Raw genomic sequence first — 144,179 nt, forward strand, 5'->3', positions numbered from 1 at the left:
TTTCTTGGCTTTTATACTTGCAAAAACAATATCTTCAATATACTTCAATTAAGTTATTTAATTCAGTTATTGGTAAATAATTTATCGTCACCTACAGCTAATTGATATATGACATATTCTAATTTAATTTTAAATTATTCTTTAATCATAAGTTTAACAAGAAATTATTTAATTTATTGTTTTCGCAAATTGACTTGACACGACAATGGGACCATGAAGAAATATAGTAGATTTAATAAAACCTTTATTTTCGCCCACACCAGTCATGTGTTAGAAATTGTATTGCTATGTTCTATGTCATTTTGGAAATACCGAAATATAAAAAAAACATCACTTAGAATAAATCGTAGTACGCCAGGATTAATGACACAATAGAATTGATAGTCCGGTTAGGTTAGGTCCAACCTACTAACGGTTTTTGCTGTAAGTTATAAAGAATCGTTTAGATTGACTTGAAATTTGGCATACACATAGCTAACATGTCAAAGAAAAAAAGTTATATTGCACCAATGTGTGCTTTTGCCCTATTTGTGAATATCGCCCCTTCTCGATGGTGAAAAAACATACGTTCAAAATAAGTCCGGAATTGGATAAACTCACTAAATTTTAAGCAAGTTTTGTTCTAAAGAGTTTTTTCACTAACACAATACTTTTCCAGTTATTTGCGAGTGAATATGTACATATTTCAACAAAGAAAAAACGTTTTTAGACTGTTTTTCACAAAAAACTCAATAGCTGAGAAATATTCTTAGAAAAAATGTAGCTTATAAAAAGTGAAAAAATGATGTACATAGTCACTAGACTCAGAAGCACAGTTGTAGTTAATGAAAATTACCTAGGTTCTTCTTCGTCAAATTCCAAACTGATTATTTCAATGTGAAATAACCAAAAATGTGATGCACTGTTCGGGGAAAACTCATCAAAATGCTTTAAAAGTGTTTAAAAAACGCTTTGTTTTCGTTTTTTAAAAAGATTCTAGAAACAAAATTAAGTAAGTTACGATCAAAATAAAGTTGGTCTCCTTTTTTGTGGTAAAATAGTCGTGAAAATCACCCTCTAATTAGAGTTCCAAATGAAATTAGTTGTTACTGCTTCACAAGCTAGCTTATATATTATCTATCGGTTAAAGTGTTCATTTTTGAAAAAAAGTTAGTTTAAAAAATTTTTTTATAACTTAAAAATAGTTCGTGATACCAAAAATCTCATTTGCACACACTCGTGATTACTGACTCATTCAAGTCCTTTTAACTACAGCCCTTTAAAAAACAAGCACTTTGAACCAAACAGGCACTTTAAAACTTACAGATCATAATATAAACAATACATAAGTAAAGTAATAAATTTATTATGAAGCGGTAAAAATTAACTTTAATCGAATGCTAATTTGGGGGTGATATACACTGTATATATGCACTGTTCTTTATGTACTTAATTTAGGTTCTGTATATATACACTGCTTTTTATGTACACTGTTCTTTATGTACTTAACATACTTACTTTTTCTTTATTTTACGTTTTCGTGTTTTTCATAGGATAGATTTTTCTACGGACTGCCCCCATCGCAAGCACCTGTATTAATAGTCCATATATGGTAGGGGTACATTTACAGGACAGAAGTTATCTCCCTATGTGATTTTCTGACGCGCTCGAGTAACTGCAAAAATCCCCGCTTGGGTTCCCCTACCATAAGTATTTTTGAAAAATTTAAACGCCGAATAAAAGATTACATTATTATCGATGACCGAAAGTCCCTGAAAATTTCTATAATGTTTATTTTAATAACTTACACAGGGGTGACTTTCTAAGGGACGTTCAGCCCTCGGTAATAACACAATCTTTCATGAGTTTAAATTTTTCAAAAATATTTATTGGTTTTTTAGAATTTGAAATAAATGAATGCATTTAAAAAGTATTGGCTCGACATTTAAAAAAAAGTTAAAAACAACTCATTTTTATAACTAAAAATTGTTTTGTAATGTTATTGTTATTTTTAATTTACAAACAATTATGCTCTAAGCTCTGAAACTGTTACTATTAGATAAAATATTTTAAAATATTTATAAAACTGATAATTTTAACCCAACCCTATATAAATACCAAATTATTCTGGTATGAAAAAAGAAAAATAATTTTCTTATGAAAAGTAAGAATTATTTTTCATTTCGAAGCTTATTTGTTCATAATAATTAAGACAATTTGTTTAAACAAATTACAATGTTTGTTTATTAATTGTAAAGTGTGTCCACTGATGGGGAGCCCAAGAGAAAAAATTTTTTTATTTTCAATTTTAGCGAAAAATGTCTTTCTTCATAAAAAGTAAATCTCTATAAATCTTTTGCACTAAGTTCAAAATCATAACAATAATCTAGTGTTGCCAAGCTATAATGTATGTAGGTTAGTAATTGTCAACTCCGATAAATAATTTGCGAATTGTCTTTTTTTTTCGACAACTTTATGCGTTCAACAAAGAATTTATCTTGTGAAATGTCATTCTTGATCAATATTTTGCTTAACATTGTCGAAAAAAAAATGACAATTCGCAAATTATTTATCGGAGTTGACAGTTACTAAGCCACATTGTAGCTTAGCAACACTAAATTATTGTTATGATTTCGAACTTAGTGCAAAAATCATAGGGATTTACATAAAATTGGCTAAAAAATTAAGCAGGTTTTGAAAAACTTAAATTTTGCTTCGTCTTATGGGGTTTTAGAACAAGCAAAATTTTTTATCAAGAACGGCATTTTTCGCTAATATTGAAAATAAAAAAGTTTCTCCTCTTGGGCACCCCATCCGTGGACACGCTGTATTACTAAAACTTTGATATTTGTAATATACGCAAAAAGTACGTAGAAATTACTTACAAAAAATACGATCAATCACTAGAATTGGAGATACGTACAATCACATTTTTGGAACGCTTGGATTTTTACTTCCCTCTAAAAATGGTACAACTTATCTTCATTTCGAACTTCGGATCCATCTTTAACACTCACAAACCAGGATGTTTAAGTTTAATCTTATCCCTACTTTCACCTAATCGTCCTAGAATAATATTCGTCCTAATATTGTATTCTCTATTTATTCAAGTTATTCATACTTGATCTCCTGTGTATAATTGTTTTGGTTTTACGACCACCACCCAAAACCGTTTTAAAGTGCTTTTACCATATGCCCACGCCTGGCATTCTCTCATAACATCTTAGAGAAACATGATGTGCATTTTGTAAATTTTTTTAAAATATTACGTGTATTGTATATAAAATATATTTATCATGTATATGTATATGTCGTATTATGTATAAGTTTTTAGTTTGTGAAAACTGTCATTATAGATAGCAGTGCGTGAAAGATTTAAAGTGTGCGTGAAGTAACAATTTATTTTAAATGGGCTCCCAATAGGGCTTTTCATCGATTGTCATTTGTTTCGAGCTTCTGTCATGTGTCACATAATATTAATATATCTACGTCATACGTCTTCAGTTTGTATCATTGGAAATACCAATAACGTACGACGTAGATATATTAATATTATATGACACATGACAAAAGCTCGAAACAAATGACTGTGAATGAAAAGCCCTATTCATCCTTTTGAATTGTACGTTTTTCTTCATTATTATGTACATAATATATTTTTATAAATTAATCGTTTATTTCAATTTTTGTCTGTAGAAAAATTTTTATTTTATTTTTCTGGTACGCCAATGGTTTAAAAATCACAAAGTGATGGTAATATAATAGGGTTTGTTCCGACAAGTAGCCGAACCGGCTGAAACTCTCAGCGAAAAGTCGACCAGCACGAGTAAAGAGGACAACACTGATGATATTATTGTTCTCTCACTGACCAACTTACCTGTTTGCCACGAATTCTGACTGTTTGACTGAAGTTTTACTGCTTGTAGGCAAATACCTATAATAAAATAGATAAATTTTAAGTTGGGAAATCAGTAAAAATCAGCATTTCAAAATCTTTTAAAAGTGATGTCACATGATGTACTTCCCTATTTAAAAAAAGTCAAAGTTATGGCTGTCACCTGAAGAGGAATCGCGTTCGAAACCAAAGTTGGAAACATTGATGCTATAATATACTATGTTTATTTTAAAAATCGACCTGTCCGAGCATTTCGCTTATGTGCTAAAAATAAATAAGTTAATAAGGGGGGTAACACTTATTCCAGCGCACTGTATATTATAAATTAAACACATAGTTTCAAAAGTTATGCATCACCTAAAATTATGCTTAGTTTTATAGTTCATTTTTTCGTAAACAGATTAAGGGATTCCGCTAATTTTTTTTTATTAATATAGATTTTTCTTTTGGTAGGGGAGCTACTGGGTTGTGAAGAGTAGGTCCTAAAACCAAAAAAAGTTAAGTAAAGTTTTCCATTTTAGTGGGGACTTTCCATTTTTAATTTAATTTTCCATTTCTAACAATCGTTCTTTTTTTAGATTATAGCGTCATCTATCCATAATTCGAAAAAGTGTTTCGAATAAAAATTACTTATTTTTACGTAAGGAATCCAAATCTGCAATAAAAAAATGGGGGCTCCTATTTAATATTTTAGAGTAACCCCCACCCCACCTCTGTGGGGGGTCGTGTTTGGTGTCATTCGATAGATTTTTCAAATATATTGAATGAGTGTATTTTTCAGTTTTTCGATCTGACGTTCATTTCGCGAAATATCGGGGATTCGTATTTAAAATTTTAAATTTACCCCCCACCCCTCTCCGTGGTGGGGTCATGTTTGGTATCATACGATATATTTTTGAAAAATATGGAACACATTTTTTCTATTTTTTCGATCTGACGTTCACTTCGCGGAATATTCGCTTTTTTTGTTGTGAAAATTTGTGACTCACCCATTTCCTTACGCCCCGCTCAAATCGTCAGATTTTTAATGTACCTATATCCGTAATATGTATATTTTGGTCTAATTAGCAAAATACAAGGAAAAGTTATTTACCAGCAATTTTATTGCTGTAATCGAATCTTATTATTGTATGTATTAATAATATAGGTATGCAAAGTCCGCAGATAGTGTGCAAAGATTTTAACTTTACACCAAAAACACCCAAATAAAAATTCACCGCAATTAAATTCTGCATACAAGCGTGTTTTTTCCGATTCACTTTGACGAAAACTTTCCCCAGAAATAGCGGGCTTTTCCAACAAAATCTTTAATTTTCAACTAAAATTTTAGATAAGTAATTGTTAATCAATAATTAAATAACTTGGCAATGTAAAAGACCTTCTTGTATAGATTATAATTACAGAAGCCGATGGAAATTGAATGAGCAGTTTAGCAACAATTGAATTGTTAATTAAAAATTTACGGTCGCTATAATAACGACAATAATTGTGATGCATAAGAATAACCATGATTTTTTCATATGAAGACACTATACCTATCTAATGTACTTTACAGAATTGAAATTGGACTATTTAAGGGGCCTCGGGTATATTTAAAATTATAAACAATTTTTTGGCTTATAAACAAATAGAGTATGTCGGGAAATGTTAAAGTAAATTAAATTGTGAAAACGGTATTTGAAAAACAGCGGCAGAACGCTTCTTTTAAAAGAAAAAACGTTTAATTACGAGGAGGGGTTCCTGAGATACAACCGGTGAAAGTTGACCGGAATTTACGGAAAAGATATAAAAAATAGGATCATAATTTTCAAATCATCTCCTTTTTATTTTTGTCCTCTTTCTCCACACCAATTTTGATATCTTTAAAATACTCATAACATATATTATTATAATAAAAACTATCGATAGTACGTGTGAAAATTGCCAAAAATAGCAAAATTCCAATCAAAAATTAGGTTGGAGAAAATGTAACCCTCGAAAGTTCAAAATCGGTATACGTTAAAAAATGCATTTTCTCGGCTTAATATGGAGTAATTTCCTTCATTCTTTTTTTGTTCCCTAATAACTCGAGTAGAGCCATCGAACTAACGCATTAATAAATGTCAAACTTGCTTTGTTTTGTTATAATAGATTAATTTATTTATAAGAACAGAAAACGACATATTTTTTCCAGTTGTAGGTTTTTTTTTAGATAAATTTACTACAAGTGTACCTTTTAAAGTTAAAAACATAAATATTCTCATTTAAAAGCTGTATAATTATTTAAACAATTTTTATTTAAACTAATTAAAATTTAGTGTTATAATAAATAAATTAATTTATTATAACAAAACAAAAGCACGTCTGACATTTAATAATGCGTTATTTCGATGGCTCTACTCGAGTTACTTGGGAACAAAAAAAGAATGAAGGAAATTGCTCCGTGGGTAGCCGAGAAAATGCATTTTTTTAACGTATACCGATTTTGAACTTTGAGGGTTACATTTTCTCCAACCTAATTTTTGATTGGAATTTTGCTATTTTTGTCAATTTTCACACGTATTATCGATAGTTTTTATAATAATAATACATGTTATGAGTATTTTAAGGATATGAAAATTAATGCGGAGAAAGAGGACAAAAATAAAAAGATGATGGTTTGAAAATTATGATCCTATTGTATATACCTTTGCCGTAAATTCCGGTCAAATTTGACCGGCTGTATCTCAGGAACTACTCATCATAATTAAACGTTTTTTCTTTTATAAGAAGCGTCCTGCCGCTTTTTTTCGAATACCCTTTTTACAGTTTAATTTAATTTAATATTTCTCGAGACATTCTATTTGATTATAAGCCAAAAAATTCTTTATAATTTTAAAATATTCCTGAGGCCGCTTAAATAGTCCAATTTCAATTCTGTAAAGTCTACTAGATAGGTATAGTGTCTTTTTATGAAAAAATCATAGTTATTCCTACGCATCATAATTATTGTCGTTATTATAGCGACCGTAAATTTTTAATTAACAATTCAATTGTTGCTAAACTGTTCATTCAATTTTCATCGGTTTCTGGAATTATAATTTATACCAAAAGGACTTTTACATTAACAAGCTATTTAATTATTGATTAACAATTACTTATATAAAAGTTTAGTTGAAAATTAAAGATTTTGTTGGAAAAAGCCGCTTTTTCCGGGGAAAGCTTTCGTCGAAGTAAATCGGAAGGAACACGTCTCTATGCAGAATTTAATTGCGGTGAATTTTTATTTGAGTGCTTTTGGTGTAAAGTTAAAATCTTTGGAGTTATTGAGCAAAAATTGAAAAAAACACGATTTTCGGGCGCCATTTTGTTTATAAAAAAAGTAGCACACTATCTGCGGACTTTGCATACCTATATTATTAATATATACAATCATAAGATTCGATTCCAGCAATAAAATTGCTGGTAAATAACTTTTCCCAAAAATGGCCTCTTCTCCGATAATCAGCCCAGACTAGTAATCCAGTCTACGTAGAGGCTCTTTAAAGAGCGAGTGGTACATTGCACAGAGAAATTTTTGGTGAACACTGTTCCTTTCGCAGTATACAGGGTGTCCAGAAACTCTACCGACAAACGAAGACAGGAGATTCCTCAGATAATTTTAAGAAAATTTAACCCAATTCACCTAGTCCGAATATTCTTCCTAAGGGATCTAGAGAGAGTTCTTTGAAGATGGCGTCTTGTAATTAGTTTTCTTTAAGTGCCTCCAGAACGGTTCCAGTTAGAAAAACGAAAATTGGTACACCTATTTGTATTCCAGAGGTAAATCGATTCCATTCATTGCGACTTTCTAGCACCGGACATAGGTGTCCGTTTTGGGTAGGGTTATGATTATGTTATCGCATAACTTTTTTGTCTTTAACTTTTAAGCATTTTTGACTCTAGAATATTATATTCTGAGGTATTCTAGTACTAAAAATTACTATTACTTTAAGTCGGTAGGACACACCATTTTCTAGAAAAATCGATTTAAAAATTTTTCGTTTTTTGAATTTGAAAAAAATTTAAAAAATTAAAAAAACGGTTTATTTCACCAACTTAAATCAAGAGTAACTTTTAGAAATACAATACCTTTTAATTTAATAATCTGGTGTCAAAAATGCTTAAAAATTAAAGACCAAAAATTATGCAATAAAATATCCGTCGACCTACCCAAAACGGACGCATATGGCCGGTATTAAAAATTTGCAATTAAAGGAATTGATTCACCTCTGGTATATAAATACACGTACCAGTTTTCGTTTTTCTAAACAGCTTTTTTGAAATTATTTTTTTTCAAATTCACAAAAAGAATAATTTTCAAATCAATTTTTCTAGAAAACGGTATATCCTATCGACTTAAAGTAAGAATACCTTTTAGTACTTGTATACCTTACAGAATAATAATTCAGAATAGAAAATTCTTATAAATTATATAAAAATAAGGTAGCTATGCTATAAAATAACCGATATCCTACCCAAAACGGACACCTATGACCGGTACTAGAAATTCGCAATGGATGAAATCGATTTATCTCTGGAAGATAAATATGCGTACCAATTTTCGTTTATCTAAATAGAAGCGTTCTGGAGGTACAGAAAAACTAATTATAAGACGCCATCTTCAAACAGCTCTAGCTCCCTTAGGAAGCATTTTCGGACTAAGCGAATCGGGTTAAATTGCCTTAAAATTGTCTCAGGAATCTCCTGTCTTCGTTTGTCGGTAGAGTTTCTAGACACCCTGTATAATAATATGGGAAATATTTTTTTCTTAGTGTATGATAAGAAATTGCCTCCTCAGGTATCGCATATCGTCAGTTAAAACACATATTAAAGATTAAAACCGTCTAATTTCTTTGTTAATAAATCTCTCAGAGAAAATAAAAAGCAGAATGTTCACAAAATATGAAACTACAACATAATTTCGATGTATAGGTACCAAAATATTCGATATACTCGTATATTCAAAAAACATATTGTTCAAAAAACCTAAGACAACATTAAGATGTTAACGCTAACTCTCACTTGTATCTTGTCCTCCCTATAGAGTGTCTCAAATTTAACGTAATAAAAATATTTCTTTCTTTCCACCTGGTATAAGTACAAAAAAAAAAGTTTGAGTAAACCTTTGCTCAACTGTGTAAATCCCAAAAGAAACTATGAAATATTAAAAAAAAATAGCGAAATCCGTTAATCTGTTCATAAAAGAATTAACTGTGGAAATTAGCATAATTTAGGTGGTGCATAACTTTTGAAACTATGTATGTTTAATTTGTATCGATAGGTTAGAGCGCGAACCTTTTCGCTATGAGCCGATCTTGCGACTCAGAGCGCGCTAATTTTCCTAAGCTCCAAATATTTTTTTTTAATTCTTCTATCATTAGTGTTAATTGAAGTATAAATGTTTATGGCTCATATTTGCTTAATACCGTTATAAACTAATTAACCTTCCGTGACTAACATTGGGTCTGTGAGACGGACCACTTAGAGTTTTTACGACTATTGCACCCATCTTAAAATTTTCACATAATCCGACCAATCACAAACCAAAGACAGCTTGTGTTATCGCGAAAACCCCAACTGTCTTTCAATTCTGATTCGTCTATCAGCTTCGTGTTTTCAACGACGTAACCATGGATACCGATCGCAAAGCAAAGTTTGACGTTTGCCAAAAAAATTATTGTAGCTGTATACGTCAAAATGAGTCGTTTCAGTGGTACTTCAAACGAAGTTATAAACCAAAACATTAAAGAAAATATACCGAGTAACACAAGAAAATCTAAATCTTATATATGGAGACAATTTATGATGTTCTGTGTGGATCGCAACGACAAATTAGATGCAGAAAATAACAACGAAAGACTAGCATTCATTCTAAAAGACTGGGCCTTCAACATGCGAAAAATTGATGGTAGTGATTACAAGGAGAGTGTTATTAAAACCATATGGAACACTACTGCAAAATTGGTACAAGAAAAATATTTCTGTGAGTATCAGAGACATTGATCACTTCAAAGGTATAACCTTCAAGGAAGCGATAGAATACGATAGGATTAATATAAATAATATAATAAGAAAAAGATACTAAAAAAGACACTAAAAAAGTGAAAATAACGAATCACTCTAATCGTGCCACTGCAGTTAGTTACTACAATCTGGCGTTAGTGAACAACAAGCTATGAAAATTACTGGATATGGAAGTTCGAACTCGATGAAACCGTATTTACACCTTAGTGCCGAACATCATCAGAACATAGTGAATACTTTTAGGAATACTCCAAGTACATCAAGTAATAATAGCAACAATACATTGTATCCACCTAATAACGGTCATACTATTCAAAATTTTTACAATTGCACCGTTGATAATAATTATAGTCGAGAATAATGTATTTTTTCGTGTACAAATTATTTATTGTTATAGGTAAAAAGTAATTATAACAAATTATTTTTAGTTATAATAAATATTTCATGATTATGACTAATTGTGAATTATTCAAAAAATGGGTAGATTTGGGTTACCTAGATCAAATGCATTATTATTAAATTCCTTCTTCTCATTCTACTGAATTTTTGCCCTATCACTTTATTCGTGAAATAGTATAATAAAATACCACTCGTGATTTAATTTATCTTATAAGTCTGTCTTTTATTTCTAAACTCAACTGAGTTGCTTAAAGAAAACACCCCTCGTCCTACGGACTCGTGGTGTTTTCAAGCAACTCAGTTTCGTTTAGAAGTAAATCGACAGACTTATCGCGAAAATTTAATCACTAGTGGTATTACTATTGATTATATCCAAATCCAATATCCACGCCAGAATACACTCTAAACTGGAGCTGGATATTAGTGACACTCAATATGGGTTCCGCAATGGTATGGGTACCAGAGAGGCATTATTCTCCTTCAACGTGCTGACACAGAGATGTTTGGATGTTAACCATCCTCTTTACGTCTGTTTTATAGACTACAATAAGGCGTTTGATAAAGTAAAACATGATCGACTCATGGAAATCTTAAAAAATAAAAACCTAGATGAAAGAGATTTAAGACTAATAACACACCTCTATTACAATCAGCGAGCAATAGTAGGAATTGAAAAAAAACATCTGAAGAAATGGAAATAAAGAGAGGAGTCAGGCAAGGCTGCATACTATCACCTCTATTATTTAACGCTTATTCTGAAGAGGTAATGCGAGAAACTCTGGAAGATGAAACAGTCGGCATAAGAGTAAATGGAGTCTTAGTTAACAACATCAGATATGCAGATGATACAGTAATAATAGCCGATAGTTTACAAGACCTGCAAAGACTCATGAGTAAAATAGTAAAGTGTAGTAGGGAGTACGGACTTTCTCTCAATATCAAAAAGACGAAGTTTATGAAAATTAGTAAAAACAACCATAATACTAACGAAATCTTGATAGTAGAGGGCCAGCAGATCGAAAGAGTAAAAAAGTACACTTACCTAGGAACACTTATAACAGAAAATAATGACTACACTGCAGAAATAAAAGTCAGAATCGAAAAAGCACGTTCTAATTTTATAAAAATGAAAAAGGTCCTATGTAGCAAAGATTTAACATTAGCTCTTAAAGTACGCCTAACAAAATGTTACGTCTACAGTGTTCTATACTATGGAGTGGAATCGTGGACGTTAAATGTAGAGACAATGAGACGACTTAACGCCTTTGAAATGTGGACCTATAGAAAAATTATGAGGGTTTCCTGGGTAGATAGAGTTACAGACAATGAAGTACTGAGAAGAATAGGTAAAGAAAAGGAAGTTGAACTTACAATTAAAGAAAAGAAGCTACAGTATCTCGGACATGTGATGCGGGGCGAGAAGTATGGCATCCTACGACTCATAATGCAGGGAAAGATAGATGGCAGAAGAAGCATCGGAAGAAGACGAATTTCATGGTTGAAGAACCTGAGAGAGTGGTTTGGATGCAGCTCGAAACAACTATTTAGAGCTACTGCCTCAAAAATTAAAATAGCTATGATGATTGCCAACCTCCGTAGCGGAGATGGCACCTGAAGAAGAAGATATCCAAATTGTTCGTTGTGTATCCTCACCGCGATCAGTAGCCGCCTGATTCAGGTGCCTGTTTTTAGTGTAGAAGTTTGAGAGTCTTTAGTGTCAAGTGATTATGCAATTATCGGCAATTTTATATAAAAATTTTTCTCAGAGACCGATATTGGACGTGACATATTCGATGAAAAAATATTTATATTAACGGAACAACATGCGAACAAGTGCTGATAATTTAGTAACCCAATTGCAAGAAGTAAAAGGTGAAGCTAGGTACAAAATAACGGCAGTGGAAAAATTGAGCTTGTGTTTCAAAAATGAGATGTGATATTATTGTTTTTAGTTATTTTTTGTATTTTGCTAAAATAAATATAATTCTTGTTTAATTTCACTCCTTCAAGGAGTAAACACAACCCTACACTTGAAAGTGTGTCAATGGAAATATTTTTTTTGGTCAGTCTCTGAGACGGATGTTAGCTTTAATGTTCAGAAATCCTACTATGTTACTCGCGGAAGGCTGATGTATAACTTTTTAAGAAAATTATAACTTCAAACGGGTACAACTTTAATACAAATAAATATAAAGTAATTTAGCAAACTTTGTTTCGAAGTCTATACATACACTAAGCTTTAAAATGTTACTTTAAAGAGTTTATTTGCATGCGTAGAAGCCGAGTTATGATCGAAAAAGCTTCGAAAAATAGTTATTTTTCAAATTGCAATTTGCATTAGGCACTAATTTTACAATATCTTGAGTATAACTTTATCATTGGATTATAAGATATAGAATTATTGGATTTAAGTTTGGTAAACGTCACTCTTTTTTGATTTTTATTAAGGAACAAATTTTAGATTTTTTATCTCTTTTAGTTTACGAGCCAGAAACTTATAAACAATTTATAAACAATTAAATTGTTTATAACAATAGGGAACTTGTATAAAATTTTAAATTCGAAAAAAATGTTATAAGTCACAACAGAACATAATTTAAAATATGTATCAAAGATAAAAAGTTTGTTTGACTTTCGTTTGGCCCTTAATAGTAGGGGAGGAATGTATGCTAAATGTGCAGTCACCCGAGCGCTTTGGAGACCTAATGGGCTGTGACGAGTAGGTTCTAAAACCAAAAAAAATTTAAGTAAAGTTTTGCATTTTAGTGGGGACTTTCCATTGTTAATTTAATTTTCCATTTCCAACAATGGTTTTTTCCGAATATAGCGCCATTTATCGATAATTAGAAAAAATGTTTCAAATAAAAGTTACTTAATTTTACGTAAGAAATCCGAATCTACAATATAAAATGGGGTTCCTATTTAAAATTTTAAGTAACCCCTCACCCCACCACCTAAGGGAGTCGTGTTTCATGCCATTCGATAGATTTTTCAAATATATTGAATAAGTGTATTTTTCAGTTTTTCGATCTGATGTTCATTTCGCGAAATATCGCAGGATTCGTATTTCAAATTTTAAATACTCCCCTCTCCGCGGGGAGTCGTCTTTGTTATCATTCGATAGCTTTTTGACAAATATTGAGCACATAGTTTTTAGTTTTTAGACCTATCGTTCATTTCGCGAAATACAATTCGCTTTTTTCTTGTGAAACTTTGTGACTCACCCATTTTCTTAGCCCAAATGATCAGATTTTTGAAATATATACTGTTTTTCATGTACTTAACTTACCTTATCTTAATCTGACGATTTCGAGTTTTTCTAAGGATAGATTTTTTTTCGGCCCCCTCTTAACGAACGCCTCTGTGTTTAGAGCCAGTATAATATGGTAGAGGTACATCTACATGATAACAGGTTTCTCCCCATATGATAATCTGACGCGCTCGAGTTACTGCAAAAATCCCCGCTTGGGCTCCCCTACCATAAAGACGATTAAAAGTTCAACTTATACCAGCCAGCCTAAAACGCGTCGTGACGTCACGGGGTTATAATATGTTTACATTCGTAAACAAAATTGTATATAATTTTAAATTAGACATTATAAACGTCAGTAGAAAATACAGTTATGTGACGTTACAAGTGTTTTTGATCGTTTGAACTATTCATAAAAAACTTGTACTTTTACAAAATGGTTTTATTTTTCATAGTAAACCTTCTTTACTTTCCTTCAAAAACTGTATCAAACTCCAATCTCTACAAACTGGTATATATTATTACAATTACATAAGATAAATGTCATTAGATTATAAATATTTTTCCTTTACTACGCGACGACGAGCTGACCAAATACCAAAGTAGGTGGAGGGCCATAAACTAAAGAAGAAGAAGAAGAATAATATACCTAAATATAACCATAAACGGAACCATATAGTTAAACTCTGTGACGTCATAGGTAGCTTGAACTATTTTAAGTTACAGAAGATTTTAAATTTGTACATTTAAGTTATTATAAGTTTATAGTATTATGTATTAAAAAAATGTGCAAGTTCCCTATTGTTTGACCACTCGGATCGAAATGCACCCTGTAAATTTATAATCAGGGGCCAAAAATCCATAATAGACAAGGCGAAAACGGCGGGTTCATTGGAAAAAATATTCCCATGAGATTTTTTTGCATAATCACATTCGTGAGACATCCCAGAATAAAGTTCAAGAAGTCACCCACGCAAAAAGTGGTCCAAATTTTTTTGAACAATTTTTATTTGTTCAAATTTAAAAATCAGTATTTTTGGCCCGGGCTATTTTTTTAGGGTTTTTGAACCATTCTGGACAAAAAATTCCTCCTATAATTTTTCTCTATATTTGATCGTTTTTGAGTTATAAGCAATTTAAAATTGAAAAAACGAAAAATGGCGATTTTCAAGGCTTAATTACTCGGTTAAAAGTTATTATCATGAATGCCAGAAAGTGACTAAATTAAAGTTTAAAGCCACCCCTACAAGAACCTGAAGAAATTTCTGTCATTATTTTATTACTCAGCTGTTATTTTTACGTAATAATAATGAGCGCCATGCACGTACTAGGTGGCCGTCAATTATTGTGAGTGCGAAAGAGATGCCATTCCGGCAGTCCAATCGTGCATCTTACTCGGACTCACATTTACAGCCGCGTCAATACGATCTTACCGCTCATTATTATTACTTTAAAATAATAGCTTAGTAATAAAATAATGACAAACATTTGTTCAGGATCTTGTAGCAGGAGCTTTAAACTTTGATTTAGTCACTTTCTGACATTCATAATAATAACTTTTAATAAGTGATTTATTAAGCCTTGAAAATCGCCATTTTTCGTTTTTTTCAACTCTAGAGAAAAACTATAAGAGATCTTTTTTTTTCAGAATGGTCCAAAAAATCATCGTCCGAGCCAATAATATTGGTTTTTGCAATTTGAACAAAAAAAATTGTTCAAAAAAATTTGGACCACTTTTTGCGTGGGCGACTTCTTGAACCTAATTCTAGGATGTCTCACGAATGTGATAAAGCAAAAAAATCTCATGGGAATATTTTTTCCAACAAACCTGCCGATTTCGCCTTGTCTATAAGAAATTTTTGAGTTTGTTTATCAGAACTGAAAAGGCCACGGTGACGTAGCTGGCGCCTCGACTGTATGCGAATCAACCCAATAATAAAGTAAAATATCAGTCAAACATAAGATTTATTGAAACAGCATAGTAAAAGAAATATATAGGTCCATGTATTATTATCATCTAGTCGAATAATATTAATAATATGGTGGACATACTCTTCGACCATATGAAAAGGTGCAACTTATTCTGGGTCCTCCGAATTGGTATCCTGGTTGGAAAACTGGTGGAAAAACTGCTCCGCCAATATATCCGCCATTTAGACCTTGACCATTTAGACCTAGACCATTTAGACCTAGACCATTTAGACCATCATCGTAATGGAAGTAATTGCTTTTACTGGAGGACTTTTTTTCATTGTTGTGGCCTATTATTACTGCTCTCAATAAGTCATCGTTGACATCCACGGGAATTGTCCAGATCGTGGATACGTTAAGAAGAACCTAAAAAGTAAAGTATATACAATAAATATTTTGACATCTAAATTATGTTGTAACCAACAGAGATAATATTTATATCTCCTTCTACGGCACTACAGCCCAAATTGAGCCTTGGCCTCCTTTATTTTTTGCCTCCATCCTTGTTTGTCTGTGGCTGCTCTTTTCCACACACGGACTCCTAAAAGGGCTTGTGCGTCGCTGTTTACTGTGTCTTCCCAGCGATTTCTTGGCTTTCCAACCGGTCTCTTTCCATACATTCTAGCATTTAGTGCTCTTTTTGGTAGCCTATTTTCTCCCATTCTTATCACGTGTCCGGCCCATTGCAATCTTTGTATTCTAATAAAGTGTGACAGGGATGTTTCCCTATTAAGTTGATAAAGCTCGATATTGTGTCGACTTCTGAATATTCCGTTTTCCCTCACAGGTCCTAGTATTCTCCTCAGTACTTTCCTTTCGAATGTGTCGAGTTTGTTTTTGGATGTTTCTTTCAGGACCCATGCTTCACCACCACAGCATGCTATTGATCGAATTAGGGTTTTATAGATGCTGATCTTTGTATTTCGGTGGACACTTTTAGACCGAAATATATGGGAGAGGGAAAAATAAGCTCAGTTTGCCTGCGTTATTTTCTTCCGTATTTCTCCATCTTCTGATCCGTCGGCATATAAATATTTCTACTTCCAGGTATGTAAACTTTCCACCCGTTTCAATGTCATCTTCATGTATAATGTTTTATGGGACTATATTTCTTCTCGTCTTTGTCGTTACTTTTGTTCTTTCTGTGTTCATTTTCAGACCTAGCATTTTTGTTTGCGTTTTTAACTCTGCGTATGTTTTCTGTGTTCCTGTTGATGTTCTACTCATAATATTAATACTATCGGCATAATCTGCCAGTTGAACCGTTCGGTTAGTCAGTAAGTTTCCACGTCCACTTTGCATTTGTCTAACTGCATACTCTAGTGCTAGGTTAAACAATGTTGGGGCCAGCCCATCCACCTGCTTTAGTCCCTGTGAAATTTTGAAAAAGTCTGTCCTGCGGTTTTGTATTCGTACACATGCCTGAGTTGCATCCGTTGTAGCTTTAATGAGTCTAGTTAGCTTGTGTGGTATTGAAAATTCAGCCAATATACAGAATAGTTTGTTCCTTTTGACTGAGTCGTTTGCCTGTTTGAAGTATAAAAACACGTTGTGAACATCAATGTCGTGCTCCCATAATTTGCTCAAGATCTGCTTGACTGTAAATATTTGATCCGCTGTCGATCTTCGCCGTCGGAAGCCCATCTGATACTCTCCAATAATATTTTCTGCTAGTGGTTGGAGCCGCTGGTTTATAATATACGTGAGGACTTTATATGTACAGCATAGTAGAAAAATTCCACGGTAGTTTTTGCACTGGAGTTTATTTCCTTTTTGATAGATCGGGCATATTATACTTTTCTGCCAGTCGTCAGGTATTTCCTCTTCTTGCCATATGTCTTTGATAAGCGCGTGGATATGACCTACTAGGTTGTCGCCACCTACCATATACATTTCTGCTGGTATTTCGTCAACTCCCGGGGCTTTATGGTTTTTCAGAACTTTAATAGCTTCGAGAACTTCCTCTATGGCTGTAAATTATTATGTTGAAACCAACACAGATAATATTATACGTCCATCAAAAATAATCTATGCCTCAACTCAAGAGATGTAGGTTAGGGTGGTGCGAAAAAAGTCAAGTTGATAATTCCATGTCGTTATAGCGCGGAAAAGTTGCGATTGGTAATTATAGGAAACACAAAATAAAATTATTTAAATTATTCAATTATTTATCTTCCGATCCAGCAACGGGCCTAAATTATGGAAAAAAACAAGAAATTTTACCTTTTTTCAAAATTTTTTATTTATACCCCATGTATGATTTATTTATCACTATAATAAAATTTATTGACAGTTTGCATTGTTGAATAATAAAAAAATAAACTAAAAAGGGTAGGTTGGCTGTATACCATATAGTTAAAAAAAACTCAAACATGAAGTAAAAACCACTTCTATGTAATTGGTATATTATAAAAATTTTAGAAATCCCAATGAATTGAAAAAATGTGTCCAATTCAGAACGATTTCGGACCTATCGGTCCATCATCAGTGAATTCGAATACTTGCTAACTAGCCCCAGAACCAAAAAATGGTTGAAATTATAATTCGGTCTACATTATGTTGTAGTGATATTGAATAGGCTAAACGCCGATGTTAAAAGATATAACCTCCGGGAACATGGTGAAACTCTACCAGGAAACTTAATCAACCATCTTAGACCAACGTATACTACCAAGTGTCAAAAGTTTGTAAGGAACTCTATGGAGTGACATTGACAGTAGAGAAGAAGGTAGTCGATTTTCAAAGGTGTGAAACCAAAGGTCATGATACAAAACAATACGGATCGATAGGTACGAAAACTTTCTGAATTGGACACAATTTTTCAACCCATTGGGATTTTTAAAATTTTTAATAAATAAACCAATTACATAGAAGTGGTTTTTACTTCATGTTTCATAAAAAATAGTTTTACGCACTTAACGAATATCTTCCGATCCCGCAAGGACAATCAAGATCTATATAAAATATGATATTTTTGATTGTTTTGATGAATTAAAAATATTTAGTCATCTAAGATTTCTGTTACATTGTGCAGCTCTTCTCTTATTTGGGTATTGTATGACAATATATCTAACAACCCAGAACTCACCACGAGGATTTGGCTGCACTTTCAGCTCTACCAACATCCTTGGCTGCAACCAACCAATGAGTGTGTATTTTTTTACGATATTTACATATTTACATTTCTTTTTCATCTGTTTGTGTGCAACTTTTAAACGAAAACTTTGCTTGCTACAGCTTGCATGTGGCATGGATGGATAGTTTTGTACATTCCAGTCTGGCATATCGCCTTATGTAATGCAATATCTTCATTTGAAACTTTTCGAAGAAGTGGTGGAGAAGATATTTTTGCAGCCTTCCAGTCTATTATTTCAGTGTAGTCCTGTGCTTCAAAATTCAAAGTAGAAGGGATGCAATTTATAATAATTTTGTCTGGCCTTGGCTTTAGTCTGCCTCTCTTTTAAAACTCTCCTTAGCCCCAGCTCTCTAATGTGTTTCCTTTCGTCAGAATCGTTGTGTTTCATTTCATAATCATTGCCCTGAGTAGGTTTTTAGGCTGAGCAAAAATACGCGTTTCTTTTAGTGATAGGAAACATCACTTTCTCAGATAAATATCGAGTCGTTACAATTATTGCTTATCTTAAGAGCCTACTGATAGCAAAATATTTGACAAAAGGAAATTCATTATGGAGCCAGTGCTAAGGTAGTGCTAAAAACCACGCAGACTAAAACCAAGGGCAAAATCATTAGAAATTTCATTACTCCACTTTAAATTTTGAAGCACAGTACTACACTGAAATAATAGACTGGAATATTGCAAAACTATCTTACCCTAAAGTTGGTCACGCAAACATCGTCTAATGTATTTGGGCTCCAATAAAGGGATAGATTCACCAGGCATCAAGATCCATGTTTACCACCAAATCACAATAAAATGTTGGCGTTTAAAATCTGGACACTAACAGAAGAAAAAGAAATGTACAAAAAATATGTAAATAATCTAAAGTGCAACCACTTCCTCGTGGTAAGTCCTAGGTTGTTTAAATGTCATACAATATCTAAGCAAACGAAGAGCAGCACAATATGTAACAGAAAAATGAGAAAATTAATGTTTTTTAGTTTATCAACTGGTGTCCACCTTTGTAACAATACCTAAAACAATATATGCCAAAGATTGTTCAGACTATAGGACAATATCACTAATAAGCGATACCCTCAAAATATTTCTAAAGGTGATTCATGGAAGATTATACACAAAGCTAGAAAATGATATGGATGATACCCAATTTGGGTTCCGCAAAGAACTTGGAACAAGAGAGGCAATGTTTGCATTTAATGTCCTCTCTCAAAGATGCATAGATATGAACCTGGATGTTTATTCCTGTTTCATCGACTTCGAAAAAGCGTTCGACAGAGTCCGACATGAAAAACTAATAGAATTATTGAAAAACAGATATATAGACAGACGAGACTAACGAATTATCATCAATCTGTATTGGAATCAAAAGGCCAATATAAAGATAGACGAACAAGAGTCCGAGAATATTGATATAAAGAGAGAGGTAAGACAGGGTTGTGTACTGTCGCCGCTACTGTTTAACATGTACAGTGAAGCCATATTTCAGGAAGCGATAGCGGAAGTAAGTGATGGAATCTCTATAAACGGAAGAACAGTAAATAACATAAGATTCGCTGATGACACCGTTATAATGGCAGACACCCTTGAGTCGCTACAAGAATTGTTAAATAGAATTAACGATTATTGCATTCGATATGGACTCAAAATAAACAAGAAAAAAACTAAATTTATGATTGTCTCAAAAACACAACATGGAAATGAAAGGTTAATACTAGAGCAAACCCAAATAGAAAAAGTAAAGACATACAAATATCTGGGAACCTGGGTTGATGACAAAAATGACCAAAGCAAAGAAATTAAAGTCCGAATTGAAACTGCAAGGCAAGCATTTATAAAAATGAAGACACTAATTACAAACAAAGACCTTCAGTTGCCTCTCAGATTGAGGGCTCTAAGATGCTACATATTTTCTATATTACTATACGGAATGGAAGCTTGGACATTGAAAAGGCAACATATAAGAAAAATAGTAGCGTTCGAAATGTGGTGTTACAGAAGAATGTTGAAAATTCAGTGGGTTCAAAGGATTACCAATGTTGAAGTGCTACGACGTTGAAGGATCCAAGGAAAAAGAAGCATAGGAAGAAGACGCATCTCCTGGCTGAGGAACCTTACAGAATGGTTTAACTGTAGTTCATTACAACTGTTCAGAGCAGCAGCCAACAAAGTGACCATAGCCATTATGATATCCAACCTCCGCTAGGAGATGGCACTTTAAGAAGAAAGAAGTTTATCAAAATGATCAAAAATTTCAAATTTTTATAGATTTTGATTGATTTTGCGGGATCAGAAAATATGCATATATATGCATACAAATATTTTTTTATTATTCATCCATGCAAACTATAAATAAATTTTACTATAGCGATATGTACTAAACTATAAACTAAACATACATTAAAGATAAATAAAAATGTTTGAAAATAAGTAAAATTTCATTTTTTTCATAATATTTAGGCCCGTTGAGGGATCGGAAGATAAACTCCGATTTGAATAATTTTTACTTTGTTTTTCTTGTGATTACCAATCGCAACTTTTCCGAAGTATAGCGACACGGAATTATAAACTGGACTTTTATCGCACCACCCAAATATAGGTAGCGACCATAGCCTAGTATTATGTAAAATTAGACCAGGATTAATCTGTAAAAAAACGTCTATTTTTGGATATGAGAGGTGGCATTCGGCTTTTTGCAGATACAGTTAGGTGACACCTTCAGTAGTAATAGCTGACTTATCCTCCTTCTCAAGTATGCCCGGAACATTAATAAAAAAATTAAAATGTTTAAAACTTTCGAAAAACAACGATTTTTTTCTGCTTTCTTTGCTTATAACTTTAAAACGATTCATTTTGGAACGAAGTCGCACAGTAATAAAATAAAGATAATTGAATTTTGTATGATATACGATGGGTTAAAAATGTCTTAAGGTATTACCTTTTCTGCAATATAGCAATAAATACAAAATAAGGGGGCGAAATGCGCCTGTTGTTATTCAATGTGTCTCAACCACTTAGGTGGCACTTAGAACCTTAGTAATTCGCTAAGAAAATTCTTATAACTTACCTAAACGGTCTACCAAATTTCATTAAAATTGACTTAATAGATTTTGCATAATAAATTCGCAATCTAAATGTTTTTAAAAACGTTCATATTTTTAAAATCTTTCTGAACACAAAGTAGACCATTTAGAAGTTGGCTAATTTTTTTACATACAAAGAGGTGCTTTACCTATATAATACACTTTACAGAATTAAAATCGGATTATTTAAGGGGCCTCAGCAATGTTTTAAATTTATAAAAAAAATTTGGCTTATAAACAAATATATATAATGTAATAATAAAAAATATAGTATAATAATAAAAAAATTAATTTTTAGCAATGCAAATAATTAAAACCGGTATAATTTGACTTGAACTTTCAAATGCTGTCAGCAGAATTTTATTTTGTAATCAAAAGTTATTCGCGTTCACAAATTGCAATTTTTCGATTTTTTGAAAGTTCCACCGCGTTTACCTCGAAAACTATGCATCCTACGAAAAAACTTGTAAGAACATTTTTTGCTTAGAATTACCCAAGAAATACAAAAAATGTTTTATTTGAAGCCTGTAGCACCCCCTCCTGGCCACAGCACTAATTTGTTTATAAGCCAAAAAATTGTTTATAAATTTAAAACATTACTGACGCTGATTAAATAATCCGATATCAATTCTGTAAAGTGCATTAGATAGGAGTGCTTTGTCATACGTAAAAAATTGACAAATCTGTGTATGTTCTAGTTTTTGTTGTGCAAGGTTTTAAAAAATTTAATTTAAAAAAAAAAGTTTAGATTGCAAAATTATTATGCAAAATCTAGTAAGTCAATAATATATAATTATTATTAATATTTATCTAATATAATATCAATAATAAGTATATATTAGATATATATATAGATATATATAGATATATATACAATAAGTATATATTAATAATATAATATCAATAATAAGTAAATATTTATCTAATATAAATCATTCAAAGTTTATAATTTTTAGTGACAGTAAAAGTTCTCTTAGTAAAATTAGTGCTATAAATCCTAAATCAAAAGTGAACTACATTGAATTATATATCATAAATAAAATTAAAGAACTTCAGCAACAAGGAAAGTCTGTTAAGTTGGCATGGGTTAAAAGCCACTGTGGAATAACTGGAAATGAAATGGTAGATGAATTGGCTAAAAACGCGGTGACACAAGGAGTATTAACCCATTATCTTTGTACGCCAAAAGATATTGAATCAAATTTATTCAAAGAGATTAAGAAAGAATGGAAAGAAAGGTATATTGATGAAAACGTAAATACAGGAAACCACTACAGATCAATCAGAAACTATATAACGGATAAACCTTGGTTTTCTAAAATGGAGTCGACAAAAGATATGATAAGAACCATATGCAGAATGAGATTTGACCACTGTCTTACTCCATCATATTTATTTAAAATTAGTATAGCTGATAGTCCACAATGTATTTGTGGACAGTTGGGCAATCTACAACACAAAATTTTGACCTGTTCTCTTATCTCTAATAAAGTTAATATGTTTTTAAATTCACTGTATTCTTTGACTGATGTCCACCATCCCATTAATTTAAATTATTTATTAACATTAGAAAATAATGAGTTGGTATACCGACTATTGTATAAACATATTTTAGATATTAAGCTTAAATTGTAATTGTAAAATATAGAGTAAGTATTTCTTGTAAATTGTTATATGTTAAAAGAAAAAGAAAAGAAAAGAAAAGAAAAAAAAAGAAAAGAAATATAAAAAAAATAATAACATAAAAATAAAAAAAAAAATAAAAAATAATAAAAAAAAAAGAAAGAAAAAATATAAAAAAAAAGATATATAAAAAAAATAGAAAAAAAATATAATAATTAAAAAAATATAAAAAAAATATGTAGATAAAAATGAATGACGAACTTGGACAGTCCATAGTAAAATAGCTTTCGAATGAAGTAGAGGGCTAAAGAAGAATGTTGCAGTTTTTGCTGTGGAACTCTGAGAACATCATTTGGAAAAAAATTAATAAAAATATATATATATATAAAAAATTATTAAAAAAAAAATACAAAAATAATTATTTATTAGTAGAATTGTTTATTATATTAGTATTAGTTTTAGGATAAGATACGAAAAAATGACTAATAAAATAAAAAATAGTAAAATTGGCGAATGGATTTAGTGTCCGCAGTCATATAAACCCAAACAAACAACAACAACTAGTAAGTCAATTTTAATGAAATTTGGTGGACGGTTTTAGCACATTACAAAAATTTTCTAAGCGAATTAGGAAGGTTCCAAGTGTAACCTAAGTGATGGAAAAACATTGAATAAAGACAGGCTTGTTTTGTCCCCTTATTTTAAATTTATTCCTATTTTGCAGCAAGGGTGATAAATTAAGACATTTTTAACCAATCCTATCTGATAGAAAATTTAATTATCTTTGTTTTATTCTTATACGACTTTGTTCCAAAATGAATAGTTTTAAAGTTAGAAGCAAAGAAAATAAAAAAAAATTATTTTTGAAATTATTAAATATTTAATTTTTTTTAATAATATTCCCGACATATTTGAAAAGGAGCATACCTAAGTCAATTATTATTAACGAAGTTATCACCTAACTTTATCCGCATAAATCCGAATGCCACCTCTCACATCCACCTAAAAACAGATCCTTCCTGTTCTAAATAGGAATCATGATGAAATACTCTACACCTAAGAGAGCACGAAAACAAACAAAAATCAGAGTCGAAGGACTAAATACGGAATCCACGGAAGACGTATATAAAAAAAGAAAAAAACGGTAAAATCCTGTATAAAAGGTATATTTAAAAACCCTCAAAAGGGCCACATAAAATTCACATAACTAGTTTTCGACTGCTTTATCAGTCATTATCAGTGCTTACGTGCAATGTACATGCTAACCAGCAAGATAGTATTATACAAAAATATGTGGGTCAAAGCCCAGTAAAAGTAGTCCGTCAAGAAAACATTGGTTTAAAATGCTACCTTAAGCCTGGTTGTTTAAAATATTTTCTAATTTGGCCTAAGTAACATCTGAGATGTAGATATGACTTGTTAACATGTTGGAAGTGAGACGGCAAGTGCACTTGCCGTAAGCACTGATAATGACTGGTAAACCAGTCGAAAACTAGTTATATGAACTTGATGTGGACCTTTTGAGGGTTTTTAAATATACCTTTTATACAGGATTTTACTGTTTTTTTGTATCACATGGTATACAGCCAACTACAGGAAAACTTTTTCCTTGTGGATAAAAAAAAGAGTATCAGAGTTGATTGCTGATAATAACATATTAGAAAACGATAACATCGAAGAAAAACTGACAAAAACTCAAAGATAACACAATCAACGCCGCAACAGAATCACTTGGAAAGAGGAAAGTAACGATACTAACATATCAAAAAAAAAACCTCATGGCTTAGGAGGAAGTGAAGATAAAATATGAAGAAAAGGAAAAAGCTTTTTTACAATACTGAACACAACAAACACAGCAGGCATGTAATCACTACAAACGAATCAGAAAAGGAACGAATACTTTAGTCAGACAAATAAAAAAGGAACACTGCAGAGTTTCTCAAAACAGATGGAACGCGACTTTTACGGAACATAAAAAGAAGTATGGAGAATGATCAGAGGACAAAGAAAGGAGATGTACGAATTCATAAAAATGAAACATTAACACAGCAGTTTAAAATTCTAATATAAATCTGAGGCGTAGATTGGAATATGCTGGTATCTGATCGGTCTATATGGGCGGTGGCGTAGCTAAAGATTGGGGGAACCCTCCCGCGACAATTTTTGTGGGCCCCTGTATTATAAACCTAACGACAACTAATAACAGTATAATTACTAAAATATGTGTGAATGAAAAATATTTGGCATTTCTTTAAAATCTTCATCAGTTAGTGTTTAGTAGATTCATCAGTAGATTTTTTGGGAATAGACATGAAACCTAGTGTACCTACATGTATCTTAATCCTACAAACCCATTAGTAAGTTGTTTGAAAACATTAACTTCAAAACTTTTTTTGCTAATAGGTAAAACGACTGCGTAATTTTAGTATTTAGATAGATAAGAAGTCAATTTAGGTAACACAAATTATGAAGGCTTACCAGAATCACAGCAAGGATGTAAGACTTCATTTTTGAAATTGGTACACGTTAATTAATAACCGAAATTTTTGACTTACTTATATACTAGAAACAACAATAGGTTTGGTACATTGCAATTAAAATATTTAATTAAAAATGAAATATTAGGAAAGCACTTACTTTCGCCCACTGTGGCTATATTTTGGTACTTAATATAGTTATAAAATTTTACCACAATTTTAATTTTAACAAAAATTTAATTAATTAATTCATTGTATAAATTGTTTTGAGATACTTTTATTAGTTTTAAATGTATTATTGTTTCATTGTCTCATTGATTAATTATAATGGGAAGTAAAAAAATACTTATTAGTAACTTATCAAAATGATTTACTTATTAACAATAATAAAATTAAAAATAATTAAAAATATTTGCACCGTCAAAATAGAGATCTAATTTGTTTAAAAAATTATATTCTAATTTAATCCGAAACGTTGGACATATTATTAGTTATATTAAAGGGTAAGAATTTTTTCAGGATTTTTAACGGGAACGATAGATAACTGGACCATCTTCTTCTTTAAGTACTATGCCCAAATTTAAGGCGTGGGTAGCTTCCACGACAATTTGCCGATATCGTCCCTGATCTTGCGCGGCCTGTATTACAAGTTAGCCCATTGACGAAGGTTTCGCAGCCATGAATATTACCAATTCCTCTTTTTCCGTCGATCTTTCCGTTGAGTATTAACTGCAGAATTCTGTATCTGCTACCTCTCATTATGTGCCCGAGATATTCAAGTTTTCTCCTTTTTATCATCTAGATTAAGTCACCTTCGTCTTGACCTACATTGTTTCAAATGCGTTGAACCCAAGATATTCTGAGCATTCTACGATATGACCACATCTCGAAGGCTCCTAATTTGTGCATCATGTTAACCTTCATGATCCAGGTTTCACATCCATATAGTAATACAGGATACACATAACATTTCAGGAACTTGATTCTTAGTTGTAAATTCAACTGGGAGTTGCTCAGAATAGATCTAAGTTTCATAAATGCTTCTCTTGCAATTTATATACGAGTTTTAATATCTTCATCTGGATTTAGTGTCTTATTTATCCAACATTCTAGGTATTTAAAATGGTTAACTTTTGTTATCGATTCATTAGTGACAATTACTAGCATAAGGCAGACGTCTGGTTTGCTAAACGCCAGTAACTTTGTCTTTGTTGTATTTCTGCTAAGTCCGTTATTAAAGCATTCTCTAGTGACTCGATTTATAAGGAATTAAAGATCTTCGATACCTTCAGCCGTGGTGGCGGTGTCGTCTGCATATGTGATGTTGTTAATAGTTTCTCATCCGATTCGAACTCCACATTGTCCATCCAAGGTTTCGTTAAAAATTATTTCTGAGTATACGTTAAACAAAGTTGAGGATAACACACAACCCTGTCTGACACCTCTTTGAATGCAAATTTTGTCTGTTTCTTTGTCATCTAAAAGAATAGAAGCTTCTTTATTCCAATATAGATGTTGTAAAAGTCTCAGATCTATATTATATTCCAATTATTTCTATATATTCAACCAGCCTATCATATTGAACCTTATCAAACGCCTTCTCAGAATCTATAAAGCGGGCGTAAATTGGTTTCTGTACTTCTCATGGCCGTTGAAGTAATATTAGCGATGACCAATTGGACCATATGCATATAAATTATCTTTACCGATACTATATCGTGCCTAGTGATGTAACAGTCTTCTCCACGTTTGATCTTTTTATATAGAATATAAATATGCTTTATTGTCACTGAAAATTTTAAAAATTTTATGGACAAATCTTACATAGATTCAAAAAGTAACAATAACAAATACAATTTAGGAAAATTACAAAAATCTTCAATATTATAAAATAAATAAGAGGTAATGCAAGTAAAATAAAGGCAATAAGTTGCAAAATTTAAAAAAATTGCAAATTGCACATACTAAAAAAAATAAAATACAACTTAGTAATAAGTTTAAGCTGTTACACATTATGACACCAAAATATAGATAAAAATACTTAGTTACTTGTACATAGACATACATAGAGGTATTGTAATTTCTTAGTTATTCATTAAGAGACTCTCATACTGAATAATAGGGTCTTTTAGATAGATAGGCTTCTGTCATTTTAAGGAACTTGGGGAAGGATGTTGTAGCTTTAAGTTGTAAAGGTAAATGATTTGTGGAATATAATATAGATTTCTTTACTAACAACTGAGTGAACAAGGTCGGTAAATAGACATCAAAGATTAAATTTCTGGCGAATTAGTCAAAATTAGGTCTTGCTTGAAAGACATGCAAATTAAGCAAACAGTTTCTAAAATATATAAAGAAAGAAGTGTTAAAATTCCGTGATCTTTGAATTAGCTTCTGCAATGTATTGGCCTTCTCAGGCTAAACAGATATCTTATTGCTCTTTTTTGTAATTTAACAATAACATCAGATTGAGTAGCTGTATTAAACCCCATGTAGCATGGACACAGAAGAAAATGAACATGGAGGTATTTTGAGAAACGAGCAAAGAATGCGAAACAAAAAACACAATAAAAATAAAAAATAGTTACAATATCTACGACACGTAATGAGAGGACAGCGATATGAAATACTAAGACTGATAATACAGGAAAAGATAAGAGGTTAACGGAGTATATATGAAGGAGGAGAGTATTATGGTTGAAGAATTTAAGGGACTGGTTTAAATGCAGTTCTATATAACTCTTTCGAGAAGCGGTAGATAGAGAAAAGTTAGTGATGATGATATCCAACCTTCGATTACGAGACGGAACTTAAAGAAGAAGACTAGAACCCCAAAAACGAAGACCGTATAGAAGATGAGACACGAAAAAAGAAATATATATGTTATTTTAGAAGATGCTAAATTGATATCATTCGAAACAGATCTTATCGTGAAAGCTGAGGCGAATTTCTTACTTAACACATCGATCTTAAGGGATTATTTGAGGTTGCGGTCCAAAAAAAAAATACAAGGAATTTTACAGAATTGACGATGCTGATTGAAGTAAGGGTTGAAGATCTCCTTTTCAGTATAATGCTACTGTCTTATCCACGTTAAAAGAGAGTAAATTAGAGTCAGACCAGGTTTTTATTGTAAGTAGATCAGAAGTGATAGTTGCATCATTTTTATTTATGAACAATAACATTTCAAAAAAAGCTCTTTGAAATAAACAAATTGAAAAAAATTTAAACTAATTGACGAATCGTCTTCAAATTTGTTGTGCATTATATGGATTGTTGGCTCAACTTTTCATGCAATATCAAATTCTTAAGTTCATTTTCGCAAAAGTTATAGACATTTTTTATTTTCTAAATTTTAGTCTTTTCTGCAATTTCAGAAACAAAAAATGATCGGACCTAAATTCAAAAACTGCCATTTTAAACCTTTGCTCATCTACTAAAAGCAGAATACTCTAAATAAGATATCTAATTAACCTATTTCTACCTGTAGCGATTTAAACAAAAAAACTACCATTTTTGACCCTTATTTGTTAATAACTAAAATTTGACGGGTATTTTATCACCTGTCAAAATTCCTGTCATTTGACATATTCTACATGTTCCACTCATTAAAACGCCCATTTGGTGATAAATAGCAGTCTGATTTTTGCATGAGAGTTTAATCTCTGTTCGAAGAGTTTAAGTCTGTTCTGTCGGACAAAATAAATGTGCCGTTTTCGTAATGTGACCGTTCCAAATTTTTAACCTGTTCCACAATTAAAACTGCCCCTGTTACAGTATTTCCATATATTAAAGTTTATCCTATTAGACACCCTTAAGCTATTAATAAATTTTCAGCTTGCTATTAATCAACTTTTTTTTCATACGCGGGATCCAGACCTATAACGTTGTGCGGCTTTTTTAAAAGAGATTATGGTTTTTCAAGATTTTATACTTTTAACGATTTTTTATAATAAAATATAAAAATAAAATAATATAATTATATAGTATATTATATATTATATAATATTATATTATATAGGTATAGTATATATAATATAATACTATATTAAATATTATATATTATATAATACCTAACATAAAAAAAATATTTTTTAATTTTTTACGATTATTTTTGAAATTTCTCATTATAACTTTTTTTTCTTGTACATGCATATACTATATTGCTCAATAAAGAGTGCTTACTTTCTGTTCTTTAAAATGGTGTATCATCTATATTTAAACACATAATGGAAACCGAGTGATTCTTTAATATTCTTTTACCTGTATTAAATTGTTTCTTTTACAAAAATTACATAAACATTAGTCTTAGAAAACATCACTTTAGTTAAAATTATTTAAACGTTGACATTTAAAAAAATTTCAAAATCAAAGTCCATCTCTTCGTTAGCATTAGCTTTAATATCTTTCTCTGGCACCTCAGTTATCTCAGAGTTCCCACAATTAGTACCCATGCACATGCACCCTTTGCAGAATATTGAACAACTAATTCCTATCTTCCTACAACCGTAGTTTTTTGTAAATCCTTTGGTACATTTACATCAGGAGCTTTGACAGTAAATATTGGAATTAATCCATATTTTGAAGTTTGCTCGGCCGAGTCAAGTGGATCCAAAGTATTACCTATAAAAAATAATCCTGAAATAAAAATCATTGCAAGTACTTATTACATTTTGAAAAAGCATATCTTATTCAAAAATAATTCTAGAATTTTTTATAATACACCATTTTAAAGTAAACAGAATAAGCTTTATTTTTTATTATATATACCTAAATGTAGAAAAAAAGTTTAATGGGAAATTTAAAAAATAATCGTAAAAAATATAAAAACTCATTAAAAGTATAAAGTCTTGAAAAAGATAACCTCTTTAACAGAAATCGTACAACATTATACAGTAGATCATTTTAAAGGTAATTGATTTCTATTGCTCCTCCATATACCATTGCATATGCCTAAAGTTGCATAGAGAAAAGTTGCAGAACAATATTTGCGAAATAACAAGGAAAATTGCCCAAAATTTCTCTGAGTGGCGAAATTTGAAAAATCATATTTCGAAAACTGTAAATCCTAATGACCTCTACTAAACATCATTTTAAAGAGAAAATATGTAAGTCTCTTTTTTGTGAAGCAATGCCTATATCTATATCCCCCTGGACAAAAGTTATGGAACAAAAAACAAAATTTCTTTCTTTTGGGTTTCTTTGTTCTTTTTCTTTTGAATATATTTTTGTAAAAAAAAGTATCTTTGACTTTAAAAAGTTATATTTAGATAGAAAATTTAACCAGGAACAATTTTTATGTAGACGTGTTTGTACCAAAAGTGCATAGAACTCACCCTAATGTAACGTGTGCCCAGGGACTAATTTACCCATTTCTCAAAAACGCACCCCTTTAAATTGTAGCACTCCGCGGTTTTTTCATATATAGAGATTCACTGACCATATGAAATAATAAAACCCCGTTAACGTTGTAGTTCCTTTCTATAGTACATAATCAATAGCCTACAGGTATATTTTGTTTAAAAATGATTTCTAAATTTAATTTTGTTAAGTAATGTTAATATTTAATAATAAACAGCAATAAAACATTTGAAAATATTACATATTTACATTTTTTAAATATTTTGTTGAACTCCTGACCTTAATCACATGGAAAATATTTGGGAGCTTTTAAAACGAGAAATTTCCCATGAAAACATCACCAACGAAATTGTTTTGATTGCAGAACTAATAATATATTATTGGAACCACAATGAAAAATTGAAGCAAAGTGAATATAACTGCGTTCAAGGTATGCCAAGAGGGGTACTAAAAGTAATCAAAGTGAAGGGGGGCTCAACAAAATATTAAAAAATCCAAACATGTGATATTTTCAAATGGTTTATTGATGTTTATTATTAAACGTATTGTATTTAGTAATAAACAGCATTAAAACATTTTTAAATATCACAATTTTTATTTTTTTAATATTTTGTTAAGTCCCCTTTAACTTTGATTACCGCTTGTATTCGTCTTGGCATATTTGAAATGTAGTTAAATTCACTTTTATTCAATTTGTCAATGGGTTTCCAATGATATATTAGTTCTTCAATCAAGAAAATCCTGTTGGTGACCTTTTCATTGGAAATTTCTCGTTTTAAAAGCTCCCAAACATTTTTTATGCTATTAAGGTCAGGGAGCTCAACAAAATATTAAAAAATATATTAATATGTAATATTGTCAAATGTTTTATTAGTGTTTATTATTAAATATTTTGTAGTTAATTTTTCGAGCAAAAAAACATTACATACTGTCGGAAAAATGAAGGAATACCCATGAACGATCACATCAATCACTTATTTTGTATTTGCAATACCCATGAACGATCACATCAATCACTTATTTTGTATTTGCTATCTTTATCTATAACATATAGATAAAGATAGCAAATACAAAATAAGTGATTTATGTGATCGTTCATGGGTATTCTTTCATTTTTCTGACTGTCATAAAATTAAATTTAAAAATCATATTTTAAACAAAATGTACCTAGTGGAATAGTTCATTTTGGTAAAAATTCATAGGTGGTCATAATAATATGGCCAGGGACTGTATAGTACCCAAAACACCTATTTGCAACCTGGCTGGTCAAGTGTCCCGAAAACAGGAACATTTTTGCCTTATTTCTCTGGAGTACAGGGAAAATGTTTAAGCTTTGAAAAAATGTGTGAGTTTTATTTCGAAGATCGTTTATTGTGGACCAAGTTTCTATTGTAACACTTTTAAAGCTTTCCAGACGATTGAAATTAGGCTTTTTTAGCTGATTTAATAACCTTAAATAAGTTACTCTGATACGTCTAAAGGTGGGAAACAATTAATATAAAGTAAACTTATAGATTCCTCTCCCTAAATTTCCTACCTCTACTAGTTTCATCTCTTTTTATCTCACAACTTAATATGTTTTTCATCTTTTGCGTTATTTCATCGGTTATTAGTATATACATATTCAGTGACAGAGACGTTGGTAGTAAATTCCTTGATGTACAGTTAATGAACGCATATTCTTGGCTGATATTCAGATAACTTTGATAGCCCAAGATTTGCGATACTTTGGCTTACTTGTAATAAAATGAAATGTCTTATTGAAAATACAAACAAGCTTATTTAAAAAATCACTGAAATAATAGACCCTGTTCATAAAAGAAAAATAAATTCCATTCAGAAATTAAGCATAAATTTTGGAGTTTACGAAAATTCCGAGCGGAAAAATTCCACCTTAACGTCGGGTTTTCGAGGAAGGTTTGCTAAAGATGTTAAACTTCGTATATACTATTTTCATGATCAGATAGTTCCGCATTAATAATTGTATTTTTGCGGGACTATCTGATCAGATCATGATCAGATGGCCCTGCATTAATATAATTTGTATTGATACGGGAATATCTGATCATGAAGTAATTTCAAACTGTTATAATTTTTTCAATTGCAGAGACGCGGTTATTGCCGATAGAGTATAAAATTTTATAATTATTAAGAAATCAAAACTTCAATCAAACTCCCCTTCCAATGACGTTTGAAAATTGTGAAATTTGTTTATAACTTTTTTTATAATAACGTCACGGGGTTTAAAAATATTTAACTTCCGTTTTGATATTAGTTTTCCTAATAATTTTTCACACATTATTAAATATTTAAATAAATTTAATTTTAAATATTTAAAAATTATACAGATATTATGATGCTATCAGCATTTATGCATACAGTAAATATTCTAGAATATTTTGAACGATAATGATTTTCGTATTGACTTTAAGAGGATGGGTACGTATTTTCGGCTGCAATGCTATTAATATGGGGATTCATTTTTTGTATCCTGAGAAAACTAATAAGTATTTTTGAAAAATTTAAACGCAGAATGAAAGATTACGTTACTAGCGAGGGCCGAAAGTCCCTGAGAACTTCTATAATGTTTATTTTAATAAGTTACAAGGGTGAAAAGTTAAGAGAAAATTTTGTGTGATTTTTAATTTCAAATATCTCATTCAAAATAAACTTTTTATTTATTCTAAGGGCCTTTCGGCCCTCGGTAATAATTTAACCTTTCATTTTGCGTTTAAATTTTTCAAAAATATTTATTGGTTTTTTCAGGATTCGAAAAAAATTAACACAATGTCCGTGGTAATATTTTCCAAATCTATCTTTGTCTTACAACGCACTCAGTCAAATATAATATTGTCAGAATATTGTCAGTGACAATCAGTGACAGTTTTAAATATTTGACATGGCATCGGGAATATTTTAAATTGTTGATTAAATAATATTGATTTATAGTGTATTTGATAAATAATTGATTTAAGACGTGAAATTTATAGAAAGTTATTTATTGAGAATATATCAGGATAATAATATTCTGTGATCCAAGTATTTTGTTGTTAAAAATGTTCAAAATTGTAAGCGTTCCATAGTAACAATATATTATTAAAAAATCACTTTAACACTTTTCATCTTTTCTCGATTGAGTATTAGTTTTTGTTTTACTTATAATTTATTACAATCACTGAATATATAGTTGGGGAAAAAATTATCACATTTATTAACTGAATTAATAATTTGCAATTATACAAATAGCAGTTATCCAAGAACATTCAAAAGCCATCTTTTAAGCTAATGATGACATTTTCAAGTAGAATGACATTCTAGTAACGTTTGCATATCCATACCAGTGTTATTTTTACTACACGTAATTTGCCGTGTAAAGACAGAGAAAGTAGGGAGAGCCGTAAAGTATTTGCGAATTATGTACCCATGGCCTTAAATAAACACGTTTGCAACAAATGAACCTTACAAAAATTATTATCACTTGCTTAAACTTCTTATTAAATCTTATGGGTCAAAATTGTTTAGATATTATACTCACTTTTGGTATACGGAGCAATATTGTTAATTATATCAATTTACTATGTCACAACCTGTGGGAAGTAAAAATAGGGGTAGGTCAAAACTCACAGAGGGGTAGACCAAGATGGAAGGATGGTGTAGATGAGGTTGGGAGAAAAATAGGCGCAGCACACTGGCAACGGTTGGCAATGGATGGGACTGACTGGCGTAATAGATTTTGGAAGGACGAGGCTCTTTCGAAGGGCTGTAGCACCATTGATGATGAGGATATCACTTTACTTATTATGTGTTACCAATAAACAATAATGTATATATTATTTTAATAATATATACTAATTAACCTCATTGAATACCTTTAATTTAAAACATTAGTAATTTTATCATTTTCAATAAATTTTTTAAATAGTCAAGGTAATTTAAATTATATAATTGCATATTGCTGGAGTACCCAATTGGTCTCTTTATGGTTTTTTTATAACATACCTACGACTTTTACACATATAAAAGAAAATCCTAAACTAAGAATTTTGACAGAGTATCGAGGAAAGTTACCAACCAAATTTACTATTAAAAAATGAAGTGTGTGATTTTTGTTGCCCTTTTGGTATGTTTTAAATATTTATTTTATTTCACTTTATTTAATACTTAAGAAAAACTCTAACTAAGAGGACTAAGAAGAAAACTCATTAAAACTTTTTTAAATTGTTTTTAGCATCCCAAATGAAACTAATCATTACCGTTTTACAGATTACTTAATTTTTTTATATAATCTGTAAGATTCACCTGTTCAAACTGCTTATTTTTGAATGGGTTGTATTTGAAACGGCTCTGACGAGTCACTAATCACAAGTGTATGCAAATTTTGAACAGCCATATCTTAACCAATAATTGTCTTACAGAAAAACAAAATAAAACCAAAATATTTATAAAAGCAAAACCTTCATTTCTCTTTGAGATTTTCCGTATCAGTAATACTCAATGGAGGTTCCATTACCGATTTTCGGAGGGGGGGAGGGTGTCATCAACTTTTTTTATGGTACATGCATAGTAGGGTGGGCCGAAAAAAATTTTTATTTTTTTTTTAAGTTGTAATACCGCGGAAAACTTGCGAATTATAATTAGAAACAAAATAAAAAAAAAATTTCAAAATCGGTTAATATCTTCCGGTCCCGCATTAGCCTTTAAATTTGACTATTTTTTAAAAAAACTTCATTTTTCTTATTTTGTGAAAAAAATTTTTTATATTTCTTTTTTAACGTAATAGTTATTTATGCGTTGAGATAGCCCCTAAAAACATTGTGTTTTAATTTGATTGTGATTACTGGATATCTTCCGGTCCCGCATAAGCTCCAAAATATGCCAAAATATTGGAAATTTACAGTTTATACGAATTTTTTTTCTTATGTTTAATTAGTTTTAAATCGTTGCAGTTATGATATTTTTTTAAAAAACACTTCTGGTTGCTATTTAAGCCTAATTATACAAGCAGAATTTTTTTAGTTATTACTGAGTGACATAATAGGGATTATAAATAACAACGAACATAGAACCTTTCAACTTATACCCTAAAAAAAGTACAATATAAAATTATTAGTTAATTGTCTGCATTATTGCCTCTATTTTGTAGCTGAAGAAGGTACTTTGAAATCTGATTTACTGAAATCTGACAGTAGAGTACTTCTGATAAATCCGTCTCTAGCTTCAGCGCCACAAACTCTGCCCGAAGCTTCCATCACTAGTTTCACACAACGCTCAACTGCCTGTGTGTGAACTGGGAATTTCTTGTAATTAATGTTCCAGTTAGGGATGGAGTCACTGTTCATGTACGATTTTATCTCTTCATCACTGACCTTGGCCAACAGTGGGGGAGAAGATAAGTCGCAGTTCATCCAGTTGACAATATCTGAGTACTCTTGAGCATCAAAGTTGATTTTCGGCGGTGTGAATGTCCTCACTTTCTTCCTTTTTGAATCTATTTGCCTTGCCTTTAGAATTCGACGAAGTCCGAGCTATCTTATCAGTTTATTGTCGTCCTCAATCATTGCCAACATCAAATTTTCGGGGTGGGAAAAATAACCATTTCGCTCAATCACTCGGTTTATAACAGCAAGCAAAGGCTCGGGCAAATATCTCGTTGATTCAATTGCTTGGTAAACAAGCTTTGGACCATCTGTAAAGTTTTTGCTTTTTTTGATAGCAAACCACATTGACATATACGATTTCAAGATAAACAAAACTAGCTCTTGAAGTTCAGATGAGGGGTTTTCTTCACTTATGTAAAGTCGCAAAGTTCTATTTGCTTTGGTCAACCACCTCGAGTGTGATAAGTGTCCGGGATCTCGTACAGACAAATCCCCTTTACATGTCCCAGATTTCATCGCAGTGGAGATATCAAGTAGGTACTGTTGATCCTTGCTGAGAACCTTTCTGTCTACCTCCGGTATCTGACAATCTATAGACTGGAAGTTAATTACCGGCAGTTTTTGACAGGCAACAAGTTTTTCACCGATTGGTCCTCTTGAAGTACTAGGCCCGGTTGTTTTGCCATCTAGATGTTCAGAGAGGTGCCGGAATGGCAGCTCATTAAAGTGAAGCAGGCAAATTGCCCATTGGACGGGCCTCCTTAAATATAATTCAATTACCAATCAATTACCAATCACCGTCTGCCTGGTAGCTGCTCCAATCTCTCTGGCACGTTAGTTTTATTAATCTGTTACGCAACCGGGAAATGATGACTGAACTTGGCAGTATTCCTAAATTCCCTACAATAGGTTTGTGTGAATATAAACGATTACTATTACTTTTAAAAAACAATTAATTATCAAATTCCAAAAATACGAAAAAATGTTGAAATTTCAATATTTCGGCATATTTTAAAGCTTATGCGGGACCGGAAGATATCCAGTAATCACAATCAAATTAAAACACAATGTTCTTAGGGTCTATCTCAACGCATAAATAACTATTACGTTAAAAAATAAATATATATAAAAATTTTTTCACAAAATAAGAAAAATGAAGTTTTTTTAAAAAATAGTCAAACTTTAAGGCTAATGCGGGACCGGAAGACATTAACCGATTTTGAAAATTTTTTTTTATTTTGTTTCTAATTATAATTCGCAAGTTTTCCGCGGTATTACAACTTAAAAAAAAAATAAAAGTTTTTTTCGGCCCACCCTAATGCATAGCTTAGGTTACCTCACACTACCTCATTCAGCACAACCTTTACTACCGTTCGGCACAAAGCTAAAAATAGTTTTCTCGTAGCAAGCGGGATATGTGTTTGAAACTAGAAACATTTGAACTGCAAATATTTAAATTTATATTACATATTTTAAATTATCGAGGACGGAGCCTTTTTGGATCCGCCCTTGCTAATACTTTTTAAGTTATTTTGAAAAATGGGCATATTTCTAAATTAAAAAACTTTTTACCTTAAAACCAAATTTTTTCACCAATAAGAACCTCGAACCGATCCAACTTAGGGGGAGGTTTTCACGTTTTTTTTTAAGTAAAAAAGGGGCCAACTTTATTTTGAGTGTAACTCGCTTAGTTTTATGTATATAGCTTGCTATAATTTGCTACAAAACAATTAAACATTAAGAAAAGTTTCAATGAGCTTTCCCCGATAAGTGCTTCCTTTGTTGGTTATTTCACATTGAAATATTCGATTGAACTAATAAGAACAATTTCTCATATACTGCAACTTTGCTTTTACTGTGTCAATAGCCTTCATGAATAGATACACAATTTTTTTAGTTTCCTATAAGCTATATACCGAATATGTGGTTTTTTTGTTGAAACATAAACATTTTCACTCTCAAGTAACTTGAAAAGTACTTGTTGACTTAGATAAAGAAGCTCTATAGAACAAAAGTTGCTTATAACTAGATAATTTATCCATTTACGTACTTATTTTAAACGTATGTTTTTCACCGACGAGAAGGCGTGATTTTCACCCCTCAAGTAAAAGCGACCAACGGCAAAAGTCCAACTTTGAAGTGGAGAATAAGTATATGAATCTAAATCCAAATTGCAAGCAAATACATCGTGACGCTGATAATTACACCCAAAAACAGTCATTTACTGGGCTATTAGTGTATTCATCCACTGTTTACGACAACTTAGGTACATTTGTCATCTTTGTTGATATATAATAAAATAGGATCAAAATTAATAAACGACTACATTATTACATATGTAGTATTATTCTATGAGATGAACAACTTTAATTTTAATAATACCTAAATACGATACATTGTATCTATCTGATGGGAAACTTAATTTTAAATACTGCATTGCTTAAAAAACGTTGCGTATGTATGCGTAAAATATCAATAACACATTTTTATATTAGACGAGAAGATGGGGCCACTGACATATTGGGGCCCCCCGCAAGTTTCATGCTGCGGGGCCTCTGTTACGCCACTGAACAACATCAACAAGGACCAGGATAAGAAATAGAAAAAAATGTGTTTGAAATGGTCGATTTCTCATACCTGCGGTAATCTATGGTTCAGTTGAACCAGGTTCACGGGTGATCTTCGGATTTGTTTGGAATACATTTCTCATTGCGCGTTCATAACAGGGCACGTTCTACAGCTTTCGAGAAATGCCAATAGATGGCAAAAGGTAAAAAACTGTCGCCATTTTGAATTACCTTTTCTATGCTGTTTTTGAATAAAGTTAAATTTAAGTATTTATAGTCAAATAGTCATTTTAATAATTATAAATAAATATTATAAAAACAAAAATAGTGTTATCGTTTATCGTGAGGCTTAATATAATAAAATAGGATATATTTATATTATGACAGCGTTTCGTGTTAATACAACGCATGCGTAGTCCATGAAATCATCTGAACTGAGTTCTGAAATCTTTGAACGGCCGAATTCTACCGTTCAAGCATCGTTCAAGTTTAAACTGCCATGGGTTGAACGTGAATTGAGAAAGACGATTTTGACTTGAAACTGACGTTTACTAGAAGTTCAGGTTAAACTGGAGTTGAACTCGATATGAGAAATTCGCCATAAAAGTGAAAAGAATTCTCGGCAACAAAGATCTGAGATTATAGCTGAGCTTTGAGATGCTACGTGTTTTCGATACTGCAATATGGATTTGAAAGCTGGACATTGAACAAGAATACATAAATAAGCTACAGTCACGTAAAATTTGGTGCTACAGAAGAATGCTTAAGATAGACATGGACACAGAATGTAACAGAAGGAAACAGAAGATTGCGATAAATAGGCAAAGAATACAAAATGCTAAACAAAATAAAAATAACAAAGTTGCAATAATACGGAACTTGCACATTTTTTTATTACATAATAATGTTCAGTTTTGTATAAAAATGAGGTTTTCAAAATTTCACGCTTCAAAAACTCATAATAAATTAGAAGTACAAATTTAAAGTCCTCTGTATTTTAAAATAGTTCAAACGACCCGTGACGTCACATAGTTTAACTATATAGTCCATTTATGGTTATATTTAGGTATATTCTTCTTGTTCTTCTTTAGTTTATTGGCCTCCACCTACTTGGGTATTTTGCCAGCTCGTCGGCACGGAATAAAGAAAAAATATTTATATTCTAATGACATTTATCGTATACCATTGTAATAATATATACCAGTTTGTTGAGATTGGAGTTTGATATAGTTATTGAAGTAAAGGAAAGAAGGTTTACTATAGAAAATAAAACCATTTTGTAAAAGTAAAAATTTTCTACGAATAGTTCAAACGATCAAAAACACTTGTAACGTCACATAACTGTATTTTCTACTGACCTCTATAATGCCTAATTTAAAATTATATACAATCTTGTTTACTTTGTTGGTTCAGAATGTAAAAATTAGGGGAGTGCAATTAGAACGAAAACATTCATTGTTTCGGAATAATTCAAACAAGCTTATATTTTTCTAAAACTTTTTTTGTTAGTTTATATACATGTTAAAGTAAAAAGTTCTACTCGAAGATTTGGCCGGTAATTGTTTATTAATTGTTTAAACAATAACAATTTTTTTATATAAATAATTTTAAAAATATCGTTGAATTCATCATTTTACTTTGATCAAATATGTTTTTATTTTGTTTTTGGGTATACTGAATCCGAATATTGCATTTTAATTTGAAAATTCTTATACAGAAGCTCTTATACAGAAGCTCTTATACAGTATGTTTGCGTAGCTAGGAACCACATGGAAAACTTTTTTATTATCAATTTTACGAAAAAAGTTATTCTTCATAAAATACTCTGGAAAGTCAAAAATCTACAACTCAACCACCAGATATCAAATTTTATCAATTTTATACGAGTTATGTCAAACATATGAGTTTCTTTAAAGAGTAAAGTACCTTTTTATTCCAGAGTATCAAAAAATGCTATTATGAAAAGTTGTTTGAAATTTTATTATTTTATTAAATTATTTATTACAATTATCGTAACTATTTTATTATCAATTTTGCGAAAGAAAGTTATTCTTCATAAAATGCTGTACCTGATCTAAAATCTATGATACAATCGTCAGATATCCAACTTTTTCAGTTTTATACGAGGTAAGTAAAAAATATTATTTTTTTTAAGAGTCAAGTGCCTTTATTATTCACAATATTTTAATTAGAAGGATTTAGTTGAACACTGAAACATATTTCTTAATTCCAAACAACTTTTCTTTATAACAATTTTCGATATTGTGAAATAATAATTTACTCTTGAGTGAAATTCATATTTTTTGACATACCTCGTACAAAATTAATAAAAGTTTATATTTTATGGTTGCTTTTTAGATTATATGTATACGATGCACAGTATTTTATAAAGAATAACTTTTTTTCGTAAGACTGATAATAAAAAAGTTATTAATAGGTTCCAAGTTAGGCAGACATACTGTATAAGAGCCAAAAAAAATTTTTTGTTGAACATTTATTATTGTTGAAGCTTATTATTAATTGTATTTTAGATAAGTTTTACAGAAAAAAGTTTTGATCACTTTGTATAAACATTTTTTTAGCTGGTAATTTTCGGTTTTTGTATTACATTTTTGTTATCTTTCTTAAATTTCTCAAAAAGAAATAGTTTATTTTATTTCTAAAGTAAAATAATTTAGTGCATTTAAAAGACTACATCTTGAGCTTTAAAAAAAGACCTATAAAACTAATATATCTGTTGAAAATTGAGTAATACGGTCTTAAATTGGTGTTAATTCTGTAAAACTATGAAGTTTTCAAAAATTACATTTTTTGAGACGTCGTATCATTTGAATTAAATTTTTGAGATTTTTTTTTAATGAAACATACAGTTTGGTAAGATGATTGAAAGGTAAGTTGTGCAAAATTGAGAGTTTTATAAGAAAATTGTATTAGTTACACGTTTTTAAATCATTTTTAAACAAAATTCATGTAAGTCTCACTTTCAGCCCACACCGTACTTATGCCCATACATTTTGTTTCTTTTTATTACAACTTTAATATAGCTTAATTATTCTTCTTTCACGTTCAATTTGTAAAGTTTCATTTGATCGATTAGTTAAAGAATGCATCATCATAATCATCATCCTCCAGCCCTTTGCGTCCACTGCTGGACATAGGCCTCCCTAATTTTTGTCCATTATGCTCTATTTTGAGCACTTTTCATCCAATTTCTAGACATTTTCTTGAGATCGTTAGTCCAAAGAGTAAGTGGTCTTCCTCTACTTCTTTTGTCATTAAAATAAGTCGTTAAAGAATTACATTAAATAACTCAACCGTGCACTTCGCCAAACGTTAGTTTACAGTACGCCAATGTTTGTGAGAAGGGTGACTTTAGCGTTATAAATAAAAAATTGTAGAAGCTACAGATTTAATTTTAGAAAAATCTTTATATAAGAAAAAATCAATGGGAAAATCCCAATAGTTGGCTGTATACGATAGTTTAAAAAACCAATACAGAAGTAAAAACTTCGAGATGTATTCTGGTATAAAATCGTTTATTTAAAAACTATAAAATGTCATCGATTGCAGAACGTTTTCGTTCTAAACAGAACATCTTCAGTGCATCCTGCCGAGTATTTTGAAACTAGCACACCGTAAATAGTGTTAACATCATCATATATAGTTTACATAATGTAATATGTTAAAATGTTATGAGTACAAGTCGATGTTAATGGATAAAGTGGAACACATGCTAAAAGGGTGCCATGGTTCCCTGCTCGAAGATACTAGGTACTTGCCAATTCAATGGGCACAGACCAACTCTGGTCTGTGCCCATTGAATTGGCAAGTACCTAGTATCTTCGAGCAGGGAACCATGGCGCCCTTTTAGCATGTGTTCCACTTTATCCATTAACATCGACTTGTAGTCATAACATTTTAACATATTACATTATGTAAACCATATATGATGATGTTAACACTATTTACGGTGTGCTAGTTTCAAAATACTCAGCAGGATGCACTGAAGATGTTCTGTTTAGAACGAAAACGTTCTGCAATCGATGACATTTTATAGTTTTTAAATAAACGATTTTATACCAGAATACATCTCGAAGTTTTTACTTCTGTATTGGTTCTTTATATAAGGTTTTATTTTGTAAAATTTTTTGAATATTTGAATGGCCAAGTCGGCTTTTCTCAAATATTTATATTTTCGGAATTATTTAAAAAAACATCTATTTTCGCAGTTTATTTGTTTAATAAAAAATGAAGCACCCACTTCTCGAGTAGAACTTTTTGATATGTTGTTCATTAAACATATCTTATTGAAATTACAAAAAGTTCTATCTTGTTTGATTTTTTCCGAAGTGAAAATCTGTATGAAAATCTACATATAACCGGATGAAGTCACGATGTGCTTTTTAGTGGCTGCTACAGTTTGTATTTTTAATCGTCTTTAGGGGTCAAACAAAAGACAAACAAAACTTTTTTATCTTTGATACATGTTTTAAATTATGTTAGTTGTGATTTATAACATTTTTTTCGAATTTAAAATTTTATGCAAGTTCCCTACTCTGACACGTAATGCGATATGAAATGCTGAGACTGATAATACAGGGAAAGATAAGAGGAAAAAGGAGTATAGGGAGGAGAGTGTCCTGGTTAAAGAATTTAAGGGACTGGTTTAAATGCAGTTCTATAGAACTCTTAAGAGTAGCGGTAGATAGGATCAAGGAAGTGATGATGATATCCAACCTCCGATTAGGAGACGGCACTAAAAGAAGAAGAATCGTTTTTTAATCTTGATATTTGATAACTTTTTTTTATTTTCTCTCTTGGTCTTGGGATTTATGCTACGTTTTACAGATACTTTTACAGTTATTTTCTTATAGCTGTGGCTAATCATTTGGCGAAGAATTTGAACACTATTTAGTTCAGAAATAAAATATAAAATATTTTTCCTCTTAGACAAATTAGATATTCCATTTTTAGGTTCTTCTTAATGTCGCCACAACTTGGACTTATCCTCTTGATGTTAACGATGACTTGTTGAGACGGGTTCTCATAAATCAGGCGCATCAAGAAAATTATAGCAACAAGAACAGTTTTAACTACTACAATGACGGCTTGAACAGCTTGCTTTATGGTGGCATTGGTGTTGGGGTACCATTGTTACCATCAGTTAGACCCTGCAGTTACTTTTTTTCCAACGAGTGTGCTATTAAATATAATTAATAAATTTGAGTTATCTGATTTACAACTTCAATTATGTCTCCCCTAACATCCGACTATAAACTTATATTGAATACATTTGTGTTTTATTTAGAGACCATACTAATTTGTTTCTTATTGAGGCACAATAAAAAAGTCAACGTCAAAGAACTGACAAACAACCTAATATACAAAACAAAATTTGATGAATATACTTAATTTTCTCCTTCCTGTGGTACGTGGAGTTAATAATATTGTACGTGACGTGGATGTTCTAATGATAATGTCTACCTATTTTTTTCTCTAGCCAAGCATATAAGTCTTTACCATCATCATTACTTAGCGCTACAGCCCTGGGTGGGTCCTGGCTGACTGTACAACTTTCTTCCAATTTCTTCGGCCTTCCATCAATCTAGGTTCAAATGGAATGTTCATTTTCCGGAGATATGCTTGGATGTTATCTCTCTATGAGACTTGAAAAGTTAAAATATGAGACCTGATAAAGTTAAAATAACAGTAACAAACATCACTACAGTTGAGTCCACGAGTCTTTACCCGTGCGTCATTAATACCTGGCGAGATAAAACACATACTTTTTATCTAGCATCATTCTCTTCCACGCATGAAACTCATGACAAACCAGCTGCCGTTTGTTATTAAATAAAAACACATGTTATTAAAGTTATACTTCTTTACCGGCGATAGAGGGTGAATTTTTATATGTTAAAACCTATCAGCCCGGCGCATGCGCATTATAACTTTGTTCTGATTGGATGTTCAAATGACATGTCAAAAATTATTCAATATGGCGGCTGTGGCACAGCTGTACACTAGGTTCGCTTTCAAGATGCAGTAGAAATAGAAATAAACAAACCAAGACACGTTAAATGCCACTAGGAGCACAACCGGATCATAATTTACAATGTATATACATTGTACATTCCAAATCATGATTTCCAAAGTTTATACATTGTAAATTATGATTCGGAAGTGCTCCTAAATAGTAGCATTTAACGTGTCTTGGTTTGTTTATTTTCTACTGCATGTTGAAAGCGAACCTAGTGTAGTTTGATTATTTATGGTTGTTGCGTTTTGAAATTTGTGTGAAAAGAAACAAAGTTAGTTAATAGTTATACTGCATTTTTAAATAGTTTTCATATACCTATATTTTTCGACTTTTGGACTATTTTGGACAAGGAAAACTCATTATAATTTGGTAAGTAGTTTTTATTATAATCATATTGTAATTATACATTTGGATTAGGTTGAAATACATACATTTATTTTCTCAAGAATGGGGATTTTAGAGAGAAATCCCAAATTAGGTCCGATTTTTATTTTTAAACTATGATTTTTGGCGTAGATTTATTTATCTAGTAGTTAAGTAATGCTTTGATTTACATACTTAATTTGATTACCAACAAAAGTTCTACCAATCTTCATTTAATATATTGTTTTCTTACTGTTTTGTTATTTAATATTTTCTTCCACAAAATTTAAACTACATAATTTAATTATACAAAACAACTGTCAAACAGTAAAACGTTCACTTACCCTATTTTTCCACATGAAAAATAATGTGGGATTGGGCCAGTGAGTCTAGGCTTCGACTACGAATCAAAGCGACCCGACATTCACGGGTTCGGTTCCCGATGCAAGTTTTTATTTTTTTATTTTTTTATCCATTTTATGATTGTAAGTAAATTTGTTATATAATTTTTTTTTCAAAAAATGCGTATTTAAAATTTTTGCCAACAATTATTTTCGTTCAGAAATAATTTTTTCTTTGTGGCATTTTTCAATGTGTTTGTGTGCGTTTTATTCTTTTATTTCTTTTAAATTTTTGGTATTGTCTTAAAAATCATATAATATGTAGTAGAAGTATAACTTCTTACGTGCGTACAAAGTACACACACATTCTTTTTTTTTTATGAACCATCTAGACGCAGTGCATTGAAAAGAGATAGGTACAAAAAAAGACGATTCGGTATGTTTTCATATTTTAAGCACAACTTGTTTGACGTTTCTGCTTTGTTTACTTTTGTGGCTGTCAGTCAGTTGAATTTTTTGCGGTTTTTGTCGAATTTTTGCGTTTTGAAGTTTCTTTATATTATACAAACAGTTGTTTTCACAACTAATTTTATATTGGGCTTTGAAATTTTAAGGTAAATCATTATATTTCGACAATTAATATTTAAAACATACAAAGCTAACGTCATTCACACAGTAAAGAAATGATTGTGTTTAGATTTCCGTCAAAGTGAATAAAATAACAAAAATAAAATGTGTTATTGAATTTTTTTATAAATTGTTTATTTATTTATTAATCAATAATAATAAAATAATTTATTAAGCTACTTTAAATGTAGCTGTAATTCTGCACTAAAATTTTAAAGCAAAACTTAAATTTGACATTCTATTTATTTGATAACGTCAAACTTTATACTATAACCCGTGATCGATATAATACCCACTTTCTGTCACTTGCTATTGCGTTTAGTAAATTTCCGACTTATTTCGTATGCTTTAAATGATGACGCACGGGTAAAGACTCGCGGACTCAACTGTATGTTGTAGTTAAAAAATTAAAATAAAACTACACTTGAATGTTAAAGGTGGAAACTTAAAAAGTTGTAAAATTAAGTAGATAAAAGATGATATTTATCTAAGATTATGGTAGGCAGACAACAATACTCATTTTAAAATTATTTAGTAATGTTGGGATGGATTATAAAGTCAATCCATTAAGAAAATTAATAATAAATCCTTTGTGTTTAGCAACACCTATGACTGGAAAAATATTTTATGTATGTGTGAATTTCTGAGGTACTGAATCTGTTGGAAAAAGTTGGTCAATGTTAAAATGTATCTAAAGTACAAGAGCATAACATAACAGGATGTAGAAAATTTTCTCACTTTAGCCAAAGAACAATAGTATATTATTCAACGAGCATGTAATGATGGCTATTACTCACAATGATGAAGTTTGCGACACGAGCCGTAGGCGAGTGTCGTAATTCATCAGAGTGAGTAATAGCCATTACATGCGAGTAGAATACTATACTTTTTCTACTACCTTTTTTATTTTAATTAGTAAAAAATATAATCATCAACTACTCGAAATTTGAATTATAATAATTTACAAAAATACCTAAATGCTGCTTATCCCTAGTACGTGGCAGAATAATTTGTTGCCTACTATTACCAAATTCTTATGTATTTTCAAAATACAAGAAATAGCCAATTCAAGTTCTATTTGTTTCTAAAAAATTATACGCAGAAATTTGTACCTTGTCAATGAATCTAATAAACAGGAATTGGCTATTATCGGTGGACGTATTTTATAAAAGTATAATGTACATTTACATTTAACTATATTATAATATAATAATATAACTATATATAATATGTTATAACTTATTGAATAAAATATAACTTAAAAAATAAACAAAACATTAGTTATAAATTCCAATAATTAACACAAACAAAATGCGCTAATGTCACTGTCACTAAAATAAAGGGGTATTCCCATCTCGGCTCACTATAATCCTTTAATCCTTTATGATACCCCAGGTAGATTTTAAAAACCCCCAGGTCGGCTAAAAAAAGATTAACAGGTAGGTATTGTATTGGTAGGTATTTCTTTAAAGATAAGACTTCTGAGATGCTACGTGTTCTCCGTATTATTCTATGGGCTGGAGGCTTGGACATTAAAGAAGGATGTTTCGGACAGATTAGAAGCTTTCGAGTTATGGGCCTACAGAAGAATATTAAGAATAAGTTGGGTGGATAGAGTCACGAACATCTAGGTGTTGAGAAGAATGGGAAAAGATAAAGAGGTTTTAAATACAGTTAAAGTCAGAAAACTACAATATCTGGGACATGTTATGAGGGGCGAGCGTTATAACTTGTTACAATTAATAATGCAAGGAAGAATACAGGGTAGAAGGAGTCGCGGAAGAAGACGCATCTCCTGGTTAAACAATTTGAGAGCTTGGTTTAATTGCACTTCTGCTGATCTCTTTAGAGCAGCGGTATCGAAAGTGCGAATTGCCGTGATGGTTGCCAACCTTCTTAGAGGAGATGGTACATGAAGAAGAAGATTGTATTGGTACCCCTATAGTAGGTATAATAATAATTTTATCTTGGAATTATAGATTAGGGAAAATAGACTGTTTGGGTATCTGCTTCGCCACCGTCAAAAATTATTAATACAAAAGTTAATGAATACAACAACCATATTTTATGTTATCGCAACTTGAATATGTTAAAATATTATCAAATTATTATAATTTTTGATATTAGCTTTTATTTTTATTGGACTATGTATAATTATATATCTATCTATTTAATAAATTTATTCTATAAATGTATTTTTTTCCATTGAGATGTAAAATTATTTGATAGTAACAATTAATATCCCATGAGCCGAGCTGGGTATATTTTATATCGGGCAGTTTTAATCTTTGCGCCGACTTGGGACATTTTTAAAAGACCTACCTGTTTCTTGGGCCGAGATGGGCACTGCCCAAAATAAATGATAAACGTCAAAATTTTTACTAAACAAAATATACCTAAACGTAAAAAATATACTGACACTGTTCCAGTTAAAATTCCTTTAAAAATGTTCAATAGTACATTATATACCGCGGGACTGAAGTAGTACATTTAATCCTGAAGGTAAAGTTTATGGCCCGACCGCAGGGAGGGCCATAATTTACCTGAAGGATTAAATGTACTTCAGTCGCAAGGTATATACGATACTTTTCGTACTTCCGGTATGATTTTATTAATTATTTCAATAATTTCAATCAGTTTTTTCTCTCTTCAACTCATTTAATAAACTGTCTTTAAAATAAGTTACCATAGTAACATTGCGTTGTGACAGTTATAATTTAGAAACATTGTCATTACTAGTGTCATTGTAAAGAAACATTGTTATTGATAATTATTGGTATCATGAGTGAAGAAGGTGTATCTGATATTGATAAAAGAGCAGCCGAAGTAGGTGAAGAATTGTTACCACCGAAATCTAGAAAACTATACGAGCAGCAGTACGATGCTTTTAAAAAGTGGTGCCGCTTAAAAAATGTGAGACAACCTACTGAAAATGCGCTGTTAGTCTACTTCGATGATAAATCAAAAGCGGTTTGTGCCTCAACTCTCTGGGCACATTACTCAATGCTGAAATCGGTTATTAACATTAGAGAAGATATTGATATAAGTAAATTTCCAAAATTATTAGCTTTTTTGAAGAGAAGAAATGAGGGATTTAAGCCAAAGAAGTCAAGAATTCTCACGTCTGAGCAGGTAGATCAGTTCTTACGGGAGGCTCCGGATGATAAATATTTAATGCTTAAGGTGAATTTGGAAATTTGTTTATATTCAGAAATTTTAAGAAATCAATTTTTTTGTAGGTTGCACTTATTTTGGGCGTTGCGGGAGCTTGTCGTGGAAAAGAGTTGGTTGATTTAGAAATCGACGATGTGAGAGATTTGGGCGATTCCTTCCTAATTGCGATTAGAAACACCAAAAATAAAATTGACCGAAATTTTGTGATCAAAAATTCAGAAAACAGTGCCATTAGTTTTGTGGCGATATTTCGGAAATATGTGGCATTGCGAAAGACAGGGACAACTCATTCAAAATTTTTTGTTCAATACATCAACAAAGAATGTACTACGCGAGTAGTAGGAAAAAACATGTTTGGTACAATTCCACGGCAAATAGCAGCTTTCTTGAAATTAGAAAATGCGACGTCTTATACGGGACATTGTTTTAGACGCACATCTGCGTCTTTGTTAGCTGATTCGGGAGCAACAATAGACGTGCTGAAGAGACATGGAGGATGGAAATCCTCCAACGTGGCCGAGGGATATATTGAATCGTCTATTAAAAATAAACAAAAAATTTCAGATAAAATATTTGGTCAAGTCGCCGATTCGTCCACTATAGTTATGCCACAGTCCTCATTCTCGCTTCCTGTTTCCGCAGGATCTTCGAAACAAACACCAGTTCAATATGAAAAGGACCTATCTGTTACTCGTCAGTTACCTGCTGCATTAACCCAGGAAAGACTGGTCAATATGACGAACTGTCACAATATTAATTTGAATATTAACGTTAATTACCATTCTAATTAATTATATTTTTCAATAAAATATCCCTTAAATTCGTTTGTTTGTGATTTAATCGTTCCGGGAGTTTCGTCAATATTTAATCCCGGAGGGATTAAATGTGACACTTTAGTACCTGTCACAAGGGAGTGAAGTTGTCACTTTAGGCCCGGAAGTACGAAAAGTTACTTATTGATATAAATTACAATTATTATTGTATTAAATAAACAAGTGTAAGTAATTTTATTTGCAGTTTCTATACGATTAATATTAAAAGTGGCATGCGCCACTTGAATCTAACTTCAGCCCGTGAGTAATGATCCGTGAGCAACTTCAGCCCGTGAGTAATGAAATATTACTCACGGGTATTAAAGTAATGGGTGCTATTACCTATTAAAAAATAGCGAATAATGAGCATGTTATTAAACGGTCGTAGAAAATTTTTATTAATTGATACTCAAACTAAGGCGACTAATTCATAGGGGCTCGGGAGGTTTAGAGCACCAGGTGATAATTTGCACCACAAATTTTTTGTAATATATGGTATACAGACAGCTACAGGAAAAATATTTTTCCACCTACCTCTACCGAAAGTATACATTTTCGGACCTGATTGTAGGGAGCAAAGTTGTACTTTTCCTCCCTAGGGAGGAAAATATTTTTCCTCCCTAGGGAGGAAAAGTAAAAGTGACGTCATGGTATTCCATTCATGAAATATAACTTATTGGCGCCCTGTACAATACCTATTTTGTATTACGTAAGTATCTATACATTTTAACGTTTATTTAAAAACACTCTGTGTTTTGCAGAATGGTAAAAAACAGTAAATTTTTATTCTGATTTCACAATGTTTACATTAATAATTTGACTTATATTTGACAGTTGACAGTTATATTGTAACTACTTGTTAGTTTTAGTTCTAATAAATTTTGTTGGTTAGTTACATAAATAAATTAAGTAAAAATGAAAAAATGACTTGTTATTTGAGGAAGGTGGAAAAACCATATGTATAACATGGGAGTAAAGAGCCTTTTCCTCCCTTGAATGATTACTGCCCTCCGCTACGCGTCGGGCAGTAAACTTCATTCTCGGGAGGAAAAGTAGCACTTTCCTCCCTTGTTATACAAATAGCTATTTTCCTGTGGATTTGCAAATAAAATATTACAATGGAAACCGATAGGTAGGTGAAAAATGGAGGAATGAGGTTGGTTAATGTGGATGACGAGAAGACGACCTAAAAACCATGAATATAAGACAATAGAGGAGCAGGGCAAAAGATAGATTTGAATGAAAAACACAGCCAGACAGGTAAAGAACATCCAGGGTTATGATGCCAAAAGTAGAAGGTATAATAATCAATTAAATGCCATGACTCAAATTTTGGTTATAAACAATCATAATGTACAAAAATCGATATAAAACATAAGAATTTAATATGTTCCATTAATAATTAATATTCTATTCAAATTCTAGTGACCTTATTAGTTATCAATTAAATAAAATTATAAAAGTTTTATAGCAGTAATAAATTTTTTATTGGTGCATATTAGTATCGCATTTATTGCCTCCCCCGATATAAAAAGAGTCAAAAACTAAAAGGACCACTATTGGAAAATTATCGTTATCAAAGATGAAGATCCCCATTTTGGCAGTATTGTTGGTAAGTTTTCATGTTATATAATTTTTAGCTTTTCATCTCTAATACTGATGTAACTTTAATATTTAATTTATCTATACCTATTCGTTACAAAATATTCCAAGAAAATTATTGGTGATCATTACTTTAAAAAATAAGGGTACTTTAACTTTTGTATTTAATATTGTCGGTTTTTAACGTCCTGCGACGTTGTCCGATGCCAAAGCGTCAATTCCCTCGGTTGTTCCAGTCCTCATCGGATAATCCTCTTTCGCTCATTCTCTTTTTCGTTTTTCTCTTGGTACCCATCTCATTGTTTTTTAGGGAGTCTTTCCTCGCTCATGTTTTAAACATGCCGTACCAGGTTAATTGTTTTTCCTCTATGAAGTCAGTAATAATTGTTTTTGTTACACCCATTATCTCTCTTATTATTTCATTTCGAATCCTCTCCAACTTTGATGTTCTGTTTGATCGTCTTAGTACATCCATCTCCGTAGCCTCTAGTTTTTTCTTCTGATTTTCTTTAGTCCTCCACGTTTCAGAACAATATGTACATTAATGTACTATTTATCAACGAATTATAAATGTTTCCATCTTGCAAAAATGTAGAACCTTGCCAGGAACTCAAATTTATCTGTTTGTCCTTTGTTAAGTGTGTATGTTAATATAAGTTGCCACCAAACTATTTATTTCATATTAAATGACAATCGAGGATAATACCTTCTTTTTATTGACGAAATGCCCCTGTCTAGATAGCGAAAGTATACTTTTGAAAGATTAAATAAATTCAATGTATATAGGGTGTTTCATTGGTAAAGTAAGATACGTTAACGGTAGAAACAGGATACTTAGGTGGTCTCAAAAATACCATACAACGGGTCTCACTCCATTAATAACAAAGATACTGGGTGTTTTATCTATTTTGCTATTTTCTTAATTGGTTCATAGCTTTTTCACCACACCGTATATTTATTTTATATTTGGCACGCAAATGTCATTTAAGACGTACAATAAATTAATTTATTTACAATTGTAAAAAATCCAGGTCCGGCTTAAAAAATATTGGAAAAAATTTTCCGACCCCAAAACAACACCCTGTACATTAATTTTTTTTTAAATGGATTTTTAAAGGATAAAAAAACTAAATTCATTGGTATACTTTCAATTTTCGCCAAAATGATTTTTCTGGTGAAATTTGGAATTTGAATTCTGAAATTAAGTGAATTGCGAGAGCTCTAAGTAGAAAAAAATTGAAATACAGCTTACAACTTGTCAACCACACTGTATATTGATTTATATCTATTTAACACGCGAATATTCTTTTAGGTGTCCAGTCAATTAATTTAATTACAATTATAAAAAATCCAGGTCCGGATTAAAAATATTGTATAAAAGTTCCAACCCAAAAAAACACCTTGTATATTAAATTTTTTTAAAATAGATTTTGCATTTGAGAAGTGTATAAAAAACAAGATTAGTGGTATACTTTGAATTTTCGGCAAAATGATTTTTCTGGTAAAAATTTGAATTTGAATTCTGAAAATATGTGAATTGCGAAGCTCAAAGTAAAATAAATTAAACTATGACTTAATTTTAATTAATACCATTATTTAATCTAAATTGGTAAAATATTATCACTTGCACACATAACAATAATTTTTGATGACCCCCTCTGTGGCTCAGTGGTAAGAGTGCCTACCTTTGGAGCGAAAGATCCGAATGGTCGTGAGTTCGAATCTCACCAGGGTCAGAAATTTTTCGTTTATTATAAATGTATTATTATAAATTAATAAATGAAAATCCTAAAAAAATGTCCTTGTGGGATCGGTACTTACCGGAGGGACAGCAGACGTTCGGATACAATTAGCGTCTCTTTGCAAAGACAATGACGTCGACTTTTCAATGTAACAAGACACTTACTCAACACACACAGTACACAGTACACATGGCGCTAGGTACCTAACTACAAAAATTTACCGTACCTACGTATAAAAAAAAAATTTTTTTTGATGGTGGTAATTTTGAATAAGTACTTTGGTTTTGAATAGTGATTATGCTGCAAATTTTGGCTGTTTTGTTATAATTTTTAGCTATTTTGTTGATTAAAGTGATGTATTCTTTATTGGCCCTTTATTATTTATTCATTATTTTAAAATGAATATTCGCCAAAAACTATTTTTCACACATAATAAAAAAACATTAAAATATTAGCATTTTTCCAATTTAGATTAAATAATGGTATTTAAAATTATGTCGCCTTTTAATTTTTTCTACAAGAGCTCTCGCAATTGACATAATTTCAGAATTCAAATTCAAAATTTTACCAGAAAAATCATTTTGTCGAAAATTCAAAGTAAACAACTAATTTTGTTTTTCATCCTCTTTTCAAATGCGAAATCCATTTTAAAGAAAATTAATATACAAGGTGTTTTTTTGGGTCGGAATATTTACACAATATTTTTTAAACCGGACCTGGATTTTTTATAATTGTAAATAAATTAATTGATTGGACACCTAAAAGAATATTCGCGTGTTAAATATAAATTCAATATACAGTGAGGTTGACAAGTTGTAAGCTGTATTTCAATTTTTTTCTACTTAGAGCTCTCGCAATTCACTTAATTTCCGAATTCAAATTCAAAATTTCACCAGAAAAATCATTTTGCCGAAAATTCAAATTATACCACTGAATTTAGTTTTTCATCCTCTTTTCAACTGAACAATCCATTTTAAAAAAATTTAATGTACATGGTGTTGTTTTGGGGTCGGAATATTTTTCCAATATTTTTTAATACGGATCTGGATCTTTTACAATTGTAAATAAATTAAGTTATTGTGCACCTTAAATGATATTTGCGTGCCAAATATAAAATAAATATACAGTGTGCTTAAAAATTTATGAACCAGTTAAGAAAATGGCAAAATAGATAAAACACCCAGTATCTTTGTTATTAATGAAGTAAGATCCATTAAATATGATATTTTTGAGATCGCCAAAGTGTCCTCTTTCTACAGTTAACGTATGTTACTCTCCCAATGAAACACCCTGTATATTCAGACCCAAAAAAGAATTATAAATTGTTCATTTTCGTTATTGTTTATGGTCTGGATTACGAAAGACCTAAATACGAAATAAAAAATTCGATCAAGAATAGAGCAATCAAGAGCAGCCTTTTTGAAAATGAGAAAATTTCTGTGTAACCAAAGACTCGATTTGCCAATCCGATATCGGATATAAAAATGTTATATTCACTCTATTCTTCTTTATGGTGTCGCAGCCTGGACTGTAAGTTTTCTCTTCTTCTTCAAATGCAAATCCACTAATGGATGTTAGCGATCACATTTTCCATTAACTCTCTGTTTCTTGCAATGTGTATCAGAGATTGTATGTCGTTAATCCCTGTCCATTGCCTTATGTTTCGGAGCCAGGACATTTTCTTGCGTCCTATTCCTCTGTTGCCTTCAATTTTACCCTGGATTATAAGTTGAAGGAACTGGTATTTTTCGTTTCGCATGATGTGACCCAAATACGCCGTTTTTCTTTTCTTGATGTTTTCGAAAACTGGCGTTCTTGGTTGATTCTTTTAAGGACACATACAATTTGTGACTTTCGCCGTCCATGGTATCTTTTGGATACGTCGATAAAGCCACATTTCGAAGGCTTCTTACTTACTTGCTTAGTCCTAAGCCTTTCTACTTTTAGATGTAAGGCTGGTGGAGTTGAGTTTGGCATTGTAGTCTCCATGCTTTCCGATCTTGCTTTAGGTTTCTTGCACTTTCCAATGTCAATGCCTTTTTCTCGACTTATTTCCTGATTTCATCTACCCACATAACTCTTGGTGTTCCTTTTTTGTTTTCCCCTGCACTCTCTGTTTCCTAATTCTATTGCATGTGTCTTCCTCGTATTTGAAATTATCATTGTTTTTGTTTTCTCTGTATTAATTTTCATATTTATGTTTGATAGTTCTTCTTCTAAGATTTCAAGATTGTTCTGTAAGTCTTCTCTGTTTTCTGCTATAAATACCATGTCGTCTGCAAATAGTAGCTCCGATAGTTGAGTCCGTTTCATTTGCCAGTATCCTAATGTTAGTTTTCTCATTCTTCTCTTGGCTTTCTTTATCGCTTCATCCAGTACCACTGAGAATAGCAGTGGACTCAGCACGAATCCCTGTTTGACGCCTTAACTTGTAGTAAGTTCTCTGGATTCCTCGTTATTGGTTCTTATTGTATTTGTATTATTTTTGTACATATCCTTTATTACTTCTATTATGTGTCTGTTGACTCCCCTTTCTTTTAGTGTCTTCCATACGTCCTTTCTTCGGATTCTGTCAAACGCCTTTTCCAGGTCAATGAAGCACATATGTATCTCTCTATTCTTCTTGATTACGTTCTCACTTACTTGTCTTAATGTGAATATTAGGTCTTGCGTGCTTCTGTCCTTCCTGAATCCACACTGTGTGTCTTCCATAGTTGTTTCTATTTGGGTTTATATTATTGTCTCTATTATTCTTGCGAATACCTTACCAGGGATACTTGATATGGTGATACCTCGGTAATTATTACAGTTTCTCTGGTCTCCCTTTTTGTGTATTGGTAGTATAATGTCTTTCTTCCAGTCCATTGGTAATTCTGCTCTATTTATATCATTCATTAGTTCTTTCATGCTATCCATTCCCTCTGTCCCCCTAAATTTTATCATTTCCGGGGTGATATGATCGTTGCCTGGTGCTTTGCCCAATTTTACTCTTTCTATTGCTTTCTTCAATTCCTCTCTTGTGATGGGTTCCACTTGTTGTTCTTCATTCCTTTCTTGTATCTCCCCTATGTTGCCCGTGTTTGCATGAGTTAGCTCTTTGAAATGTTCTCCCCATCTTTCCATTATTTGTTTTTCTTCTGTTAGTACGTTTCCATTCTTGTCTTTTGTATTCGGCATCGAAGGCTTCTAATCTGTTTATATCCCTCGTTTTGAGTGTCCAGCCCTCTATGCCATATAGCAGCACCGACCACACGTAGCATTTAGTAAACCTTAGTCTCAGTGTAAGGTCGAACTCTGAGCAGGTCAGTACCTTCCTGAATTTTACGAAAGCTTGTCGAGCTTGCTCAATGCAAGTCTGCAGTCTTCACAAAGCTATAAGTCTATAAGTGTTGATTTAATGAGAAATCTGGAAGCTTTTGAGATGTAACTTTAGAAGTAGAAGTAGAAGTTTGAGTTGAATTTCGAAAATACTATTTACCGATTATATTACGAACGAAATGGTGTTCCACAGAATGGGAAGAGACAGAGGACTTTTGACTACCATTAAAAGGCGAAAGACAGCATAGTTGTAGCATATACTTAAAAATGATAAGTACTAGTTTTTGCAGCTGAATATGAAGGGAAAAATGGAAGGAAACTGTGGTCCTGGTAGACGAAAAATATTCTGGCTGAAAATCAATCGCGACTGGACCAAATTAAACACAAAGCCACTTTCAAAAAAGCGGAAAAGAGAGACGAATTTGCAACCTTCATTATTGGAGTCTGCACTAGAAGAATAAGTTCGTGTACCTATAATAATAGTGTGTAGAAGTGATAATACGTTCTTGACGATCGCTGGATTTTAATTTAAAGATATCGGATTATGTGCTGTTGACTCTTACTTTTGCTATGTTGTTGACATAAAGTTGTTTCAGTAGGTATATTAGATGGTTGTGGGTCATGGCGGCGGCCTTTGCATTATATAATGCTGTCGAGATTAAATTTTCCAGATTTAACTATATCTGAGATTGAGAATCTCTCGTTCACTTTCAGGACAAATCTACATTGTTCTTGAAAGATCGAAGGTCAAGTTCATATTATTTTTCTTTTCTATATCGCCCATTACTTCCGCTCTGATTCCGTCTTTACCTTGAGATTTTATACTGTTTAACTTTTTTATTGCGGTTTCTATTTTACATTTTAAATGAAGTTGTACTTTTAATATATTGGATTATGCAGAAACCTTTTTTTGTTACTAGTCGAGGAAATGAAGCTGAAAAAATGGCAAAACCTCGCAATTTTTTCGTCCAGCATCGATTTGTACAAAAAATTCCGATTAGGCTCATTTCACCATCTAGTTCAGTTTCTATATTGAGCCGTTTTACGCTTGTGGTTTTCTAGGGGTGAAAACTACCCCTAATTTTAAAAAATTATAAAATAACATTTTAAACTTTAATATTGTCAACATTTGGTTCTTATCAGTTACATAATGATTGTTTTATGCTTCAAGATATATTATCATAATATTTCAACCCTTACAACCTCCAATGTTGAAGCTATATATAGACAATTGACTTATTCTAAAAGAATAATCGCATAGGATTAGCCTGGGCAGCGTCTGGTAAACTGAGCTACGTATTTAAATCGGACTCACCCATATGCCTGAAAAGGAAAATCATTGACCAGTGTGTATTGCCTGTACTCACTTATGAAGCGGAAACAATAACACTCACAAAAAAGGTAGTGAACAAGATTCGCATAACTCAGAGGGCTATGGAGCGCCAGATATTGGGTGTCTCCCTGAGGGATCGAATCCCAAACGAAGAAATACGTCGTAGAACAAAAACAACGGACGCCGTCGAAAGAATCGCGTGGCTGAAGTGGAATTGGGCAGGACACGTCGCCAGATTGTCAGACAACCGATGAACAAAACGTATTGTCGAGTGGAGACAACGAGAACAAGCACTAGGGAGCAGAGGACGACCAGCAACCAGATGGGCTGACGATCTGAAGCGTATTGTCGGCAACTGGATGCAAGCCGCACAAAACAGAGAAAGATGGAAAGAGCTGAGGGAGACCTATGTCCAGCAGTGGACGAGTACGGGTTGATGATGATGAAAAGAATAATTTCGCCTTGCATCGATTTACATAAAAATTTGAGATTAGGGTCATCTCACCCTGTACTTCATATTCTATATCATGCTGAAAAGCGTTGATTATTTTTAGGGTTGTAAACTACCCCTTATTGTCAAAAATTATATACAAACATTGTTAACTTTAATATCGGTAAAATAGTTAAATAATGATTGTTTTACGCTAAAGGATATGATACAAACATTGTTAACTTTAATCTCGGTAAAATAGTTAAATAATGATTGTTTTACATAATATTTCAACCCGTAAAACCACCCTTAGTAACATTGCAATTTTTATAAGTAGATAATTTAATAGATCTATACGGAAATAAAAGTAGAATAAAAGAATTACAAAAATACTTATTTACACAAAAATACGAATTTACAAATATATACAAATACAAATAGTTTTTTAGTCATCTTCTAGTTAGTCCTGTCGCCAGTAGGGGTACAACGGCCTCCTTAATTCAGATGGACTTACCCAAGTTTTCTTTATGTATTTTGACCCGTAGAACACGAATTTTTTGGGTAACAGTCGATCCGGATGTCGATAAGATTGTTATAAACAAAAAACTTGAGGAATCACATAACAGCGATTTTTCGCAAAAGAAAACATGTTTTTGTATTCTTTGGGTCATTCTAAGCAAAAAATTATTTTACAAGTTTTTTGGTAGGATGCATAGTTTTCGGCATAAACGGTGTTAAACTTTCAAAAAATCGAAAAATTGCAATTTTTGAACCCGAATAACTTTTGATTGAAAAATAAAATAGCAATTCTGCTTACCGCATTTGAAAGTTCAAGTAAAATTCTATCGGTTTTGATTATTTTCATTGCTGGAAATTATTTTTTTATTGTTAAACAATGCTATCAACACATAGTGATTGAATGATGTTTTCAATGCATTTCTAATTTGAAATCGAACGAGTAGGCGCGCATACAGAATTTCTACGTACATACGTCCATTAAAACCAATGCATTGGGCCCGGGAAACACTATGTGTTTATATCTTTATTTAACAAATAAAAACTTATTTTTTAGCAATGCAAACAATCAAAGCCGATAGAATTTGACTTAAACTTTCAAATGCAGTAATCAGAATTGCTATTTTATTTTTTAATCAAAGGTTATTACGGTTCAAAAATTGCACTTTTTCGATTTTTTGAAAGTTTAACCGCGTTTATCTCGAAAATTACGCGTCCTAATAAAAAACTTGTAAGATCATTTTTTGCTGAGAATCACCCAAAAAATACAAAAAATATTTTGTTTTGCGAAAAATCGCTGCTATGTAATTCCTCAAGTTCTTTGTTTATAACAGTCTTATCGACATCCGGATCAACTGTTACCCAAAAAATTCGTGTTCTACCGGTCAAAATACATAAAAAAAACTTGGGTAAGTCCATCTGAATTAAGGAGGCCGTTGTACCCCCCCCCCTGGCGACAGGACTAAGTACAAGAAACTAGTTCTGTGGTATTATGAACATTGAAAATGCTCTATAAGCGGATTATTCCAATTTTTCGAAAAAAAAATCTGTTTTATGAACATAGCTCCTTTATTTTTGGCGATAAAAAGATTTTTCAAAAATGATTTTGTAGGCTTTTTGAAGAGCTATAAGACGAAGTAAATTAAATTCCGTAAGATCCCTTATTTTTTAATTAAGGTGGGTTTAAATGGCTCGATAAAAGGGTGTTTGCTCGTAAATAGAGGTTTTAAACAGCTATATCTCGCTAACTGTTCACTATAATGAAAACATATGTACAAGGAAATTTTAGATGTGAAAAAAACTACAATTTAGTAGTCAATCATTTTTTTCGTATCTCTAGTATTTTCGGATATATTTTGAAGATAATGGTGAAAAATACGAAATTGAAAAAATCAATTTTCCTTTAAACTTCAATTTTTCTAAAATTAGGCCTTTATTTTGGTCAAACTTCTTGTGTGTATTGCTAATGCAAATATAAAAGGAATTACAGAAAGGTAAAGACCAATTTTTAATTAGGAGGGTAGTTAGGGGGTTGTTTTCACTGATTTTTTCATTAAGAAAGCAGATACCGACTTTTTTTGATCATGTCACTCAATTTTTATGCTAGGAACTTTTTATTTTTTTCTGTTAAAAGGCCTAATCGTATCCTTGAAAAAATATTATTTAAGTTGTCCTCGAAAAATGCAAAGTTTTTCCGTTATTTGGCTTTGAATATTTCAAATTATACATTTAACGAAAAAAGCTAACTTTTAACATGCCGTATCTTGGTTTGTATTGGTCGTAAAAATATTAAAGAAAAACAGTTTGATTTGCGTTACTGAAAGACACAATTTCGATAGCTACAGTTTTTTTGATTAAATGCATAGTTTTCGAGTTATTGTCAAAAAACTCTCTAAAAAAGTGGATATTTTCGTCGAAAAACTGTTACTTTCAACCGCGAATAGCTCGAAAAATATTAGTTTTACGAAAAAATGTAAATGACATTTTTTCTTAGAAATACGTTTTACATCGATTTACATGGTTAAAATTTAATAAAAAATTCCCACCCCGAGTTGGGGTGGCAACCACCCTCAAGGTTTTAACGTACAGCGGCATGATATAGAAAATGATGCTTGGACTATTCCCTACATTCTGTAAAAATTTCAAGTAAATCCATGCCGGACGAAAAAATTGCGAGCCAAAATGCTTCATTTCCTCGACTATACTCCGTATTTGATAAAATAAATGTTTCATTTTTAGATTTTCTGTGTGGCCGGAATCTACGCAGTGCCAGTGGATATCGACGAGAATTTACTGAGGAGAATTATACATAAAATTGAACAAGAAAAAAGCTATCACGACAAAAGCAGTTTTTACTATGAAAATGATGGTGGCAGTCCATGGCAACAACAACAGGTGGTTGTTCCATGGCAAAACCAGGTAGTTGTTCCATGGCAACAAAAACAGGTTTATCCATGGCAACAGCAACAGGTTTATCCATGGCAACAGCAACAGGTTGTTGGAGGGTGTAGGTGGTCTACAATTGGTGGCCGTCGATGGTGTTAGTGACAACCAAGTTATTAAATTTTAACCACTTGATCAAACTTTGATTATTATTCCACATGATTACAATAAACCATATTATAAGCAAATCACATTTGTCTTTTATTAAAAATAAATAAATAAGATACAATTCACTATGCAATAAAACTAATATGTGTGTAAAAATCCACAAGGAAAAAGTTTTTCTGTAGTTGGTTGTATACCATGTAATACAAAAAACAGTAAAATCGTTTATAAAAGGTATACAGTGATGAGCGCACTAATAACCGGCAAAATAACGCAAAAGATGGAAAACATACTAAGTTGTGAGATAAAAAGAAATGAACCTAGTTGAGGTGTTAAATTTAGCGATAGTAACTTATAGATTGACATTATATTGATTGTTTCCCACCTTTAGACGTATCGAACGAATTTGAGAAATGCCACTGTCACAGTGACTGTTTTAATTGAAATAATTCTCTGATACGTCTAAAGGTAGGAAACAATCAATATAATGTAAATTTATATGTTACTATCGCTAAGTTTAACAACACTACTAGTTTTATTTCTTTTTATCTTACAATTTATTATATTTTCCATCTTTTGCGCTATTTTGCCGGTTATTAGCACGCTCATCACTGTATATTTAAAATCCCTAAAAAGGGCTACATCACGATTGGTTTACCAATCATCATCAGTGCTTACGTGAAATTTACATGCTAATGTTGATACAAAATGATGATTTTTTTAAATAAGAATAGGGGTCGTGTGAGAGCTCATTTGAAAGCTTATTCATTTCTGTATTCACTAATATAAACATTGACATAATTATTTATACAGTGTGCCAAAAAAACTTTTTTAAATTAAATTAATTGAGACAAAAAGAAGAATGTATATAATTTATTTAATTCTAAATACATTTTACTGTTGCCGGAAAACAGAAAAAATGCTTATTTGATAAATATATTGTTTTTCGCTTTAATTCAATATTAAAGTTGCCACCCACCTGCCTCTTAGCAGTCTGAACAATTCATTTAAACGAAAAGCAATGTTTATTTTCAAATTAACATTTTTTTCCGATTTCTGACAGCAGTAAAATGTATTTCGAATTTAAAAAATTATATGCATTCTTCTTTTTGTCTCAATTAATTTAATTAAAAAAAATTTTTGGACACCCTGTACAAATAATTATGTTAATGTTTATATTATTGAATGGAGAATTGTGTAACCTTTCAAATGAGCTATCACACGACCCCTATTCTTATTAAAAAAAATTATTCATTGAGTCATCACGCCCAGATGGATGACGTCACTACTATGATATACAGGGTGTCCAGAAACTCTACCGACAAACGAAGACAGGAGATTCCTCAGATAGTTTTATGACAATTTAACCCAATTCACCTAGTCCGAAAATGCTTCCTAAGGGAGCTAGAGCTCTTTGAAGATGGCGCCATGTAATTAGTTTTTCTTAAATACCTCCCGAACGCTTCTATTTAGAAAAACGAAAATTGGTATACTTATTTACTTTCCTGAAATGAATCGATTCCATTCATTGCGAATTTCTAGCACCGGTCATAGGCGTACGTTTTGGGTAGGGCAACGGTTATTTTATCGCATAACTTTTTTGTCTTCAACTTTTAAGCATTTTTGATACTGGATTATTAAATTGTGAGGTATTATAGTACTAAAAGGTACTCTTTCTTTAAGTCGATAGGATACACCGTTTTCTATAAAAATCGATTTGAAAGTTTTTAGTTTTGGGAATTTGAAAAAAAAAGTTAAAGAAAATTAAAAAAAAACCGATGTATATTACCAACTTAAAGCAAGAGTAACTTTTAGTACTCGAATATCTCATAATTGAATAATGTAGTGTCAAAAATACTTAAAAATTAAAGACAATAAAGGTATGCTATAAAATAACTGTTGACCTACCCAAAACGGACGCCTATGACCGGTACTAGAAATTCGCCATTAATGAAATCGATTAATCTCTGGAATATAAATAAATGTACCAGTTTTCATCTTTCTAAATAGTTTTTTTTTGTATCTTTTTTTTTTAATACAAGGAACGAAAAATTTTCAAACCGATTTTTCTAGCAAACGGTGTATCCTATCGACTTAAACTAAGAGTTTTAGTTCTAGAATACCTCACAATTAAATAATTCAGAGTCAAAAATGCTTAAAAATTAAAGACAAAAAAGTTAGGCGATAAAATAACCGTTGCCCTACCCAAAACGGACGCCTATGAGTTGTACTAGAAATTCTCAATGGATGGAATCGATTCATTTCTGGAAAGTAAATATGTATACCAATTTTCGTTTTTCTAAATAGAAGCGTCCTGGAGGTATTTAAGAAAAACTAATTACATGACGCCATCTTCAAAGAGCTCTAGCTCCCTTAGGAAGCATTTTCGGACTAGGTGAATTGGGTTAAATTATCTTAAAATTATCTGAGGAATCTCCTGTCTTCGTTTGTCGGTAGAGTTTCTGGACACCCTGTATATGCCAAAAAATTATAATTTAAAAATAAAAATCGATCTGATTCGTAATTTATCTCCAGAGTCGCCCATTCTCGAGAAAATGAATTTATTCGAACTCAAACGTCTTCATTGTACCAATAACTTCAGAGGCTTATATCTTAAAACCATGATTTTTTGGAGCTACGCGCCTATGAGTCTTTTGTTCTACACATCAAGGACTACCAGAATCCAAAGTTTCAGAGCATTTGACAGAGAGCCATTTCCCATAAGGTTTCTGCGGGGTGCTTTCCTAGTGGAATAGCAATTTTGGCCATTGTTGAATATCGCTACACCTGACTTTTAGACAGTTTTAGACCAAAGCGACCAATGTTATGAAACATCCTTTGCTCCTTTTTTTTGGTGAGTATAAAATACAGAGTGATGCATTTAAACATACTGAGCAAAAAATGAATCTGTATTTGAAATAACTCCATATTATGATAGTTCAGTATAAGAATATTAGCACAGTAAATCATTTTGAGGAATTTTGCTACTATTTTAAAGACTATTACTACATCAGCTTTTGTACACTTTTTAATTATACAGGGTGTTTAACGTGTTACAATATTGGATGATAACTAAGTCAAGAGCTTTCTCTTATATTCTCATACAAATTTACATAGTAATCTAGGTATTTATTGAGTAGAACAAAGTTGAAGTAAATTACAGAAAAATAAATAAATAAAACAAATTTATGTGAACGTAAACAACCCTGTATCGTCATCTTTTTTCTCTTACCAGTTAGTGTTTTATTCTAGATAAACAAATCACGTTGCCTTATCAGCACCTATTTATACTCTGGGCTAATTAGCAAAATACAAGGAAAAGTTATTTACCAGCAATTTTATTGCTGGAATCGAATCTTATGATTGTATATATCGCACCATCAATGCAAGACTATCACAACTCAAAAATTACCATTTTTTTTTTTTTTTTAACCGGAAATGGTAATGGGTAGTCTAACATAATGAAAGAGTATTATAACTCAAAATTTAATATAAGACAATATTAAACAATATTAATGTTAAGTTATAATACTCTTGCATTATGTTAGACTACCCATTACCATTACAGATTCATAAAAAAACAAAAAATGGTAATTTTTTGGTTGTGATAGTCTTGCATTGATGGTACGATATATTAATAATATAGGTATGCAAAGTCCGCAGATAGTGTGCTACTTTTTTTATAAACAAAATGGCGCCCGTGGATCGTGTTTTTTTCAATTTTTGCTTTATAACTCCAAAGATTTGAACTTTACATCAATCAGACCCAAATAAAAATTCTCCGTAATTAAATTCTGCATAGACATATTTTCCCTGTTTACTTAGACAAAAATTTTCCCCGGAATATGAGGGTTTTTCCAACAAAATCTTTAATTTTCAACTAAAATTTTAGATAAGTAATTGTTAATGTATAATTAAATGTCTTGGCATTATAAAAGCTCTTTTCGTATAGATCATAATTCCAGAAGCCGATTGAAATTGAATAAACAGTTTAGCAACAATTTAATTGTTAATTAAAAATTTACGGTCGCTATAATACCCACAATGATTAACACACATAAGAATAACTATGATTTTTGCATAAAAAGACACTTTACCTATCTAATTTACTTTACAGAATTGAAATTGATCTATTTAAGCGGCCTCAGGAATATTTTAAAATTATAAACAATTTTTTGGCTTATAAGCAAATAGCATATCTCAGGAAATATTAAATTAAATTAAATCATGAAAACGGTATTGGCAAAAAAGTGGCAGCGTTTAATTGTGATGAGTGGTTCCTGAGATACAGTTGAGTCCGCGAGTCTTTACTCGTGCGTCATTAATACCTGGCGAGATAAAACACATACTTTTTATTTAGCATCATTCTCTTCCACGCATGAAATTAATGACAAACCAGCTGCCGTCTGTTATTTAAATAAAAACACATGTTATTTTTATGAACGATTTAGACTCAGTGCATTGAAAAGAGATAGATACAAAGAAAGACGATTGGGTATATCTTTACATATTTTAAGTACAATTTATGACGTTTTGGTTTGTTTACTTTTGTGACTGTCAGTTTGTTGAATGTTTGCTGTTATTTTGTCGAATTTTTGCATTTTGAAGGTTTTTATAGTATACAAACAGTTGCTATCACAACTAATTTTATATTGGAGTTAGAAATTTTGCAATAAGTTTGTTATTTTACGATAAATTTTGACAACGTACAAAGCTAACCTCATTGTTGACACAGTTGAATGCTTGTGTTTATGGTACCGCCAAAGTGAATAAAATAACAAAAAGAAAATATGTTATTGAATTCTTTTATAAATTGTTTATTTATTTATTAATCAATGATAATAAAATAATTTATTAAGCTACTTCAAATGTAGCTGCAATTATGCATCAAAATTTTAAAGCAAAATTTAAATTTTACATTCTATTTATTTGATAACGTCAAATTTTATAATATAACCCGTGATCGGAATAATATCCACTTGCCGTTGCGTTTCGTAAATTTCCGACTTATTTCGTATGCTTTAAATGATGACGCACGGGTAAAGATTCGCGGACTCAACTGTACAACCGGTCAAAGTTGACCGACATTTACGGCAAAGATATAAACAATAGAATCATAATTTTTAAACCACCACTTTTTTAATTTTATTCTCTTTCACCACACCAATTTTCATATCTTTAAAATACTCATAACATATATTATCTATATGTTATTATCTATATATCTATATATTATCTTTGAATCTATGTATATATCTATAAAAACTATCGATATTACGAGTTAAAATTGACAAAAATAGCAAAATTTTAATCAAAAATTAGGTTGGAGAAAATGTAATCTCAAAGTTCAAAATCGGTATACGTTAAAAAAAATGCATTTTCTCGGCTTCCCATCGAGCAATTTTCTTCATGTTTTTTTTGTTCCCAAGTAACTCGAGTAGAGCCATCTAACTAACGTATTATTAAATGTCAAACTTGCTTTTGTTTCGTTATAATATATTAATTTATTTATAAGAAAAGAAAACTACATATGTTTTCCAGTTGTAGACTTTTTTAGGTAAACTTACTACAAGTGTACCGTTTACCGTTAAATACAGAAATATTCTTCTTTGAAAGCTGTATAAGTATTTAAACAATCTTTATTTAAACAAATTAAAAATTTGCGTTATAATCAATAAATTAATTTATTATAACAAAACAAAAGCGAGTTTCACATTTAATAATACGTTAGTTATATGGCTCTACTCGAGTTACATGGGAACAAAAAAAGAATGAAGGAAATTGCTCGATGGGAAGCCGAGAAAATGCATTTTTTAACGTATACCGATTTTGAACTTTGAGATTACATTATTTTCTCCAACCTAATTTTTGATTGGAATTTTGCTATTTTTGGCAATTTTCTCTAGTAATATCGATTATTATAATAATATATGTTATGAGTATTTTAAAGATATGAAAATTGGTGAGGAGAAAGAGGACAAAAATAAAAAGGTGATGGTTTAAAAATTATGATTCTATTGTTTATATGTTTGCCGTAAATTCCGATCAACTTTGACCAGTTGTATCTGAGGAACCACTCATCATAATTAAATGTATTTTCTTTTTAAAGAAGCGTCATGCTACTTTTTTTCCAATACCGTTATACCGTTTTCACGATTTAAGTTAATTTAATATTTCCCGAGATATGCTATTTGTTTATAGGCCAAAAAATTGTTTATAATTTTAAAATATTCCTGAGGCCGCCTAAATAGCTCAATTTGAATTCTGTAAAGTACATTAGATAGGTACAGTGTCTTTTTATAAAAAAATTATAGTTATTCTTATGTATCATAATCATTATGGGTATTATAGCGACCTTAAATTTTTAATTAACAATTCAATTGTTGCTAAACTGTTTATTCAATTTCAATCGGCTTCTGGAATTATAATCTATTCAAAAAGAACTTCTATATTGCCAAGATATTTAATTATTGATGAACAATTGCTTATCTAAAATTTTAGTTAAAAATTAAAGATCTTTGTTGGAAATCCCCGCATTTTCCGGGGAAAATTTTCGTCGAAGTAAATCGGGAAAAACATGTCTCTATGCAGAATTTAATTACGATGAATTTTTATAACAGCAATAAAATTGCTGGTAAATAACTTTTCCCAAAAATGGCCTACTCTCCGATAATCTGCCCAGACTATTATTGTACTTTGTATAATTGAACAATTATTTTACTAATAAAAGTTTAATTAAAAATTAATTAAAACAATACAAGAAGACGTGGGAAATTTAATTAATCAGAATAGCACATTTAAGATATTTTATCTTTAATTATATTTCCAATGTAGGTTTTAAATACCTACCAAATTTATGAAGTACGAATAGTACTTTTAATCTTTATTATGCATATTGTCAGATACATACAGTACAAAATAAAGTAAAAATAAAAAGCAATTATTCGAAGGAGATTCAAGATGGTTGTTAAATTTATTGTCTTATTTGGGGTAAGGACCTCTTTATTACATTTTCTATTTTTAAACACGTCATACTTGCATTTTCTGTATATTTAATATTTTGATAAAAGTATGCATAATTTTTAAAAAGTGCATAAAAAATCATTTTTAACTGCATTACTCGTAAGGTTATTTTTCTTCTTCAAGTGCCATCTCCGCGGAGATCGGCAATCATCATAGCTGTTCGGACTTTAGAGACGGCTGCCCTGAAACGTTCATTTGATGTACATCCGTACCATTCTCTCAGGTTGCGCGGCCACGATATTCTGCGTCTCCCTATGCTTCTTTTTCCTTGAATCTTTCCCTGCATAATGAGTTGGAGCAAGTTGTATCTCTCTCCACGTGTAATATGTCCGAGATATTCTAATTTTCTGGTTTTGATTGTGTTTAAAACTTATAAGTACTTCTTTTTTCTTCTTTTTTAAAATTCCTTTGTTTGTAACGTTTGTCCATGATATTTTTAGAATTCTTCTATACAACACAACTTCAGATCTCTTGTGCAGAGAACTTTTGTTAAAACTTACTCTAGCCGTTTCTATTCTAATTTTAATTTCCTGGAAGTAATCATTTAGTGGAGTTGATCACTTAGGGGCGTCATTTGAAATTTTGATTGGGGCGGGGGGGGGGGGGGCAAGCATTATATATTCAATTCATTATACAATGCTATAGTAATAAAATTGATGTATTTTTTGTAGATTTGAGTCATTTTCAGGGTCGGGGGGGGGGGGCGTCAAATGACGCCTCTGTGATCACTGTTCCAAGATATGCATATTGATATACTCGTTCGACATTGGTTTCGTTTATGAGGAGATTATATTTATTTTTTCGCGTTTTCGATATTCACATATATTTTGTCTTTCTGATGTTCATTGGTACACCTTATTCTTGGCTATACATCGCTATTCTATTCACCAGTCTCTGAAGATCTTTAATATTTTCAGCTAAGATGACACTGTCATCCACATATTATCTAATGTTGTTAATGGAAACTCAGTTTACATTTATTCCAGCTATTTTACCCACAAGAGTAGGCATTAGGTTAGTTAGGCACCTTCTTCCGAGTAGGCATTAAGAACTGGCGACAAGGGTTATTAGAGTGGTGGTTTATTTTATTTTCGAAAAAGTTTTTTTAACATAGAATATTTATATAGCAGTTTTTAAAAATACACACCTTACACTTTTTGACGTTTGTGTCGTTTGTATCATACAGTTTAAGTTGCTGAGAAAGTTTATTATTTCACTAATTCCTTCTATTAGAGCTTTTTTCAGATTTAATTTTATTTTCGCTGTCGTTTTTTCTGTTAAGCAATATCAAAAGTAATATCTTTATGTTAAGGACAGTCTCTCATTTTAATTATATTGCACTGAAATTGGTATTTGACAGTTGTGGAAAATTGGGTATACAAGGATACTTGGAGATGATGTGTCAATGTGTAAATTTTGCATCACCTAGCCAGTCTGTTGAGGACAACTTGGTTACGTCAATGACCTGAAAGTGGTAGTAAAACAGAGGTAAATCTGGTTTGGTAATGTTTAGTTTTGCTTCTGTTTGGCTCAATTTTTCTTGGCAGGTTTTGTTAATGCAGTTACGTATATTTGTTGGGCAGAGTTGCCATCTATTTTATTCCTTGTTTATCCATAAGTGGTAGGAATCTTGCATAGAACTGGTCAGCCCCTACAGCTTTACCATATAGTTGAAATGACATACATATATATCTCTAGATTATACAATCTTCTCACAATTTTTAGATGAATTTTTTTGTATGACTGTTTTACGAAGTGGTATTCGAAACATCAAAGATTAATTAATTAAAAATGTTATTTTTTGTTTATACAGGGTCAATTCCATATACACCTAAAGTTTAAAATTAGACACGCCACAAGCAAGCACTTTTTCAGAACCTTATTACGTTTTAAAAAAAAAATTATAAACTTATAAATTATAAAAGTTTTAACATTTTTTAGTTCATTCCAAACCTATTTTTAAATAAACTGCTAAAAATAAAGAATTTGTTAATATGTAGGTTCTCTTTAACGTTGGAGCTGTGATGGTAAATGGCTTCCTATATGATCCCTTTCAAAGTCGCTTGCTCAATGTACTAATTCCAGATGGTCTGTTAGGAAGAAATTGGAATTACATTGCATCTGAAATATACAACCCATTTTTTGGTAGAGGACACTACGGATATTACGAAGGTCCCTATCCCGGTGGATATCACGGATATGAACAGGATTCGACATATCCTTACTCCTTTATAGTCCCCATTTTTGGTAGAAGATATTCAAACTATTACGGAGGTCCTAATTACGGTGGTTATGAAACACAAGAAAGTTATGTGTCATATTCTCGATGAAGGTATTCATTACAGAATACCAGAAAACCATAGCAGCCCTTGCATTGATTATGCGAAAGTCTTTCTTCACTTCATTTGAATAACAAATAAAATTGTGAATAAAAAGTTTCCTAAATATTTTTGTTTTTGTTTTATATTACCCTACGAGGCAGAGGGCGTTATAACTCTTTTTGCGCTTAATTGCAAAAAAATTTTATTTAGAAAAAATGTGGCATTAGCCATAGGTTATTATTATTCGGGACTACATAAGATAAGTTATAAAGGGTGTAACCAAAAGGCAGGTCGTAAATCTCATATTAAATCTCATATTTTGGGACCAAAAATAATTCGATTGAACCTAACTTACCTCAGTACAAATTAATGTGCGCATAAAACAGTTATAGTCCTGTAAAGTATCAAAATAAAATATTAATTTTTTTCTTCTTTTTTTTATTGTACCGAATCCACTGATGAAGGTTGACTATAACCATTGAAAATCCGTATCTACCTTCTGTTTTTCTCAAAAGCGTCTGTGTGTTTAACCCGGTCCAGTCGCGAATGTTTTACAGCCAGGCTATTTTTGTCGTCTATCGGGATCCCTTTTTCTTCCAATATTATCTTTCATAATCAGCTTTAATCACTCACATTTATCATTTCTAAATTTGTGCCACAAATATGCTGTTTTTCTCGTTTGAATGGTGGTCAAATATTCTCTGTCTCTTCCCACTCTGTGCAACACCATTTCGTTCGTAATGATCGGTGAACGGTATTTTCAAAATTCTCCTGAAAAGCCATATCTCAAAAGCTTCTAGCTTTCTCATTAAGTCAACATTAACAGTCCAAGCTCCGACACAATAAAGACGAATAGAGTGGATATAACATTTTACCTTCCGATATTGGATGTAAATATTGAGTCTTTGGTTACTTAGAAATTTCCTCATCTCCAAAAAAACTGATCTTGATTACTCTATTCTTGATAGAATTTCTGATTTTGAATTTAGATGTTCCTTAATCCAGACTCCTAAATAAATATTTTATTTTGTCCACTTCTTCGATATCTTAATTTTTATCGGGACCCTTGTTATGACTTTACCCCTTTTGCTGATCGCCATAGTTTTTGTTTTCATTTTGTTTATTGTTAAATCAAACGAACTGTTCTCCAGTATTACAAATAAGTAAAAATAAACAAAAAGTTTATTTTGAATGAAATATTTAAATTAAAAATCACACTAAACTTTCTCTCTTTTTTTTTACCTCGGTAAATTATTAAAATAAACATTATAGAAGCTTTTAGGGACTTTCGGCCCTCGGTAATGATACAATTCTTCATTCTACGTTTAAATTTTCAAAAATACTTTCTCAGATTTCGAAAAAAATTAATTTATTTAAATAGCATTGTACCAAGATTTTGCGCCTACCCCCTTAATGTTTATAAATAAAGCGTGCCAATATTTTTATAAAAGAAGCAAAAATTGTTTTAAATGTAATTTTTGAAATTGACGTAAAAACACCAGCTTTTTGAATGAAAAAAAAATTCTCCATATACCAACAAAAAAAAACCTTATAAAATTTATTCATAAGCTTAAAACCTGGAAATTTTTTATCGAAGAATAATAAATTTTAAGCATTTTTCAAAATGAATTTTACTGTATTTTCCGGATTCTATTTTTTAGCACATATTATCCACTACAAAAGCCTCGTTTTGCTGTAAATTTAAAAGTCCTGAAATAATTTTATATGAATTTTAAAGGTTTTTGAATAAATCTATTCTTTTTTTAGATTTTTAATTGTTAATAAATAAAACAATGCGAAAAAATTTGAATTAATTGGCAGTTTTGAACAAATTGGAGCTTCTGTTATTCTACCCATATATATGTAGATAATGAAACAATCGCTACATACTAGTTCTAATGTCATAAAACATTATATTTTTGCTCATTTTCGTGGTTTAATTGTCAAATTATACAGTGCTAGTCAAAAGTCCGTCCCCCCCTCGTATCTTTTGAACGATTATACCTATAATAGTGAAATTTGGAGAAAGAAAATAAACGGACGTAAGCCTCTTAACTAGTCATGACAGGTGATATAATAGTGACAGATGACTTTACAGTTTCAATGTGACAGATAATTTTAAATGGGACCCTATGGCAAGTGATACCTGGTTTCAAAGGTATTGAAAATACCTATTCAGTCATACTAATTTTGTTTAAGTTTAAGCTAATTTTGATGAATAAATGAAATAAATATAAAATTGTAGTTTCGCATTTAATTAATAAAAATTCAAAATTCCGCCTATGATTACTTGTCAAAAAGGTTGACGTTGACGTAAAAACTACTAGAGAATTGAAAAACGTCAACTTTTTTGAAAAAAAAACCATAGGCGGACATTTAAATTTTTATTAATTAAATGCGAAACTACAATATTATATCTGATAAAAATAATAAACTTAAAGAAAAACCCATAACTAAATTAAAATTCATGGTGACGTTTCAATTTATTACTTTAATCATCGTTAGAATAATAAGTTTCTTGAGTATTTTTTTTTATATTTCCTTTAAAATTATTTTAAAGCATCCGCTCAAGAAACTTATTATTCTGACGATGATTAAAGTAATAATTGAAACGTCACCATGAATTTTAATTTAGTTATGGGTTTTATCTTTAAGTTTATTATTTTTATCAAGTTTAATGGTGTGTCCTTATCTACATAAAATATTATATTTATTTAATTTATTCATCAAAATCAAAATCAACTTAAACCCAAAAAAATTAGCATGACTGAATAGGTATTTTTAATACCTTTCAAACGAGGTATCACTTGCCATAAGGTCCCATTTAAAATTATCGGTCACAGTGGCTCTGTAACGTCATCTGTCACTATTACGTCACCTGACATGACTAGATAAAAAGCTTATGTCCGTTTATTTCCTCCCTCCAAATTTCAATAATATATGTATAACCGTTCAAAAGATACGAGGGGGGTACGGACTTTTGACTAGCACTGTATAACGAACAGGGAGACACCGCATTTTTTTTAAGTTAGCATTAACATGGAATCTCATCTCTTTTCGGAGTTTTTGGAAAATTTATTAAAAAATTAGTCAAAAATCATTAGTCACGAAATAAACAATAGGTACCGTGGACACCAGGTTCTCCGGAAATTACTTCCGATATCATATTCGTCAGAGATACCAAAAACCAAAAAAAAGGTCAAAAAATTTTGACCAGTTTTTTAATCAATTTGTGGAAACCTCCAGAAGACAAGGTAAACGTAGGTACCCTGGGTACCGAGTACTCCGAAAATCACTTTATATGTCATATTCGCCGTCAGAGACCCCAAAAACTCACCGGGTAATGATTTTTGACTCATTTTTTAATGAATTTGCCGAGAAAACTCCACAAGACGAGGTAAACAGTAGGTACCCTGGGCACCAGGTACTCCGGAGATCACTTACGACGTCATATTCGTTTTCAGCTATCCCAAAAACCCCCCAAAGTAACAAACTGAACTCATTTCCGCCGATAATTGACGAGTTCTGAATTTTTTTGCTTCAAGTATCGTTTAAGCTTATATAACCACTCCTCAATGGTTGCTTTTTCTGGCGCAGTGTCCGAATAATGTTTATCAAGCCAAACTTTGACTTCAACGGTATTTTTTTCTCCAAATAGCAATGCTTTCCTTTGCAAAAATAATAAGACAAACAATTTTTTGAAGTTATATTTCTTTAGGCGCGATTGAGAGTAAAATTTCATAATACTGCGCGCATGCGCACACAGACAGTATGTCGTTTAGTTGCTGAATGTTTCAAGTTATGTATAAATAATATATCAGTGCAAGAAAAGGTGTGAAAAGAATATATTAGTGTTTTTAGTAAATGTATTATTTATTATAATTTTTGTGCCTTTGGATTTGTCTTCCTCGGGAATAAGATATTTTATAATAATAGTAAGTATATTTAAAGTATTTTTGTATTAAATTTGTCAGTATGTATGAGAAATCTTGTAACCTGTCAAATCAAAAGAAATATAGCTCAGTGGTAGAGCGTCTGACCGGAGATCAAGAGGTCCCGTGTTCAAATCCCGGACGATTCATACTTTTTTTTTTATATTTTTGGTATCGTTTTAATAAAAATTTTTTAAAAGTGGTAGGTAAAGAAAGTTAGTTTAATATTTAAATAAAATACAAATAACCTGTTAAGTATATTAATTTCGTTGAAATTATAATAATAGAAGTATAACTTTTTACGTGCGTACAAAGTACACACACATTCTTTTTTTATCCATTTTTTTTAACTATTACAAGTTGCTTCACTCAATGCCAAATTTCTACACGCATCTTTTGAATGCTAGGGCTGACCAAAAATCATATGGGATTTAATACCAGTAGGGCCATGTAGGTGTCAGCCTACGAACTTTTCATCCCACCATTACTATGATAGTACTACTAGACAAAAATACAAATTTCATCCTCATTATATATTTCCAAAGCTATTTAGTCGAGCCCTAGACTTTAAAACTACAAATTTGTTAACATATTTAGGCATCAAGGTTAATGTAAACAAGTTAGACCACCTTAGATTCGCTGACAATATCGTAAATATAGCGAGCACACTCGAGGAACTGCAAACTATGGTGGCCGAACTCGCAGACACCTCCCAATACATCGGACTAGAAACAAATACCGACTAGAAAAAAAATGGAACAACCACATAACCAGAATGGGGGGACACGTGTGGTCAAAATAGCAAGAGATAAATTACCAATCTATAGAAGAAGTACCGACCGACCGCGCAAAAGATGGAGTGACAACCTTCCATAGAGGTATCAATCCGCCAATGAACAAGCAGAAATGCTTATGAAGAGAAAGAAGAAGAAGAAGAGGAGACAAATATGGCAATAACAAAGACAATGACAAACAAAGGCTACCACAGGTGTAGAACTATAAACGGCAATGAGCTAGAACAAGTACAAGAATAAATATATGCCTAGGACAAATTATTAAACTTTTGCAAGAGCCAGACTGGCATGGAAAAGAATTGGAAAACTCAGCTGGATACTTGAGAATCGCAAAAAACCTCTATAATTGAGAAGCAAAATGTTCAGCCAGTGCATCCTTCCTATCATGACATATTATAGATATCAAACCTGGATCCTAACCAAGGTAAATATGGACAAACTAGCTATAGCAGAAGTATCAACGGAAAGGGTAATTTTAGGAAAAAGACTATTTGCTATAAATAGGAACGACAGGGTGAGATCATAAACAAAAGTCTATGATATAGCAACAAACATTGCCAAACTTAAATGGAGTTTCAAGGCCACACTGCTAAATAAAATCACCAAAGTTGGAATGGCGAAATAAAATATTGGAGACCTTATAAAAGTAGACAACAAAAAGGAAGACCACAGACAGGCCCTGGGCTATAAATGGGCAGACGGGGCATTTGCCCAAGTCTAGTAATGATACCGACACACTACAAATAAATAATGATGAAGGTAATCCAGATATTGTTATTTGCAATTGTGATCACAGTAATGTGGATAGCCAAATTGTTTTCATTTCTGAGTAAAAATTTGATGACTTGTTGCTTTTAACTTTTAACATCAATGACCTGGCAACTTTGGACATCACTTTGCCTTTAACTATAGAATCGGTTGTAAACAATCCACCGAAACAGAATTTTCAAGTAAATTCTGAAGATAGGTATTTACAATGACGTATCTAAGCGTACACTTAATGTACTCTTTCTAACAGTGAATCTTATACTAGGGATTGGCTGATCTATTCACAGTCGTCTGGTAAAGTATTTTGTGTTCCTTGCTACTTATTTCAGCCTTTGGATAAAAAACTGGATTTTCAACAGGTTTCAACGATTGGAAACATGATCATGTGTTGATTCAACAGCATGAACAATCAGTAGACCATCGTTATGTGTCATATTGATCTGCAAAAACGTGTGACGAGTTTATCAGTGTAATGGCAGACTGTGTGCTACAAACAATGACTGAAGAGGTAAAACATTCTCGCTGCTTTGCCTTCATTGTGGATTCTACTCCTGATTGTTCACACACCGATCAATTAGCATTTGTTTTACGTAATGCTTGCAAAGATGCTAAGCCAAAGGAACGTCTCTTCAAAGTTCTTCCTGGAATAGGCCACACCTCAAGTAGCCTAGAAGATGCATTTCTGAGTACTGTAACAGAATTGGGATTAAATATTGAGTTATACCGAGGACAAAGCTATGACAATGCTGCCAATATGTCTGGAGCTTATACAGGACTGCATGCCAGAATTAAACAACACTGCCCTTTGGCTGAGTTTGTACCTTGCGTTGCCCACTCACTCTACCTCGTTGGATCATCAGCTGCAGAGTGCTGCAGTGATGCTGTTCTGTTTTTTGGATTCTTCCACAACCTGTTCACGGTTTTTTCTTATTCAACCCATAGAAGGAGCATTTTAAAAGCATCATTTAAAAATATTAATACTCCACTGGTAAAATCTCTCTCTCAAACTAGATGGTCAGCAAGAGCCGATGCAGTGAAGGCTTTGGTCAAAGGCTACAAGGAGATACAAAAATCACTGAAGCAAATATCGGAAGACCCTACTCAGAAGCCTGTAGTACAGGTAGAAGCTTTAGGATTAGAAAATAAGTTTGAAAACTTCGAAATAGCCTTCATACCCTCAACCTAGCAGTAGGTAAAACACAGCTTCAGAACTTGGAGAGCTATTTAAACGACAGGAGAGATGAGTTTGACAAGTATGAACAAAAAGTTATGACGTTTTTACAAGTTGAATCGCCCAGCCACAAAAGGATAAGAACCAGAAAAACTTTTGCGGACAAAACCATTGGTAATGAAAATTAAGCTCATCCTGATGGAAAAAAAGGTTCAAAACTCAAGATTACATCAGAATCTTTGACTCTTTGATAAGTAACTTATCAAGGCGAAAATTGGCTTATGAACATTTGGCTGATAAATTTGAAATACTCTCTTCTCTTGTTCAAAAAGGATCACAGAAAGAGGCCATATCGCAAACTGCAAAAAAACTTTATGCCTCCTACCCTAATGACATTGGAAGTGAATTTGAAAATGAATGTTTGCACTTCAAAATGTATGTGGAACAGGAAGAATTTAGTGGAATCCATGACGTGTATGAATACATAATAAAAAATGAATCGAAGAGTACTTTCCCAAATCTTGAAGTAGCTGTTAGAATTTTTCTGACCCTACCTGTCACCAACTGCTCTGCAGAGAGAGGATTTTCCTCTTTGAATCGTCTGAAGGATGTTAATAGCCACTTTACACGATGCAAGTACTTGCGCAATTAATTGCACAATTTCTTGCCAATGAACTTGTGCAATAAGTTGCAACTAACTTTCTGCAATAAAGTGATTACACGGTGCAAGCAATTGCATAAACTGACATGAAATAGAAACTTTGACAAAATAGCATAAATTTTAGGTTGTGTTGTTTTTATAAATAAAATGTAATTTTTTGAGTAGAGTTTTCAGATATTAGATTAAAAATGTTAGATTATAATTTGAGAAAATTATAATAATATGTAGGTACCTATTATAACAAAATCAATTAATACCTAATGCAAGTACATATACCTATTTATTCATTTACAAAAGGAAACAAGTTGTAAGAAATACAAATAGAAAATAGTTTTTTTAAACCCTATGTTCATAATTAAAGTTATCCACCAGAATCAGTGTGAAATTGGTAAAAAGTTTCTCTATTTTTGTTAAAAATTGTTTAGTTTGAAATTTAGGATGACAGAATGTCAATATAGTAAAAACCAACAGTGTAACCTTAAAAGTCATTAAAAATATAACCAAATTGCAGAAAAAATTGCATGAAAAATAGGACATGTTCTATTTAGCTGCAACTTCTTGCAGCAAGAAATTGCTGCAAGAAATTGCAGCTTTTCTGTGCAATTCGCGTATGACACAATGGAATTTCTATTGCTGCAAGAAATTGTGCAATTAATTGCGCAGTTAGTTGCATCGTGTAAAGTGGCTATAAGAGATCTGCTCTTTCAGACAGCAAGTTAAATTGTCTCATGTTACTGTGTTGTGAAAAAGACTTAACCCTAAGCATAGATTTTTTTATGTAGTAAGTAAACAAGTTTGCCAAATTGAAGGTTAGAAAAAAATCTGTCATTTAAAATGCTTTGTACGAAGTAGGATCTTAAAAATATAATTTTAAGTTGTAATCTTTGCTGGAAGTGTGATTTATGTAGAAATAAATGTCTACAGTTTTGTGTATGAAAGACGTGTTTTCTGGTTATTTATTTTACTTCATAAAATATAAGTAATATATTGTTATGATCTGCTTTCTCTTACTTTTATAATAATTAGTATTTATTTAATTAATTATTCAATTGTCGCAAATCATACATAAAAATTAAGAAAAATCTCAGGGTGCCTTTTTATCGTACAAAATAACTAAATTATCTTAGGTTATACTTATCCTTTCTTGTGGTTTCAGTATCTCTTAGTTGATCCTTATCGGGATAAAATTCGAAAAGGAAATAAACAGAAATACTATAAGTAAACACATACAAATATTTTTTAGTATCAAAAGCAAGCCTCAAGGATTTATCAATTAAATCCTGTGGGCATAACGGTCCCAATGAACTCTTACCACATAAATTAATTTTAATTCAACAAATATTTATCGGTTTGTTCTTGATGACATTGATAAAACAAACTAAACAAACAAATTTAGGTATTCGCAAAACAACTTATACTTCCTATTAAATTTTTGAAATATTGGAATTTTAGCTCATATGCTTTTACTCAAAAAAAATTAACTTGTGAACATAAAGAAAATCTATCACATAAATTATTGACTGACCTTTTGATTCACACACAATGATGTCTCCTCTTGACCCAAACAGCTCTTCCTTGTTGATTATGTTAGGCTACCCATCAAAGCCCTCTCCGTTCTCAGCATCAATCAAGCAGCATACCAGCAACTAATTCTCCAAAATACGAGCCAGGCCTCTTTTGACCAGCACTCGTTAAAAAAACTCCAAAATTCTCTCCTCTCTTTCTCACAATAATATTCTCTCCCTTGGACTTTACAGAATCAAAGAGGTATTTCTTCTCAATTTGATTTGTCTCTCGTTCCACTTTTCAGCTACACTCTTCACTATCTAACAACCACTGGTACTTGCTTCTGAACTGTTCACGAAAACTTTGACTGCTCTTCTCCGATACCGGTCACATAATAATCTCCTTTTCTAAACGATCTGAACATTCAACCTTCTCTCATCCCCATTCCAAATTTTTATTCGAAAAACCCATGCATCCTTCCAAACAAATACTTCTACTCATGATAATTACTTTTCGGGAATTCTACAAATTTACTTGGGGCTTAAACAAAGAGACTTAAAATTTCAACTTTCTCTACCTTATTTTTCTAAATATAATAATTACCTGTGGCTTTTGGCCTCGCTAGTAACAAAGCAACCGTTTTAAAATTATAATCCCGAAACAAATTGTCTATTAACATCACTTTATTTACTAATGTCTTTAATTCTTCAGGGAAAAACTCATTGAAAATTACTTGGTGTAATTTTTTTACATCCCCGCCAAACGGTATTTTTATATCACCCGGACTTTGGATGAGTATTTCTCTCGTCTCCCGTCTCTCGTTGTTTTCTGATATCATCAATTAGTTTTTCATTATTTCGGCATCTTTCTTCTATTTATTTCTTGTCTTTTTGCAAAGCATTTTCAAATTTTGCTTCTAAGTTCTCTGTCATTTTTCTGGCAATCTCGTATCTCCTTCATTTTATTTTTGATTTTTTTAATCTCTGTCTCTTGTTGTCCCATCTCGATCTTGATCATTGTCAACCATCCTTTTACTTCCTTTTCATACTTTTCTATGCGTTCCTCCATTTTCTTGTAGTTCTTTTCTATTGCTTGTTTTGTTTCCTTCTGATTTTCTTGCATTATTCTTTTTGTTTCATCCATTTTTGATGTGTTTCCCTTTGATTTTCTTCCATTTTTTGTGACTGGAGTTGCATCAGTTGTAATAATTTATTTATTCCTGATAATTCCTGTTTTTCTGTTGCCATGATTGTTGTTTCGAAAATGTCTTCTTGTTCTATATGTTTTTCTTGTTCCAAATGTTCTTATTGTTTTTTGTTTTCTTTGCTTTTGCTTCTGGTGATCGACATGTAGGTAAAATTTATCCCCGCCTGATACGAAATTCGAAAATACCTTGTATGCTGTAGAGACAAAATTTTTCTCTCCCCAAATATAATCAATTTATCACACAAATTTTTAAATTTATCCAAATTCAAATAAATCAAATATAAAATAAATATGTAAAAATTGTACCTAGATAAAAGTAAGTCAAATAAAATATTTTTCACCTGTTTTTCCGTTTCCTATCCTTTCAAGTTCACAACTAGAGAAACTTTCATGTCCCACGTTGGTTCGCCATGTTGTTATGATCTGCTTTCTCTTTTATAATAATTAGTATTTATTTAATTAATTATTCAATTGTCGCAAATCATACATAAAAATTAAGAAAAATCTCAGGGTGCCTTTTTATCATACAAAGTAACTAAATTATCTTAGGTTATACTTACTTATCCTTTCTTGTGGTTTCAGTATCTCTTAGTTGATCCTTATCGGAGTAAAATAGGAAAAGGAAATAAATAGAAATACCATAAATAAGCACATACAAATATCTTTTATTAAAAATTTATCAATTAAATCCTGTGGGCATAACTGTCCCAACGAAACTCTTACCACATAAATTAATTTTAATTCAACAAATATTTATCGGTTTGTACTTGATAACATTGATAAAACAAACTAAACAAACAAATTTAGTTATTCGCAAAACTACTTATACTTCCTATTAAATTTTTGAAATATTGGAATTTTAGCTCATATGCTTTTACTCAAAAAAAAATTTACTTGTGAATATAAAGAAAATCTATCACATAAATTATTGACTGACCTTTTGATTCACACACAATGATGTCTCCTCTTGACCCAAACAGCTCTTCCTTGTTGATTATGTTAGGCTACCCATCAAAGCCCTCTCCGTTCTCAGCATCAATCAAGCAGCATACCAGCAACTAATTCTCCAAAACACGAGCCAGGCCTCTCTTGACCAGTACTCGTTAAAAAAAAACTCCAAAATTCTCTCCTCTCTTTCTCACAATAATATTCTTTTCCTTAAACTTTACAGAATCAAAGAGGTATTTCTTCTTAATTTGATGTGTCTCTCGTTCCACTTTTCAGTTACGCTCTTCACTATCTAACAACCACTGGTACTTGCTTCTGAACTGTTCACGAAAACTTTTACTGCTCTTCTCCGATGCCGGTCACATAATAATCTCCTTTTCCAAACGATCTGAACATTCAACATTCTCTCATCCCCATTCCAAATTTTTATTCGAAAAACCCATGCATCCTTCCAAACAAATACTTCTACTCATGATAATTACTTTTCGGGAATTCTACAAATTTACTTGGAGCTTAAACAACGACTTAAAATTCCAAATTTCTCTACCTTATTTTTCTAAATATAATAATTACCTGTGGCTTTTGGCCTCGCTCGTAACAAAGCAACCGTTTTAAAATTATAATCCCGAAACAAATTGTCTATTCACATCACTTTATTTACTAATGTCTTTAGTTCTTCAGGGAAAAACTCATTAAGGATAATCCACTGCTTAAAAACTAACTTATAATAAATAGTTACGAATCAATATACAGGGTGTATCAAATTTATGTGCCCGCGTTATATTAAAAAAAAATAAAATTTTTATTCCCTCTTTGATTGACAAAATGATACACAATAATGTATAAAATATAAGTAACATAGATTATTTGCTTTTACGTTATAGTAATAAAGGGGGCGCCAGTAGACCATTTGCCCAAGGTGCCAGTCACCTAATCCCGGGGCCTGACCACAGATAAGGTGATTCTTCTTCTTAAAGTGCTGTCTCCGCAACGGAGGTTAGCAAACATCATAACTATTCGGACTTTAGAGACGGCTGCTATGAAAATTTCATTTGATATACAATCTCCACCATTCTCTCAGCAACGATATTCTGCTTCTCCCTGTACTTCTTTTTCCTTGACTCTTTCCCTTCATAATCAATGGAAGCAAGTTGTATCTCTCTCCATGTGTAATATATCCGAGATATTCTAATTTTCTTGTTTGGATAGTATTTAGGGTGTCAATTTGTTTATTCATGTTTTTCAGACCCTCTTTGTTCGTGACGTGTTTTGTCCACAATATTTTCAGAATCCTTCTGTACACCCACCTCAAATAATGGTTCTAGTATTTTCCTTCATGCAGCTTTTAAGGTCCAAGCTTCCATTTCATAAAACAGAGTCGAGAAAACGTAGTACCTAGCCAACTTAACTCTTTGCTCCAACTTTTAATCTCTTGTGCAGAGCACTTTTCTCAATTTGTTAAAATTTGCTCTACCCTTTTGAGTTCTTGAAAGTAGGTAATCACCTGTAGAGGTAATCAAGTAGAATAAAGGTCGATGGGAGGAGTCTGGAGAGCCTATGTGTATAGAAGTACAATTAAAGGCTAATAACAAGTAGAACGAATATGTCAAAAAATAAGATTATTTTTTTAAATAATGAATGATGGCGGGGAAGTAATTCCTTGAGGGGGAGTTTTTCTTTATATTAATTACAATAATTTAGGTGCTATTTGACAATGACTTATTTAAAAATAATTAAAATATGTCATTATAATTTACACAGGATAATTAATTAAATAAATTATTATAATTTTCTTTATAAAGACATTTTAAAGACATATTTTTACATTATTTAGTAGGCGAAAATAAGACCCATGTAGGCGAAAAGAGTCATTTTTTACTAATTACTTAATTATTTTAATTGAATATTTTAGTAGCAATATATGTTAAAGATTGTATGTTTTGATATAAAAGCAAGTCTAAAACTGTAAAAAATACATATCGGTCAAAAACTGGTATTAAAGATGAGGTATTATCTTCTTGCTGTGTTCCTGGTAAGGTTTTCAAAATTTAAGGAATAATTTTATTTTAAATCTTAGAGAATTTTTTTATTTATTAAGCGCAACAGGCCTTGTAGACCTAGGGCTAAAATGTTTACCTTTCTTATTACATAAATAATAAATAACTTGATATAACTTACATAACTTATAAATTTTATTTAATTACCTCCCTCCATCTCTTTCTGTCCAATGCTAGTTCTTTCCATCTATCAATGTTACTTTTCTTCCAGTCTTCATACATACTGTCCTTCCATCTTTTCCTTGGTCTGCCTTTCCTTCTCTTTTTTATTGGTCTCCGTGAGAGTACCATTTTGGGCATTCGTTTACTTCCCATTCTCTCGATGTATCCCAAATACCGTATTCTCTGTGCTTTGATCGCCGTCGTGATCGTTGGCTCTTGATATAATTCTTCCAATTCTTTATTGGTTTTTCGTCTCCACTGACCTTCTATTTTCACATATCCATATATTGCTCTTTGCATCTTTCTCTCCCATCTTTCTAAAAGATCCGTTTCTGACTTTTTGAGCACCCATATTTCGCATGCGTATGTTACTGTAGGTTTGATAACAGTCTTATAATTTCTTATTTTTGTTTTTCTTGATATGTATTTGAATTTCAATAATGTGCGTAATGCTCCATATTTTTTATTTCCTTTAGCTATTCTAGCCTTTATCTCCCCTTATTCATGACCATTTTCATCTATTTTGGCTCCTAGGTAAATAAGTTCTTTGGCTCTTTTGAACGAGTATGTTTTTCTCCATCTATTTGTACTATGATGTTATTTTCTGTTTTTTTTTGGATCTCTCCCATTATCATATACTTTGTCTTTTCTTCATTTATTTTAAGTCTGAATTTTTTGGCTTCTGTTGTTATGTTTTTCATTAACTTTTGTAGTTCTTTTTTGCTTGTTGCTAATAGCGTCGGATCATCTGCAAATGCTATGCATTGGTGGCTGTTTTTAAATATCGTTTCTGGCATGTTTATTCTGCATTTCCTGATTATTCCTTCCAATGTTAGATTGAATGCAGTTGTTGATAGTGGGTCTCCTTGTCGTAATCCTTCCTTGGTTTCAAACTTTTTGGATGTATACCCTTTCCATGCTATTTCGTTTGTTGTGTTTTCCATCGTCATCTTTACCATCCTGAAAATTTTACTTGGCATCCCCAATTCTTTCATCAGTTCGTACATCTGCTGACTGTTTCCTGTATCGTAGGCCTGCTTAAAGTCGATGAACAATGCATATAGTACTTTTTTATGTTCGTAACAGGTAGTCTGTAACATTGATTTTTTCGATATAAAACTAACACTTTCGATAGCGAATAAATCAAAAACTATTAATTTTATCAAAAAAATATATAGAACATTTTTTGCTTAGAATGACTGTTTTACCTACTTTTGCGGTCAAAATATAATAAAAAAATTTCCACCCCGAGATAGGGTGGCAACCACCCCCATGGTAAAAGCGACTTTCGGCATCACATATATTTTGATCCTTGGACTATCCGCTACATATTCTCAAATTTTCAAGCAAATTTATCCATTCTGTAAAAATTGCGAGGTTTTATCCTATTTTAAGCTTCATTACTTAGACTATTATGAGGATCGACTCTGTCGATTAATTTTCCATACAACGTAAAACCGGCCACTAACGATACTGCGGCGTCATTCAATTTTGTCGAATTCGACTATACTCCGTCTAATACACTTACCGTTGCACGTCATCCGCGTCATAGCCCGTGACGTCACATGATACCAACACGAAATATTTAGGTGGTGGGTGTGTTTTTTTGAATCATTTTGCAGAGTACACTGCAATTACAGCCACTAGACATATTTTATTATATATGCGTAGAAATAATATTTGAAGATTTCTGTTAATGTTAACTTAAAGAAATACACAATAATATGTTTCATTTAATTTGTATGAATGGATTATAAAACGTTTTTATGAAGCACATTTGTTCGGAACATTCTGTAACTGTAATCGAACGAAGGTGATATTTTGGCATAAATTGGTAACATTTATTTGACAGTTACGGTGATGACACTTTATATTTGTTTTTATTCTTTACTATATCAGAGCTTCGCTGGTGTCGCTCCTAGCGGATTACAAATGCAACTTTCACCGGTAATTTTTAAATTTATTATTTAATTGTCATCGCTTAATATTTACAACGCAAAAAAGTAATTAAATTTTAATCGATTTTTTTAAGATTTTGCTAATCATTTTGACGTTCTATTGATGAAATATTAATTTCTTACTTCGGATACTTTCACAATTATCGTGTAGATGGCGCTAAGATTAATAGATTAATTTATAATTACATATTACGGAACATTAAAAAAACTTAAATTAAGTATTTAAAACGTAAGTATATTTAAGGTAAAAATATGTACCACAGCTTTGACCAACTAATATTTTTTATAATTAATGTTTATAATTTTAATTTTAAATTAATCACTTTGACATTTATGTCAAATTTCCAGTAAATATTTACAGACTACTTGTCACTACTGGCGCTCGCGAATTTTTAAATATCCCCTCTACGTACGAGCTCACAGCGTATAAGTATTTGTTTTATTATATTTACTGTTTTTATTATTTTTTTTTAACGTAAGATTATAACTTTATTCTTCTTTTCTATTTCTAAAGTTTTTATTTATTTACATTGAATATTAATGTTTTGTTGTATGTATAATCCACCTCCTTAAAAATTATGGAATATATTTGATTTAAAATGAATTTAAAAATTTTTTGTAATTGGGCAACAATGTCAACTTAGATCTCTGACGTAGATAATGACGTGCAATGGTAAGTATATTAGACGAACTGTAATTGACAACAATTTTGATCGGGTGTGACTGTGCATTAGGGTGCATCGAAAAAATAAAAGTTGGAAATGTTATATCTAATAGCGTGAAAAAGTTGCTACTGTTATTTTTCAGCATATTGGTATTTTTAATTTTTTTTTCTAAGCGAATTTTCTGCCCCCCCCCCCCCCCCAACGACCTTAAATTTTATTAAATATCTGATTTTTATGGAAATTTCAATTTATATTCTTTGGAATAAAATATGTGCTAACTCGATCTAAGATCAATTAAGGATAACTTAGAATGTTGTCAATTACAAATTTAAACGATATTTAAAATTTTATTTGTTTTTTCAGTCTCCCCAACCCCTTTGAAATGTCCCGCTTCGTGAGTCCGTCCGTGAAATTTTCACTTATGTTTGGTGCGATGCCTTACTTTGTTATTATTGTTGTTTGTAAATTACAGATTTTTAAAATAGATAAATCAGGACATGGGGAATAAAATAAAGATGTGCTGTGGACCGCCCCATTTTTGGGCAACCACCAAATATACCTGAAAATGTTTTACCGAAATTCAAACAAGCGATGAAGTTTTGTGGTTGCAAGAGGATAAAAACCTCAGAAAGAAAGAGCCAAAATTTTCTGGTATTGCCGAACGGGTTGCAATTAAGTTGGAGGAAACATGGAAAAAGGCTTTAATTCCAATAATTTAACAGACAAGAATTAGTCAGCTTTTAAAAACGTATCATTACAAATATATATGAAACTTATGAAACCATTTCAGAACAGTCAAAACAGTGAATTTTACAAAAATAAAACTCAATTCTTTAAGAACAACAGTAAAACTAAACGTTTCGATCTTGCAGCATGCAAATGTGACACTCTGATTAATTGTCTTTGCAGCAAATCTCAAAAAGTACCTCTGGATGAGCGCGAATTTCTATTAAATCAAAGAGGTCCCAGAGAAATGGTGATAAGCTCGATTGATACGGAAATCAAAAACAAATATGAGAGACAACAACGATAAAAGAAGAAAATTACCGACGCAAAGACAAAACTTTAGCTCAAGTAAAAAACAGTACCAAGTTTTATGGTCAATCGATCTTGGAAAAACACATAACATTTGTGCATGAGCCAGGGTGCAAATATTTCGGACATGGGTATCCGCTGTCTGGTATATCAGAAAGTATCAAATCACACAAAATCAAACAGTCGTCAATACTGGCGTTAAGGGTGATGTAATACGGCTAGCGGCTGTTAGAAAAACATCTTAAAAAACCGTTTCAGTGGTTTGTATGTCTGCGACATTCAAATGATCTACCCCTTGGACATTAAAAGAAGTTTGCCAGTGACCAAATAAATTTTGATTAAGACGACTACTTTGAGTTAATTAACTAACAAGAATATCACCTTACAGAACCACCTATATTCTCTAGATTTTCGTGTGAAAATCTGCGAGATTTTATTAAAAATCCTAACTTAGACCCTTTTAACATTGAGATTGAGAAAAATATCACTGCCAAAAACAATGTGTAGAACGCTGTGTCAAGCTCGTAACACAAGCTTCTCTAGCAGTTTGTGGAGCGTATTCGAGGGATGGATTTATAAAAACTCGAATTGATTCCAGAAAAACTATGCCTCACTTTAATGCTGAATCGGAAGACATCTTCGAATAGAATGCTTTTACCATATTTTTTTGTAATATTTATATACCTAATTTTGTACTTGCTGCTGACGTCAGGAAGACGGATATGTTAGGCTATTTTGTTATAAAAAGAATGCTTTAATATCGTGGGGGGCAGAAATTTTTTTGATTTCAACGCAATTTTATTAAAATACTTAATAGTGTGTTAGGCAACTTTTGTGAGCTATTAAATTTTCGTTTCGAAATAAAAGTTTTTTTCGTCTGTTAACATTTTTTCAAAATTTTTAATTAACTTGGGGGGGCAGAAGATATTTTCCAATTTCGAAAAAAATTTACCAAAATACTTAACAGTTGATTGGGCAACTTTTGTGAGGTATTAATTTTCCATCGCAAAAAAATATTTTTTTTTCGCCTTTTTCGATGCACCCTACTGTGCATCCAACAAAATCGTACAATTTTACCGAAGAGAGACTGACCTGTCTGCTGCAGTACTGCAGAATTGATATCATCAACGATCTTTTCGAACGACACCTTAGTACTGTGAGTGGACGGCTTAATATTTGGCTTGCTATTTATATTTGTTGTTTTCGTAAAAACTATTACTCTTATTCTTGTAGTTAAAAATTTAAAACTATTAGTTTATATAAAGCTTTGTTGAGATTTTGTCACAGTGTCTATATTATTTTGTAAATACCACTTAATCGGTCAGTCAGCAAAAAGGCTTTCTTTGTGCAGTCATTTTTCTGTTTTCCAAGTCATCATATTTGTTGCAGAAATTGCTTGAAAATAACTCAAATAATAATATTTGAGTTATCCTCCCTCTCAAAAAAGTCCGGAACATTGTTTAAATAATCAAAATGTCAAAAAATGAAGGAAAAATTCTATTTTTTTCTTCGTTTTTCGATTATAACTTTAAAAGTATTCATTTCCGACAAAAGTTTAATTGACAAAAAAGTTGCGTAATTAAATTTCCTACAATACAAAAATTGGTTAAGTATTTAAAAAATAGTTACCCTTGTTGCAAAATAGCAAAAATTGCGAAAAAAGCATAAAGAAACCAATATTCGTATTTTACGTTTTTCAACCATGTATTCTACACTTACGACCTTCATATTTCACCCAGAAAAACTATATGATACAAAAAAACAATACTGTAAATTTTGTTAAGATCGGTTCCATAGATTTTACAAAATAAATTTTGCAATCCAGCTTTCGCAAAAAAAATTCATCTTTTCAAAATGTTACAGGACTGAAAGTAAAGCAGATAGCAAGTTGACATTTTTTTTGCTTATAGAAGTGTACTGTACCTTTCATTAGCAATTTGCAAAACTAAAATTGATGAACTACCACGGCGTCAGAAATTTTTTAAATAAATATTAATTATTGGTGCTACGCGCAGGACAGCGGATAGTTTGCTCTGATTGGGCATTCCAATGACCTTTGATAATAATTAATACATTTTAATTTTTATTACATTTCGATATAAATAAATGGTAAAAGTCTAGGAAAAGTGCATGCTAAATTTGAGGTGAAATTAGAGAAAATTATGTATGCCTTTGTACTCACTTAATAATGCTCTTAAAAATACGATACGTGTATTTCAATGCATATTTTTTCTATAATTAGTTCAATTCTCATTTAAAAATTCCTTTTTTAACATAAATTTTCAAATATATCCCTCCATCTTGATTGTTTCCTTGTTAATGTCATGTCACTTTTCTACCAATGTTGCCATATTTTCAAAAAATATTATTTCTTGCAAAATTTTGTAATTTAAATATAATAATATTCTAGAATGACAAAAACGGGCAGATTGCAACTGTGCGCAGCGGTCAGGGTTCTCAACAGGGTGTCTAAGTTTTATTTACTTCTTATTCGTTTTGAACGGAAATTTGGCTAATTTAAAAAAATTAATATATTATATATTATACAGTACAATTTTCAAAGGAGGAAGACCTAACCCTTCGGTCCAAACCTAACTTTCGGGTATTAGAGTGTAGAGTACCCCAGGAGGTAGTGACATTACCTTTTAAATATTTCTTAGTGACTAAAACATAACCTGACCAAACCTAACCTAAACTAACCGAAACTAATATAAACATAACTGATGAAGACAAAATTAAAACAAAATAATATGTAGTTTTTTCAAAATTATATTATTTTTTTACATTTTTACAAAATTTTGCAAGACAATATTTTTGAAAATATGGCAACATTGGTAGAAAAGTGACATGACATTAAGGACAGAACAATCAAGATGGAGGATATATTTGAAAATTCATGTTAAAACAGAAATTTTAAATGAGAATTATAGAAAAAATATGCATGGAAATTCGGAAGCCGTGATTTTTTTAGCATTATAAAGTGAGTAGAAAGACATACATAAGATTTTTTTTGTGTTTTCACCTTCCAATTGCCGTTCCCATTACCTAGACATTATCCAAATAAATAAATTTGTTTATTGCAAAATAATAACACATACTCTATCCTTCGAAAAAACACTTTTTTTAACCAAAGCTTTCTTTGTTCATATATTTTAACTTAAATAATAAAAATTTATTATTTTTAAACATATGCAATTTTTTAAACAATATTTCACAAACAATAATAAAATTAGTTTGATTTTTGTGGAATTAAAATATTAAAATACAACAAAATATAGAGTAAGAAAATAATATATTGGATAAAGATTGAAAGAAATTTTTGGTGGAAATCAACTTGTGTGAATCGAACACCGCTGTCCTGCGCGTAGTACCAAAAATTAATGTTTATTTAAAAAATTTCCTGAAGCCGTGGTATTTAATCCATTTTAATTTTGCAAATTGCAAATCAAAAGTACAGTACACTTCTATAAGCAAAAAAAAGTTCAACTTGCTATCTGCTTTATTTTCAGCATTGCAACATTTAAAAAAAATGAATTTTTTTTGCGAAAGCTGGATTTCAAAATTTATTTTGCAAAATCTATTGAACCGATCTTAATGAAATTTACAGTGTTGTTTTACTATATCATAATGTTTTTCTGGGTAAAATATGAAGGTCCTATGTTTAGAACAAATGGTTGAAAAACGTAAAGGGCGAATACTTGTTTTTGTATGATTTTTTTCGCAATTATTGCTATTTTGCAACAAGGGTGACTATTTTTTAAATTTTTAACTAATTTTATATTGTAGGAAATTTAATTACGCAACTTTTATGTTAGTGCGACTTTTCTCAGAAATGAATAGTTTTAAGGTTATAATCAAAAAACCAATAAAAAAAAAGAATGCGTGTGTACTTTGTACGCACGTAAGAAGTTATACTTCTATTATATGATTTAAACGAAATTAATATACTTTTTATTTATATTTTGTTTAAATATTAAACTAATTTATACTTACTACTTCTCAAACATTTTTATTAGAACAGTGCCAAAAATTAAAATAATAAAAGAATAAAACACACACAAACACATTAAACAAGCCACAAATGATGTCTGAACAATAATTGTCGAAATTTTTTTTAACTAAATACGTATTTTCTGAAAATACAATTATATAACAAATATACTTACAATCATAAAATGCATTAAAAAAAACAAAAAAGAAAGTTTCTATTGGGACTCGAACCAGCGCTGATAAGAGCGGTTGGTATTGGAATTCATTGGCCTTCTCCGCTTAGTCACGGACACTATGTGTCATTATTTACGAAGATCGACTAACTAAACGGATTAAACTTGTGATATTTTGAAAATTGATCAAATTATTTTAATTTTGAATTGAAATGATTTAGAATTGAAAAAAATACAACAAAACATAGAGTAAAAAAACAATATATTAGGTGAATATTGATAGCAATTTTGATGGTAATCAAATTATATAAATAAAAGTATTACATACTATGTATTTTGGCAGATCAAATAGGTAGGTTTATACCCATGATACATTAACAATTATTACGTACCTGTTGCTTTTAAAAACTATTTAAAAGTCACTACAATATTATAAACTTTTTTGTTTCTGTCCTCACAACAATAAAACTAATATATTATACATTTGTTTACCTTTACCTTTACCTCCAAACCTCAGCTGCCATATCGGATAATTTTTGACATTTCATTTGATCATTCAATCAGAACAAAGTTATAATGCGCATGCGCCGGGCTGATAGGTTTTAACATATAAAAAAATCACCCTCTATCGCCGGTAAAGAAGTATAACTTCAAAAATCGAATTTTTCCTTCATATTTTGACATTTTGATTATTTAAACAATGTTCCGGACCATTTTGAGTGGGAGGACAACTCAAGTATAATTATTTGACTTATTTTCAAGCAATTTCTGCAAAAAAATTTGAGTCACTTCTCAACGTCCATCTCAAAACAGATGCGCCCTGGACTATTAATAATAGACTTCATTTACTCAATTATTTATTTAGTAGCAGATTTTCGAGCAAAAATATGAAACTCATAGTTACTAAAATCTCTAAACGAACTATTGGTTAATACGTCAGTTAATGACTACAATAAGAGGATATTACTTCCGAATTATATCCTACTAAAACAAAATTTTGGGAATAGCATCTACTTATCTCGTAATTTAAAGTCTACCATATGCCGATGTGCGCTTTTATCTTTGTTGTGGTTCCCACCTCTTCTCGTGGGTGGAAAATTTTTTGGCTAAAGAACCTAATTCTAAGCAAGAACTGTTCTATTATTTTTTTTTGAAAACTCAATATTTTTTTACGAATACCATAAAAATTATGCATCTAACGAGAAAAACATTATAAACATTTTTATAGCTTATTAAAAATCAAACAGATTCGTTTCTTCATCAATCTTCCAGTTTTAATACAAAAAGAGATATGGTAGGTGAAAGTATATTATGTTTTTTGGTGCATGCTCAAATCGGTTTCTTCAAATTAACAGAGAAATGGTCGATTTTAAAGGTATATTGTTACAAATATCTTTTGTAGTGCTTGAATAAACCTTTAAAACTAGCTTTGTTAAATGTCGATTACATTCGGACTAAGCGAGATATGGTGCAAAAAATTGATGACTAATTTATTTTAAGATAAAATATTTAACGCCTCATTCACCAGATTGAAATGCATCTTTTACTTCTACAGTAAGATCAAATTATTGAGCGCAATTTAAAATTTTCTTAAAAATCTTAATTTTCTCCATGTAACTTGAACATGATAAAAAGATACAGTAATGAAAGAATAAAACAAAATTGTCTGAAAAAACCCTATATTTTTGTATTGTATATTTTTTTTTTCATATCTCTTACCATTTTCGAGTTACATGGAGAAAATGGAAGATTTTTCAGGACATTTAAAAATGAGCTTTATAATTTGATTTTATTTTTTCCAAAAGCCATTCATTATAAACTCGTCGAACTTATTGAACATAGAAATAACACTATTGTAGAATGAAAACGATGCATTTAGATTCTGGTTGACAAGGAATTAAATATATTTCTCATTTTTTATTAATACAATAGTCATCAATTATTTTTGCACCAAATATCGCTTAATTTGAATGTAATCGACATTTAACTGTGCTCGTTTTTTCTTTTTCAAGCACTACAAAATGTATTCGTAGCAATATATCCGTAAAATCAACCATTTCCCTATTATTTTGAATTGAACACTCCAATTTGAGCATGAAAAAAAATTTTTTTTCACGTAACAAGTCTTTTTTTATATAAATAGTAGATTTATGAAGAAATTAATCTCTTTGATTTTTCATAATCTACAAAAATGTTTTATATAGATTTTTTCGGTAGATGCATAATTTTTAAGGTATTCGCAAAAAACTGTTCGAAAAGATGTCATTTTTCAATGAAAATTGCAAATTTGGACCATGAATAGGTATCTCAAAAAGTATTGAGTTCTCAAAAAAATTATAGAACCGTTTTTGCTTAGCATTACGTTTTATAGCCACTTCCGTGATTATTTTGACTCCGAGATTTTCCACCTCCGAGAAGGGGTGAGGACCATCCCCAAGATAAAAGCGGCATAGGATATAGAGTAAACTTTATTTATTGATCAATTTCATACTTACAGTGAAACTATCAAGCAAATTGATGCATTAGGATGGAATTCGGAACCAAACACCCTCACTGACTGCACTATAAAAAATGGTTTATAAACATATTGGTAGTTATAAAATCGTTATTTTTAAATCTAATTTTGTACCAGGCAACTTTTATTAAACATTATTGTATCGAAATATAAAATTTATTTGCTAATGTTTTTACTCTTTTGCAATATTGAAATTATAACGACTTATTAAAAACGGCATGTTTTACATAAAATATCATAATATAAAATGTAAATTAATACAGCAAATTACGAGTACATATTTCATAATATAAAATATTATTTACCTATTCCTACAAAACAAAAATACATCGCAAAATAAATTTTAAAAACATTGAAAAAATTATTTTATTATTTAGTATATTATTTATTTATTATTATTTTAAGTTTTACATTATTTTTACTTATTATTTAGGTGTTCCAACATGTTTCAACTTCTTTGGTATATGGTAAGGATGTGAATGCCGGATCAAAGGCTGCTTCTAATGATGACCCTGCGCCAAATCTCAGGTCACTTTTTTATCCAGATCCAGTTGACACATTATCTAGCGGATATAATTCGTTATCTAGCGGATATAATCCGTTTTCTAGCGGATTGGGCGGTAATCCCTTATATAGTGGATTAGGCGGTAATCCCTTATATAGCGGATTAGGCGGTAATCCTTCATATAGCGGATTACTGGTTAATTCGTTGTATAGCGGATTAGGTGGAAATCTGTTATATGGCGGATTGGGAGGCAATCCGTTATTAAGCGGATTAGGTGGTAATCAGTTATTTGGGGGATTAGGTGTCAATCCTCTTTATAAAAGATAACTAATACTATTAAAAGGTATAACAGGAGGACAGAAAATTGACAGAGATTTATCATCTTAATATTGACTAAGCTGTATTGATAATTAATTAAAATTATTATTAAAATGTTGTTAAAATTATAGTTTTTTATTATATTTTTATGGTAAGTGTCCTTTGCTTTTATGTTTTGTTTTGTAACTGTCCATATAGATTTCAAACAGGCTTATGGTTCAATTAATCGTCTCAGGCTATGTGATTCAATGACATAAAAATGACAGGGAGATCTGAAGTCTCCATTATTGTTTAAACTTATTTTAGGATACATCAAAAAATTTATTCGAAAATCAAACCAGACAAAGCTACTCGGGGAACAAATATCGTTCTCACCTTAGAAGTTAAGGCTATTTCCTTGAACTTTGAAGAACATGTATTAAAAAATGTTAGTTTAAAAGTAAATGAAGACAAAGCAAAATACATAGTCGTTACAAAACAAGAATCACGGTTAATAGGATAGGCAAAATGATATTATAAACGAAGGCCATCCATGGCGGCGTCACACTTCGCTATGTAACAGTATGTTATTTGGGGTTCGGACAAAAATAATCCCCGGACAAAAGTCCCCACAAAAATTTCCGGACAAATAATCTACACAAATTTTTTTGGACAAAACATCCCCACAAAAAATGCCGGACAAGCAATTCTTAAGAACTATTTACTGCCGAATAGGTCTCAAAAGTTTTCCCGTGAACTCAATGTTTCAGCCTCAGTGCATAAGAGTATAACAATCTCCATGAAACCGCTTTTCGGCACGAAAATAATGATTAGCAATTAAGATTAAACATGAATTGTAATTTCGATTACCAAATTTCGATTACCAAATTTCGATTACCAAATTTTGAATTCCAATTCCATGCCGAAAATTCCAAATTCTACATGACAAAAGAGTGAGTTTTTTCAAAAATTGTGGAAAATATGGGAGATTAGCTAAGGCTGTGGGAATCATGTTGTAATTATTCGCCTAAATCTTTTTAGTCTAAGAGCTAGAGCCGAAAAATCATCGTCATAAGTAATATGGAGTTTGGCATGTGAAATGTGTCTATTGTATATTGATAATTATGGCCCCCTTCAGGCTGACACCTCAGTGGATACAGTAAGTAGCAATAAGGGATGAAAGGGGAAAGTTAGTGTAGTCATTAAAGGTTTTCACCTCCTATTTTGTTAAACCTCCATCGATTTGCATGAAAATTGGTGACTAGTTAGAGCATACCTCAAGGAATAAAACTGATTTGGTGCAAACTTGCACTTTTACCCTGGGGTGGATACCACCCCTTTTTGGGGGTGAAAACTATTTTATTAAAAATAACCCCACAAATCGATAGAGGGGCAAATTTTAATTAAAATTTGTTATATCATGTTATTAAAATAAATCAATACTTTTTGAGTTATTAAAGATTTGTCTGTTTAAGAGCACATGCGTCAAGCGTGAAGTTACGGATGATAAAAAGAACATATTAATTAATTGTATGTTATTAAAATATTATTTTTGTATTATTTTGATATTATAAATTTAGCAAAAGTGTATTCGAATATGTCAAATGTACCCATTATTGGACACCCCCAGTTTCTGAACATATTCAGTTTATATTGATAGAAAAAATTCAATTAAATATAGTAATAATATAAAAATAGTATTTTACTAACACGCAATTAATTAATATGTTCTTTTTATCATCCGCAACTTCACGCATATGCTCTTAAATAGACAAATCTTTGATCTTTAATAACTCTAAAAGTACTGATCTATTTTAATAACATGATATAACAAATTTTACTTAAAATTTGTCCCTCTATCGATTTGTGGGGTTATTTTTAATAAAATACTTTTCACCCGCTGGAAGAGGTTGTATTCACCACCAGGGTAAAAGCGCAAGTGGCACCAAATCAGTTTTATTTCTTGAGGTATGCTCTAACTGGTCACCAATTTTCATGCAAATCGATGGAGGTTTAACAAAATAGGAGGTGAAAACCTTTAATGACTACACTAACTTTCCCCTTTCATCCCTTATTGCTACTTTCTGTATCCACTGAGGTATCAGCCTGAAAGGGGTCATAATTATCAATATACAATAGACACATTTTACATGCCAAACTCCATATTACTTATGACGATGATTTTTCGGCTCTAGCTCTCCGTCTATTTGCGCAGTCTGCTTTAAATAACTTTGTTAAACATATTGCCGATTAGTGATGAAAACTGCTGGTCCTCAAAAGGATAATTTTGATTCTAATGCAAAAAATCCTATTCCTTTTTGGAAATTTGACGGTAAAAATATTTTAGTCATCAGTGTAAATTCAATGTAAACATTATTTCAAAAACCTTCTTCAAAAGCTTTCAAAAAGTATGTCAAAAACCTTCATAACACAGCTAAGCATTCGTAATAGCGTAAAAAATTTTTATGGACGCACACAGATTCTCAATTACGTCTTATTAAAACCGGATATCCAATAGTAATACCTACAAATTTGTTCCCAAATGATCAAAAAGTCAAAATAATCGAATAAACATTGGCGTAGATTGCGTTCACAGGAAAACTTTTCAGAACTATGCGGCAGCAAACACTTCTTGGGGATTTTTTGTCCGGAATTTTTGTAGGGATATTTTGTTCTAGCTTCGTAATTTGTGCTGCCCCTTTACGGTACGGCCACAACGCCGCACGACACATCGAACCGCATAGCACAATATCCGATGATATACAGAGTTGGCCAAATAAAATGTTAACCTCGATATTTGGCAGTATTTATTAGATTTTAAGAAAATGACGAAACAGGTCCACTTTTGGTCAAAGAGGGACACATTTTTACGGTACATACACCTGTTATTTGTCAACCCCCTCGCTTCCACATCCCAAACCCCTTATTTTTAAATAAGGAATAAGGGTTGTGTGTTAGCTCATTTGAAAGGTTAATTAATTCTCTATTCAGTAATACAAACATTAACTTAATTATTTATGCAGGATGTCCAAGAAACTTTTTTTTAATTAAATTAATTAACACAAAAAGAAGAATTTACTATGTAATTTATTTAATTCAAAATATATTCTACTGCTGCCACAAAACAGAAAGAATATGTTTGATAAATAAACTTTGATTTTTGCTTAATTTCAATGTTTAAGCTTCCACCCATCTGCCTTTTGGGAGGTTGAATATTGAATTTAAGCAACAAACAATGTTTATTCAAATAAACATTTTTTTCGTTTTCTGTCAGCAGTAGAATGTATTTTGAGTTAAATAAATTACATACATTCTTCTTTTTGTGTCATTTAATTTAATTTAAAATAATTTTTCTTGGACATCCTGTACAAATAATTATGCCAATGTTAATATTACTGAATAGAGAATTGAATAAACTTTTAAATAAGCTAGCACTTGGCTCCGATTCCCTATTTAAAAATAAGGGGTGGGGGATGTGGAAGGGAGGGGGTTGACAAATGACAGATGTATGTACCGTAAAAACGTGTCTCCCTTTGATCGAAAATCGACCTCTTTCGTCATTTTCTTAAAATCTAATAATTACTGCCAAATATCGAGGTCAACACTTTTATTGGCCCCCTCTGTATAGTTGCTTTGCACATTAGTGATCGTATTGACGCACCGTGTACTGCATATTTATTCTATTTTTAATCATGTCGTCATTATCTTTTACATCGCGGTTACATAGGATGTAGAAAGCGTTGTTTTAAATTCTAATTTTATGATAAGGTGTTTTTGCAAAGAACAATGAAAGATGGCGGTGCATCATCTAAATAAGAAGCAAATTTACTATGACGAATCCACTTCTTTTCTTCCATTCTTTCCACAGTTTTGTTAAAACGAATCTATTGTGGCGACATTTGCTTTTTCAGCTCCAAATTGGTACAAACATAAACAAAACTATTTAGTTTATCTTTATCCATTCTAGTATGATATAACTAGACCCAAACCCAGACATCCAAAGTGAAAGTTATCCTCCAACACCAAATTGTTCTATATGGTCCACATAATCTTCAGAAAAAAGTCACACCATTTTGAACATCGGGTTTAGGGGGGAGAGGGGAGAGAAATCGGTAAACTCGTAGTTTTTTAAGTTTCTCGTAAATAATCGTCTTTCGTAAATATTTCTAAAACTATACGGTTTGGCATGAACAACATTCTTTACAAAAATGTTCTACATTAAATTTGAAATAAAAAAGGCCCTATCCATAATCCTTGTAAAATGAACGGTTTCAAAGTTACTGAGGTAGTATAGTATAATTGGTCAAAAAAAGGCCTAACTTAAACATCCAAAGTAGAAGTTTTCCTCCAACACCAAAATGCTCTATATGGCCCACATATTGTTCAGTAAAAAGTTACACCATTTTGAGCGTCCGGTTTGGGGGCGAGATGGGGGAGAATTCGGTAAATTAGTAGTTTTTTTAAGTTTGTCGTCAATATTTCTAAAACTATGCTTTAGCGTAAACAACGTTCTATATAAAAATGTTCTACATAAAATTTAAAACACAAAAGGTCGTGTACATAATTGTAATAAAATCAACAGTTCCAGAGTTACGGAGGGTGAAAAGTGGAGGTTTTCGATACTTTTTATACATTTTTTAGCAATTTCCTACTGATTTCCTTTAACAGGATTGTGTTTTATAAATCAAATTTGCTATTTCAGTGGCCGATGCTATGTCAGTGACAAGCTCTTGAAGAAACGTCAACATCACCACCCAAAATCATCATCAATTGCCCAAAAAATATAAAAAGTATCGAAAACCTCCACTTGTCATCCTCCGTAACTCTGGAACCCTTGATTTTATGACAATTATGTATAGAACCTTTTTTGTTTTAAATTTTATGTAGAACATTTTTGTATAGAATATTGTTTGCGCTAAAGTATAGTTTTAGAAATATTGACGAAAAACGTAAAAAAAACTACTAATTTACCGAATTCTCCCCCATCTCCCCTCCAAACCAGACGCTCAAAATATTGTAACTTTTTACTGATCCATATGTGGACCATATAGAACAATTTGGTGTAGGAGAAAAACTTTTATTTTGGATGTCTGGGTTAGGCCTTTTTTTGGACCAATAATTGGTCCAAAGTATAATATAATTATTATATTATACTATCTCCGTAACTTTGGAACCGTTCATTTTAGAAGGATTGTCCATAGGACCTTTTTTATTTCAAATTTAATGTAGAACATTTTTGTATAGAGGGTTATTCATGCTAAACCGCACAGTTTTAGAAATATTGACAAAAACATAAAAAACAACGAATTTAGCGAATTCTCCCCCCTCCCCTCCCCCCTCAAACCCGACGCTCAAAATGGTGTGACTTTTTTCTGAACATTATGTGGACCATATAGAACAATTTGGTCTTGGAGGATAACTTTCACTTTTTGGATGTCTGGGTTATGCCATCTTTTGGATCAATTATATCATTCTATTTCTAGAACAGTCACTGTGCGAAGTGCGAAGATCAGAAAATACTAAGCTCAATCATTAATTAAAAACTACAATGGGTGGGTGGTTTATAATCAATGGTAAAGTTTTACATTTTAGTGGGCGCTTGTCATTTTTTAATTTAATTTTCCATTTCCAGCATTCGTTTTTTCCGATTATAACGCCATCTATCCATAATTCGAAAATATGTTTCGAATAAAAGTTACTTATTTTTACGTAAGGAATCCAAATCTGCAATAAAAAATGGAGGCTCCTATTTAAGATTTTAAAGTAACCCCTCACCCCCTCACCTAACTGGGGGCTCCTGTTTGGTGCCATTCGATAGATTTTTCAAAAATATTGAATAAGTGTATTTTACAGTTTTTCGATCTGATGTTCATTTCGCGAAATGTCGCGGGATCGTATTTAAAATATTAAATTTACCCCTCACCCCTCTCCGTGGGAAGTCGTGTTTGGTATCATTCGATAGGTTTTAAAAAAATATTGAGTACATATTGTTTAGTTTTTCGATCTGTCATTCATTTCGCGAAATATTCGCTTTTTTCTTGTGAAACTTTGGGACACCCATTTCCTAACGCTCGGCTCTAATCGTCAGATATTTTAAATATACACTCTTTTGCATGTACTTAACTAACCTTTTCTTAATCTGACAATTTCGAGTTTTTTTAAGCATAGATTTTTTTCGGGCCCCCCTTAACGGACTCCCCTATGTTAAGAGAGCCAATATATGGTAGAGGTACATCTGCAGGGTACCAGGTTTCTCCCCATTGATAATCTGACGCGCTCGAGTTACTGCAAAAATCCCCGCTTGGACTCTCCTACCTTAAAGTGGTACTGGGCGGAACACCTCGCCAGACGTGTTGTTGAGTGGAGATCACGACAAGGAGCACTACGGACAGTGTTGTTAACTCCGCAATCGAATATTTTCGTAGAGGGAGCTTCAAAAAAACCGTAGAAATCCGTAGTGCAGAAACTTGACAGAAAATAACACTTGACAGACCAAAAAAAGAAGAATAATGACACTTGACAGACAAAAAAGAAGAAGAATGACCCTTGACAGATCAAAAAAGAAGAAAAATGACACTTGACAGACCAAAAAAGAAGAAGAATAGCACTTGACAGACCAAAAAGAAGAAGAATGATACTTGATAGACCAAAACAGAAGAAGAATGACACTTTAAGATTAAAAAAATCCCCATTTTAGCTTCTTGACGGCTGCAGCTGAAAAATCCGTAGAAATGTGGAAAAATCCGTAGAAATGTGGTCGATATCCGAAAATCCGTAGTAAAAAAAGTAATTTCGAAAATCCGTAGATCTACGGAAAAATCCGTAGAGTTAACAACCCTGACTACGGAGCAGAAGGCTCCCACCAACCGCATGTACTGACGATTTTAAACGTGTTAGCAGTAACTGGATTTAAGCCGCATAAGACAGAGACGGATGGAAAGAGCTCAGGGAGATCTATGTCCATCAGTGGACGCGTAAAGGTTGTTGATGATGATGATGATAGTTATGGGTATGCCGAATAGGATTAATATTTTTTTAAACAATGAAATCAAATTTAATTCATTCCTTGCGGGGGAATCTTTTTTTATATCACTGAAAATTTCTTAGGTCCAGTTTAACAATGACCCATTTAAACTGACAACGACCAATAAAACAATGATCAATAAAATGACTTTTAATTTTTTGATATGTAAGTATTTGAATTGTATATTTTATTAGCCATATATTTTGACCATTGTTCTTTTGAGTATAAAAGTAAGTCGAAAACTATAAAAAATATTTATCCGGCAAAAACTGGTATTAAAGATGAAGTGTTACATTTTTGCGGTATTGCTGGTGAGATTTTCATAACACAGAATTAATCTTATTTTAGATCTTAGCTTTTGCTTTTGCTCGCACTATTGCCTAAATAAAACAATACTGCTAATTTTTCCTACACTGGTTACATTTTATGAACTTTATTGCTTTATGTCCATTAGTGTACGGGTACTGACCGGGGCGCATCGGTAAAAATATTAGTACATTTGGACGTTGAGAGGTGACTTAAATTTTTTTGCAGAAATTGCTTGAAAATAATTCAAATAATAATATTTGAATTATCCTCTCTCTCAAAAAGGTCCGGAACATTGTTTAAATAATCAAAATGTCAAAAAATGAAGGAAAAATTCGATGTTTTTCTTCGTTTTTTGATTATAACTTTAAAAGTATTCATTTCCTAGAAAAGTTGCACTGACATAAAAGTTACACAATTAAATTTCCTACAATATAGAATTAGTTAAAAATTTAAAAAACAGTCAGCCTTGTTGCAAAATAGCAATAATTGTGAAAAGAACATACAAAAACAAGTATTTGCATTTTACGTTTTTCAACCATTTATGGTTGTGCCGTTTTTATTCAAACCGCCAACCAATCATTATTGTATCAGCTCCCAAAATATAGCAGTATATACACTGCAGAATTATTTGCTATTCAGAAAGCCATAAGTTGGTTAATATCAAAAAATATTGAAAAAGCAGTTATTATGTCAGATTCTCAATCTTCATTGATGTCTATTCAAAGTACCAAATTCGAGACGCTAAAATGTCCAATATTATGCGACATTAAAAAATACCTTCAAAATATTGATGTAACTTTTGTTTGGGTAAAAGGACATATAGGGATAATGGGTAATGAAAAAGCTGATCAATTGGCTAAACTTGCAATTACAGAGGGAGAATTCTGTAATATAATTACTGAAAGAGATAACAAAAATATTATACAATTTAACATCCAGTCGCAATGGGAAAATCAATATATTAATCTAGAAAATTCATCATTCAACCCATACTTTAGTATTCATCCAAAATTGCCAGGTTCTTCTTATTTTAAATTAATGCACACACACTCTAAATTATTTTCCGCCTGCTTATTTCGTATTAAAACAAACCATGGCAAATTTCCTGCTCACTTATCCAAATTAGGTATACAGTCGAACCCGCTTATTGGAATAGCCTTGGTGCCAAGCAAAAGTATTCCTGTAACCGGGTTATTCTAATAACCGATTATTGGTTACTAGCAGAAACATTTCGGCCACTTTTTTCACAATTTACCCAAAATCACTTGACATTATTTAAAAATATGCTTTACTCTCATAATTCTATTTTAACGCATAATTTTTTTATTAATACAAATATTCGCATAAAGACCAGATCATCGTTATACGTTAAATATGAATTAGACTCAAACTTATATTCCTTAAACCGGGATATTCCTATAACAGGTATTCTAATAAGCGGGTTCGACAAATGCATTATGTAGCTGTGGGTCTTTCGGAGACTTAAATCATATATTTTTTAATTGCAATAATTATAACTTAAATACAAAAATTCTAATACAGTCACTTATTCAAAAGAATTATTTACCACCTTACCATATCCATAATGTTGTCTGTACCACTGATATGAACATATTAAATCTGCTAGTTAGTTTTCTCAAAAGTAATAATATATATTTATAAATGTTTATAATATTAATTTATTTTATTATCGTACATAATTATCTTGATAATTATGACATAAAAAAAATCTGTGGTAAATGGACTTGCATCCAAGCCAAAAACAAGCACACACACACACACACACACACACACACACACACACACACACACACACACACACACACACACACACACACACACACACACACACACACACACACACACACACACACACACACACACACACACACACACACACACACACACACACACACACATATATTAAATCTGCTAGTTAGTTTTCTCAAAAGTAATAATATATATTTATAAATGTTTATAATATTAATTTATTTTATTATCGTACATAATTATCTTGATAATTATGACATAAAAAAAATCTGTGGTAAATGGACTTGCATCTAAGCCAAAAACAAGCACACACACACACACACACACACACACACACACACACACACACACACACACACACACACACACACACACACACACACACACACACACACACACACACACACACACACACACACACACACACACACACACACACACACACACACACACACACACACACACACACACACACACACACACACACACACACACACACACACACACACACACACACACACACACACACACACACACACACACACACACACACACACACACACACACACACACACACACACACACACACACACACACACACACACACACACACACACACACACACACACACACACACACACACACACACACACACACACACACACACACACACACACACACACACACACACACACACACACACACACACACACACACACACACACACACACACACACACACACACACACACACACACACACACACACACACACACACACACACACACACACACACACACACACACACACACACACACACACACACACACACACACACACACACACACACACACACACACACACACACACACACACACACACACACACACACACACACACACACACACACACACACACACACACACACACACACACACACACACACACACACACACACACACACACACACACACACACACACACACACACACACACACACACACACACACACACACACACACACACACACACACACACACACACACACACACACACACACACACACACACACACACACACACACACACACACACACACACACACACACACACACACACACACACACACACACACACACACACACACACACACACACACACACACACACACACACACACACACACACACACACACACACACACACACACACACACACACACACACACACACACACACACACACACACACACACACACACACACACACACACACACACACACACACACACACACACACACACACACACACACACACACACACACACACACACACACACACACACACACACACACACACACACACACACACACACACACACACACACACACACACACACACACACACACACACACACACACACACACACACACACACACACACACACACACACACACACACACACACACACACACACACACACACACACACACACACACACACACACACACACACACACACACACACACACACACACACACACACACACACACACACACACACACACACACACACACACACACACACACACACACACACACACACACACACACACACACACACACACACACACACACACACACACACACACACACACACACACACACACACACACACACACACACACACACACACACACACACACACACACACACACACACACACACACACACACACACACACACACACACACACACACACACACACACACACACACACACACACACACACACACACACACACACACACACACACACACACACACACACACACACACACACACACACACACACACACACACACACACACACACACACACACACACACACACACACACACACACACACACACACACACACACACACACACACACACACACACACACACACACACATATATTAAATCTGCTAGTTAGTTTTCTCAAAAGTAATAATATATATTTATAAATGTTTATAATATTAATTTATTTTATTATCGTACATAATTATCTTGATAATTATGACATAAAAAAAATCTGTGGTAAATGGACTTGCATCTAAGCCAAAAACAAGCACACACACACACACACACACACACACACACACACACACACACACACACACACACACACACACACACACACACACACACACACACACACACACACACACACACACACACACACACACACACACACACACACACACACACACACACACACACACACACACACACACACACACACACACACACACACACACACACACACACACACACACACACACACACACACACACACACACACACACACACACACACACACACACACACACACACACACACACACACACACACACACACACACACACACACACACACACACACACACACACACACACACACACACACACACACACACACACACACACACACACACACACACACACACACACACACACACACACACACACACACACACACACACACACACACACACACACACACACACACACACACACACACACACACACACACACACACACACACACACACACACACACACACACACACACACACACACACACACACACACACACACACACACACACACACACACACACACACACACACACACACACACACACACACACACACACACACACACACACACACACACACACACACACACACACACACACACACACACACACACACACACACACACACACACACACACACACACACACACACACACACACACACACACACACACACACACACACACACACACACACACACACACACACACACACACACACACACACACACACACACACACACACACACACACACACACACACACACACACACACACACACACACACACACACACACACACACACACACACACACACACACACACACCACACAACCATTTATGCTACAATTACAGAAAAACATTATGATAGAGTAAAACAATACTGTAAATTTCATTAAGATCGGTGAGATAGATTTTGCAAAATAAATTTTGCAATCCAGCTTTCGCAAAAAAAATTCATTTTTTTCAAAATGTTACAGGACTAAAAATAAAGCAGATAGCAAGTTGAAATTTTTTTGCGTATAGAAGTGTACTGTATCTTTCATTTGAAATTTGCAAAATTAAAATCGATTAACTACCACGGCGTCAGGAATTTTTTTAATTAAACATTAATTATTGGTGCTACGCGCAGGACAGCGGATAGTTTGCTCTGATTAGGCATTCCAATAGCCTTTGATAATGATTGATACATTTTAATTTTTAGTACGTTTCGATATAAATAAATAAATTTGTTTATTGCGAAAATAAAAACACATACTCTATCCTTTGAAATAGCACTTTTTTTAGCAAAAACTTTATTTGTTCATGTATTTTAACTTAGAGAATAAAAGTTTATTATTTTTAAACATACGTAATTGTTTAAACAATATTTCACAAACAATAATAAAATTTGTTTGATTTTTGTGGAATTAAAATATTAAAATACAACAAAATATAGAGTAAGAAAATAATATATCAGATAAAGATTGGAAGAAATTTTGGGGGAAATCAACTTGTGTGAATCGAACACCGCTGTCCTGCGCGTAGCACCAAAAATTAATGTTGATTTAGAAAATTTCCTGACGCCGTGGTAATTAATCGATTTTAATTTTGTAAATTGCAAATGAAAGGTACAGTACACTTCTATAACTTAAAAAAAAATCAACTTACTATCTGCTTTATTTTCAGTCCTGCAACATTTTAAAAAAATGAAATTTTTTTGCGAATGCTGGATTGCAAAATTTATTTTGCAAAATCTGTTTAACCGATCTTAATGAAATTTATAGTATTGTATAACAATATCATAAAGTTTTTCTGGGGAAAATTTGAAGGTCCTAAGTGTGGCACAAATGGTTGAACAACGTAAAATGCGAATACTTGTTTTGTATGGTATTTTTCTCAATTAGTGCTATTTTGCAACAAGGGTGACTATTTTTTAAATTTTTAACCAATTCTATATTGTAGAAAATTTAATTTTTATGTCCATACAAATTTTCTCATAAATTAATAGTTTTAAAGTTATAATCAAAAAACCAATAAGAAAATCGAATTTTTCCTTCATATTTTGACATTTTGATTATTTAAACAATGTTCCGGACCATTTTGAGTGGGAGGATAACTAAAATATTATTACTTGAGTTATTTTCAAGTAATTTCTGCAAAAAAATTTGAGTCACCTCTCAACGTCCATCTCAAACAGATGCGCCCTGGACTATACGGGTTAATGTTGATAGTGATAAATAGCTGAACTTTCACCAGTAAACTGGTTTACCTGTTTTACTAATTTTCTCATATCCCGTATAAGCACGATCACTTTGCTATTTTATTGTGCTGTTTAGTATATTCTCCATTTATTTGCCAAATAAATCTGTGTGTACCCTCTGTTTATTTTCTAATAGGTATTTTCATTTTTTATGTACACATAACTTCGTCTGTTTACGACTTGTCATTCCATCGTTTTAGGTCGTTTCCCCACTGGTCGTCTTCTTTTCGGGGAACCATCTCCTGCTGGTTTTACTATCCTATTTGTTGTTAATTTGCTTAGATGATCATTCCATTCTACTCTGCTTTTTTACTAAGAGATTTCATTTTTTAATCTAATTACTTCCTGTTCCTCTTTCTCATCTTCTTCATCTTCCTCTTCTTCTTCTTTCTCTTCTTCTTCTTCCTCTTCTTCTTCTTCTTCTATTAGGCCTCGACCTGTTCTAAACCGATTTTGAGCTTGTATTTGTAGCTGCGATGTTTACTGCCAGCTATCTTGGCAACCTTTTAAAGGGCCTTCCTATTGGTCTCTCTTATGTTGGCTTTGAATCTCTGGCTAGACGGGCTATTTTCTCGCTGTCCATTCTCATCACATGCTGATTCCACTCTCGTCTTCTCTGTCTTCCCCACCATACTATGTCTTGTATGTTACAGAGATCTTTTATTCTGTCGTTCGGTATTCTGCCTCTCAGTGTTTTCCCAGTTATTGACCTCAACGTTCCCATTTCTGATTGCCTTAGTATCTTCTTGCTTTCTGCTGTCTCACATCTTGTTTCTATCGCGTACGTCATGATCGGTCTTACTCATTATTTGTATAATGCGTACTTTCCCTTCCAGCCTCATATCTTTATTTCTCCAGATGACATCCCTCAGACATCCTGACACGTAATTGGCTTTATATTTTTGTTTGCTTTCGGACGCTCTCTTTAACATCTCCATAACTACATATTTCGACTCCCAGATATTCGAGTATCGATACTTGTTCAATTAGTTCGTTGTTAATTACTGTTTTGCATCTTATGGGTTCCCTTGACAATGACAGGGATATGGTCTTCGCTGTTGATATTTTCATGCTGTAGTTCTTCATTCTCTATTCTAATAACTAATATATATAAAGGGTAATCTATTTTTACCTAGAAATATAAACTGGCAGATGTTGGAACCCTTGTATTAAGGACAAAACGTGACAAAACTATGTATAAGCCGGTACCTTTTATTAGTTTCTACATTCCGATACCGATACCAAAAATTTGAATACCAAGATATTATAAAACAAAATCAAATATTGAGATATAGTTACAGCCAAAATTTTGAATTATATGCACTTTATTCACATTTATATAAATATATGCAAAATTGTAAACTTTTGCGTTTTTTATGCATAATATGCAAAATATGCAATTTGCATATTTGCGTAAGTCTCAAGAGAGCCGAAGTTTGTTGGCACGAGCCGAGGCACGAGGCGAGTGCCGCAAATCAAGTGAGGGAGAAATATGTAGTTTTCTCATGTGTTGTACACTGTATTTTTTCTGTGGATGCGGTTTTGTGAAGAGTTAAAACTTCAAAATTAAATAATTTAGGTGTTTGTGTAATGTGTCAACACATTTTGTTTGACAACATTAATAAATTGTGTTTGTATTGTGCACGTTACCATGGAAACGGCTATCATATATTTGGAACACTGGCGGAGAACCCGTGAGAAAAAATATTTCTCACTTCAATGACCGACTTTTCTCACTGCGTGAAAAATTGTTCGTTTTAAATGTATGTAAGTAGTGAGAGAAGTTGCACATTGCATAGCATCCATAGACAAATATTATTGTCTTATTTATAGTTGACGTTTTTTAACCGTTTTATACTTTTCTCACTTATTAACTTACTTGATATTCAGGTGTTCCTGACAGTTGCCATATTTTTGGTTTGTGGCTAATGAGATCCTTGTAGTACTTGGGGGGATTGCCCCCCAAACGCACAGAGGACTGTCAAAACACCTTTTAATCCACTTAGTCACCCGATACTAATAGACCCATTTACAAGAATTCCGTTATATCGCCGAGTACGTAGAAGTTATAACCAACATCCTTTTCACGGGAGATACCAGTTCTATTAGAAGGTATAGAAAGAGATATTCGACAGACAGTTTACAGATATTTGTCATCTTAATATTGATTAAGCTGTATTGAAAATAGACCTGGATCCCGTGTACCAAAAAAAAGTTGATTAATAGCAAGCTGAAAATTTGTTAATAGCTTAACGGTGTCTAGTCGGACAAACTTTGATGTACGGGAACACAGGAACAAGGGAAGTTTTAATTGTGGAACAGTTTAAAAATTTGGAACGTCAGATTACGAAAACGTCCCATGTATTTTGTCGGATAGAACATCCAATTGATTTGTTACCCTTTCATTAAACTCTCAAAAAATTACTGCTATTACTAACCAACACGATTTCTGTCATGTGACATGTTCTTCGTGTTCCACTCATTAAAATGCCCAGTTGGTGTTAAAAATCAGTCTGATTTTTGCATGAGAGTTTAATGAAATAGTAACAAATCAATTGGAAGTTCTGTCCGACAAAATACATGAAACGTTTTCGTAGTCTGATGTTCCAAATTTTTAACTTGTTCCATAATTAAAACTTTCCTTGTTCCAGTGTTCCAGTACATCAAGATTTGTCCGACTAGACACCGTTAAGCTATTAACAAATTTTCAGCTTGCTATTATTACACTTTTTTTGTTACGTTGGATCCCGGCCTATAACGGCTTAAAATTATAAATAAAAGTTTTTTAAATTAAATTCTATCTATCTATCTATCAGCGAGGTTCCTACAGCCTCTGCCGCTTCTCGCATTTCGACCGCCATCGTTTTCTGTCCATCCATTCGTCTTCTTTGATGGCTCTATCTTTCATGATGTGCCGTACATTTTCTTCCCAGGCAACTGAAGGTCTTCCCCTTCTTCTTCTTTGGTGTTGTATGTAATTTAAAGCTTTCTTTGGCCATCTATCTTCATTCATTCGTTTCACGTGACCATACCACACTAGTTGTCTAGTTTCAATTTTATCTACACTGGAATATACAGTATGTGTCCTCCTTCTAATATCTTCAGTCCTGATGTGATCTTTTTTAGATATACCACACGCTCTCCTAAGATAATCCATTTCTACTACTTCTATTCTTTTCCTATCTTTTTTTTGTCATCTGCCAAACTTCTGCCCCATAAGTCATAATAGGCTCTACCAAGGTACGATAGACTGTCAATTTCGTTTCTTGCCTTATATCTTTAGACCACAGTAGAGAGCTCAGAATGTTTACCGCTTTTTTGCCCTGCTGCGTTCTCTTTTCGATGTCTCTTTTGGTAGTGCCTTCTTTAGATATTATAGATCCGAGATATTTATATTCATTACATCTTTTCGTGGTTCTAATTTCTAACTTTGGATCTTCTTCATCATCCCCTATTTTAAGATACTCTGTCTTTGACATATTCATATTGAGGCCCCATTTTTCATATTCTTTCTTTAGTTTTCTAAACATGTAGTCCATGTCTTCCTCATCACTCGCTACGACTACGACATTCGCTAAATTAAATTTCTTTTATTATATACCTATAAAGTATTCTTAAACCTAGGATGGCAATAATAATTTTTCTTCTTCAAATTACCTATTATCCTTCAAGTTCCTGTTGAATTAATCTCTAAAATGCATATTGATTTCCTTTTTATACTATTTTAAATATTTGTATAGATAATGCGAAAGCTACATGAGAAAACTTAAATAAAAACTTTGGGAACATTGTCAATGAAGCCCTAGGAACAAGAACAATAAACAAAATCATAAAAAATATTAAACCATGGTTTACTCCACAAACTAAGGAACTGGCCTATAATAATTTTATGTAATGTATTGCATTTACATTTTTATAACCTATGTATATTCTAATTTTAAACTATTATATAGGGTGGGGCAGATAAAGGGCCTATTAAAAATATCTCGAGAACTAAAGGTAAGAGAATCATGAAAATTTGCTACTCCCAGTTATACCGGAACTTGATTGTAACTTCGTTTTTTTAAATAGGTCACCCTGTATATTTTTACATTTTTGGATTCTGCTCGATGTCTTCTTTCTTAAAATATGAACTTTTGTAATATTATAGACGGTAGTTTAAAATATAATTACGGTTTTTTATAAATTTTGTAGAAAACTTCACACCCTGTAGAATTGTACTGATTTAATATCAAAAACTCCGTTTATGTTAAAGTGATTTTCAATATAGTCTACTATTTTTAAAAATTAATAATATATCGAAATGTTTAATTTTAGAATACGGGGTTGGCCGAAACTCGGAATTAGTATTTTCTTAGTTTTCTTAAATGGAACACCCTGTTTTTTAGTATTGTAATGAAATGATATTTTATAGTACTTTTTTATTTCTTAAGCCGTAGTTCTTTAAGCCAAACATTAATTGCAACAAAAATTACGTGAAATTTTCTTAGATTTGCCGTGGAAATATTCAATCATAAATAATTTTTTGAAAATAAATACATGTTAATCCAGAATGATCCTTAATTTAACAATATTGGATGAGATACCAAAATACCTACGTTGTTAAGATTGTTGATGCATAAAATATCAATAAAAAAAACATACTTTACCTAGTTGGCTATGGCTTTGACACTAAACTTGATTAAACATTAGACATATTATTTTTATAGTTTGTTCCAGTTGCTTTGTTACCATTACTAAAATAAATTTTTGTAATGGGGAACTTATTAGTAAAGTTTTTGTTCTAGGAGAGTATAACAAAAATGTACTAATAGCAATAAGCATTTATCATCTGCAACTCCCTGATAGACGACAGCCAAGAAGAGAAACTTTTCAAAGTTTACTAGAATTAGATTACGAGAACGTTCATACTAATATGCAGATTCTCAGTGACACTAACATTCATTTTAATTATTTACAATAGTTTTGTTCCATCAGATTTCTCGTAATCTAAATGTCCAGTTCGTTGAAACCGCTCTAGTAAATTTTGAAAAGTTTCTCTTTTTGGTTGTCATCTATCAAGGAATTGCTGATGATATAATTCTTACTGCTAGTAGCACATTGACTGAGATATAACATAGCCTGAATAACAATAACAATTGGCGGTTGTATACATCTCGTTCAACAAATTATCATTCTTAATTTCTTTGAATAACGATTTCCAGAGTGAAAAAAAAATTTAAGAATTTTTAAGTAACATATTATGTAACATTATAACCTAACTGTGGCTCATCCCATATAAACATAACATTTAACGGTCCCAGTATTTTCAAACTTTTTTAAAACCCTTCGAATCCTAGTATAACCTGAAATTATTCTATTAGAATAGCTGAGGCTAAATAAAGAACTAACATTACTCGCACTATTGCCTGAATAAAACAATATTGCTGATTCTTCCTTACCTACTTGAGTGCATTTCATCAACAATATATATGTATATATTTAGCTTTTTTTCAGGTCTTTTAGCCCAGAACTTTGCTGTTCTTTTCCATAGATTTAAATGTAGCGTTTTAAATTTCTGGCTTTATGTTCAGCAGGGTACTTTGCAGCAGGGTATTTTGCCTTTTGGTTGAAGTTTTTTGACCCGTTTTTGCTTTACTCACCTATTCACTTACTTCATATTTAGGTGTTCCTGACAATTGCCACTTTTTTGGTAAGTGGTCAAGATGATGAAGACTGGCAGCCAGCTCCTAATTCTTGCGAATGGGTAGATTGCAGTCCCAAGTAGGGCCTAAGGTTTCTTGCCTCTGCTCAAACACCCAATACTAGACGCATTTGACAGAATTTCGTTATATGGCGGAATATGCAGACGTTATAAACAATATCCTTTTTGATGATGCAAGCTGTGTTTATATCTGCTTAATACTATTAAAATAATAACGTTTCAAGTATTGTTTTTTAATTAAATTCCTTTAATAGACATTCTTGAGTATTTTTTGCGGACAACCTAAAAATATACAAATTCTTATGAGTATAATCACATATTAAAGTCCACAATCTGAATCAACATAAACGTAGAGAAGACAACATTTATGATTATTAGCAAGGCCTAAAAAGGTTTGATTAAAACAAACAATATCTTTGGTTAAATGTCGTATTGGTTCTAATTAACACCTTCCCCTCAAGATCCAGCCAACTACTTATTAGTTTATGCATGTAAATCCACCCTAGCTACCATTCCCCTTTTAGCAATAACTGAGCAAAAGTATGACAGTGCTTACTTCTGAAATCATTTCTTATATCGTCATGTAAGTACATAACTCATACATGACATATTTAGAGACCACTGCATATAGATATATGTGTGTTTATCCCGATATTAATACAAACACTGCAGGATAAACTAGTACGACCTAGGATAGCATACCTAGAAAGCCATAATAAATAGGCAAACTAAATAAAATACTCTGTAATTAGAAAGTAATCATTTTTATTAAAATAATAATGATTCGTTTTTCCAACCAAAGGACAATTTGTAATACAAAAAAATAGATTATAAAAAATAATAAATGTTTTTTAATAGAAACAATAATTATACCTCAATTTTAAAAATTATTATTTATTTTTCCATGGAGGACTTTGGTGATACTTGGAATCACGAAGTATCAATACTTTCTTGCATTAAAGCCTTAGCCTGATATAGAAAAAAATTTAAAAACGTATTGTAGACCTTAATATCCCAAAAAATTAGATAAATTATTCAGTAAGAATAAATAGAACAGAGAATATAGATTTTGAATTACACCAACTTTGGTACCAACTTTGTAAAATCCTTCGTCATTTTTGTCTGAAGAATAACTCTAATGATATTTCTGAGATCACCTTTGCCTTTGTCAATATCTGAAATAGGTGTAGTCAAATTATCTACAATGTTGGGTGGTGGATGAGACTTGTCAGAAGTTGCCTTCATTTTTTAGCCTATTTCACACGATTTTCTGGTACATTTCTTCTATATTTTTGAATGTGATTGTCCGATAAAGAAAGTATTTCTTGGTTACTAACTTCTTCGTTTTATTTTTTCTTACTAATAATTTATCTAACGTTTTAGGGTATTAGGGTATAGGTTTTCAATTTTTTTTTCTAGATCAGACTGCGACATTTGCTATCAAACTTTTTAAAAGTAGCAGATGGTAGCAGATTTTTCTCAGGCTTTAAAATGCAACGGCAAGAAGGTAATTATACTCCACCATTCTAATTATACCAAAGCACTTCTTTGAAAAATAAATAATAAGTTTTATAATTGAAATATAATTATTGTTTCTATAAAAAGCACTGATTATTTTTTATAATATGATTGTTGGTATTAACAATTATTCTCCATTAGTTTGAATAATGAATCATTATCGTTTTAACAAAATAGATTATTTTCCAATTACAGAGTATTTTATTCAGTTTATCTATTTACTTTGGCTTTATAGGTACAATGTAATGTTTATTCTATTCAGTCCGTATTAATATCAGGATAAACTAGTTTGGCCTAGGCTTAACTGGTTTATCCTGTCGCGTTTAGGACAAACTAGTTTGGACTATCGCGTTCAGGACCAAATGTCTAGGCCAAACTAGTTTATCCTGAAATCGGGTTTGGCCGGTAACATGATCATTATTCTCTGATAGATACCAGATAGCTTAACTAATTCTGTTTTTTTTTGTAATTTGTAGCATTTAATTTACCGTTGCCGAGATATGATGATGCTCTGCACATTACAGACAGCGAAACCGGTCATCCTGAGTGAATAAATTGATTGCGAGAATGTCTTTTATTTCATTGCTTACTTTCCTAAAATTGTTATGAGTCGAATACAAAAAGGTTCATTGAGATTCATCCAACTGCAAAAAATTTGTAGATTTGGTATTCTTTGTGCTGCTTCATTGCATGGAAAACAAAATAGTGACCTTCATTACAAATGGCCTGACGTTGTCTTGTACGATAATGTGTTTATACGAACCTGACACTGTCTATTCACGTCGTTTAATTTTATTGAGACCAAGTTCGGAATAGCGACACCTGGTTTCATAGCTCAGCAACATTTTTAGCACTTTGAATTATATTGCCCAATTATATTGGCCCTCGTTATTAGACAATTGTTAAGGCCATACCTAGCCCAAAAAATATATAAGAAGAAAAAGTAATATTACGGTTATGTTATTAAAAGGTATTAAATTGTATGTAGTAAATAAAATTAATTATCAAAATACACTACTACTACTGTTTCCAATAATTCTTCTTCTTTTAATTAAAGATTAAGCTTATTTGAGAAGTTAGTAGTGTAAAGCCTGATCCACATCAATAAAAATTTGTGTGTGTGTTGTATCTTCAAATACAGAAAAATATTTGCGCCACAAATTTAAATCTGGTCAAGGATTTTTAGGACGTAAATATTTATTTTGTGTGTTGTACCGCAAATCTACTTAGCGTCAAGTTGATAATAAAGTCCACATTAACACTGCTGTGCGGCGAAAATTTCTTTGAAGTCGACTGAAAAACTGGCAACACGACGGATACCGTGTGTTGTTCGTCACAAAAATATTTTGCGTTAATCCATGCGGCGCACAGTCCACATTAGGCAAAACTTTCAACGCACACGAGCAAATTTGTGTCAAATACAACGCACAACATAATTTTTTATAGATAAGGATCCTCCTTATGAGCACACAGTAGCGATCAACAGGTAGCAACAAACGCGGTACAAAATTGCGAAAGTTCTGCGAACTTTCAAAAGTGAGGCAACAGTGCGTCGGTAATTCGACACTGACATTGACGTTTTTTATACTATCAAAAACAATAATTTTTATACGCTCCGAGCTTCGCTGGTATCGCCACCTACCTACAGTATTACTAGTATAACTTTTACCGGAGATTTATCTGGAAAGAAAAAAGTGTTGCCTCTTCTCTGTGAGTTTCGCTGGTATGGCTGGTACCGCCATCTAACGGTTGACTAGTGTTCCTATTTCGGCAGGAATTTTAAAGAGGACAGTAGAAAAGCGTTGTTTAAATAAACAAAAATTAAAAAAAATAGTTGTTTCAAACTTATTATTTAATTCTTATCGTGTAATATTTACAACCTAAAGAAGTAATTGGATTGTAATCGATAATTAATATCAGTAACTACAGAATTTATTATTCATTATGATTATTTTTAAGATTTTGCTTATCGTTTTGACGTTTATGTTGACAACTAATATTAGAAAAAAAAAATGATTCTTCAAAAAAGTATAATAATTTAATATAATTATAGTATACAATACTTCTTAAATATTAACTGATGCATTTATTGCACTTGAATAATTAATTAATTAACAGCGTAAACAATTTTGTCGTTGAATCACCTTATAGACCAGTAAGGACCTGTTTTTAGGTGGATGTGAGTTAGGAGGAAAGTTAGGTGATAACTTCGTTAATAATAATTGATTTATGCTCCTTCTCAAATATGCCCGGAACATTAATAAAAAAAATAAAATATTTAAAAATTTCAAAAAATTTCGTTTTTTCCAATTTTTTTGCTTATAACTTAAAAACTATTTATTTTAGAACAAAGTCGTATGGGAATAAAACAAAGATAATGAAATTTTATATCAGACGCGATTAGTTAAAAATGTCTTAATTTATCACCCTTGCTTCAAAATAGTAATAAATATAAAATAAGGGGGCAAAACAAGCCTGTCTTTATTCAATGATTTTCCATCACTTAGGTTACACTTGGAACTTTCCTAATTCGCTTAGAAAATTTTTGTAATGTGCTAAAACTTTACACCAAATTTCATTAAAATTGACTTACTAGATTTTGCATAATAATTTTGCAATCTAAACTTTTTTTCAAAAATTAAAATTTTTTAAAATCTTGCACAACAAAAACTAGACCATACAAAGATTTGTCAATTTGTTTACATATAAAGAAGTACTCCACCTATCTAATGCACTTTACAGAATTGAAATCGGATTATTTAGCAGCCTCAGCAATGTTTTAAAATTATAAACAACTTTTTGGCTTATAAACAAATTAGTGCCTCGGCCAGGAAGGGGTGCTACGGGCTCCTTTATTTAAATGGACTTACCCAAGTTTTATTATGTATTTTGATCCGTCGAACACGAATTTTTTGGGTAACAGTTTATCCGGATGTCGATAAGATTGTTATAAACAAAGAACTTGAGGAATTACATAAAATCGATTTTTCGCAAAATAAAACATTTTTTTGTATTTTTTTGGGTAATTCTAAGCAAAAAATGTTCTTACAAGTTTTTTCGTAGGATGCATAGATTTCGAGATAAACGCGGTGGAACTTTCAAAAAATCGAGAAATTGCAATTTTTGAACGCGAATAACGTTTGATTAAAAAATAAAATAGCAATTCTGCTGACAGCATTTGAAAGTTTAAGTCAAATTATACCGGTTTTAATTATTTGCATTGCTAAAAATTAATTTTTTTATTATTAAACAAAGCTCTTTTTTATAAGCCAAAAAATTATTTATAAATTTAAAACATTGCTGAGGCCCCTTAAATAATCCGATTTTAATTCTGTAAAGTGTATTAGATAGGTAGAGTACCTCTTTATATGTAAAATAATTATCCAACTTCTAAATGATCCACTTTTTGTTCAGAAAGATTTTAAAAAATTTGAACTTAATTTTGAACTGCAAATTTATTATGCAAAATTTATTAGGTCGATTTTAATGAAATTTGGTACACAATTTAAGTATGTTACAAAGAATTTCCTAAGCGAGTTATTAAGGTTCTAAGTGCCACCAAAGTGGTTAAAAAATATTGAATAACAACAGACTTATGTTGCCCCCTTATTTTCTATTTATTGCTATATTTCACAAAAGGTAATACCTGAAGACATTTTTACCAGTCGTATATCATACAAAATTCAATTATCTTTATTTTATTTCTGTACGACTTTGTTCCAAAACGAATCGTTTTAAAGTTATAAGCAAAGAAAGCAGAAAAAAATCGATGTTTTTCGAAATTTTTAAACATTTTATTTTTTTTATTAATGTTCCGGGCATATTTGAGAAGGAGCATAAGTCAATTATTATTACTGAAGGTGTCACCTAACTTTATCTGCAAAAATCCGAATGCCACCTCTCACATCTAAAAATAGACGTTTTTTCGCACATCCTTACTGGTCTATTACGCTTTAGTAATACAGTTACTAGTAATAGTAACACAGTTACTATTGTAACCAGTATTTCGACACTCTTCAATACAACTTTGGTGAGACATTTAGAAGCTATATGAAACTCTTAATGCAGAACGTCAAATTTCCGGTGCAGACTTGTCACTACTGGCGCTCGCGAATTTTTAATTATCCCCTCTACCTACGAGCTCACAGCGTATACACATAGGTGGGAAACGTTGCCAAGTCAGTGATGTTCGATTTCTTGTTATAAAAAAAATCGATTTTTAGTAGTTCCAATGTGACACAAAATCTAGGCACGGGATAAAAAAGTTTATTTGGAGAAGGTGTATTTTTTGTCTTTCTTAGGCGGTACATTCTCCTTTTTTTAATATTTTATTTAGTTATAGAGTAATTTCCACATACTAACATGAGCTTCTGAAATTTCTTAAATTGGGCTCTGTACCGCCATTCTTTATTATATTACGAATATGTGTGCCAAATATCTCGACAAAATATTCAAAATTAGAGCCGCAATCTTGGAACGCGTTTGTTGCTACCTGTTGCTCGCTACTGTTTGCTCTTAAAGTAGGAATTTTTGTGTTGTATTTTTCCAACTCTGAATGTGTCAAAATTAATCGCGGCTGAGCGAATTTAGTTTATTTATATAAACGTGACAACTGTTAGATTGAACTAAAATGTCATGTAGTGATTCGTGATTCGCGACATTCTTAAAACCTTATATGGCGTCAAAATGAATGACGCACTGAAAAAATGGTTTGGAATTAACTGTATTACTAAATTATTCGATTATTATATCATAAATAAATTACGATAGTGGTATATTGAAACTAATACCTAAATTACAATTATAATTCATTTATTGTTTTATAATTGTTAATCAGAACTGAGTAATTAAGTTTTAGGTATGGGTTTCGCATGTTACTCGTATTTAAATTACGTTGATTCAGATAGAGGAAAACCACCATAAATGTTACAAATAACAGAATATGTGGCCGATAAATTAATCAGTTATTAAATTCAAACTTCCATGTACGAAATTATTACCTGAAATATTATATAAAATCATTTGGAAGCTATATATCGGTTTATTATTAGGACTGAAAATTGTGGCCAAATCAATTAAATTGACGAGCACTGATACTTTTAACGGAAAACATGTTTTTATAATTATGTATTCGCACACCGAATAGTAGTTCTATACTAAATTTACAATCAAGATTAAGTAGAAATAAACAAACCAAGACACGTTAAATGCTACTAGTAGCACCCCCGAATCATAATTTACAATGTATAAACTTTGGAAATAATGATTTGGGATTTTATAATTCGGGAGTACTCCTAGTAGCATTTAACGTGTCTTGGTTTGTTTATTTTTACTGCAACTTTATTGAAAATTTAGTATGGGTATGTTCATGTAATAACAGTATTATTAATGATCATCATCATCATCATCCAGCCTCAAAAGTCCACTGCTGAACATAGACTTCCTCCCCTCGTTTCCAACCCCATCTATCCTGCGCCGCCTCATCCAGTTTTTATTTACCTTTCTTAAGTCGTCAGTCCATCTTGTAGGCGGTCGACCGACGCTTCTCTTGTCTTCTCTTGGCCTCCATTCCTATAACCTCTTCGTCCATCGCCCATCTGTAATTCTGGCTACGTGTCCTGCCCATCTCCACTTCAACCTGGCTATCCTCTCGATGACGTCAGTCACCTTTGTTCTTCTCCTGATTTCTTCGTTTCTGATTTTGTCTCGCAGAGTTATTCCTAACATTGACCGCTCCATTCTTCTCTGCGTGACTCTTAGTTTGGTAGCCGAGGCTTTAGTTAAGGTAAGTGTTTCTGATCCGTACGTCAAGACTGGGAGGACGCACTGATCGAATACCTTTCTCTTTAGACATGTGGGTAACTCACTTATAAAAGTTTCTCTCAGTCTGAGAGATTATTAATGATAGTACGCTTTTATCACCGATACTACTCCAACAACTAAGTTAAGTTAGAAAGAAACTGTTGACTGACACTCTGGAAAAAAATGGACATAATATCATAGTGGCAAAATAGCTTGGAATTTTGTTAAGAAACTTACCGGCGATCATAAAAAATATAAACCACCTTATTAGTCGAGGAAATGAAACTGAAACAATGGCAAAACCTCGCAATTTTTTCGTCCAGCATCGATTTGTACAAAAATTTGGGATTAGTCTCATTTCACCCTCTAGTTCACTTTTTATATTGAGCCGTTGTACGCTTTTGGTTTTTTAATTGTGAAAATTACCCCTAATTGTAAAAAATTATAAAATAACATTTTAAACTTTAATATTGTCAACATTTGGTTTTTATTAGTTACATAATGATTGTTTTATGCTTTAAGATATACTATCATAATATTTCAACCCTTAAAGCCACCCTTGTTGGAGCTATATATAAAAAATTTACTTATCCTAAAAGAATAATTTCGGCTTGCATCGATTTACATAAAAATTTGGGATTAGCATCATCTAACCCTGTACTTCATATTCTATATAATGCTTAAAGGCGTTGATTATTTTTAGGGGTGTGAACTACCCCTTATTGACAAAAATTATATAAAAAGATTGTAAACTTTAATATGGGTAAAATTTGGTTTTGATTGGTTAATTATTGATTGTTTTATACTTTAGGATAAAATACCATAATATTTCAACCCTGAAAAACTACCCTTAATAACATTACAGTTTTTATAAGTAGATATTTTAATAGATTTATACAGAAAAAAAGTAGAATTAAAGAATTACAAAAACATTTATTTACACAAAAATGCGAATTTACAAATATGTACAAATACAAATACTTTTTTAGTCATTTTCCAGTATACGAACCGGCTCTGTGGTATTATACATACATTGAAAATTATCGATAAGCGGACTATCCGAATTTTTCGAAAAAAAAAATCGTTTTATAAACATTGATCCTTCATTTTTGGCGTCAAAAAATTTATTCAAAAATGAGTTTGTAGGATTTTTGAAGAGATATAAGACTGTGTAAACTAAATTCCGTAAGATCCCTTAGTTTTTAATTAGAGTGGCTTTAAAAGGCTCGAATAAGGGGGAGTTTGCTCGTGAATAGATGTTTTAGACAGCTATATCTCGGTAACTTTTCACTGTAATGAAAATATATGCACAAGCGAATTTTAGTTATTAAAATAGCTACAATTTAGTACTCCATCATTTTTTTCGTATCTCCAGTATTTTCGGAGATATTTTGAAGTAAATGGTGAAAAATGGGAAATTCCAAAAAAATATTTTTTTTAAACTCCAGTGTTTCTAAAATTAGGCCTTTTAAATAGGTCAAACATTTGGGTGTATTGATAATATAAATTTAAAAGGAATTACAGAAAGGTGAAGACCAATTTTTAATTAGGAGGGTAGTTAGGGGGTTGTTTTCACTGATTTTTTCATAGAGAAAAGCAGGTATCGATTTTCTTTGATCATAAGTAGCCTAATTTTCAGGCTAGAAACTTTTTATTATTATTTTTTAAGAGGTCTAATTGTATACTTGAAAAAAGATTATTTAAGTTTTACTCGAAAAATGCAAAGTTTTCCGTTATTTTACTTTGAATATTTCAAATTATGCATTTGACGAAAAAAGCTAACTTTTAACATGCCGTATCTCGGTTTGTATTGGTCTTAAAGATATTACAGAAAAATAATTTGGTTGTGTGATCAAAAAGGTATAATTTTGATATCTACAGTTTTTTTGATTACATGCATATTTTTCGAGGTATTCTCAAAAAACCTTCTAAAAAAGTCGATTCTTTCATCGAAAAAATGTTACTTTCAAGCGCGAATAACTCGAAAAATATTAGTTTTACGAGGAAAATCTAACAAACATTTTTTTCTTAGAATTACTTTTTACAGCGATTTACATAGTTAAATTGTCAAAAAAATTCCCGCCCCCGAGATGGGGTGGCAACCACCTCCAAGGTTTTAGCGTACAGCGACATAATATAGAAAATGATCCTTGGACTATTCCCTACTCTCTGTAAAAATTTCAAGTAAATTCATGCTGGACGAAAAAATTGCGAGCCAAAATGCTTCATTGCCTCGACTATATCACCTTATCAGATTACAGCAAACGAAGTCGCTGCTCAACCACATCCGAATCGAAAAACTTAGAACCGATATAAAGACCGAGACACTTGAAGAAGACTGAAGTAAAACACCTAGGAAGTCCATTTATACTAAAATAACTATGGTATGAAGAGGCCTAAAAATGGGGAAGTGTGAATGATATGTGCACTGAAAAAATAAAGCACACATAAAAGCACAACAACGTATAAAAGTAAAAAATATACGATTCCCACAGTTAAAAAATCCTTAAAAAAGTTAATTATTGATATAAATTACAATAATAATTGTTGTATTAAATAAACAATTCGCTCTACCGAGATTCACTTTGACACAGGGCCGTGCGGTGCTATGAAGCGGTGAGGCAGTCGCATCAGGCGGCATCACAAGGGGACGGCATAATCAGTAAAATGAAAAGACATCAAAATAATCATAGGAATAATAAAGAGTGTGCAAAATAGAATATTTAAAAAATATCCATCCCATCCAATGGCACTACAGCCCAAATCGAGCCTTGGCCTCCTTCAACAAGCTTCTCCAATCATTTCGATTTACCGCTGTTCTTTTCCATGAACGCGTTCCCAGGAAGTTCCTGGCATCCTCATCGACTTCGTCTTCCCATCTCTTTTTAGGTCTTCCAACAGGTCTTCTTCCCTGCATTCTTGCATTCAGCAATTTTCTGGGGATTCTATTCTCATGCATGCGGACCACGTGCCCTGTCCACCGTAATCTCTGCAGTTTAGTGTAGTGTGCTAGAGTTGGGTCGCTATATTGCTCGTATATTTCTCTATTATACCTAATTCGCCAGTTGTTATTTTCACTTATTGGGCCCAGTATCCTACGTAATACTTTTCTTTCAAACACATCTAATGCATTAGCAGATTTCTGTGTCACCACCCATGTTTCGCAGCCATAACTTAATATGGGCCTGATTATTGTTTTATATACCCGGATTTTTGTTTTCCGGTGTACGTCTCGCGATTTGAATATGTGGCCCATCGCGAAATAGGCTTTATTTGCCAACACAAGCCTTCTATTTATTTCCGGTTCTTCTTCATTGCTTGCAACCAGATCCATTCCTAGGTAGGTGAATTTATTCACATGTTTTATATCGTCAATAAAGTGTTGTTGCGCCGGTCTATTTGATCTGGTTTGTATGAGTAGTTTTGTTTTATTTGTATTTATTGCCTACTGCTTCTGCACTCTGTTTCAACTCAACGTAGGTTTCTTCCGCTGCATTCATTGTTCTGCTCATTATGTTTATATCATCTGCGTATGCTGCTAATTGGGTAGATTTGTTTGTAAGTATGTTATTTCCGCTTACCGTCAACCGTCTAATTACATATTCAAGAACAAGATTAAAAAGCGTTGGAGCCAGTCCGTCGCCTTGTTTCAGTCCTTGCGTTATCGTAAACGCATCAGTGATCTGTCCTTGAATACATACCTTTGCTTCTGTTTCTGTCATTGTCATTTGCACTAGTCGTATTAATTTTGATGGTATGCCAAATTCTTCCAATATATTAGGTAGAATTTTTCTATCTATTGAATCATAGGCTTGTTTAAAATCTACAAAGAGATTGTAAACGTCCATGTCATATTCCCATGCTTTGGCTAGTATTTGTTTAACTGTAAATAGTTGGTCAATGGTATATCTATTTTGGTGTGTGTCACTCGAGTTTAATAAGGGTAAGGCCACACGGGCGATAATTTTTGGCGCTGTAAGAGCAGTAAACCCATTGCTTGACTAACTCCTCCACCAATTGTAGATGAAATAGGAGTTAGTCAACCAATGCCTCGTCAGGTTTACTGCTCTTAGGGCGCCGTAAATTGTCGCTTTTCTGACCTTAGGCTAAAGCATGCCACTCTGTAAACTTAGTTTTAAAAGTAAAATTGTCTTCTTCTACAGAAACAATAACCTGTTTTTGTATTATACAGTAGGTACATTTTTTCTTTCTGGTTCTACAAAGCGTTGCGAAGCTCTGAAAAAAAAAACATGATTCACAACTAACTTTAAAACCATTAAGCGATACTAGTAGATGGTCAAGTCGAATAGATGCATTGAAACCTGTAAGATCTTGTGAAATATTATGATACCTAATTTATTCGAAATAATAGAAGAAGTCAACAAAGGTATAGAAACTAAAGTCAAAGCACGAGGATTGGCAAAAAATATTAAAAATTATAAATTTATATGCGATGTAGTTCTTTGGCATGATATTTTATTTCATATAAATTCGGTCTCAGTCTCGAAGATGTTGCAACAAGTAACTATAAATTTTAGTCCTGTCGCCAGGGGGGGTACAACGGCCTCCTTAATTCAGATGGACTTACCCAAGTTTTTTTTATGTATTTTGACCCGTAGAACACGAATTTTTTGGGTAACAGTTGATCCGGATGTCGATAAGATTGTTATAAACAAAGAACTTGAGGAATTACATAGCAGCGATTTTTCGCAAAACAAAATATTTTTTTGTATTTTTTGGATGATTTTCAGCAAAAAATGGTCTTACAAGTTTTTTCGTAGGACGCGTAGTTTTCGAGATATACGCGGTTAAACTTTAAAAAAATCGAAAAAGTGCAATTTTTGAACCGGAATAACTTTTGATTAAAAAATAAAATAGCAATTCTGATTACTGCTTTTGAAAGTTCAAGTCAAATTCTATCGGTTTTGATTGTTTGCATTGCTAAAAAATAAGTTTTTATTTGTTAAATAAAGGTATAAACACATAGTGTTTCCCGGGCCCAATGCATGCGTTTTAATGGACGTAATGTACGTAGAAATTCTGTATGCGCGCCTACTCGTTCGATTTCAAATTAGAAATGCATTGAAAACATCATTCAATCACTATGTGTTGATAGCTTTCTTTAACAATAAAAAAATTAATTTGTAGCAATGAAAATAATCAAAACCGATAGAATTTTACTTGAACTTTCAAATGCGGTAAGCAGAATTGCTATTTTATGTTTCAATCAAAAGTTATTCGGGTTCAAAAATTGCAATTTTTCGATTTTTTTAAAGTTCAACCCCGTTTATGCCGAAAACTATGCATCCTACCAAAAAACTTGTAAAATAATTTTTTACTTAGAATGACCCAAAGAATACAAAAACATGTTTTGTTTTGCTAAAAATCGCTGTTATGTGATTCCTCAAGTTCTTTGTTTATAACAACCTTATCGACATCCGGATCGACTGTTACCCAAAAAATTCGTGTTCTACGGGTCAAAATACATAAAGAAAACTTGAGTAAGTCCATCTGAATTAAGGAGGCCGTTGTACCCCTACTGGCGACAGGACTATTTCTCAGATTGTGCAAAAAGGTTTTCAGAAACAATAAAAAAATTAAAAGTTACAGACAATCTGGCTATGACCAAACGAAAATTACTGCTAATGAAATTGCAGAAAATCTTGATATAAGCTCCGAATTTCCTGCGAAAAATGAAATTCGAGCCAGGAGAAAAAAGCGTCAATTTGATGACGAAAATCTATGGATGAGCTCTTAACAGAAGAAGATAAATTTAAAATAATTTATTTCATCTATATTTTAGACATTGTCATTAATTCTTTGATTGTTTGATTTTCGTTTCCAGAAATTCATAAATAAATAAATTTTTGATGATATTTTTAAATTGGGGGAAATAAATATGATAAAACACTAAAAAAATGTTGTATGAATCTTCATTCAATACTTTCAAGAGAAAAAGAATCGGATATACAGGCAAATGATCTTCTAGAAGAATTGTGTGATATATCCCAAATGATAACATAGTCGATGAAACTTTAAGAAGGTTTGAAATATTTCTATGCACCCAAATGTAGTTGTATCGGTAAGAATTTAATTAACACTCCCTGTCTAGTTAGTGAGTGGGGAAAGAAGATTTTCAAAATTAAAAATTATTAAAAGCTATTTACGCAGCTCCATAAGACACACAAAACTAAAAAAATGAGCACTCATTTCAATAGAGTTCTCACTGGCTGCTACTTTAGACTGCACCAATCTGATTGACGAATTTTCCAAAATTAAAGTCATAAGGGTAAAATTTAATTTAATCATTTAATTTAAATTATGTTTTGTTTTTAAAATAAAAGTGTGTTCATTTTGTGCAGTTGCTTTTAATAAAAATAAAAGTTAAATTATATTTAAGGGGCGGCATTTCGAAGAATTGCATCATATTGAAAAAATTTACCGCACGGCTCTGCTTTGACACATTAGGAATAGGAAACATACAACACAAAAATTCCTACCTCACACTATTAACTGCTAAAATCAACTTAATCTCTCATTAAAAAAATAAAAATTATTAGAAATAGTGGGAGTGTCTAATAATCTCATAAAATTTTGTGGAGTTTATTTCTACAAAATATTTTTATTTTGTATATACAATAAATAATTTTCTCATTTGTTATCAATACATTATAATGGTGTAAATAAATAATTATTGATTGGCGTAAGGTTTATGTTATTTTTATGTCTGTTTACTATTAATAATATTGGCTATGAGCAGGTGCGTTGGTTGTGCAGCAATTTCCAGTCACTTCTGACAACTGAACTTTCCAAAAAAGAAATTACTAACGTCAGTGTCAAAGTGAATCTCGATAGAGCGAATTCAGTATAACTAATTTATTTGCAGTTTATGTACGACTAATATTAAAAGTTTCATGCACCACTTGAACCTAACTTCAGCCCGTGAGTAACGACGTGTGAGTAATGAACTATTACTCACAGGTAAAGTAATGGGTGATATTACCTATTCAAGAATAGTGAATATTGAGCATGTTATTAAACGGTCGTAGAAAAAAGTAACTAACTACCTCCAATATTTTATAAAGATACATAAGTAACATACAAAGGTACTGGATGTTACAGACACAATCAGGGTAAATACTACGATAAGCTAAACCATCTAAATGCCATAATCCAAGTCTTTGGAAAAGAGGAAATTTCAATAAATTGATCCGGGACAGAATATTTTAATTTTACTTATACAGCGATATTGCAACTTATATAAAAAATAAACAATTTCGATGAATACAAAAGTTTTTTTTTTCATTTAATTTCGTTTTAATTGGATTTTAAAATCTCAATTAGCAATTTCTTTATAATATTCTTTTCAGTATCTACAACAAAATTCCCTTTAGAGGAAATAATCAAACAAAAGTGAAATATTCTAAAATTTCAATTAAAATTCCTATTATAACAATAAATGTAAAGCAGCAAAATCTAGTCGAAAATTTTCTAAATATAATAAATTACTGAATTCTTTCTTTTATAAATTTAATTAAAAACGGGTTAGTATACTTGAAATTAAATTGTCAATTTAGTTTTAAAATAGAAAATACGTGTAATATTATTTTTTTGTTAAATTTTTAGCTTTAACACGTATAAAGAGTTTTATGTATTACAGAGAAAATACACAAAAAATCCAGCTGATACGTTAGGGGCGTATCAGTTTTTTTTTAAATCCTGAGAAAACTAATAAATATTTTTGAAAAATTTAAACACAGAATGAAAGATTACATTATCATTGAGGGTTGAAAGTTGCTTAAAATAACCAAAAGGTTTATTTTGAATAAGATAGGGTAAAAGCACCAGTTATGGCCTCTTAAGGAGAGCACGTCGATATATCTATGAAATGTTTGGTCACTGTGGCCTATTATAACTATTTTTAATATTATGGAATTTTATTATTATTTCTACATATTGCAAAATTTTATTATGTTAATCTTTCATGTCTGAAAATATTTTATATGTGTTCTTTTGTAAATGTGCAGATGAACCAGTTATTGGCCACCCTGTTCCAGTTATTGACACCATATGTGTTAGTGATTGGCCATCATTTTTTAAAGTGATATTTTACCAAATCATTCGTAAATTAAAATAGGTAGATAGGTAGGTGTTTGGGTAAGCAACCATTTTGTGATGAGTGTGGACTGTGGACACAAAAAAAAAGATTTGTCAAATAAACTTTTATTTTTTATTCTGACAAGATTCGCAAACATATACTTGATCTGTGTCGCTATAAAATCTTGTTATGCAAGTTACATGATAATATGTTCTAAGACACATTTAGCATCTAGTGCCTTCCTTACACTCTGTAATATTTAGTACACATAGTAGAAACACACACCTTTAGAAACTTTTTGATTTTTAAAATGTGATGGAATATGCAATGTTTGATACCAAGTTTGTATTTTTAAAACGCGGAAGAACGTTTGACACCAAGTTTGGATTTTCGAAGTTTAAAGGAATATTTGATATTTGATAATAAATTACCAGAGAGAATTGTAATTTTTGTTGAGGACTGATTTGTATTATCATCAAATAATTTCCGTTTGGGTAAAATTTTTTTCTCAGGGCTTGGAGATTTAGTGTGGGCGAGAAATATTTTTGGAGATAATCTCAAATTCGCTTCTGGTGTAGGTGAATGCCTGAAAATGTCCATATTATCTTGGTTATTTACAGAACTTGAAAATTTTGTGTGAGAGTCATTTTAAATAGTCCAGAGTAGAAGAATTCCAAGGAAATATACCGCATGCCCTAAACCCACTTCTGATAACATCTGGATTTAACCTATCTATAGCAGATTTTAAAACGGGCAAACTGTACTTTCGTTAACACTTTTTGGGGGTTGCCTCTCCTAAACTGAAGCACAGCTTTGTTCCAAAAAATTTTTAGAGGCTTAATTGCAGCCACATCCTTTGGTTGCATTAATCTCCTGGCATTAGGATATAAAGCTACTAAAATAATTTTCAAATCTGTACAAAGTTGACTTGTCTGTACAGTTAAATGGGTTTTTTGCATATCAACAAAAATTATCACTGGACGTGTAATATTTCGAGGGTTAAATAAGGGTTAAATATATTTCCAATATATTCATAAAAGTTTTTGTTGTCCATCCAACCATTTTCTGTTAAACCAATACCCCACGAATTCGGTACAGTACTTAATATATCATTTGGCAATCTTCTATGGGGATAAAATAGGAGGTAAAATATTGCCTATTGCAGAAAATGTGAATATAACTGTTAAGTTAACCTTTGGGTTATGTTCAATTTCATAGACGTTTCTTGAACCCTTCATAGCCAAAACTCTTTAACTTTGGGACATACATAAAACCATGTCTCGTCACCATTGAAAATTCTTGGTGGGTCTTGAAGAACGTCTGAAATTCCTTTTTTATCTAGATAAGACTTTATGTTGTCAAACCATTTGGTAGTATCTCTTTGGTTAATGTTTGGACTTGCTGATGTCACTCCCTCTGAAGTCTTTACCGAAATGTTGGGATTGCGCTTTAGAAATGCTGATAGCCATGTTCTGATTGGTCTATTTTCAACAAATGGATTAACTCTATGGTTACTCTCTAAAAATGATTTAACGGAGTCCTTAATGTCCTTAATGAAAAATCCAGCGTTTCAGTTGTTCCTCTTCATCCTTCGAAAGAAATGGAACTGTTCCATGCGTTATGTTGTTATGAAATTTTTCACTTTTCCGGTAACTTATTGTGACTCTGGGAATATTAAAATTTATTGAGGCTTCTTGCTCACTCATACCATTAATTAACTCTAACGCTTTTTTAACATCGTCTTTGGAATACTTTTTTTATAATTGTTTTCAGTTTTTGATCGTTTTTGGCATATTTTCTAAAAGAATTTATAATAATTAGTTATTGGCCACACATAAAACACTAGTTATTAACATATGTCAATCACTAGATTCTTACAAAATCTAATGTTTCAGTTATTGGCCATCTAGGCCAATAACTGATAAATTGATAATTTCATGCATTAGTAGTTGGCCACCTTAAAATTTACGTTATTTGAATAAATAACGGTGTATTCGTTATGCATATTGGAGCAGGACATACACTATATTCTCACAAAAACATAAAATATAAAGTAGAAAGTGAATTACAGTATATAGTACTTACCGACCAACACAAGTCTCTCTAGGTAAATAACAAAATTTCGGTTGCAAACTAGCGGCACAGAACAGTGTCTCGTCCAACATCGAATACTGACTAAAATGTAATGGTTACCTTCAAACTAGATGTGTCATACTCTAGGAGACATATTGCCAAACTTAAAAAAAGTAGTTAGGATTAACAAAATAATAACATTTTCCTAATTCTAATCAAAACATATTAGTAGGCCAATAACCAGCACATGGCCAACAACTGGTGCATTTACCCTATTTGGAATTAAAAATCACAATAAATTTTCTCTTTTTACCCCTTTAGCATATTAAAATAAGCATTATAGACGAAGCAATAAAGCACTAAAATCGGCCTTACCTCCGAAAAAAAAAGGAGAAGACGGATCTTAATAATTCTTTTTGAATTCGATTCGTGAATGCGCCAGGAAACTTAGTGAACCGGAGCCATGATATAATATTGAAAAACTGCATACAAAAGATGCATTCTTAAAGTGCATCTCAAACAGACAATAAAAAAAATTCAGAACTCGTCAATTATCGGCGGAAATGAGTTCAAGTTTGTTACTCGGGAGGTTTTTGGGGTCGTTGAAATCGAATATGACGTCAAAAGTGATCTCCGGAGTACCTGGTGCCCAGGGTACCTACTGTTTACCTCGTCTTGTGAAGGTTTCGGCAAATTCATTAAAAATAAGTCAAAAATAATTACCCGGGCGTTTTTGGGGTCGCTAACGACAAACATGACATCGGAAACGATCTCCGAAATGCCTGGTGCCCAGGGTACCTACTTCTTATGGAGTTTTCGGCAAATTTGTTAAAAAATTAGCCAAAAATCATTACTCGGGGGGTTTTTGGGTCGCTGACGACGAATATGACATCGGAAGTGATCTACGGAGAACCCGGAACCAAGGTTACCTAACGTTTACCTCGTTTTCTGGAGTTTTCGGCAAATTGATTAAAAAATTAGTCGAAAATCATTATTCACTAGATAAACAGTAGGTACCCTGGGCACCATATACACAGGAGATCACTTCCGATGTCATATTCGTCGTCAAAGACCCCAAAAACCCCTGAGTAATGAATTTTGACTAATTTTTTAATGAATTTGCCAAAATATCCAGAAAACGAGGTAAATAGTAGGTACCCTGGGTACCAAGTAACCCGAGTAATGATTGTTGACTAATTTTTAATGAGTTTTCCGAAAACTCCACTAGACGAGGTACACAGTAGGTAATCTGGACACCAGGTACTCCGGAGATTACTTTTAACAAAAAAAAATAAAATCAATGGGAAAATCCGAATATTTGGGTGTATACCATAGTTTAAAAAAATCTATACAGAAGTAAAAACTTCAAATTGTATTTTGGTATAAAATAGTTTATTTAAAACTTCTAAAAGTCATCCACATGGATTGCAAAACGTTTTCGTTCTGAACAGAACATCTTCATTCCAGGCACTGAAGATGTTCTGTTCAGAACGAAAACGTTTTGCAATCCATGTGGATGACTTTTAGAAGTTTTAAATAAACTATTTCATACCAAAATACAATTTGAAGTTTTTACTTCTGTGTAGGTTTTTTTATTACTTTTAACGTTATATTAGTTTTCAGCGACCCCAAAAACCCCCGAGTAACAAAATTGAACTCATTTCCGCCGATAATTGACAAGTTCTGAATACTTTTTATTGTGTGTTTGAGATGCACTTTAAGAATGCATTTTTTGTATGCACTTTTACAATATTATATCATGGCTCCGGTTCATAAAGTTTCATGGCGCATTCACGAATCGAATGCAGAAAGAATTATTAAGATCCGTGTTGTCCTTTTTTTTTCGGAGGTTCAGTGCTTTCTTGCTTCGACTATTATAAAAGTTTTCAGGGACTTTCCGCCTTCGGCCATAATGCAGTCTTTCATTCTGTTTTTAAATTTTTCGAAAATAACTATTATTTTTCTCAGGATTCGATTAAAATCAATGCATTTAAAACATATTGGCGCCAAATTTTACGCCTACGCCCTTAGCTGATATTCTACAATTTATCATATATGTTTATACACATCACACCACGAGTTACTATCATTTGCATTTGACCAAAGTTAGACCAAGAGTTATGACCAAAAAATGGCCCTTGTTACCCTTGAATACACTCTTTTTTGGTAGTCACATTTTTAGAACTATTGTAAAAATTTATTCAGATAATAAAACTAAAGACCATAACTCACTATATATCTATAATTTCCTTTTTGTTTCAGGTAAGCAAGAAAACCTTCCTGATTCTAAGAAAAATTGCTACGTGTGAGTAACCGCAAACAGTAAGTAGCGGGTTTATAAACAAACTGTCTCATAGTAAAGTCACAGTGTTATAGAGGTTCCACAGTAAAACCACTCCTCTGTCCATTGACGGTTAAAGGCATCATGGGGCTCTAGGCGGCCATAAGAAGTAGGCCCCTTTATATCGACCATTTACTTAAAACAAATTTACAGATATTTATGTTGTTTTGGGAGGTAGTTACTCCAAAAATAAATTACGACGATGTAAAAAAAGACCATGTTTTTTTACATTTCGCAACAACTTCTCATTAATATTCCATAGCTAATATGCCAAAGAAAAAAAAAGGATATTGTGTCGATATGTGATTTTGCCCTGGGTATGAGTGCCACCCTTTCGGGGGTGAAAAAACATACATTCAAAATAATGGATAACTGATTAATTCTAAGTAACTTTTGTTCTATCGAGTTTTTTCACTAAATCCATACTTTTTGAGTTATTTAAACCTTTTTAGACGGTTTTTCGCAAATAACTCAAAATTAAGTATTTTATCGAAAAAATATTCTTACAAAAAATATAGCGTACACAAAATTTAAAAAAGTGGTGTATATATGAAGTATGTAGACCCAGTATAAGCAGAACTGGAGCTAATGAAAAGTAGATTCTTATTCGACAAATTCCAAATCGAATATTTCAACGTAAACTACCAAAAAATGAAGCACTTTTCAATGAAAAATCATCACAACTTTTTTAAAGTGTTAAAAAATTTTATTTTTGTTTTTTTTTGTAAACAAGTTTCAAGTATCAAAATTAAGCAAGTAAGGCTTAAAATAATGTTGATTCCTTTTTTTGCCACAAAAATCTTAAATTTATGAAAATCTTGAAAAAACTTATAAGTATATTATTTATATGATCTGTAAGTTTCACCGGTTCACAGTGCTTATATTTCAAAACAATGGGATTTAAAGTAAAACAAATTTTTTGAAATTTTGAAAAAAAAAGTCTTTTTTTTTTTCAAAATAACTTCAAAATTATTAGTGGTACCAAAAATCTTAAAGAGTAAAAAATATAGGTTTTGATTTTCTGAATATTCCAGATTTTTGCTTTTTTGGAAGATAAAAATTGGTTAAGATGTGTCTGTTCAAAATTTGCATACCCTGGGTAGAGAATTTTTCATTTATTAAAAATTAATAAATGAAAATAGTTTCTATCCTTGTGGGATCGGTACTCACCGGAGGGACCACAGACGTTCGGATACAATTACCGTCTCTTTGCAAAAACAATGACGACTTTGCTAAGTAACAAGACATTTACTCAACACACACACTACCGACTACACTACGTACCTGATTGGAAAAATCCACTGTACCATGCCAATGGCCATTAGTTGTCGAGGCATTAAGCTAAATAAAAAAAATTGCATACACTCGTGATTAGTGACTTGTTCAAACCCTTTCTACTACAACCCTTTTATAAATAAGCACTTTATACAGATAAAACTTACACAGCATATAAACAATACATAAGTAAAGTAGCTTGTGAAGCGGTAAGAAATAATTTCATTTGGGATGCTAATTAGGGGGTTATTTTCACCAGTTTTTTTTTTACCCAAAAAATTGGATCGACTTTATTCTGAGCGTATCTTGCTTACTTTTTATGATAGAAATTAAAAAAAAAACAAGAATAATGCTTTTATAAAACATTTAAACAAGTTATGATGAGTTTGCCATGAAAAGTGCTTCATTTTTTTATTATTTCACGTTGAAATATTCGATTTAGAATTTGACGAATAAGAACCTACTTTTAATTAGCTACAACTCTGCTTCTACTGGGTCTACAGACTGCACACATACACAATTTTTTCAATTTATTAAAAGCTATATTTTTGCTAAGAATATTTTTTCGATAAAATACTTACTCTTTGAAATTTGCGGAAAACCGTCTAAAAACGTGTTATTTTTGTTGAAAAATGAAGATATTCACTTACAAATAACTCTTAAATATATTGACTTGATGAAAAACTCTATTGAACAAAAGTTGCTTAGAATTAGTCAGTTTATGCACTTCCAAACGTATTTTGATGGTATATTTTTTCACCCCCGGGAAGGGTTGGACTCAACCGTAGAGCAAAAACACACATTGGCACCATATCACTTTTTTATTTGACATATTAGCTATGGTTATACCAAATTTCATGTCAATCCAAGCTCTTGTTTCAAATCTAAAGGTTCTTTAAAATCCGGAGGTTTTGCCATATTTTACAGTGAGTTAATGTACTATAAGGCCCATCCGCGGTGGGTAGAAATTGAAAAAATCATACCATACCAAAATAATTACCAGCTTTTATCAAAATTTGCTTGCAAAATTGATTACCAAATTGAGGGAATGATTAGAACATGGAATATACAAATGCTTTTGAAGATAACTGCTTATTTTGTCTTGAAGTCGGTTGTATTTTTCTGATATTTGACAAAAGACAAAGCAAAAAACTGAGTTTGATTGGAAATAATAAATTAACCATGTTCTTTTTTTTGTCTCAGTTAGCCCTATTTGATTTTTTAACATTTTAAATTATTTTTTTTAAATAACTGCTTAAATAATTAAATATTAATTAATGGATTTGAGTGGAATGCGGGATCCTTCAAGTGCCCGGGCCCTAGGCGGCCGCCTAGTCCGCCTAATGGCTAATCTGTCACTGCCTCTGTCGGCGCTTTGATCTCAAGAAGTACGCAATTGGCAATTCACCAGTGGTGGCTGCGGGTTTTCCCTGTTAAAATCCGTACGTTTCTATGCGACTAGCAATGCGAGAGTGGGGCAAAAGCGACTAAGAAAATTGCGCGGCCGCCATGCGCGACTACTGATTTTACTTCCAATTTTTTGGAGAGTGGTTCTACTGTCTCTCTTTATACTGTGGTAAAGTGTTGTATGTTAATTAAAATAACATAATACTACAACATTTATGCATATTTTGGAAGACTAAAATTCATCTTTAAATACAGTCCGTCTAATATAGATACCGTTGCACGTCAATATCTACAGTTGAATCCATGGTTCTTTAATCGTGCGGCATCATTTAAAGCATACGAAATAAATCAGAAATTTACTTCACGCAACATCAAGTCACATAAAGTGGCTACTGCTCCGATCACGGGTATAAAACAAAATCTATCACATAGGTTATTGACTGACCTTTTTGATTCACACACAATGATGCCTCCTCTTGACCCAAGCAGTTCCTCCTTGTTGATTATGTTAGGCTACCAATCAAAGCCCTCTCCGTTCTCAGCAAACAATCCAGCAGGATACCAGCAACTATTTCTCCAAAACACAAGCCAGGCCTCTTTTTTTGCCAGTACTCGTTCAATAAACTCCAAAACTCTTTCCTCTCTTTCTATCAACAATAATCTCCTGAGACCCAAGTACCTTTTTTACTTGGTGTCACAAATAATTTTTATAATGATAATTCTTGTAACTTACTCTCTTGGACTGTACATAATCAAAGAGATATTTCTTCTCGATTTGATTTGTCTCTCGTACCACTTTTCGGCTACTCCCACTATCAAAACAAAACACTAGTACTTGCTGCTGAACTACTTACGAAAACCTTTGACTGCCCCTTTTGGATGCCGGTAACACAATGAATTCCTCTTTCCAAAACTATCTCAACATTCAAACAAAACTTTTCCCATTCCAAATTTCCAAGCCAATTAGAAACATTTCTCTCTCTTCCCATTCTTTTTTTTTATTCGAAAACCCACTCGTACTTTCAAAATTATTCCTACCATCATACTAATTACTTTCGGGGAATTCTACAAAATTTACTCGGGGTTAAACAAAAAAATTAAAATTCCAAACTTTCTTTACCTTAATTTTCTAAGAACTAATTACCTATGGCTTCTATCTTTCCCGTATTAAACAATCGGTTTAAAATACTAATCTTAAATAACTTTCACTTCACTTTTATTTACAAAAATGTTTTTAATATTCTTCATGGAAAAATTCATTAAGGAGAAACCATTTTGCGTTGAAAGCTAACTTCTAATAAATATTTACAGATCAATATACAGGGTGTATCAAATTTATGTGCCCGCGTTATATTAAAAAAATTAAAAATTTTATTCTATCTTTGATTGATAAATTGAAACACAATAGTATATTAACCTATTAATTTAATAATGCACCAAAAAGTTACTAACATTCCTTATTTTTGTTCAGACGATAATAGTTATTTTCCTAACAAGTGCAGAAAGTCATTCTTTTACGCACGCGATTGCAGTTTGCCGAATGACGCGAAGCGGGAGTTCGGCAAGCAGTCGAGTGCGGAAAAGAGACTTTCTGCAAGAGTTAGGAACAATATTTTTTCTAAGAGTCTTTAAAAAATTACCAAATTTTAATCAATTAATTTAATTAATATAAAAATACATACACAGATTAATTCTTTGACAAGGTTGTCAAAACCAAACTTTCAATATAATTAGTTAGCATGACGACGATCTTGGTTTCCATGACGATGATTCAAAACGACTGTTATGTCTACCGATTTGACTTTCGAATATTATGTCAAAATAATTTTATTTCATCGAATTGTCGCGTTAATTTCATTAAAACAGGAACACAATAAGATATATTTGAAATAAATTAGTAAATAATATCTAAATATTTGTTTATTGCATGTATTATAATTACTTTAAAGCCATATTAACATATCTAAATTAACACGCGTGCGGAAAAGTAAAAACCGCGTGCGGAAAAGTAACACGCGTGCGGAAAAGTAACACGCGTGCGGAAAAGTGAAACTTTCTAAACTAAAATGCGTGCGCGAAAGTAGACATTTTTTCACGCTCGTAGAAAAATATTTTATTTGGATTTTAGCTATAGTTTCGAGTTTTTTTATCCAACTGCAGTACGTGTTTACAATATTCCAATTATATTTCACTAGCATATCTGATGTTATGTTTATAAAATTATTGAAAAATGGAACAACTAACACTCTGGTAATATCCTTATAAACACAAAAGTTCTTCCTTTTATGAAAAATATAGCCTAACATAACATTTTTACTTGATTAGTGTTAAAAATACCTTAAGAAGTGCATGTTTTGATAAAAACCTTTTACTTTTCCGTCTTCGTCCGCTTTTATGTTGGCTTTAAAGTTATTTAAACTGACATGAGCTCTAAGTCCTTCAAGAGATACCCTTGCTTTATTATTCAAAACGTATTCAAGTAGAACTAAAAAATTCTGCGCGACTGTTACAAAAGCAAAGTTTAAGGAGGACGTAGGTATTTTTCCGTCATTTTGGTGGTAAATGCTCTGGGAAAGTTTTAAAATAAATTTGGCGTTAAAATATGAAAGTATGTAATATTTAAAAATCTTACAAATGAGAAACCGTGACTACTGTAAAAATTAACAATTTAAAAAGAAAATTACTTGAAAAAGCAATAATATTTAATAACAAATTTTGGTTTTGCTGCTTGGTAAAAAATTTAAAGTAGGCTTTCAAATGTGTTTTTAAGATTTCTTGTATATCCGGAAGAGTATTATCTTAAGAAGTAGTATAAGTAAATGTCTCTTAATTTATTAATAATTATAACGGTAATTATTAATAAAGTATAAGCCATTTACTTATAATATTTCTTAAGATAATACCCTTCCGAATATACAAGAAATCTTAAAAACACATTTGAAAGCCAACTTTCAATTTTTTACCAAGCAGCAAAACCAAAATTTGTTTAATTTAATAATGTTTTGTGTTTTAATAACGATTTCTGAAATACACACACCCAAACTTAGATGGAATCACCATGTATTTCAAAGTAATATTTATTTCTTTTGAAAAAACTGGGCATTATGCTGCTTGGGAAGGTATGGAGAAGAGACGATAAATAGAAATGGAAGAAGAATGATAAGTTTCTGCCAAATAAATGACTTGTTAATAGGTAATTCTTTCTGGTATCAACCGAGAAACGAAAAATATACATACGTAGCAGAAGAAAGAAATGCGAGAAGCATAATTGACTACATAGTATATCCTCGAGACGCAGAACTAACGATACAAAATATAAAAACAGAGAACGAAGCCGAACTCAGTACCCAACACAGACTAGTGACAGCAGAGATAAACATGAAACTAATGGAAATAATAGAGAGTCCTCAATATACAAGAATAGCAATACATAAGATGAAAAATATGGAAATGAGGAAGTTATACCAAAGAGAGACAGATAAAATACTGGAACAGTTTGAAAACAATGAGGAAATATGGAATATGGAAGAGAGATGGAAAAAATTAAGAGACACGTTACGGAACACTGCAAAACAAGTATGTGGAATAAGAAAGAATGGTAAGAATAATAAAAGAACTGGATGGTGGAATAAGGAAATAAAGCCAGCTGTAAAAAGGAAGAAAGAAATGTGGAAGCGATACATAAACACAAATCAAGAGCAAGACAGAGACGAATACAGAAGACAGAGAAATATAGTGAAAGAACTAGTAAAAGATGCGAAGAAGAAGAGCTGAAAGGAATTAGGTGAAGAATTGAACGAAGGTTTTGGGAATAACAATAAACAGTTTTGGAATAAAATAAGAAGCATGAAAGGAACAAAAAGGAAACAAATAAGAGGAATTAGAAATGAGCGAAATGAATTGAAAACAAACATACAAGACATACTAACCATATGGAATAAGCACTATAAAGAAAAATTCGAGGCAAGTAACCAACAAGATGAGGAGAGAGGACAGCAGGCAAGAGAAGTGGATAGGGACAATCGAGTAGACGAAATTCATATCAAAGATATTGAAGAAGGATTGGCAAGAATAAAGATTGGAAAAGCGGGAGGTGCCGATGACATAGATCCGGAGATGATGAAGTACGTGGGAGAACGAGGCAAGTTTTGGCTGCTGGAAATAATGAGGGATGCATGGAGAACAGAAAAGATACCGGAAGACTGGGAAGAAAATTTATTGATACCAATACACAAGAAAGGAGATGAAGCGGAATGTGATAACTATAGGGCTATATGCTTATCATCAGTGGCATATAAAGTCTACACCGGGATAATAGAAAGGAAGCTCAGGAAAGAACTGGAAGGAAAACTAGAAGAAGAACAAGCTGCTTTTAGGAAGGAAAGAGGAACAACAGATAATATATACATACTGAGAAATATAATTGAAAGGAAAAACGAAATAGGAGAAGACTTATATGTTACGTTTATAGATATTAAAGCTGCTTTTGATTCTATAAATAGAGAAGTAATATGGTCAGTAATGGAAGATCTGCAAATCCCGCAGAAGATAGTAAGCGTGGTAAAAAGTACGTATAGAAACGTACTTGCTAAAGTACAAATAAATGGAAACAGATCGCCAATAATAAACCTAAGGAGAGGAATAAAACAAGGGGACAGTCTCAGCCCAGTTTTGTTTATATTAGTAATGGATAGAGTAATGAAGAGCGCTAAAAGAAGGTCAAGGCAATTACAGTCAATAATAGGGTACAGGAATTTAGTACCAGTGAGAATGGAGGGATTACTATATGCAGATGACTTAGTAATAATAGCAGACAATAAAGAGAAAATGCAAAAATTAATCAATATATGGGTGGAGGAAATAGAAAATTTGAAAATGGAGGTAAATGTAAAGAAAACGAAGACCATGATAGTAACCCAAAAGAAAAGGGAAGAAATAAACCAAACGATATTTAGGTGCAAAAACGAAATAATAGAAACAGTCTCGACGTTTGAATACCTTGGAGTAATAATATCCGAGGATGGAAAGATAGATCAAGAAATCTCATACAGAGCGAAAAAAGCAAATAAGATCTACTATGCACTAAATAAAACAATATTTGGAAAGGAAGAAATAGATAAAGAAACAAAACTGAAGGTATACAACGCAATCTCTGTGCCAACTTTAATGTATGCAAGTGAGACATGGGTAAACAATGCAAAAATAGACAGTACAATAAACGCAGCGGAGATGAAGCAGCTAAGAAAAATAGCAGGAAAAACGAAATTGGACAGAATAAGAAATGAAGATATTAGACAAAGACTGAAACAGGAATCGATAATAACCAAGATACAAAAAAGAAAATTAAAATGGTATGGACACATTAACAGAATGGACCAGGGAAGACTACCAAAGCAGGTGATGGAATCGAAAAGATATGGTAAAAGAAGGAAAGGGAGGCCAAGGAAGAGATGGATCGATCAGATTATAGAAATTGGACAGGAAAAAGGAAAAACACATCAACAAATGAAAGAGTTAGCAAAGGACCGCAAGAAATGGAAGAGATGGATAGAAGATGAATAAAACCTCCGACGCCCCTGAGGGGCATAAGGAGTTTCGAGAAAGAAGAAGAAGAAAAAACTTGTTATTGTTGCGAAGAATAAAGGTTTTTATTGAAAATAAAAAAATATATAAGATAATCGGATAGTACAGCTCGGTACGGTAGGTATAGGTTGTGTGTGTGTGAGAGATCCTGGCATCAGACAAAATCTATTTGCCACAAAACATGTAAATTCTTAATTACATTAAATGATTTCATATTGTCTATTTCTAAACTATACCGCTATTTTTGAATTTCTGAGAAAATTAATGATGGAATCTAGTACCGCTTTATCTGAGGAAGAAAGGAGAGCTGAAATATTTAGTGGCAATGGACACTCGTGATGAATTAGTTCTTGATACAGAATTGAAGAAGATTGAGAGTTCAGAGAACATTCTAGAAATATATGATTTAGATCACCAATGGATACATTGTCACAACTACAGACAGGAGAGTTAAGTATTCCAATTTTATATAAGTGAGATGGAAAGCGAGCATGATTCAATTTTAAACGAGTCAATACTGACATTTGTGCTCTATTATAATTAAAGGTGAAATGAGGAATGTCTTTTGGAAGTGTAGGGTGAATTCTGAAATAAGGGTTTGTAGATTTATTTGCAATTCTTTTGTAATCAGTTTCCCATTTCCTTCTGATATTAGGTTGGAGAGCATTATTCAAATCTTTTAAATTAAATACTTTGTCCATATGGTGGCAACTGTGACTACTTTTTGCGGCTATATCCGCAATTTCATTACCTTCGACTCCGCAATGTCCTTTCGTCCAAATAAACGAAACAGTTACATTATTTGGTTTAAAATCCATAATTAATTTTTTAATGTTCAAAATTAAGGCATTTCGGAATTGGTTTATTGGGTGACCGCTAATAGCTTGTAATGCTGATTTTGAGTCTGAAATTATTGCCACATTCGTGCATGTTTGAGTTGCACACCATTTTAGTGCCTTTTCAATAGCAAAGGACTCGGCGGTAAAAATGGAACAATAATTTGAGATTCTGTACTTTTCAATATGATTTATGTTTGAAACAAAAAATGCCGAACCTGTATTTAACTCCGTTTTTGACCCATCTGTATATATTTTAGTTAAGTTCGACCCGAGACCATTTACAATGGATTTTATCATGGCTTGGTTTAAGATATTACAATCTGAATACCGAGGGAATATGGTGATAGGTTTGTCAATTATAGAATCGAAACTGTGTGCATACAATG

General features: G+C 31.9%; 4 protein-coding genes and 1 long non-coding RNA gene across 6 annotated transcripts; 4 read left to right on the forward strand and 1 right to left on the reverse strand.

Annotated features, from left to right (window-relative positions):
• Positions 1 to 15,495: 15,495 nt before the first annotated feature.
• Positions 15,496 to 25,998, reverse strand: LOC114333139 (uncharacterized). Its single transcript, XM_028282966.2, has 2 exons — positions 25,839 to 25,998; positions 15,496 to 15,884 (listed from the first exon to the last, which is right to left on the reverse strand). The coding sequence occupies exons 1-2, from the start codon at positions 25,866 to 25,868 to the stop codon at positions 15,579 to 15,581; spliced, it is 336 nt and encodes a 111-aa protein (XP_028138767.1). The 5' UTR covers positions 25,869 to 25,998; the 3' UTR covers positions 15,496 to 15,578.
• LOC114333137 (uncharacterized) lies at positions 17,696 to 95,824 on the forward strand. Of its 2 annotated transcripts, none has more exons than XM_050649503.1 (3): positions 17,696 to 17,699; positions 84,315 to 84,350; positions 95,307 to 95,824. In XM_050649503.1, the coding sequence occupies exons 2-3, from the start codon at positions 84,321 to 84,323 to the stop codon at positions 95,703 to 95,705; spliced, it is 429 nt and encodes a 142-aa protein (XP_050505460.1). In that variant the 5' UTR covers positions 17,696 to 17,699; positions 84,315 to 84,320; the 3' UTR covers positions 95,706 to 95,824. The 2 variants fall into 2 exon arrangements, with proteins under 2 accessions (XP_050505460.1, XP_028138765.1); XM_028282964.2 differs by lacking the exon at positions 17,696 to 17,699 and adding an exon at positions 18,450 to 18,453.
• Positions 51,993 to 62,074, forward strand: LOC114333140 (uncharacterized). The gene is made up of 2 exons (XM_028282968.2): positions 51,993 to 52,112; positions 61,680 to 62,074. Exons 1-2 carry the CDS (start codon positions 52,083 to 52,085, stop codon positions 61,983 to 61,985), a joined length of 336 nt encoding a protein of 111 aa, XP_028138769.1. The 5' UTR covers positions 51,993 to 52,082; the 3' UTR covers positions 61,986 to 62,074.
• On the forward strand, positions 68,811 to 71,458 carry LOC114333138 (uncharacterized). The gene is made up of 2 exons (XM_028282965.2): positions 68,811 to 68,978; positions 71,012 to 71,458. Exons 1-2 carry the CDS (start codon positions 68,949 to 68,951, stop codon positions 71,339 to 71,341), a joined length of 360 nt encoding a protein of 119 aa, XP_028138766.1. The 5' UTR covers positions 68,811 to 68,948; the 3' UTR covers positions 71,342 to 71,458.
• Positions 95,825 to 102,879: 7,055 nt separating the features above from the next.
• LOC114333141 (uncharacterized) lies at positions 102,880 to 115,080 on the forward strand. Its single transcript, XR_003652904.1, has 2 exons — positions 102,880 to 103,010; positions 114,819 to 115,080. It is a non-coding gene; the product is annotated as an uncharacterized LOC114333141 (long non-coding RNA).
• The last annotated feature ends 29,099 nt before the right edge of the window (positions 115,081 to 144,179 follow it).

Source organism: Diabrotica virgifera, chromosome 1 (assembly GCF_917563875.1).
Source record: "Diabrotica virgifera virgifera chromosome 1, PGI_DIABVI_V3a".
NCBI classification, from domain to species: Eukaryota; Metazoa; Arthropoda; class Insecta; order Coleoptera; family Chrysomelidae; genus Diabrotica; species Diabrotica virgifera.

Excerpts from the sequence above, each read along its gene's own strand:
- LOC114333139 (XM_028282966.2), bottom strand. The coding sequence starts at position 25,868 with ATGAAGTCTTACATCCTTGCTGTGATTCTG. Across the intron at positions 15,885-25,838 it reads ACATCCTTGCTGTGATTCTG|GTTCTTCTTAACGTATCCAC; the intron begins GTAAGCCTTCAT and ends TTTACTTTTTAG.
- LOC114333140 (XM_028282968.2), top strand. The coding sequence starts at position 52,083 with ATGAAGATCCCCATTTTGGCAGTATTGTTG. Across the intron at positions 52,113-61,679 it reads CCATTTTGGCAGTATTGTTG|ATTTTCTGTGTGGCCGGAAT; the intron begins GTAAGTTTTCAT and ends TTTCATTTTTAG.
- LOC114333138 (XM_028282965.2), top strand. The coding sequence starts at position 68,949 with ATGGTTGTTAAATTTATTGTCTTATTTGGG. Across the intron at positions 68,979-71,011 it reads AATTTATTGTCTTATTTGGG|GTTCTCTTTAACGTTGGAGC; the intron begins GTAAGGACCTCT and ends GTTAATATGTAG.
- LOC114333137 (XM_050649503.1), top strand. The coding sequence starts at position 84,321 with ATGAGGTATTATCTTCTTGCTGTGTTCCTG. Across the intron at positions 84,351-95,306 it reads ATCTTCTTGCTGTGTTCCTG|GTGTTCCAACATGTTTCAAC; the intron begins GTAAGGTTTTCA and ends CTTATTATTTAG.